This window comes from Cucumis melo, chromosome 4, assembly GCF_025177605.1.
Source record: "Cucumis melo cultivar AY chromosome 4, USDA_Cmelo_AY_1.0, whole genome shotgun sequence".
NCBI lineage: Eukaryota > Viridiplantae > Streptophyta > Magnoliopsida > Cucurbitales > Cucurbitaceae > Cucumis > Cucumis melo.
In genome coordinates, this window is record NC_066860.1 from 34,750,711 (window position 1) to 34,887,478 (window position 136,768).

Below are 136,768 nucleotides of genomic sequence, written 5' to 3' on the forward strand. Positions count from 1 at the left end.
TTTGGTAAGGAGATAGCGAGCAAGAGAGAGATATTAGGTATTGGTAATTATAATTGGTTTATTAATTTTTGTATTTGTCAAACGTATACATGTTTATTTGATTTTATAAAATATATGTTTAAATTGTAATTGAAGGAAGAAGATATAGAAAAGGGTATTTGAAAAGAGGAGGGAGATGAGATCCATGGGGAAGAAGATAGAAAGAAAGAAATGATAATAAATGAATAAAAAGAAAGGAAATGGAAGGTAACATAGCATAGCATTGGTTTGTCCATATAGGATTTTTTTTTTTTCAAGTCCACACCTCCACCCAACCAAACAAACGCAAATTCACAATTGTAACGAGAACGTCAAAACCACTCATGCCACTTCTATCTCTGCTCTCCACTTGTACAACTCTTATTGGACATAACTTCCTTCTTTTCTTTTCTTTTCTTTTCTTCTTTTGGGTTTTGAAATTTTCACTCCCAAATTATCCAAAGTTTTCGTCGGAACAGAGACTTGGAATTATCTCGCAGGCAGTAGACTCCTTCTTTCTCCTCAGTGGGTAGAGAGAGAGAGCGAGAGAGCTTTACTCTCTTTTTTCTTTTCCTTTCCCCCCAACCCCTAACCCCCTTCTTCACCTTTTTATGTGTTTATAGAGATGCTTTGTTGTTCTGTTCAACTATGGAAATAAGAATCAAGTTCCAGACTCCAACTTAGATAACGACCTCTCCACCCCCATTCATTTTTCTTATTTTTCCTCTCTAATTTTGGCGTCAACTATAAGTTATTTTGTTTCTTTTTTCCTTCTTTCTTTCTTTCTTTCTTTCTTTCTTTCTTTCTTTCTTTTTTCTAGGGTTTCTTTGGAGGCTTTGAAATCAAGCAAAGCTGCGTCCATACTTTCAAACTACTGATTCCCAACAAAGTTTTAACCCTTAAACACACTCCCCGGATACTGGACCTATATTCTCTCGATTGCCCACTTAATTTAGTTTTTATTCCGAACCCATCGCCCGCCCGGGACCTTAAACACTCCTTTTTCTTTTCGTTTATGGCAAGCTTGAATCTACTACCATTTTGCTGCTCCGGATGCCTTCATAATTCATATACGTAACCCACTGCCCATGCTGTTTTCAACTGATTGCAAATCAGGAAACTCTGATTGATTCAACCATCTTATCTCTGGGTTTACTCTGTACACACTGTATCAGTATGAGGAATTCGGGATTAATTTGAGGCTGCAGTATGAGTTGTAACGAGAAAAATAGAGGGGTAAATGATAGGGAAACTGAGCTCCCAGTTTTGACCAAGCCACATCGGAAACCAGTCATCGAGAATGGATCCATAACGGCCCAACACTTGACCATCGATGATAATCTTCTTGTTGACCCAAAATTGCTATTTATTGGATCGAAGATTGGCGAGGGCGCTCACGGAAAGGTTTATGAAGGCAGGTCAGTGTGATTCTTTTCTCCCATGTATTTTTGTTTTCTGTTTGCCACTACTCTAAACATTCTGATGGTTTAAAAATAATGAATTGGCACTAACAATTTCCCTTATTCAGGTAACTTGTTGTCAGTATGAGTTTAATTTCATACGTACCTAACCTGCATATCTCATATGATTTTATTTAAATCTATTCCGTAAACAAATCTCTTGGAATCTGCACGTAATAGCTGTTTTGAGGAATTATTTGAAACATAAAGGTTAAATGCAACTGGAGGTGTCTGACTCTTACACTGAGCCTCTAGTCAAAGTGGTATGTGCTTCCTACAATAAAAATGTTCTGTTTCCTCGATCATGGAACAAATTGTGCAAACAAATTATAACCTTAGCTGAACTGTTCAAGAGCTTGAACATGAATGCCATGGAATTAAGCGTGTATTTGTTTTTAACGAGTTATTGTCATTTGCCACCAATTCTTGCTTGACATCTTCCACTTGTACACTAGAGTTGTACACTTATGAGAGGCTACTGGACTCTGTTAAGCGACTGAAGACTATTTGTTATTTTTGAAGGTACCGGGACCAAATTGTGGCCATTAAAGTTCTCCATCGAGGGAGTACTCCAGAAGAAAGAGCAGCACTTGAAAGTCGTTTTGCTCGTGAAGTAAATATGATGTCCCGAGTAAAACATGAAAATCTTGTCAAGGTGAGGAAATCAAGTTGAAGTGTGCCTGCATTTATTGAACTTATTCTTTAAAAAAAAATGTTTTTAGCGGTGGTTTTATACTTCCTTCTAAAGTCACATTCAATGATTTATATTTTTACCAAACATAGCAAGATATTTGCTTTGCAGTTCATTGGAGCTTGTAAAGAACCTCTAATGGTGATAGTCACAGAGCTATTACCAGGGATGTCACTCAGGAAGTATCTGATGAATAATCGTAAGCAACAGCTGGACCCTCGGATGGCCATTAACTTTGCTTTGGATGTTGCTCGTGCTATGGATTGTCTACATGCAAATGGGATTATACATAGAGATCTGAAACCTGGTATCCTCAGCCAATTCTACTTTGCTATTATAAACTAGAGAACATGTTAGTAGAACATTATGTGTTGTATAACTTGCAAACTCGTGAAGGTTCTCTGGTAGATTTGTTCTAACTGGCGAAATCTATTCTACATTCAACTTTGGTGTAGAGATGATATTTGGAGATTTCTCAATCATCTTGCTCCATCATCTTCTTTAATTTATGTTTTGTTTTCTAAATTCATGGATTTTTCTATTTGAAATTTGATTTATTGCTGAAGTGCAAACTTTGAGAAATAATGAGTTTTTCCATGGCATGAATTTTTGAAATATGATTATATTTAAATGTTTTTTTACTCTAATTAATTGGGCTACTGCTCCCTCTTGCTCTGTACGTTTTAATGTATTTGGACGTTGTTTATCATTGTTTCCAAATTCAAACGGGGATTTGCTTGTACCTTGCAATTGTATTTTGTTTTACTGGGCTTCTAACCATGTAAGTAGTATTATTATGCATGACTCCGAATTAGAATCAATAGGTATATGTACTGGTTTTATGGACATGTTCCAATACTTACATCGATAAAGGACTTGCAATGTAGATAATTTGTTGCTTACTGCAAATCAAAGGTCTGTGAAGCTTGCAGACTTTGGACTTGCTAGAGAAGAATCTGTGACTGAGATGATGACTGCAGAAACAGGGACTTACCGTTGGATGGCTCCTGAGGTGTTCTTCTTTATCCTCCTTGTTGCATATTTACCCTTTCATTTTCATAAACAATTCTTATATGCATGCCAATTTAATTTGTCTTACAAGTAAAAATGTGCTATATCGTGCTTCATTGATACTCATGGAATGGCACTGTTAACTTGTGTATATATAAAGGTCAAACTATTGGCATCTCAGAGATTTGTAACTAGTAAGCATTTTAAAATGGAGATTTTCAAAATTATCCAAAAGAGAGGACATTTTTTCAAAATGCATGGTATAAAAGGAATGCGAATTAGGGCTTTAAGTTTGTAGAAATGGCCCAAAGTTGTAAGAATCTTTTGCATCTTTAAAGTAACACGTCTCTCCCTCTTCTCCAAATCTGTGGTACCTAATATTCAATATGATGTATAATCTTGCTTTTTAATGGCTTGTTGAAATGTTTTCTGAGGATTACTTTATTGTTCATTGGCTTGTGAATGCAGCTTCTCTTGCTCAGTTACTTTCTGGGAGATGAAATTTTATTGGCCATCATGTCTGTCTTTGCAGTTGTATAGCACTGTGACATTGCGCCAGGGAGAGAAAAAGCATTACAACAACAAAGTTGACGTATACAGCTTTGGAATTGTCTTATGGGAGCTCTTGACCAACCGAATGCCATTTGAAGGGATGTCCAATTTGCAAGCTGCGTATGCGGCTGCTTTCAAGGTGCCAAAAGTTTCGTTTCTTTCTATTTTGTTTATTTTGGTTATTATCGCATATAATGCAACATTATGGGGCAGACTCCCGATTACTCCTGTCAACAAAAGGAAAAGAAAGAGGTGAAGGGGCTTTTTCACCACATCATTTCAGAAAATTTTCTTCAGTCATATTGTGTGGTACTTTTCCAAAATATCTCACCATTTGTTGCTGTGATGTGGTAATGCAGCAAGAGAGACCCAGTATTCCAGGCGACATACCTCCCGAGCTAGCATTTATAGTACAGTCGTGTTGGGTTGAAGATCCTAACATGAGGCCCAGCTTCAGCCAGATCATTCGCATGCTTAATGCTTATCTATTTACTCTCCCGCCTCCTTCACTGTCTTCACCGTCTTCACCAAAATCTGACACAACAGAGACAGCAACAACTAGCAATGGTGCTATTACTGAGTTCACTTCTCGTGCAAGAGGAAAGTTTGGATTCCTTCGCCAACTATTTGCTGCTAAGAGGGCTAAGAACTCGCAATAAGGGGTATAATTTTTGAATAGCTTGTTCTCTTTTCCACATGGAAGAGAAGCCATGCCTGTGGTAGTGTATAAATATATATTTTGACCTACCCGGATTGTAGGACTTAGAAGAGGGTGATAAGAATTAGGATGAAGGCTGTGCTGTGGAAAAGAGATGATGTCAACGGGGGACCCGTTGACCAAATAATAAACGAGAAAGAGAACTTCCAGAATTGTTTAGTTGATTTGGGTTGTAAAGGGAGGGGGGGTACATAGTCTTGTGACTTTTTTACTCTCATATTAACATTTACTCACTCAGGGTAAAAAAAAAAAAAAAAAAAAAAAAAAAAAAAAAAAAAAAAAAAAAAAAAAAAAAAAAAAAAAACAAAGAGGACTTTTCTTCAGAAATCTATTTACTCAATCAGGATATCATAATACATAAACCACAACTGAAAAGTTGACTAAACATCCGTTGTATATAGTTTTGTTCAAGGATTTCCATTTTCCAAAAAAGAAAAGAAAAGAAAAAAAGAAGCCCATGTTCTTCGGTTAATAAATAAATAAATGGATAGAATGCAATCTGGTGGCTTTTAAATTGGATTTAGTTGAGCCCTTGAGTAGAGTCCGTTACAAATGAAAAGCAATCAGTACGAGTGAAGATTGGAATATGGTTCTGACAGTTTCCATTTCCTAACATGATTCCTAAGCTTCACCGTCTCTCTTCCATTAAAGAACTGGAACAGGCCCAAGCTTTCATCGTCAAAGCCGGTTTCTTTAATCACATTCCTATAATGACGAAGCTAATTGCATTCTCCTCTCTTTCTCCATCAGGAAGTCTCCCTCGTGCTTATGCTCTCTTCCAAGAGACTTCCATGGACGATTCTTTCATTTGTAACACCATGATTCGGGCCTACTCCAATAGTGTTTTTCCCGTTAAAGCTTTGCTTATTTACAACCGTATGCAACGGATGGATGTTGATTCTGATCATTTCACCTACAATTTTGTGCTCAAAGCTTGTGCTACAGCTATCAAATGCACTGAAATGGACGATCAATGTTTTGGGCATGATATCATTTCTCGCAAGGGTGCTGAAATTCATGCACGCATCCTGAAATTGGGGTTTGATCAAGACCATCATGTCCAAAACTCATTGCTTCTAGTCTACTCTGGGCGTGGTTTGGTTGGTTTTGCTCGTTTGATTTTCAATGAGATGACTGTCAGAACTGCTGTATCCTGGAACATTATGATGTCCGCTTACAATCGAGTTCATGACTATAAGTCGGCGGATGTTCTTCTTGAATCGATGCCTCAGACAAATGCAGTTTCTTGGAATACCCTATTGGCACGATATATTAGGTTGAATAATCTTGTAGCAGCACGAAAAGTGTTTGAAGAAATGCCTGAGAGGGACGTTGTATCTTGGAATTCTATAATTGCCGGTTATGTAAAGGTCAAAGATTATAAGGGAGCTCTGGAGCTCTTCCATAGTATGAAACAGTGGAACATTCGTGCAACTGAAGTAACGTTTATCTCTATATTGGGTGCTTGTGCTGAACTGGGTGCACTGGAGACAGGGAAGAAAATCCACGAGTCCTTAAAAGAGAAGCATTACAAAATTGAAGGATATTTAGGTAATGCCATTGTAGATATGTACGCTAAATGCGGGGAACTGGCCTTAGCTTTGGAGGTATTCAATGAAATGGAGATGAAGCCTGTAAGTTGTTGGAATGCAATGATTATGGGTTTGGCAGTTCATGGTCACTGTGAGAAAGCCTTGGAGATGTTTGATTCGATGAAGGCAGAGGATGGTGATCACAAACCCAATCGGGTAACTTTCATTGCTCTTCTGATTGCCTGCAGTCACAAGGGTCTTGTGGCAGAAGGACGCCATTTTTTCAGTCTGATGGTTACCAAATACAAGATAATGCCGGATTTAAAGCACTATGGTTGCATGATTGACCTTCTTAGCAGATGGGGTTTTTTGGAAGAAGCCTATGTTATGATAAAAACTTGCCCTTTCAGTTCATGCTCTGTTCTATGGAGAACGTTGTTGGGTGGTTGTAGAGTGCACAGGCGTGTAGAATTGGGGGAAGAATCGTTCCGCAGACTTGCAGAGTTGGAGCCTGGGAAAGATGGAGATTATGTACTGTTGTCAAACATCTACGCCGAAGAAGAGCGGTGGGATGATGTGGAACGACTGAGAAAGGAGATGATTAGTTATGGAGTCTGTAAGAAAGCTGGATCGAGTCACGTTTAAACTCAATGGTCCAAGGGTTCAGCAAGGGAGGGAACTCCATGATGTTAGTGTTCATAATCCACCGGTGGATATTTAGTTGACCACGCTGTTTACTGTTTATACTGTTGATGGAGTTGGTGTGTTCATAATTTTCTGTTTCATTATTTTTTACACACTACACTTGCTTAGTTGCCTTCTCCTGCACTCTGCACATTACTGGAGTCATCATGGGGAGAAGGAAAAAAGGATTGAGATGGACCGTCAAGAATTGGGCCCTATTTAGGAATTTCTGATCTATAATTTTCAGTCAGTTCGTGGGGCTCAGCCCACTGCGTTTGTGACGAACTGTTACTTTATGGGTTTTTCTAGCTTTCCCCTTGAGCCCAACGCCAACACCACTTTCGTCTGTCAAACCACGTGGAAATGAGGCCGATTTGTCCAAAGTCTGTCAAACTAGGGCGGTGCTGGTGCATGTGTTGTTAGCTAATTGGTCCAATGTTAGAACTTAAAAAGAAACTTTGATGTTTGTATTATTTTTCTGATCCATCGGAAATTAGTTGCTTTCATATGAAATGTCGGTATATCAATATTTGTAGAAAGCAAAAGATAACGTTCTTAGCTTTCCCAGGGTCGATTGTAATTTAAATTTATTTCCAGGGAGCCAAGTACCCATCTTGTGAGTTGGGAAAATTCAAGAATTACACAAGGAGTCATCAAATTATTATTTGATGAGGTGGAAATAGGAGGTGTTAGAAAAGAGGGGTCATAGTCATAGTCATAGTCATAGCTATTACCTACCCAATTAATTGTGAATTGATGGAAATTGGTGAAATCTCACTGTTTATCCCAATGGCGTGGCGTAGGAGGGTGGATAGAGCAGTGTGGAAGGCTTGACTCTTCAGGGCTTCGCATTAAACATCCGAACCGCCCACCAAAAATTACCTCACTCAACCAAAATACTTACTTCACCAATTTCATCTTTCACTCTCTTCAGAACTAAAGGCATTCAGAGAAAATAGAAACCTGAACATTTAATTCCTTTTGTTACCCAATACTTTCATTTATCCAAATTTTACTAAATAGAAACCCAATTTTCATAAAATCTCAAAAAAATTCGAAAATAAAAACTTCTTCCTAAAATACACTAAACACAAACTAGTCAAAATAAAACAAATTTATTTAAACCTTTGAAACTTTTATATAGCACAAACCCTTAATACCTTCTTACTTTTCTATTTTTCTTTATTTTTCTCCTCTCTTCTTCAATACAAATTATATATATAAAAAAAATGCAGATTTTAGTGATGTATATTGACTCTATTAAGAATCAAAGAAAACAATGGAAGCACCCAAAGTTTTTGGGAAAAATATTTGTAATGAAGTTGTATGTTAATAGTTTAGTATTTTCTAATGGGACTTTGTTTTTTCAGAATTTTTGTGAAATTTTATGTTTTAATATAAACGGGTAAGTTTTTATTTTGGGTGTTAGAAAATTTTAGGTAAAATTTGAATAATTGAGAGGTATTTTTTTAATACTTTTTTAATTTGAATGATATTTATGGAACTTTTTCAATAATTCAAACGTATTTTTGAAATATAACTTTAATGGTTGGTTCAAAGTTAGGTATTTTTTACTTGCCTTTTTTAAGTTTAAAGAAGATTTTGAAGTCCAAAGTGTATTTCATGTCTATTAATAAAAGAAAATAGAGATATGTGTCAATCTTTGATATCCATCTCCATAATCATTCCAATCTTCTCTACGCTAAAGTTTTGTCCACTTTACTTCTCCCTCCACCCATTTATAATCAAAAATAGTTTTGAAATAATGTTAGATTTGAACCATAAGATATATCTTAATTATATTATTTTTGTGACAATTGTTTATATTGGCCATAACTCAAAAAAATATATATATATTGTGTGTGTGTGTGTGGTGTCGGTGGCCTTATGCAAGTGGTTAATATCGAAAAAGGCTAAGTTAAAATAGTAATTTTGGTATTGGTTGATTGAATTTTGGGAAAAAAGTTGGGTATGGATCTGTTCATCCAATTTTGCACAGTATTAATTGTATTTACCAATTTTATAGAAACTTTATGGTCCGGTGGAAAGTTGGATGCCTTTCTTTATAGTGTGCTTCAAGATGGACCTTGGTAAAAGAAACAAAACGCCATACTCCAACTATTAATGAAGGCCACACATTAAGCTATTTATATATATATTTATAGCAAATGTTGTATGAACAAGCCCAAGTTGTACTCATTACATTTAGGTAAATAATTGTAACAATAATAACTAAATAATGATAAAATAATTACATACATAGTACAAAGATTAGCAAAGAACCGAAAAAACCCATGTCCAATTACTATTTCAAAGACTTCTTTTTTACTTCCCAAAATTTAAACTAGATGTTATCACTAGTAAATTTCAATTTGAGAATGGGTTACTATCAAATATCTTATATATATTTGGCTATAGATTTTATTTATTTAACCAATTCTTAAAGAAAGACAAAGGACAAAAAAAGGCATTAATTGGGCTTCAGAAAACAAGTGACACGTGGTTGGGTGAGAATAGTAGGCCATGTCTTGACCACGTTGAGTTTGATGATAGCTATGCAGTGTGTCTGTCTTGGATTCATATCAATTTATTGGTCCGCTGAGGCCACGTGTTTCCCAATGTTTACTAATCTAGCTTACACTTACAGTATCTAGCTACTAAATTATCGACATTCTTCTTCAATATTCTTACTAATTGTTGATGGTTTAGATAAAAATTAAATTATGTCCAATTCCCATAGTTAAAATTAAAAAGAAGAAGAAGAAGAAGAAAAAGGGCAGCATTTAATACAAAGGGTAAAGTATGGGAATTGGAAAAGTAAGTCATAATGAAAGGCGAAGGGGGGGATGGGTCCAGTGTGGGGAGTGAAGTGAAGACTCACAACTACCACCAACTCCTTTTGTCCGGGTTAGCGTCATAAATGCATGGAGTGTGCAGTGATGAGTGGGCTATATAAAGACGGCAACCAGAAGGGGTTTAATCCACAGAGCGAGTGAGAGAGGTAGAGAAAAGCAAGTAATTGGATTTGTGGAGGGAGTAAGCAGCAGCAGTAGAGCTCGGAAAATAAAAGCAAAACAAAAAGAAATGGAAATGAAGTTGAAGGGTTTGATGATTGTGGGGATTGTGATGATGTGTATGGTAGTGCTGGGTGAAGCGGCTGTGACGTGCGGGTCAGTGGCTACTGCAATGGGGCCATGCATCCCATATTTGAGAAGCCCATCAGCGTCCGTTCCAGCAGGATGTTGTAGTGGGATTAGGAGCCTCAACGGCCAAGCCGCCACCACTGCCGATCGCCGCACCGCTTGCAACTGCTTGAAGAGCGCTGCAAAATCCATCTCCGGCATCAACTATAAAGCTGCCGCTGGCCTTCCCGGCAAGTGTGGTGTCAGTATTTCTTACCCGATCAGCCCCAACACCGACTGCAGCAGGTATCTACCTGTTTATTTATCTATCTATCTATCTATCTATCTATTTCTAATTCTTTTCTATTATATTCTAGCTAATTCCCTTAGCTTGATTCTGGTTCTTAATTTATAATTTGTTTGATTGCAGGGTGAACTAAATAAATGGTAATCATAATCATCCTCCACCGCATGCATCTACTGCCTCACTATTATAATTATAATTATTATATTAGTGGTCTCGGTAGCTTAATTAGCTTAGCTAAATACCCAATATAATAAACAGCATGGGGCTACCTTGTTGTTTGGATATCCATGCTTTTTCTTTTTTCTTCTACTACGTCTACTGTGGTGTGTGTGTGAGTATGAGATTCCAATGATTTCTATCATTGCGAATTCCAAATTATCAATTATCAATTTAATAAAAAAATTTCCTCATTTTCTACTACTACTCTTACTCTACTCTACTCTCTCTGTGTCCATATCGATCGTTTCAATACTTTCTGACTAACCACATAACAAAATGACGTAAACACAAACAAAACTCCAAATCCCACCTGGCGGCCTCTCCAACACTTTTCATTACTTCCTGACCCTTTGAATTTTTGTAAAAAAATTAATATACAAGCTAAGCTAGTTTTGAAGTATATATATATATACCTCTTCGGACATCTATTAATAGTATCCCAATTCCCCTTCATATTAAAAGCATGTATTTTAGATAATAATTAAGAATATATACATATACCTAACTGTTAACCTTAAAAAAAATCTTAAATCTATCAAAGCTGATCTTTATCCAAATTGGTTGAACAAAAGACCATATATGTTTGTTTTGTAAAAGTATGTTTGCACATATGTATATAGAAATACTTTGATAAACATAGTCGTTGTTTAGTAATATTTGTACTTAGTAAATGATTTTTACTCAAAATTCATTTACCACAATTTGTAACTAATTACAAGATCAAAATAGAATACAAAGACACTTTTAAATATAACAAATTATGTCAAAAGTATTAACTATGATATATCATAGTGTGATAGAATTGTAAAATTTATATCTAATCTTTAAAATCAATCGATAATAGGCCATATTTTGGTAAAAGTCAAGCAATGATAAAATAATATGTCATTAATGGAGTTTAACATATGTGGATATCACTAAATTTTAAATTATACAATTATTATTTTAAAGAGGTACTAGAATAAAACCCAAAAGTTCATGTACCATGATGTTTAATTTAAACATCTATCACTTAATCCTTGTAGGGGATTCTTACTCAACGTAACCTATATATATATATATACAGACCCAAGCTTGTTTTATTGGTTTTTTGCATTATTGGGTGTCACATGGTCATGAGCCGTAGCATCGGCATCAAAACCAAAGAGTCAATTTTTTCATTAAATTTTGGACTCATATTTTTAATTAAATTAAAACAGCATCAACAACTTAATCAGACGCATCAATTTTTTCTGGAAACAGAAGCTGGTTAGTGGGTTTTAGTTGCCATTATTGATTATAATGAAATTGAGCTCAACTAACACCAAATTTGTGTCCTTTCCAAATCATACACTTATTGTCCTCAATAAATGAATCTTTTCTATGGCCTAAAACCACACAGCTCCTCTTATTGTGCAAATTGATTTTGAGATACAGAACACCATACTATTGAATATTTAGATGATAGATATATATATATACATGATATATAGATGGACTCCTTCCCCATATAATATCTATATAAGAGATTAATTAAAAGTTAAGGCTATGTGCCACTGTAAAATAGTAGTATACCTCATTTCTTTCTTTATGTTTTTTTCACTAGCTAGGTTGCACCATCGTGAGCATTAAGGTTAATAAGTTATTTTTCAACTTATATGATAAAATGATAATGTTGGGACAACCTTTCACAATATTCCTTTAATTTGGTTAGTAAACACATGAATGGACCTCTAAATCCATTAAATAATGGTAAGAGAGACATCCATTATAAATCCCCATTAAATAATGATTAAATTTTAAATATAGAAGGGTTTTGATTATTGGGAAAACTAGGTAGACATGTTGTTGAGGCTGATTCTAAGTATATACTATACTTGTTTTATTTACGCCCTGTCCCCTTACCTGTTACCTTGTATTTAAAAAATTATATACACACAGTTATTGGGTCTTTTATTCATTTTATGATCTTATTAAAAGAAATGGCCAACTTAAAAAATGGAGAGCACCTACCGATTCTTTTTGTTTCTTTCTTTACACAAGAGGAAAGAAATTAGTGGAATGAAAATAATATAGATGATGATGATGATGATGATGATGATGATGATGATGATGATGATGATGATGATGATGATGATGATGATGATGATGATGATGATGATGATGATGATGATGATGATGATGATGATGATGATGATGATGATGATGATGATGATGATGATGATGATGATGATGATGATGATATATGTAGGTTTAGTTTAAAGCTTTTTTTTAACTATGATAATGAAATCTCTGATAAGATGCAGCGCACTCGGATTTGGTGTATCTCTGAATAAGTGCTTCTTTTAATTAAAAGAAAAGAAAAGAAAAAGAAAAAATCATACCAAACCCAACCAACACCTGATCTCACCCTTCTCATTCTCCAGCAGAATCTGAAAAATAAGGATATATTTTGGTTACACCTACATGCATTATGATTCACAACTCTGATCTACATCCCTCATTCTCACCACTCACCACTCACCATTCACCATTACCTCTGCTGTCTACCTAATCAAAACTGAAGTGACTCCTTCTCCACCAATTGCATTTTGCCATCTACAACTAACCACATTTCCCAAAATCTGATTAATAATCATATTACATATTGCGCAAAAACAAAAATCAACTACGTGTCCCCACTCTCTCATATTTCTTGCCCACGGTTTCTCACTAACTTCATCATCTAACTTACCTCCAAAAGTTTTTCTATTTTATCTTTTAAATAACAACCAGGTTGCTACAAAGCAATCAATAAACACATGCTAATTTTAGTTTACAACGATGGATCAAAAACTACGACGGGGGCTTACGGAAGCGCAGGGGAACAGGACGAGCAATTGGTCTAATTATGTGGGAGAAATTAATTTCGATGTGCACATGACACTAACACTGGCGGCTTTATTATGTTTACTCATTGGAGCGGTTGGAGTGAACTCTATAGTACGCTGCTTTTTGCGATGTAGGTATAGCTTTGAGACGGAGAGGGCAGAGGAGGACGCTAGCGCACAGGGGCTTAAGAAGCAAGAACTCGCTCTGATTCCGATTGGGGTCTATGGAAGTGATGCAAATATTAAGAGCACAGATTGCGCAATTTGCCTTGCCCAGTTCGAGGTGGGCGACAAGCTCAGAATGTTGCCCATTTGCAACCATGGATTCCACCTCACATGCATTGATACTTGGCTCTTGTCTAATTTCTCTTGCCCCAATTGCCGCCAATCCGTCAAACCCCCTCATACTTCACCCCACATTGTTGTGATCATAGACAGTGTAAATTAGACAATCCATGCATCCACCGCGTTGTGTGGACGACTCTTTATGTATTGGTATCTCTGTATAATTTTTGTGTTTACTGAGGCTGAACATACTTTCTTGAGGTATACTATTTTTTTCAAGTCAAAAGAAAATTAATGAAATAAGAGACGGCAATTCATGTAGACATGCTCAATCGACACAAGTGGGAGAGAAAAAAATGGGGTTAACCAATCAAGGTTTGGTTGGATAATTACACTCGAATTCATATCATATACTTGGTGACACTTAAGATTGGGTTGAGCGGGCCGATTAGTCCCAAATGGGCCGATCGTCCAAATGGGCCCATACTGTATGAGTTTAGGTCAGGAAGTAATAGGATGATGCTTTCATTTCAGTGAGCGGTGTCATGTGTTGCAATGGCGATAGGTCATCGGCGGTCATTCAAAATCAGCGTTCATGCCAAGATCTGTAACCTTTATATCAAGCTGAAGGCCACTCTGAAACTTCCTTCCGGGAAATTCCAACGCCTCCTAAAGCTTGATAAACTACTCATCGAAGTGGATTCCAAATCCGAATCTCGGGTCCTCGTTCAACGGCGACGGACTTTGAAATCTCGAATGCTCAGCTTCGTCAAGAAGCATTTGGGGCGTTGCCGATCTAAAATCCCACATTCTGAATCTAAATATCAATCTTGGCATGTTGGCCATCAGGTACGGAATCAATCATGGGACGAGGAGTTTTCATTCAATTTATAGGTTTTTTTATTTATTTTTGTGTGTAAAAAAAAATTATTGATGATTGTAGATTGGTGTGGGATTTGGTTATCTGGTTGCACTCAAGACACAAATTGGGCTTGCAAATGCGGTTGGTTCCAGCTTCAGCTCCATTATATGGGTTTACCTGTGTGTATTTGTTATATGGCTCCAGAAATGTAAGTACCTTTGGGCAGTGCTATTGCTAGTTCCTCTGTTTCCTCTCTTACTCTTCCAATTGGATACATTTGTACATCTTTTACATTTACGCCACTTTTTCTAAAATATTTCTTTTTCTTCCTTATTCTATTTTTCTCTTTTATCCAAATTCATCTCCCTATTTTTTTTAATTTATTATATTATCTAAACCAACCATTTACATGAAAACTATTTTCGAAACAAATTATTTATAGTTTTTTTTTTTTTTTTTAACGTTTTCCAACAAATTCTTGCATTGAAGGTGATCCAATCTCGACAAACTCAAGTTGTTTCAGAAGAATTCTGCTCCGTCGTCGTCCCCAGCATAGGAACGATTCACTTGTGAATGCAATAGTTTACCACACCACGGGACATATACCCAAATTAATAATAATAAATTTACAAATATTTAGTCACATCAACGTCTCCTTATTTTCTTTCCCACTTACCCAACTAACACTTCAGTATGAATTTCTTGAGATTGGATGAAGAATAAAAAACAAACAAATTACGTTAAAATGTTTAATTACTTTTCCTCCCATCTCAAATTTTTTGTTGTTTTCTATCCCTGAATCGATTTGAAGTTTTCATCATTGTTCTGAATAAATACATCTTATATTACCGAATCAAAAGAAATGGAAGGAGACAGGCTCCGCGCCGAAGCATAAACATATATACATACATATATATATATATATATATATATATATATATATATATATATATATATATATATATATATAAATATTGATTTATTTACTTATTTAATAATATGTAAAAGTGTGAAAAAAAAAAACTTATTTTCATATTCTTTCTTTCCACTTTTTTTTCTATTTCATTTCTTAGAAAATGCATGCAATATATTGTATCTTGATTTGTGATTTGTAAATTTTTCTTAAAAAATATGTTGTTGTGTCTTAAAATGTGTAATTGAATTTCTAAATGCATCTCATAATAATTAAATTTTTATTTTTGTAAATAATTAGAATTTGACATTTTGAATTGTTTTACATAAGAAAATATCGAAAATAAAACAACATTGAAAAGGTAATACATTTCAAGAAAATGCGAATTGGAAAATGATACTAAACTTTAAAAAAAAAATAGGGAAAATTTTACGGGAATCCCCACCCTGTTTTCGTGGGAAAATTGGTGGAGATGGGGAATGGGATAGGGGGCGGGGACGGGGAGTAGCATCCCGACCCACCCCCTTCTAGATATCTCTACTTGGGTGGATTACAAATAATAAATAAAAATAGATTAAATAGGTATTAATATGTAATAAAATTATAAGAAAAAGGATATGGAGAAAAATACAAGAAAGAAAGAAGAGAGATTGAAATGGCTAGGAGAATTTAAATTTAAATCAAAACATATCTTCTTGATATTCTTATCTGGGTACACGTCTAGATACTATAAAAAAGAGAACAAAAATATAAAAAATGAAATAGTCTATATATTATTTTGAAATAAAAATTTGTGTAAATGTTTATAAATTAATAATTTATTTTATATGTGAAAAACTATGAGTTAAATTATGTAATATAATCCTCTATCAAAATGAATTTGAGTGAATGGTATCAAAACTTATGGTTTTGAACAATAACAAAATGTTATAATAGTGGAGTGGATACGTAAGGGATGATGTGCTCACCTCAAAAAGCATTAGATACAAAACAAGTATATTAACATCACATCTTGAGTTCAATGGCTTGAATTCAATGTTTTCTATAATGCCAGATGTTAAAATCAACCGAAAGGGTTGTACCTTGTATCGGAGGTTAGTTCAATTAGAATCTGATAGAACTGAATCAATCGAGAAGGTTGTGTTTCAAATATTTTACACTATTATATGAAAACTACAAGGGATAGAAATATATTCTTGCTATTTAAGTCCGGACCAACTTTTCATTTGGTTAATAAATTTTAGCATGTCATGCTTTGGATCTTTAAATTATGAGCTTACATTTTATTTAGCCTGTTGTTTTAAAATTTTAAGTTTTTAATCTTGAATTTTAAGTTTCGTCCCTATTGGATCCAAGAATTTCAAGTTTTACACTTGTGACCTTAATTGTTCGTTTATATTCACCTCATCATCGGTGCACTAATCAATTAATTTAAAAGAATTAAATCAATTCCATTGTTTTTTTTATCACTATTAAATTTATTTAAAAATTAAAACTAAGTATTTTAAATTTAAATTAATTAATTGAAGTCAATTTTACATTAGAATTGCCGCATTAATAAAAATTGAGAGCAAATAGTTGGATTATAAATTTTAGAAATGAGAGAAAAAACTATATTTGGAGAAAAAAGTAAAATAATATCGTAGGAAGCATATGGGACAAGTAGTGCACAATTATACTTGGATTCAAATGGATTAGACGTGAAGTATAGATTATTTTAGTTATTATAGTATGTATTTAGTGCATAAAATATTTTTAATTTGATACTAAAATAACAAATAAAAAAAAATAAAAAATATAAATATCATAAATTAGTTGGTAATAAATAGTTGTGAGAGTGTTAGATAATATTTTGGTAGAAAAGGTATAGAAAAAAAAGAAAAGAAAAAATTTTAGAAATGTTTAGGTTGATTTGAAAATGTGGATAGAGGAATATTTATCAGATGTTTAGGGTGGTGGGGGGAAAGGGAGATGGGGAAAGAATAGGAAGAGAAGAGGAAGGTGATGGAGGGTGGGACCCAGTTGGCATTCCCCAAATTGGCTTTAGCTTGGCCGCCCATGATCATGCCAAACGGCGCTGTGCTTACTACTCTCTCTCCCCTCCCCTCCTACTAATTTTTTTAATAATAAATAATTATTCAACTACGTCGGTGGGTCCCGCTAACGTGGGTCTCTCCACACCCAGTGATCCAGCGGCCAAGATTTATAGTCAAACACCAACCTATATATCTCCACTCCATTGGTGTCTTACAACAACAAAACTCTTTCTTTCTTTATTTTATTTTTCTTATTAAAATAATAATTCTCATTACTATTCTAATATTATTATAAAAGTTTCAAATATCAACGATTTTCCAACTTTGACTGGGGGGATGTCACCTCAATCGAGGCGTACTTGGGTTGTTTAATTGAAATACGCAGAATTTGCATTATCTATTTTACCCAATTGCCCTCCTCATTTGTATTTATTTTTCCTGGTAAAAGGAAGTTTGGGTTTTAATTGTAAATAAAATAATTAATTAAATCCGGGTAGGTTTGACTACTGCTCACTGGGCTCCATCTCTCTATCTTCTCTATGTTTCATTCATAATCATAATACTATTGGATTCCTATCGTCTTTTTCTCCCTTTTCCTTTCCCTCTCAAACTATCTCTATTCTATCTATCTATTTCTCTTCTTCCCTTCCTAATTTTGACTTCTTTCACCCTTTCGTTTCCTCATCTTCCTCACTCCCTATTGCATCACTCTGTCATTTCCAGGTTTGTTTTTCTTCTCTTCTAATTCATTCCACCTTCACCTATGCCTCTTTTTTTTTTTTTTTCTTTTTTTTTTTCAAAAAATTCATCATGCTTTCTGCTATCTTAGGGTTCTAATTCTCCCTTTTTCCTTTTATCTTCTTCTTCTTCTTCTTCTCCCTCTCTATTACTTTCTTTGAGATTTTGGTTGTAATTATTTTCTCCAAACTAAACACAGTCTTGTTGTGGATCTGACCTGCTTTCTGCCACAATATATAGGACTGGGAAGCCATTTTTTTTTTTTAATTATTTTTAATTTTCTTCCCCGTTTTCTCAGACTGCCAGATCCCTTTTATTTTAACAATAAGACGGATTTGGATGATTAGATTGCAGTTCATCAAACAATTTCATTTTCTCATCATTGCATCCACTTCCTTGATCATTGCAATAGATTCGTAGATTCATTCCCACAAAAGGAGACGCTCAATGTGCATGTTTAGTTATGTTCCTTTGGAGTTTTGCTGCATCGAAATGCTAAAAAATATTTATCCAATTTGAGATTATTAGCGGTATTAATTCTGATGATCTCACCTACGTCAGTTTTTTACCACTGCATTTGGCTTTTCCTTTTGCAGATTAATACAGAAAGCCTAACATTTCTATTCAGCCTTTGAAAAGAGAAAAGAGGAAAAGAAGATGCCCTGTTTCACTGTTTGGAAGACTAAAAAGAAAAGGCCCGATCAGCCTGTTTACGTTAAACCTGTTAATACTAAGGAGGAGCACTTGCCAGCCATGCTCCCTGAGCCCCAACTTGAAACTAGATCTTTGCAATCTGCACCACCAAGTTTTAGAACCCGAGTAAAACCTATTCAACCAGTTAATAATAAAGTATCCAGCAATAGAGCAAGGGCATTATCTGCTCCCTCGTATCTTGATGCCGCCGAACAGGATGCTCTTGGAGCAATAGATTATGATGCACATGATGAACCAAAGCTTTATACTGGATTGAATAAAGAACATAAATCCTCAGGTCCACAACCACTTCCCCTTCCTTCACCTCAGGCTACTGCTTCTTTGAAGATTTCAGGAAGCTTTAAATCCGTGGCTTCCAGTTCCAGTGGACCATTATATTCGTCCGGACCCTTGCCACTGCCTCCTACGGGATCACTCCGCAACTTCTCATTTGAAGAAGTATCGGCTGCATGCCATCATTTTTCTTCTGATCGGTGCATTTCAGAAGGTCTCTCATCCTTTATTTACAAGGCTTCTTTTGGAGACGATTCTTCTAGCTTAAGAAAGTTTGAGGCCACTGTTTCGCGTCTTTATTCATCAAATCAGGTACTACAGTTAGTTACTTTATTTGGATGAACTCGATATAATCAGCTAAGTTGCTTTTGACATTAAATAAACTATTTGCTTATATAAATTTCATATTGGTTGCGAGGTTTTTAATTTTTCTGGAAGTTTTTTTCTTTTTCTGGTTTGATGTCTTTTCATATTGTTTGCTTTCTTCTTAAATCCTACTTGGTACACCGGACACGATGTCTATTTTTCCATTTTAATGTGCATTTATTCATCTCTCTTATTTGTATGGGGGTTACTTGTTTAAGTATTAGGGTGACTTAAATTTGTTTAGAGATAGGCAGTGGCAGCTCATATTGGTTTTGTTTGGTACCCATTTTGCCAATTAGTATAGGTTAAGTACAAATTTGATTCTTATGTTTTGGAAAAGGTTAGAATTTAGTCCTTATGATTTGATACAATCTCATATATTCATACGAGGGTTTTATCAAACCATAAGGCTAAATTCTAACTTTTTCCAAAACACCAAATTTGCAATTTAACCTTCATTTATCATTTTATGGATGCTGTTATCATTGCCTTCTATAAAGGAACATTTGACACATTGAATCTCCAGAAATCCATGATTTTCTTTGTATAAACTGGCCTTTCAAGCATGAACTGAGACTCTAGGGTTCCAACTACGCAAGCAGAACGTAGATTTAGCCTTACGAGCTATATGTGCAGAAAGAATGGGGATTAAGACGTTTGATTTAACCTCTGCAAACTGGTTTCCAGTTACAGCCTCGACTAACTATGAAGTGACTGTGCTTACCCAGGGATTAAGGGAATTTGTCAATGAAGTCAACACGCTGGCCTCTTTAGAACATCCTAACCTCTGTAAACTACTGGGCTTCCATGCACGCGATGGCTCTGAACAGAGGATGTTGGTGTATGAAAGGCTATTTCATGGAAGCTTGGACAGGCTTCTATATTCGAGGTCTGAAGGACCCCTCATTGACTGGAATTCAAGAATGAAAATTGCATTATGTGCTGCCCAAGGTCTGGCTTTCTTACACGAAGAAGGACCTTTCCAGGTGATTAAACTTGTCTGTCTTATTCATGTACTTGACATGAGATGTGCTTCACTTGGCTTATGTCTTATTTGGATGGGACTTCGTATCCACAGGCAATGTACAATGAATTTTCGACTGCCAACATACAGATTGACAAAGACTTCAGTGCAAAACTTTCTGGATATGGTTGTGTTGGACATATTCCCGATTCAGAGATATCCAACAATTCAGTGGTTAGTCAACTGAAATTGGTGATTGGCACTTTCTTCTTCTTTCTTGTGCATGAACTAGTCATATCTCAGCGGGCCAGCACGAGAGATATCTAATAATTCACACACGCCTGTGTGTGCATTATTTCTATATCTTCTTGTATATGATATGTTAGCATGGTTTATGTTATCTTAAACTCCGGCTCCTTTTATTGTATGATGATTAATAGGTGGCAGCGTAAATGACCTTTTACTTCGGTGATATATGCAGATTGGTGCAAGTCTATCTGTGGAAACCTTGGAGAGAGGGTTGCTTACTCCTAAGAGCAATGTCTGGAGTTTTGGAATTGTTCTTCTGGAACTACTTACCGGTAGGAGGAATCTCGATAACCGTCATCCTAAGGAAGAGCGGAACTTAGTTAAATGGAGCCGGCCTTTCCTCACTGATGATTGTCGACTATCCCTGATTATGGATCCCCAGCTAAAAGGACGCTTCCCATCTAAAGCATCAAGGATAGTGGCTGACATAGCACAAAGATGTCTTCTGAAGGAACCATCTGAAAGGCCCACGATGAGAACAATTGTTGAACGTCTTAGCAGCATACAAGACGTAAAGTACTCCTGTCGTTTTCCTTTGCAAGAACCTGCATCATTTTCTGGAAAACAGATTTCAAGGTCTCCGAGCCTTAATGGCATCATCACCCCAGCGCCCAGGTTGAGTTTCTCACCTTCACCTCCTTCAGGTGCACGGCTGTCTGTTTCTCCATCTTCATCTAGGCGAACCATGCCATTAACTCTTCCACCACGTGCTTGTTCCTCGCACTCACTTGAGGAGCTTGACAGACAGGGAAGCCGAAAATCATCGTCATCGGCCTTTCGGCGAACAGGGGTTGAAGGATTTTGATTGTGTATAGAAACTTTTTTCTTAAAATATATATATATACTTATTTTCCAACTTTTTTGGTCATTCAAATGAATACATAAAGGATAAATGCAACCCCTCGTGTTGTAGTAGAAGAAAAGGTTCTAGTTATGTAGATATAATTGAGTTATGGTGGGATTGGGAAAATGCCATATTACATAGATCTGGTTCGCTTCATACCACCTCCTTCGGCCTGTGTCTTATTCCTACCCTTCTCTAACGTGCACAATAAACTCGTTAATTTGAATTGTTTGAACACTACCAACATTTGTGTTGTCCACTCCTTAGACCCATGTCTTATGCCTATGCTTCATTGAGGGCTAACCCGCACAGTTGTTTGGTAAGAGATGAATATTCAAATCTATAGTCAGCTGAAAATGAAATGAAATGAAAATAAATTGAAATTTTGATTTATTTAAGTGGCACCATAAGGCAGCATGGAGGGAGGATTTTGTGCCCGTGGTGTTGTAACAAGGATTTTCCATTTGATAACACAAAATGAGCGTCATCTACTGACACTAGTCTTTGGAATTTCAAAGAGGACACTATGGTAAATTGTTGTATATGGTGTTAGATTAAGTTTGGCTTAACAAAAAGACAATGCGTGCGTTAAATGTTGAGGTAGAAACAGAAGAGAACATTGTTAATCTTAATTAGACTATTTTATCCCTCCCTCGGCTCCATAATTGTCCCCTATTGTCTGTCAATCCGCGTACACGAAGTTCCCCTTTTAAGTAAGTTCATCCATCCGCCGGACCCAATCCTGCACCTCCCGGCTAACAGTCCTTATCTTGGACGCTTCATTTCAGGTTCAGGCTAAGAATAAAGCAGTTTGTACAATTACATATAGTTGCCGAGACCCCCCCACCCATGGCTGGAACTCTCCTCTGTAATGCCTCGTTGGTTTCTGCTTTTCTCGCCCGCACCTCATCCTCAAAGACTTCCCTTTCGCTTCCTTTGAAGTCCCCCGTTTTTCGAACCTCGCGCTCTTCCTCCCCAAGTTCGCGTACCGGATTTTTCAGTAAACCATTCCGTTCCCCAATTCAACATTTTTCATTTCTGAATCTTCTTCTAAGTATCTCATTCTCACGGCTCTACCATTCTAATTTTTGTTTCACTTTCAGGGATTTATGCGTTAACTAGCAACGACATCAAAGTTGGCACCAATCTTGAAGTGGATGGAGCTCCTTGGCGGGTATTAGGTTCTTTTCTTTCTCTACTCTAATTTTCCTTCTCCCCAATCATCATTTTATTGCTGCTTGATTGGAGAGACTCGTAGTTGTACTTGACCCTTCCCCTCCCCTCCTTTTTGGATAGAGTTCCTTCATGTTAAGCCTGGCAAAGGAGCAGCTTTTGTAAGGACCAAAATTCGCAATTACGTGACCGGAAATACGGTTGAGAAGACTTTTCGAGCAGGAAGTTCGGTGAGTAGAAGACTTATGATCTGCTCATCGACCTCTAATCTCTACTAAACGGTTAAAACTCATCCACTCATTTCCTGTTGAACTCTGATGCTAAAATTGAACTCTGATGCCTGATTCAGCTTTTATTTCATTCATATTTGAAAGTCATGGAAGTTCTCTAGCTACTCATAAAGACTCGTTTCCAAAAAGTTGGGAAGAAGGAATTTTCCTCGGGTGTAAAATTGACACACCTAGCCTGTTACATAATGTAATTTGCGACTATGTAAAAATCAAAGGTGTTCTATGTGCTAGATTTACTAGGTAAAAAGCAGGACGCTATAACCACAACAGGAAATGAATTGTGCCCCCCAAATGTTCGTCTCATAATTCTAGATTCCGTAAAAGTTGTGCTATAAGTGTGATATTCCTTCTCATATTTTCTTCTACGTTCATTATTATGTATTTATGCATTACGTCTTTCCAGCTTGAAGAGGCCAATGTATACAAGGAAGTCAAGCAGTTCACTTACAAAGACGGTTCCCAGTTTGTTTTCATGGACCTGGTATATAAACTGTATATATATGCTTATGATTTGGTTGTCATTAACACCTTTCTCAAATTTCTCATTACATGATTTGACATGTGGGGCAGCTCTTCTCACAGTCACGTTCTAAGGAAAGCTACTTCGCAAATAAATTTTTGTTTGCTAGTCTCACCAGCATGAAATGAGTCTAAGTTGCTCGTCTTACAGAATACGTATGAAGAGATACGCCTGAATGCAGCAGACGTTGGTGATAGGACAAAGTGGCTAAAAGAAGGAATGGACTGTGTCGTACTGTTTTGGAATGGGAAGGTAACTTCTATCGATTGGATAGGTTGAGTTTTGATAGGCATGGGTTGCACAAATAGAGTTGTTGATCATGCTGTTTTTAAATAGTTCACATCACGCCTTGATAAGATTTAGCAGCTTTTAATTTGATGAACGTGTCACATCTCATGCCTTCGCTTTCGAGTTTCTACAAAGTGCCACTATGTCAGTCTTCAGTTAACAAGAATGAAATATGATGATAAGAATTCTTTAATTTTTCTCATTTCTTTTGCCTGCTTCCCTCTTTTAGGTCATTGATTTTGAGGTTCCCATCACAATTCAGTTGACTGTGGTTGACGTTGATCCTGGACTGAAAGGTGACACGGCACAAGGTACCACGATTTTACTTGTCTTGAAGGATTTTTTTGAGTGCTTTATTAACGATTTGCTGCTAGATGAGGTTATTCGAATTCAAGTGGGCTAAAATATGACAAACAGTTTTGAGCGGGTCGAGATTAGTGTACTAAACCAATCTCTTAATACCATTAGATTACTAACTTCTAACATTTGGATGTTGAACACTAAGTTAATGGTTATTAATTATCGAAATAATTTGGAGAACAGAGAAGTTATTGCTTTGGGTTGGTTTCAACACTTGTAATGGAGTTTTATGTCCGGATCTGAGGGGATTTTGCTAATTGTGGAAGCACCAGGATGTTTCCTTTTAGCATTTCATACTTTGTGATTCTTCAGGAGACAAGGATTAAAATGTCGTCTGTTTTACAATTTTTAGAAAAGCTAATGGATACTTTTAAATTGTCATTTATTATAGACAAGTTCACAAATATCACGAAGGTATAGTGATTTTGTGAAGCAATGGTGGAGTTTTAGCACGTCATCAAGTAATAAAGCATCATTTTTGCCACTCGATGTTTAAATCTTGATCACATCTTTAATTGTAATTGCATTGATATATATCTATTATCTTAGATATCTTGACGTTAACAATATATATGTGTATGTATGTATATTATTACTCGTAATTGCATTAATATAATAATTGATGGCCCATTTGATAAACATATTTAAGTGCTAAGAAAACTCGTAGAATATTAAATCTTAGCGAGTTACATTTTTGGATGAAAATAGATAAATTTCACTGAGAAAGAATGAAAAAGTTGTTTATTTGTTAAGCCCGTTGACCCTTTTTCATCTCTAGGTCAACCATGATTATTAGTTTCACACCATTTCTTCATAATGGTTTTTATCTTTCCTAAAGAAACACGTGAATTAACCAAATCATAAATCTTTTTTTTTCTTTAGTTTTCGAAACTTGACTTGGTTTTTTAATCTACTTGTTAAAAGTAGATTATATAAAAAAGAAAATCATAGATAGAAGTAGTGTTTATAGGTTCAGTTTGTAAAAACTGAAAATACAAAATCAAATGGTTATCTAGCAAACCCTAAATTATCATACTAACGAATTATTTATTTTGGAAACAAAAAATATGTGCTTGGCTCATTTCTAGCACTATGATAACTTATGGCCAAACTTTCATTTTACATCGATAGATTTTTCTTGGTTGATACATGACCTGCATAATGAGTTTTTTTGTCACATTAGTTTTTTGGATGTAGTATTAACCAAGAACTACAACATGTAATTGTTTAGAAAATGCATCAACCAAAAACTACAACATGTAACTGTTTGGATAATGCATCAACCATGAACTACAACATGTAGTTATCTGAGTATTGTGTCATGTATCAATCAGGAACTATTTCGCTCATCGTAGGTTTAATATGGGGTGAAATTACTAGGTTCACATAATTTATGCTGTGTCCTGTATTGGAAAGCAACTGTAACCGGCTGAATCTGTATACTTTATTTTTAGCTTGTGCGTTTATAATTTTTTAGATGTAGGTTCCGTAACTTTAATTTATGTAATTTGGTTCATGTAGCCCCTGTAATTAGCAAATCCGTGATTTAGAATAAAGAAAGCTACATACCAAATATAAGTATGATGTCCTAATCTTAAGCTTCATAAATCTAATTCATGAAGAACATTGATCATCTTGATCCGCAATCATATGATTTGTGGATGGGTTGCTATTGACATTAATTTCCTGGTCATGGACATACAAATTGATATTTTTGATCCATCTGCCATTCTGTTCTCTCCCCCCACCCTCCAGCCAGTATATATATATTGACAGCCATTTTCTAATTGAAGTTGACATTTCACTGGCAGGTGGTTCGAAGCCCGCTACACTTGAAACTGGTGCCGTTGTTAATGTCCCTCTGTTTATAAATGTAGGCGATAGTATTATGATAGATACAAGGACTGGACAATACACGAGCCGAGCATGAATTTGACACACCTAATAGTTAAAACCCATTGGTGAGAATGCTTAGTCAGTCGGTCTCTTTGTAGATTGAGCACGTGAAAGATCCGCAATGGAGCTGCAAAGATTGTCTCCCAGTTTTATTTTTTTACCATTAGGATTTGGATTTTTTTTACCCTAAACCAAATTATTGTGAAGCAGTTAAGTTGTATCTGAAAGTATGCGAGAAGTAATTCAATCATCGGCAGAAAATTGATAATTGCGTTTGCATAAAACTTAATTTTGCTATTTAATCGGCTGGGCAATTGTAACGACCCAACTTTTCCGGACTAAGCTGAGGTCACTACCAAATACCAAAACTCGACCATTCAAAATAAAATTTAAAACAGACCAGATACGATTCAGTAAAACATTATAAACCTTACAAAAGACAGTTTCGGGCCCTATTTTTAATAACTCAAAAAGTCACAAAATAAAATGTCAAGTCACCAGTCCAAAAATCACAATCAAAATATTCTGACAAAAAACATAGCGGAAGCGAAAGAAAAACGGACGCGTCCATATGGCCTTCACGCATCCTTCCTGCCTCTCGTCGGTCTGCCCCTCGCTGTAACCCTACCTGAAAGTTAAAGAAGAGAAAGGGTGAGTATAAACATACCCAGTAAGGGACCCACTACTGGGCCCGTTAGGGAACAACAGTTAACTTCCTATTCGGGGGTACCCTACATAACAGTCTAGTGGTTCCGTAGAACGCACATATCAGTCTAGTGCTCCCGAAGGATGCACATATCAGTCTAGTGCTCCCGAAGGACGCACATATCAGTCTAGTGCTCCCGAAGGATGCACATATCAGTCTAGTGCTCCCGAAGGATGCACATATCGGTCTAGTGCTCCCGAAGGATGCACATATCAGTCTAGTGCTCCCGAAGGATGCACACATCAGTAAGGTACACTACCCCATAGATGAAGCTAACCGTTACCCCTCAGCCCTTACCAAACTATCTACATCAGTCACATCACAACGGCATTCCTATTACAGTTCCGCCATAGGCTTTGTCAGTCAGATAGTATAGGTCTAAACATCTACACCCTCAGTTGCTATATGCATTACCGATTCGTACACCAATAGGGAAACCCTAGGCCCAATCGACTAATCAACCAAAACCGGACTCACTGTCTTTCCCCATCCAAACTCCATGAACCACATCCAGACCAGAGTTTAATACATACTAACCGTAACTTTAAGGTCCATCAACATATAATTTCAATCCACAACAGCAGTCACAGTATATTTTCATCAGACCGAAAATAATATCAGTACTTAACAGTCAACACGCATACAGATATTCAGTACAGTCACTAACGTGTAATCCCCTGTGGATTACTACGGTCTTAGCCTGGACTCGGGGTCCAGTAGTAGGAAAACCCTTACCTGAAACTCGGTTATACCCCTCGATCGAAAACCGCGCTCGACAGATCTACCTAGCGAACACGAAAGTTTTAGTTGAAGATTTTTTTGTAGCAGTCGTTAAAGAAAGGTCGGAAGCGACATCCGTTGACTTACCCAAGGAAAGGAAGCTAACTCCAACTAGGTCTGCCGCGGAACCCGAGAACTTAAGCGTCAACTCTGCACTACCTTCAAGGGAGAAAAGTAGGGCCATATCTTAATCCAACATTCAAACTCGAATCGGACGAGGTAACATTAGGGAATTCATCAAAACAATCCTTACCGAAGACTCACCGTGAACCGAAGTGGAGGAAAGAAGGCTTAGGTGGCTCGGCTCGGCTCGGCTCGGCTCGGCTCGGCTTGGTTCGGCTCGCGGCTCGGCTCACTCGGCTCGCGCCTCGGCTCACTCGGCTCGCGGCTCGGCTCACTCGGCTCACGGCTCGGCTTGAAGCGGCTGGCGGCTCGGCTTGAAGCGGCTGGCGGCTGGCGGCTCGGCTTGAAGCGGCTGGCGGCTCGGCTTGAAGCGGCTGGCGGCTCGGCTTGAACAGGGATTGTGGCTCGGCTTGGCAGCGATCTCGGCTCGGCTTGGACAGCCGACTTGGAGCCGGGTCGGGTTGGACGAAGAAAATGGTAGCCGCGGTTTCGGTGATCCTTTCTTCCGGCGAACAACGGCGGCGGCGCTTCGCGGACGAAGCACGAGGAACGGAGCTGGCTGTTTCGTGGAGCGGCGATGAGCGGCGGCAGATCTGCCGTTGTGTGAGGCCGAGAAGGAAATCGGAAATGGATGGGGAGCCGCGGCGGACGACGACCGGTGAACCTACACACGCCGACGGAGATGGAGACGATGGGTGATGGTGGCTGAGATGGAGAAGAGCACGAAGGAGAAGGAGAAAACGAAGGGAGAGATGGCTGGCGGTGACGGGCGAGGAAGGGAGAAGAAGAAGAAGGAAATGGATGGGCGGCGGCGGGAGAGAAAAGAAATTTCGAGGGGGGGGGGTTAGGCGGCGCGCGAGGTAGGGTTTTAAAAAAAAAAAATTGTTATATATATATATATATATAAATATAATTCTTAATAATTTATAATATTAATAATTTAAAACTTAAATAATGATATATATTAAATATAAATAATAATGATAATAATAAAGTAATAATAATGATATATTAATAATATTAATATTAAATAAATAAATAATTTATTTTATTGTTTTATAAATAAAAATATTTCTGTAATATTAATTTATAATAATAATATATAATATTAATATTATAACAATTAAATAAATATTAATAATAATAATATTTATAATATTAATATTATAACCAATAAAATAATCATTAATAATAATAATATAATTACTATTATATTATTATTATATCAACTTGCATTTTTCATAAAACGAGAAAAATTTTACCTTAAATTTTCGGGGCGTTACATTCTTCCCTCCTTAGGGAACTTTCGTCCTCGAAAGTTTTATTCCTCGAACAGTTCGGGATAACGGGACCTCATGTCATCTTCACGCTCCCATGTAGCCTCTTCTACCCGGTGATTCCGCCATAAGACTTTAACTAGAGGAATTTGTTTATTTCTCAACGTCTTCACCTCTCTAGCCAGCACTTCAACAGGTTGTTCAACATAGCTCAAGTTTTCATCAATCTCTAGTGGCTCGTAATCCACTACATGGGAGGGATCTGGCACATACTTCCTCAACATAGAAACGTGAAACACATCATGGACTGCCGAGAGTGATGGAGGCAACGCCAAGCGATAAGCTACAGGGCCAATCCGCTCCAGAATCTCAAATGGCCCAACAAAACGGGGACTCAACTTTCCTCTCCTTTCAAAACGCAAGACACCTTTCATAGGTGCTACCTTTAAGAACACCTTATCCCCTATCTCGAACTCAAGGTCCTTCCGCCTCACATCTGCATAACTCTTCTGTCTACTCTGAGCGGTATGCATGCGTGATCTAATCTTCTGTATAGCTTCGTTAGTAGACTGGACTAACTCAGGACCCATCAATCTCTGCTCACCCACCTCACCCCAGCAAATCGGGGATCTACAACATCTGCCGTACAGGGCCTCAAACGGTGCCATGCCAATAGTAGCCTGATAACTGTTATTATAAGCAAATTCCATCAAATGTAAGTGGGAGTCCCAGCTACCTGGAAATTCCAATGCACACGCCCGCAACATATCCTCTAAAACCTGATTCAGACGCTCAGTCTGACCGTCAGTCTGTGGATGGAAAGCCGTACTAAAGTCCAACCTCGTGCCCATAGCAGTCTGCAAACCCTTCCAAAATTTGGAAGTGAAACGGGCATCTCTATCAGAAACAATCGACACTGGCACTCCATGTAATCTCACTATCTCAGACAAGTACAACTGTGCCCACTTACTAGCAGTATAGGTGGATTTACCCGGAACAAAGTGCGCTGACTTAGTAAGTCTGTCCACCACAACCCAAATCACTGTAAAACCCTTCAGAGTTCTCGGTAGCCCTGTAATGAAATCCATGGACACGTTCTCCCACTTCCATTCCGGTATGCTCAAGGGTTGTAATAAACCAGCTGGTTTCTGCCTTGGTGCCTTAACCTGCTGGCACACCAAGCATTTACTAACAAATTCTGCTACTTCCCTCTTCATGCTACGCCACCAATAAACTCGCTTCAGGTCCTGATACATCTTCGTACTACCTGGGTGCATGGAAAAATGGGGAGCTGTGCGCCTCAGATAATAATTCTGTCTTAATCACACCATCTGACGGAACACAGAGGCGTCCCTCAAATAACAGTCCACCATCAGAGGATAACGAGAACTCAGCCGTTTGCCCTGCCTCTGCTAGGCCACGTTTCTCAACCAGATAAGGATCGTTACTCTGAGCATCAATGATCCTCTGCCTCAAAGTCGGCTGTACCGTCAACTGGGCTAACTGCGTAGTAACTGCCCCCACTGACACTGCAATCTCAGCCCGCTCGAGATCCCGATGCAATGGGGCCTGCCGGGTAATAAGTGCTGCCGAATGTGACACTTTCCTACTAAGAGCATCAGCTACCACATTTGCCTTGCCTGGATGATACAGTATCTCACAATCGTAGTCCTTCACTAACTCAAGCCACCTTCGCTGTCTCATATTCAATTCTTTCTGAGTAAAGAAGTATTTCAAGCTCTTATGATCTGTGAATATCTGTATCTTTTCACCATATAAATAATGCCTCCATATTTTCAAAGCAAAAACCACTGCTGCCAACTCTAGATCATGTGTAGGGTAGTTCTGCTCATGACTCTTCAACTGACGAGACGCATAAGCGACCACCTTACCCTGCTGCATCAAAACACAACCCAAACCTTTCTTGGAAGCATCACTATAAATCACGAAACTGCCAGAACCATCGGGTACCGTGAGGACTGGTGCGGTAACTAGCTTCTGTTTAAGGGTCTGGAAACTGTCCTCACATGCCTTGCTCCAAACAAAAGGAGCTCCCTTTCTTGTCAACTGAGTAAGAGGAGTAGCTATACGAGAAAAGTTCTCCACAAACCGTCGATAATAGCCTGCTAAACCCAGAAAGCTACGAACCTCACTGACTGTGGAAGGTCGGGTCCAACCAGTGACTGCCTCTATCTTAGCTGGATCCACAGAGACTCCAGCCTTAGAAACCACGTGGCCCAGAAAGGACACCTGCTTCAGCCAAAACTCGCACTTCGAGAACTTTGCGTACAACTTATTATCCCGAAGTGTTTGCAAAACCATACGTAAATGCCCCTCGTGTTCGGCCTCCGTCTTAGAGTATATCAAGATATCGTCGATAAACACAATCACGAAAGTATCTAGGAACTCCCTGAACACTCTGTTCATCAAGTCCATAAACACCGCCGGAGCATTCGTCAAACCAAAAGACATCACAATAAACTCGTAGTGTCCATATCTGGATCGAAATGCTGTCTTCGGTATATCCTCCTCCTTAATCCTCAGCTGATGATATCCTGACCGAAGATCAATCTTAGAGAACACTGTGGCTCCCTGTAACTGGTCAAATAGATCGTCTATCCTGGGTAAGGGATATCTGTTCTTTACCGTTACTTTGTTCAACTCCCTATAGTCAATGCATAGACGCATCGACCCATCCTTCTTCTTAACGAATAAGACTGGCGCACCCCAAGGTGACACGCTCGGTCGAATGAATCCCTTATCAAGCAATTCCTGTAACTGTACCTTCAGTTCTTTCAATTCTGCGGGGGCCATTCTGTAAGGGGCTCTGGATATAGGAACCGTGCCTGGCTCCAACTCTATGGCAAACTCAACCTCCCTGTGCGGAGGTAATCCTGGAAGTTCCTCAGGAAAAACGTCCGGATAGTCCCTCACTACTGGTTCTGATGACAGGGATACATCCGCCTCTCTAGTATCCACCACACTCGCTAAGATACCCCAAGTACCCTGACTGAGCAGTTTACTGGCCCTGATGGCTGAGATTACCTGAGGCAACGACTTTAACCCTCCTCCCTTAAATTTAAAACTGGCCATCGAGGGGGGGTTAAACGTTACCTCCTTACGTGAACAATCTATGCTGGCGTGGTTGGCGGCCAACCAATCCATACCCAGGATTACATCAAAGTCCAGCATATCCAGAACTATCAGCGTTACCTCGATCGCATGGCCTGCTAACTCAATCTGACATGCCTTCACCTTTTCCTTCGACAACATACATTCCCCGGAAGGAGTAGATACTGACAGAACATGGTGTAAGGGCTCAACCTCTAAGCGGGCATGCGACACAAATGCGGAAGAGATGAAAGAATGTGACGAACCCGAATCAAACAAAACTAAGGCGTAATGCCCCAACACTGGGAGCGTACCTGTCACTACTGTGCCCGCCTTCTCTGCCTCAGTCCTGTTGGTAGCAAAGACTCTACCCTGATGTGGAGCACCTGCTCCCTGATTCTGCGCGATCCCCGTGACTCTCAACGGGCATCTGTCAGCTGTATGACCCTCTTGCCTGCACTTAAAGCAGGTCCTGGTCCCGAATAAGCAACGGCCCAGATGGTGCTTCCCACAAGTGGTACACAACGGCTTCCCTCTGGCAGCCTCCCCTGCTTCAAAAGGTTTCTGCTGGAAGCTGCGAAACTCACCACCTGGTCTGAAATTCCGCTGTGGTATTGGAACAGGCTGCTGCTCAGCCTTCCTCTTCTGTCCCGACGTCGAACCTCTACCAGCGGTCTTAGACGAGTTGGCCCTCTCCTGTAAACTGAGATCCACTGCCAGGCGCAGTGCATCGGCATGAGTAGCGGGTCTGAAAGCTCGGACCAAACCCTGAATGTCCAGTCGGAGGCCTCTAACAAACTTGTCAGCTCTGGCCGCCTCAGTCGCTATCATCTCGGGAGCGAAGCGGGATAACATGTCAAATTCCGCATCATACTGCTCCACTGTCATGTCACCCTGCTCTAGGTTCAGAAACTCCTGCCGCTTGGCATCTCTCAAACTGGCAGAGAAGAATTTCGCATAGAAACTCTCCTTGAACTGCTGCCACGTGATCTGACTCACATCACCACCTAGCATCCTCTCTGTAGTCTCCCACCAGGCAGTACCTCTGTCAGTCAACATAAAAACAGCACACTGCACTTTCTGATCCTCAGGGCATTTCATGTAACGAAATATGGTCTCCAAGGACGATAGCCACATCTGAGCTCTGGTGGGGTCCTCCAAAGACCCATCGAACGTCGTGGGATTATACTTCCTGAAATCCCTCAGGTGCTTAGCCTCTGCTGACAACTGATCCGGCACAAACTGGGGTGCAACTGGTACCGGAGCCGGGGCTGGGGCAGGAACTGGTGCTGGAGCTGGCGCTGGAGCTGGCGCCGGAGTTGGCGAGGCAGGCTTCTGCTGCTCCCGCATTTGCATAATCATATCTCTAAACCTCTGCTCCATGGCGGCTAGGTCCGCATGAGTAACTGGCGCAACCGGGTCAGGGGCTTGGGCTACAGGCTGCACCTCAGGCTGAACGCGTCCTGCTCCCCTTCCTCGGCCTCCTCGGCCACCCCTTCGTGCACCTCTCCTTGGTGGCATTTTCCTAATAACCACCAACAATTCCTTAAGTCATAAATTGGTAATTGAAATTGCAGTTTAACTTAGGTAAGGTAATGCATGTAGAGTTATACATATACTTTCATGAGAGCGTACCTGACGAGCGGCAAGGATCGTTTCAGCCATAAGGACACAAAACACAGACTCACATTATAAGTCAGTCTACAGAACCTAAAACTTAGGCTCTGATACCAACTGTAACGACCCAACTTTTCCGGACTAAGCTGAGGTCACTACCAAATACCAAAACTCGACCATTCAAAATAAAATTTAAAACAGACCAGATACGATTCAGTAAAACATTATAAACCTTACAAAAGACAGTTTCGGGCCCTATTTTTAATAACTCAAAAAGTCACAAAATAAAATGTCAAGTCACCAGTCCAAAAATCACAATCAAAATATTCTGACAAAAAACATAGCGGAAGCGAAAGAAAAACGGACGCGTCCATATGGCCTTCACGCATCCTTCCTGCCTCTCGTCGGTCTGCCCCTCGCTGTAACCCTACCTGAAAGTTAAAGAAGAGAAAGGGTGAGTATAAACATACCCAGTAAGGGACCCACTACTGGGCCCGTTAGGGAACAACAGTTAACTTCCTATTCGGGGGTACCCTACATAACAGTCTAGTGGTTCCGTAGAACGCACATATCAGTCTAGTGCTCCCGAAGGATGCACATATCAGTCTAGTGCTCCCGAAGGACGCACATATCAGTCTAGTGCTCCCGAAGGATGCACATATCAGTCTAGTGCTCCCGAAGGATGCACATATCGGTCTAGTGCTCCCGAAGGATGCACATATCAGTCTAGTGCTCCCGAAGGATGCACACATCAGTAAGGTACACTACCCCATAGATGAAGCTAACCGTTACCCCTCAGCCCTTACCAAACTATCTACATCAGTCACATCACAACGGCATTCCTATTACAGTTCCGCCATAGGCTTTGTCAGTCAGATAGTATAGGTCTAAACATCTACACCCTCAGTTGCTATATGCATTACCGATTCGTACACCAATAGGGAAACCCTAGGCCCAATCGACTAATCAACCAAAACCGGACTCACTGTCTTTCCCCATCCAAACTCCATGAACCACATCCAGACCAGAGTTTAATACATACTAACCGTAACTTTAAGGTCCATCAACATATAATTTCAATCCACAACAGCAGTCACAGTATATTTTCATCAGACCGAAAATAATATCAGTACTTAACAGTCAACACGCATACAGATATTCAGTACAGTCACTAACGTGTAATCCCCTGTGGATTACTACGGTCTTAGCCTGGACTCGGGGTCCAGTAGTAGGAAAACCCTTACCTGAAACTCGGTTATACCCCTCGATCGAAAACCGCGCTCGACAGATCTACCTAGCGAACACGAAAGTTTTAGTTGAAGATTTTTTTGTAGCAGTCGTTAAAGAAAGGTCGGAAGCGACATCCGTTGACTTACCCAAGGAAAGGAAGCTAACTCCAACTAGGTCTGCCGCGGAACCCGAGAACTTAAGCGTCAACTCTGCACTACCTTCAAGGGAGAAAAGTAGGGCCATATCTTAATCCAACATTCAAACTCGAATCGGACGAGGTAACATTAGGGAATTCATCAAAACAATCCTTACCGAAGACTCACCGTGAACCGAAGTGGAGGAAAGAAGGCTTAGGTGGCTCGGCTCGGCTCGGCTCGGCTCGGCTTGGTTCGGCTCGCGGCTCGGCTCACTCGGCTCGCGCCTCGGCTCACTCGGCTCGCGGCTCGGCTCACTCGGCTCACGGCTCGGCTTGAAGCGGCTGGCGGCTCGGCTTGAAGCGGCTGGCGGCTGGCGGCTCGGCTTGAAGCGGCTGGCGGCTCGGCTTGAAGCGGCTGGCGGCTCGGCTTGAACAGGGATTGTGGCTCGGCTTGGCAGCGATCTCGGCTCGGCTTGGACAGCCGACTTGGAGCCGGGTCGGGTTGGACGAAGAAAATGGTAGCCGCGGTTTCGGTGATCCTTTCTTCCGGCGAACAACGGCGGCGGCGCTTCGCGGACGAAGCACGAGGAACGGAGCTGGCTGTTTCGTGGAGCGGCGATGAGCGGCGGCAGATCTGCCGTTGTGTGAGGCCGAGAAGGAAATCGGAAATGGATGGGGAGCCGCGGCGGACGACGACCGGTGAACCTACACACGCCGACGGAGATGGAGACGATGGGTGATGGTGGCTGAGATGGAGAAGAGCACGAAGGAGAAGGAGAAAACGAAGGGAGAGATGGCTGGCGGTGACGGGCGAGGAAGGGAGAAGAAGAAGAAGGAAATGGATGGGCGGCGGCGGGAGAGAAAAGAAATTTCGAGGGGGGGGGGGGGGTTAGGCGGCGCGCGAGGTAGGGTTTTAAAAAAAAAAATTGTTATATATATATATATATATAAATATAATTCTTAATAATTTATAATATTAATAATTTAAAACTTAAATAATGATATATATTAAATATAAATAATAATGATAATAATAAAGTAATAATAATGATATATTAATAATATTAATATTAAATAAATAAATAATTTATTTTATTGTTTTATAAATAAAAATATTTCTGTAATATTAATTTATAATAATAATATATAATATTAATATTATAACAATTAAATAAATATTAATAATAATAATATTTATAATATTAATATTATAACCAATAAAATAATCATTAATAATAATAATATAATTACTATTATATTATTATTATATCAACTTGCATTTTTCATAAAACGAGAAAAATTTTACCTTAAATTTTCGGGGCGTTACAGCAATTGATATATGTTTGCTTATCTCGGGGACTTGGTGGGGTTATCACCTTGTTTCAAAGCCAAAGCATATACATTTCAAGCACTGATATACATTCCCTGTGTATTAAGCTCATGCATTAACAAGTCAAAAGAAATCGTTGTGAAAGGGATTCCATGCCCCAAAACACACGATGTTTCGTCGATGCTTCCCCTGTGACAAAGTGTTTGAACAATAACGTCAATGATAATCGGTGTTGGAGGGTAGCCTTTTTCAATCATATGATGCAAATTTGCAAGTGCCTCCGAAATCATGTTTGCTGAACATAGTGCTTGGATCAGCAGGGCATATGTACTCCGATCAATAACTTGAAAGTCGTCCTTCATTTTCTTAAACAGTTGATGGGCATCTTCCAATACATCCTTTTCTTTTAAGGATGTCCTGCATAACCCTCTGATGGAGGTATTCATCATTTTTGGTTCTATACTGTGGCCTGAACTAACCATTTCCTTGTATGTCTTCAAGGCTATTCGAATTTTACCCCATCTTATGAGCCCGTGTAGCAGAGTAGTATAAGTAATGCGATCAGGCGTGCAGTTGATTTGCCTCATTTTGTTCAACACATGATTCCATCCACTGGCCTGCCCTCCTTGCAATAGCCATTGAAGAGGGTGTTGAAAGTGACAACACTTGGTTTTAAACCATTTTCCTCTGCTTCATTGGGCAATTCCAATGCCTCGTCTGATCTGCCGACCTTACACAAGCCATCCATAAGAACCTTATACGTGTAAATGTCGGGTATCAAGCTATTCTTCTTCATTTTCGTCAACATCACAGGCCTCTTCCACTCTCCAACGTAACATAGCCCTTTCAACAAACAATTGTATGTCTGAACCTGAACGGTTGGCTTGCTGCCTCCAACTCCAATCCTCCTTCCCACCAGCTCAACCATTTCTAAAGCCTTCTGCGTTTTACCCCTTTTGCAGAAAGCATTCACGAGAACTGTGATGGTCGCATCGTTTGGGTTATGACCCCTTCCCAGCATTTGCTCCAAAACCCTGCCTGCGTTATCCAATTCTCCTTTCTTGCAATAGAATCTTATCATGATCAAATATGTTCTACAATTTGGGGCCAAACCGTAAGATGATATATTGGACAACAGTTTCTGGGCATGATGTGGCTGATTTTCTGAGACGAAATCCATGAACAGGTAATTGAATTCAGATATGCTTCGAGTTCGAATCTGACAGTCTTTCTGAGACATGAAAATTTCAGTCCCTTCTTCCAACGGTATTGGGAGCGATTTAATTCTGGTCGTTCTAGTGGGGATCTGAGTCTCCAGTTTGTGAGTGAAATTATAGTGAGCGGTATGGATGGAATGGGATTGTATATTGGCGCTTAGGCTACCATTTTCTTCAAAGAAGTTGGCAACCCAAGGCTTGAGGATAGAGGGGGGTAGGGCGAGACGCATTAGTTTATGTTTTGGATGAGAAGCTGGCGTGGCTCAATGCGATAATGAAAAAATCGAAGGCGAAGTTGTTTGGGCCTTGGCTTTTGATAGCTAATATGGCCCAATATCGTCAAGGAGAGGGTTAAACCCATAATATAAAGCAGAATCGATAATGCATATCAATTATCCGAATGTTATTTGCAGAAATGAAAACATCTTGTTAATCGCTTTTTTATTTATGTGTGTATATATATATAAAAGGAGATTTTTGTGATGGATTTCATAGCATTTTAGACAAGATTGTTCCAGCAAGGAAGCAGATTGAGAAGATTAAAAGAAATGAAAGACAGCATGGATTTACTGAGAGCTTTCCGTTTCCAAGACATGGGGTTTTTGAAATGTGGGAGTTCCTTCCTTGCCCTACTCTCTTCCCGTCCAAAATGGGTTCGAGTAAGTAGAGAATGTTGTTGAAGTTGAATTTGGATCCACGACGTCCTTTTATGGGCTGATTAGTAGTAGTTGTTATTGTTACCAAGTATGGTAGTTCAACTGAGCTTGAGCCAGTAGATAATGCCCGCGGTTGAGACCTCACCGTCCTCGGCTCCAAAAAACCCCGCTCCAAACATTGCTTGGTTTAGTCGCACTTCAAAGCTCAATCTCTCATATTGGTCCAACAAGTTGCTGTCTTCATCTCCAAATTTGTTAATCACTACCATTTCTTCTTCTAAAGCCTCGACTGTGAGTGTGACTGCAACAGAAATCAAACACCCATCGTTCTCCAAATCTATCAAAATTAGACTAAGAACCCATTAACTTCGCCTTTATTTGGACCTAACCAAACCAATATCGTACACCTTCGTTTTATTGCTTCCTTTAGAGCAACAAGTGACGAATCTTGTTTATTTTGAGATATTACATTTTGAGGCAAATACAAAGTGACTCGCTTGCACATGAAAATGATGACTCATACAGACAAAAATGCAAAAACCAAACTATCAAAAAAGTATAGGCATCAGGATAAAGAAAATGGCGAAAAGGATTATATCACTGATGATAGGTTATATTCCCTTCACTAGTGTACGTCCTCAATCGCATGCCTACACCTCACATGAGAACTTAACCACTAAGAGATGAAAACTAAATCATCCAATCAACTAGAACGAATAAAGTGACTCAAATCTAAAGAATATTTGTTCTATTCTAATCCAAAGAACGGACGTTGTGTGTCAATTGTATCAAGAATTTTCCAGCATTATTTTAACGGGAAAAACTCCAACTGTTAACCAAAGGTGAGTTATATACATTTGGCAAGGAGAAAAGGCAGACTTAAATTCAATTATCTATTTACACTGAAATTAAATAACTAACCTATATTTTAGATGTTAGTACTTAATAATCACAAACAAGAGACGGATTCAACTTTCGGGATTGAACTTCAGCTTTGATCTTTTCCGCATATTTGTTCTCCCTCACTTTCCTGATCTTGAGCAGCAGAAGCAAAACACCCATCGTCATTTACAGCTCCTTCCATCTCATTTGTACCTTGCGCTGGCGCATGTGATGCTGAACTTACCTGTAGGTCTGGTAACAAACTTGTAAGACCATTCTGCTTCAAATATGTCTCCAGTGGTAGGCTTGCGATTTGAACTAGACTCATCATGCTCACTCGGTTCACCCCATCTACTTCATTTTCTTGGTCAGGTTGGCAATTTAAATCTAATTGGTCCTTACAAGTTTCAACCAAATTACTTTGGCTTCTAGGTTCATTTGTCATCAATTGGGCTTCATTTGCAGAAGGATCGAGGTTAAGAGATGCATGCCGAGAGGTGTCGTCCAACTCAGATTCCTCTCTAGAGCTCCACTTAAGCTGATTCTTCTGGGCGATTTCAGCTTCACGCTCAGATTGCCGTTTCTTCTTGCGCATCATTAGAGTTTTAAATCTACGTTTAACTGTCATACACACATTGCACATGCAAGTAGGTTTGTGCTTTCCCTTGCCACTGGGAGGTTGGATGCACACAATGCACGAGCAACCAGGACGATGCCTTGGGTGTTTTGTTGTAGTTGCAACTGATGCAGTACCTGGATCACTGGCATTATCTCCTAAAGTAGCAGCACTTGCCAGAGCATCCAGACCACAGGATTCATGATCCTGGATTGGTCCACTGAAAGCCAAAGTTCTCTGCCTCTTGAATTCTGGAATTTAGATATTCAATACCAAGTGTGAGGAAAAACATAAGGCACTGGGATAACGAAATGAACAATCTTTAGTAGGCACTAATATGAACACTTGCGTTGTACCTTGCTACCTAACAATAGACTACTTATTGACCATGCAAATAATCATTCCATCCCTCGCATTTCTAATATTCATGTAAATGACTGTAATGTTTGTCAACTCACAGTTACACAAAATTTAGCCTTGAGATCCCTCAAAGCCAATAAGAACAGACCTTGAGGTATGCAGAGCTGCATTCTCTCTGAGGTTTAAATTCACACCTAAACTCATGCAGTTAAAGTGACCATTATTAGCTCATAATCCCAGTGCTATAACTATAAGTTTTGATACACACACACACACACAGAGGTAAAACCACATGCAGTTCACAAATATAATGGTCAAAGACAGAGTGGAGGGAAAACTAACAGTGATAAGTATTGGGAAAATATAGTGGTCCACAACCATACCCTTATTCAATCTGAGAATATTTTCCATTTCCCTTGTTGTCAGTTCTTCAAGTGTAGAACATGAACTCCTGATAACAAGATTTCAGACGTGTAAAAAAAGCATAAGCTGTCTTCACCAAGAAAAATTCCTAGGGTAGACGAGCAGAAAAAGAAAAAGAAAATAAATATTTACCTGCTTTGATCCCAGATGTTTTCCAAGCATGTCCACTTGGAGGGCAGAAGTACATCAATGGGCAACCTTCGCCATTTAGAGCAATCGTCACACTGTGCCCATTGCTCTTGTCCCCTGGATGGACACATCAATTGAAAGGATTATATTTTGGGTACTAAAATAAGACGTTAATGAACAGGTGCAGTATGAAAATACAAACATTACTAAACAATAAGAAACAATTACCGAGTCGAATGGACCACAAAAATGCTCATCTTCCCAAAAACTGGAGGTTCCTGAATGAAAACACAGGGAATTTGTTTGTGCTGTCAGATCAATAACATGCAGCAATTACTTCAAGATGAGTATTTTTCCTACAACACATGGATTCGCTTCAAGTTTATTCCATGAGTTAATCATATGAAAATCACAAATTAAGAAAACCAGCATGCACTACCCCCCCCCCCCCCCCCCCCCCCAACTTTGGATTAGAAAAGATAGATAAATTATGAAAAAGTAGTATGAATCAAGACTTTACAATACAACGAGATTGTGTAAAAACTTTTGTCCATGTTGAACACCGAGAATAAATAATTCTCCGCTTAAGAGTCAAAACCGATATATTACATACTTCATACTCTTCAAATTCATGATCCTCAACCACGAACTTGCTTGGTTTGACAGTGGGTGGTGGACAAAGCAAATCCTGCACCTCTTCCCATGTAAGTCTCAGTTCCAGAGCATCCTGACAATCAATGTGCAGCCTTTTACTTTTAGACCCAATATTTCGAGTTCTTTTCCTCTCTGGTACCATCATTGAAGACAGGAGCAAGCACTCTCTTGATTGATCATCTTGCTTCTCAGCTTTTTGCCAGTTCATATCATTACCAGGTTGATTGAAGTACCCAGGCAATAAATTGAGCTGGGGATCCATGTTGCCCTTCAAGGACTGGAGAAGGCTGGAATGGCCACTCAAAATAGGAAGATTCTCAAAAACACTTGAAAAGAATTCACTCGAGTGACCGCTAGTAGAAAGAGCAGATGGATGAGAATCCTGTTCAATCAAATAATTCTATTTCAACTTAAAACTTTTTAGTGTACAACATTTAACCACTTGCGGCAGCCAGCTACCTGCATTATAGAAGAGCTTGATGCTTTGCGAAATCCCATAATAAGTTTGCCCTCAGGATCCATGCGGCTAAAAGTCACTGTGCCAAAAATGAAAAAGAAACCATCCTATATGTTAGGAAATTCCAAAATGGTACTTCCAGGAACAAAAAAAGTAACCTTGACAAGCAAAATCTGCAGAAGTTGACGTAGGGCAAAAACTGATTCATGAATCAGTGGGCACAAACCACATAATATTTCCTGGCTTTGTTAACAGAAGGGTAATCAATTCAAACAAAAAATCAATAACCATTGTTGATAATGTAAAGTTTTTTTTTCAAATGACCCAATCATCAAAAGATACCAGTATCTCATTTTGTTTCATGTTATTGGGTTGGGGGGGGGGGGGGGGGGGGGGGGGGGGGGGGGGGGGGGGGGATGTACCAGTGTCTCCAGCTTGCAACTGCATGGACTGAATGCAGGGAGTTACTCCTTCCAAAACATACATTCTACTATTATTATTAGGCCAAAACCTGAACTGAAACACCCACTCTTTTCCTTTGACGTCTTGGATTCTAATAGGAAGGCCCTCTGGCTGAGAGATTGGAGGGAAGTACGCCTGCAATATTGTCCAGAGATCACCTAACAGATTACAGTATTGCATAAACATAAACATAAAACATCAGCACAAAACTAGTTCAGACACGTTAAATCGTACTTCAGCACAGGCTTTCGGGACAACTAATCGACCTATCCGTCCGGCATCACTGGCACTGAGCATCTTCTCAAACAAGGGCACGACAGTGGAATTTGAACTTAAGATCATGCAGTTAAGAAATAAAATTTTACTTTTTGTAAGCCAGTAAAATGATAAAACAATCAAGACATGCAGCAAACATGCCGCCAGCAAGTAATAGACCAATTAAAATAAAAGGGAAGGATACGCTCCAGATATCTGCTGCAGTTCTTGGTCAGTAATCTTGGGCCAATATCGAGGAAGCAACTGATTTCGCCCCCTCCCTTCTGCAGGTGGCCTCGCAACGCGTACTTGTGAAACCATGCTAGCATTTGACTCCAAGCCTACATTAAATACTGAACGTGCAGGCTTTGGGATAAGATGACGCGACCTAGAGCCTAGAAGCAATGGAGAGGATGGCTTGCTCGCCTCTTTTTCATCAATAGAAACGCCAGGAAGGGGATTTGAGTTACCACAGCCCAAAGCAAGTGAATCATAAGTAAGCTTCGTTCCACTGTCTCCTTTGCAGATTTCTTGTTTGGCAAATTCATTCAAACCATTCATCACCTGTGTGGACTCCGAGGAACAGACATATCCAACATCTCTCACTGAAGGACAATTTTCTTCGTGTTTCATTTGAACCAAGGATACATTTTTGTTATTACTTGGAGATAGGTGTGATTGTCTAAGCTCATTTCCCTCTGTCTTGTTTCTCGATTGGATGAGTGTTATTCTATCATTGTTACCATCTTCCACTAAAAATGATTGTAAATCACCAGAAGTTTGAACTTGTGATGTGCCAAGCCCATTCAACTTTTCGCTGGTACTAGTCTGTAACAATATATATAATAAGCATAACTATACATCAGATAAGAAGGAATAGATGCATGCATTACATAATCCAACACTCATATAGTGGACATCGGTTCATTTAAATAAAACAAAAGGACTCCATTTCCTTTATAAATATCAATTGCTTAATCATGGAAAATGAAACAGAAAAAAAGGTATCACTGAACCATGTGGTAACACCATCAACTTCAATACATGAGATGCTTAAAAATAACATGCAAAATATTGCTCTAAGAGAAGGATCCTGGTTAGCAAGAAAGAAAGAATATAATTACAATCTATGTTTGAAAGAATATAATTACAATCTATGTTTGAAGTAAAAATAAAAAATAAAACATAAGAAATAAAAAACAAAAAACAGTTGGATTATTAAAATATTGTGCTATAGACAATTAGTAGCAAGCTGCAACGTTAATGAGTGAGTTATACTGGTGTATGTTCTTACAGTATGAAGTCCTAGATTTTTTGCGCAGCTTATGCAATTCACCCCCCCACTGTCATGGAGCTCCATCAGAAACTTGGAAGCAATGCATCCACAATGAAGATGCTGCAATCAAATTCATTTGATAAAAATCTAGCATGCAAAAAAGAGAAGGCATTGAAAAGGAAAGGGACTGATTATGCCAAATCAGATTACCTTGCCACATGAGGTGCACTCCCTCCAACCAGAGTCTTTTAAGTGGAATATATCGCAGAAAATTGACTGGTCGTAAGCAGACCTATACCAGTTCATGACATTTTTGGCATCTCAAGCTCAATTAGAAATAGTAATTTTTGTTTTGATGCATAAGATTATAGAACTTATTTAGTCAAATTTTCAATTTCAGGAGCACAAGGCAGTGCAAAAAGGAAATGCAGCTGATGCAGAAAAAAAATGGAAAAAAAATTATAGAGAAACTATCCCTCAATATACATAGTTATAATGTACCAACGATTAAAGTGCACAAGGCAGGCCGTAAAATCCAGTATCCCTATTTTGTGGTATGTGCTATAAAACAGTTAGTAAAAGTGGACAATAAATCTCAAGAATGGAACAAATATGGCAAAAGATCCTGACTACAACAACTAAGCTATAAACCTATTGGCCAGCCCACACGCCAAATAAACTTTGAAAAACTTGCATAAAGTGAGAAGGGGAGAGAGCAAATGTGTAGTCAAAATAAAGACCAAGAAAGGGCTTAAACCTCAAAAGAACATGCATTCTACAAAATTTAAATACATAATACATCAGAAAAGTTACCCGCACTTATCGCAAAGAGTAGCAAAATCTCCTGATCGTAGAGCCCAACCTTTCCTCCACTCGGTTGAAGAGGATGCTCTGCATGAGATATTCATGCAAGTCCTCAAAGCCATTCCTCAATCTCAATTCTGCAAATTCAATAGAACCAAAATCCAAGATGCACAAACAAAATACCTAATTATATTAAATAAACTCTGGCAACTTAGGAATTTCACAGTCAAAATTTGTCAAGCAAACAGGACATGATACATGAGCAAAAATGATAACCAGTTATCTTTCACGAATGACAACTAATATTTGCTAAAATCATCCACACGCCCTATCCTAAACTACACTAACTGTCGTATCAACAATAAAATCATAAGTAGTGAAGGAAACCAATGTAAACTTACAAAAACTAAAGCACTTTTTAAAACAAAGGTGGCTAGCAAAATTCACAAGAAGTTTATATACACTCCCAAAATATTATATTTTATACTCCAATGCTACCCCCAACTGTGTGTTGTCGCACACGAATCAGCCATCAATACAGAAATCCAAAATCATAATATGGCCAAAAAGTACGGATGGAAAAGCATATGTATCTCAGTTTACAAACCAATGTAAAACTCAAATTAATAAAATGTCAATGAAAATTTGTTAGCTACTCTAGTTACAAAGATGTGTCAACAAGTAAAACAAGCACAAAACAACCTACAATTTATGGAAATCGTGGAAGATACCAACTCAAGTAGGCTCGTTGAAAACTCATATGTAAACAACCAAGCATAGTAAATAAAGAACCATAATATCCAAATTCCATACAAAGGCAAACATTTTAATAGTTCGAAGAATTCAAACAAGTCAATATTTAAACAATACAACGAAACAACTCTCCACGAGTGAGAGACCACTTACAAAAGATTTAAAGCGCTCTTAGACGATTCGATAAACTCCTGAAACAACAAAAACAAGGTCTCGAGCTTAGAACTCGCTTTGAAATCCTTAATCGAAACCGAAAGGCAAGAGGGTTACCAACTATTCTTACCAGAAGTCGACCTTAAACCTTAATTCAATCAACCTGAAACTAATCTGAACCTAAACACAGAAGAAGTTCGAGGTTAGGAAATACTTTAAAACACTCTAATCTAATTCGAAAGAGTCTGAGTGAATAGTTTAGTTACTGCCAAAATCTCATTAAAAAGGACTTATGCCCTTGCTGGAATGTGATCGAAATAATTCGAACTCACAGATCTAAAGAGTACGGCCTAGGGGATCCAAATTAGTTCGGGCTGTGGGTAGTCGAGAAATGCGGCGGGCGTCGTTGCTCGCTGGAGCTACCTCAGATCTGAGGTCGTCGTGGTGTCGGTTCTCGTGACGCGGGAGGTCTGAGATTGAGTGGGCGGAGCTTGTGGATCACCAGTAGCGTCGGAGATATGGCTCGTTTGGCAGCCGGTGAGACTTCGTCGTGCAGGAGCGGCGTCTGAGGGGGTGGGTTGGGTGCAGTAGTTGGTGGTGGGAGGGTCTACAAAAGAAAAGAAAATAAAATAAAATAAAAGGCCTGATAGTTAAAATAATATAATTCCTTAGTGCTGCGCATGACATCAGAAGGAGAAGGAAAAGATGTACGGTGCAAGTTTGCTCACTTATATTTTTAAATAATGCTTATCAAAGGAACACTTTTTTTAATCAATACAAACGAACTCTTATTTGCAGTATAATATCGAATTTCACTACAATTTTTTACGATTTTTCAGGGGTTATCCACTTGTACTTTCTTATCTACAAAAGTAATAAACATGGATGCATAACTAAAAGCACGAGCTCCTCATAATTAATAAAGGAAAAAAATAAATGGTCACAAACATTATTAAACAATACTCGACTGTAATGCGACACGATTGTGAAATGGTGTTATGTATAAAAGTATGAACATTTGTGTAATAAATACATTTAGTTGTGTTTATACTTAATTATAACAAATGCAAATGACTACTTCTTGACAACGCTTGAACACATCATCAATCAACCAATCTCATCTTCTTCTCTGCATGGGTTCTTATCAATCTACCTCAGCAGCCATAAACTAATATCACGGAATTTGGAGCTCTTCAAAATCCCACTTTCTCAACACTTTCTTCCCAAACCTGGTCTAATGTTGGATGTGTTTCGAAGCTGGAGGAAAATTTTGCTTCAGCTCCGACCAACTGAAAGCTTACCTATCGGAGAATGAAATTCGCTGGAGAATTATCCTGTTTCAGTTCAGAAAGAAGTGGAATTCATTGGCGTAACTGGTAATTGTAGGTCTTCTGACTCTAAGAAGGAGAACCAATTAAGAAATCGTGAAACTTGTGATGGGGTACCTGACAACAAGAAGTGCCGGGACCAGAAGAAGTTGGTTGCTTGTGTCCAAAGTAATCTGATTGGTAAACACCAAGTTTCTTTTGATTTTTACCATCCTTTTCCGTTTTCTTCCGACGTGGATTTTGGTTCCAGTTTCTGCTACTGGATTTAATATTCCTTGAATCCCCCCAACTCCAGATTATTATTGAAAGTTATACTGGGAACGAGGCAGTTATTTGATAGCAAAGGTCCATCCTCTATATTTTGGAATTGAGTTGACATATAATATCCGATGTGAAGCTTCAAATAGTTAACATGTGCTAGGAGCATGCCAGTAATGATTTTTCCTTTCTTAATTCAATAACATCACATCATAATCTTAACGATTTTTAAGTTTTGGTCTACAGAATCATTTGATCGAATTTCACTATACACAAAGGTTTATTATACGGTATCTGGTAGCTTAATTATTTGTTTTCCTGAGTAAATTTCCAACGAGTATTTAAACATAGGAAAGGTCTTAGATCTCACTTTTCCTTGCCATGACAAGGGAGCAAGTTTTTGTTAGTTTACCATTGAGGAAGTAAGAAAAGGCAGGAAAAAATGAGTACAGATTCTTCTCTTAAAAGTGCTTTCTCAATAAAAAGTTGTTTTGTCTCCTTCCTTTTGTGCTAATTTCTTCAACAGAGGATGTGGGAGACACAAATAATGTAAACCCTAGAATCCAAGAATCCCGAAGTCATCTGAGAAACTCAAGAGGAGTTTAGGGATTGATGTTAGTTGGAGAAAAATGGATTAAGATTGATGCTTTAAGAAAGATCGGAAAAGAATTTTATTAAGATTTGATGGTTAAGATCAAGTGTTATGGAAGATGTGTCATAGTTTTTAAGAAAAGTGTCATTCAAGCTAAGGAATGTTTGGAAATTGGCTAGGGGCTGTTTGCCCCTAGGATTAGAGAGCAGTGGCTCCATGTTTGGCCCTAGTATTGTCAGATCCTAGTATTATGATAATACTTGTTCTCACTTCCCTTCCTCCTCTTCCTCACACTCCCTCTCTCACTAAGCTCAAAATACCTACCAAGTAAAAGTATAAGGCCAAGCCAAAGTGGAAATCCCAATAGCAGCCACTACAAAAAGAAGCAATGCCGACAAAAGAGGAGATAATAATCTACACCCTAAACTATAATCCTTAAACTATTATAATCTTCGGACTATTATAAGTCATTCTTCACCTCAAATGCCCCCTAAGTGTTTAACATACTCATAGGCTACCAAGAAAGTCATAAGAACCTCCAAAGACATAAGTTGAGCGGCCAAGAAAGATTATTTTGGTATGGTCGAGAGGTGTCAAGATAACCTCTATAGGACAAGACTAGGCGGCCAAGGGCATGCTAGGTGAGCAAGACATTTTGGCTAAAAGATTAGCTAGGCGAGGAAGAAGTGCTAACTAGGCGTTTCGGAAGTGTAAAAAAACCTCTAAAGGGGTTAGCATGTGGTCCTAGCTATGCGGCCAAAAGGTTATGCAGCCAAAAGGGCCATGCGGCCAAAGGGGTGTCATGCAGCCAAGGACATGTCACCAAATGCTAATCTTGGAACAGCATGTTTTGTTAAAGGTATCATGCTATGATGGAGAGGTTAGGGGAGCAAGAGGAAGTCCTAGGTGCTCTAGGCAGCAAGAATTTACTAAAGAACCCTTATGAAAAAAGGGGTAGGCGGCCAAAGGATGGCCTAAGCAATATGAGCTAAGAGATGAGATGGAAAACAAGTGGACAACATGCAAGATACCTAAGTTTTTCCAAGTAGGAGGTGTAAGGTAAGCAGCATGAGGTGGGAAGTGCGGTATGGGGGATAAGAGGTGTCAATCAAGGAGAATGCAAGGATCACTATATAAAGAAAATTTTGGATGAATGGTATTCACAAACCACTCGTGCCAATTGGGTAATTCCACTTAGAAAATCTCCTAATTAAGTCTAGTATTAAGGGAAGGGCTTCCAAGAAGAAAAGACACCGAGAAGGAAGGCATTGAAGTGAAGGAAGACTCAAAGGTCATTTTTTAAGGAAAATTGGGAAGTGCTGAGTATTTTGGAGCTACATAACTCAATACTTGGAATTTTTTGCTGAAATCTTGATTTGAGTTATAGATTTTAAGTTATTAAGCTCCAAAGTCAAGTTAAGTTTGTGGTCGAAAATCAAATTTCTGGGCAAGGCTAAGGGTGGGCCGAGTGCCAAGATGACAGGGAAAGATGGTCATGCAAATTAGGCATTAGAAGTTATTTAGGCCTTAGCTCATGCAAGGAGCATGTCCACCGCATGGCCAGGCGGCATGAGGCGCGTGCCTAGGCCATTCAAGGTGTCATGCGCACATAGACAAGGAAGTCAAGCGCAACTGAGGACACAGAAAGCACACGGCATGCATGAGGCACGCATCGCATGCGCGAAGCATGCATCATGCCATGGTTGCGAGGTTGGCATGAGGGCAAGCCTCTAGGCCTTCGCACGTGCGTTCAACTTGCCACCCATGCCCTGTACACCAGCCAATCCACATGACAGTTTTGGACATGTTTTGATGTTTTGGCAATTTTTGCTTGGAGTTTTGGTATCTTTTGATTATTAGGGATGAAATGGAGTATAAATAGCCTATTTTGAAGAAAAGTGAAGTTTGGTGAATTTTTCCAAGATAAGGAGAAAAGCTTCAAGTTTGTGAGTGAAACTTGTTTTAAAAGATGTTCATCAAATATGATTTCAAGTTCCACAGGCAATAGCTTGTGAATCACTTGCATTAAATGATTTCTGAGGATATTTCTAAGCTTGATTTATTATGTATAATTTCAAGAGCCCAATGCAGAAAAATGCATGTTGGGCCTTTGAAACAGTTCTAATCCTTTTGATAATAAGCTTGATTTACCAAGTTTTTTTCTCTCCTCGCTCACCTCTCTCTCTATATGTGTATGTGTATGTATGTGTATATATTAGGCACTGTGAAGGATGAAAAGTATAATTAAAATGACTGCAGTGATACTGTTAAAAGTGTGTGATGTCAGATGTGATGCTTAACATGAAAAAAGAGTATTGTTGGTTGATAACTAGTCATGCACCTTTACGTTGGTAATTAGAGCAAGTTCTAATTTCTGATGAAAATGGTATTGTGTAATTCAAATCCTGTGGGTCGGCACTAGCCTTCTCTAAGTAGAGGAACATGGTAGTTTAATGAAAGAAATTAGTAGTTATTGAGAGCAATCATTAATATTTTTTAATAGCTCTTTTGTCAAGAAAAAGAAAGGCACCAAGCATTCACCCCTCTGGATTTTCTCCCTTCATTCCCACTGATCTAGGTAATTATGTTTTGAAATATCTATCACCAGAATAAAACTCTTGAAACCTTCTTGTTTTATCTAAATATTGTATCATCCCAATATTATGAGATGCCTTGTGCATAGTAAGATATTTACTTCCTATCTCTGGCCCAAATTCAATATTTGACTTGAATTTTATGTGGAACAACGAGAAAAGGGAAGTAAATTCCTGCAACTGTGTAGAATTTGATAAAAAAAGAGCACGTTTTCTCATAGTCAACCATGAAGTGGTAGCATAATAAAGTTTTATGCAGAATTTTATAGAAAGGAGCATGTTTGAGATAGAACGGAAATATCACATCCCCAATAGTCCGATTTTGAAAATCTAAAACCCTAATTATGGATTTTTCAACCAGGAAAAAGATGTAAATATAAGGTAATTATGAGTTTCTTAAACTGATAGGGTTGCTTAATTTCTGATATATCATATTGTCTAATATTAATAGTTAATGAGAATACCCTTAGCCCTTATGCTTGCATTTTTTTTCCTTGCTGAAAAGTCCAGAAATTGGGCTGTTCTAGTCCTGAACGAAGGAGAAGATACGTTAGAAGTGAATGCCACCAGAGGAAACTTTTGAGAGGGGCTTAAGATTTTAAAACTTCAACGAAAAGGGTAGGGGCTTGTCATTTCAACCTACTAATCTTTCCCACATGGCACTTGGAAGCCATGTGTGTCTTTGATTCACCTGTTTCTCTATTCTAACTATATTCTTTTTTTTAGATAAGAAACAATTTCATGATTGAATGAAATATCCAGAAAGTATTTTCTTTACCACAGATAATGTATTCAATTAGACTTCATGCATCAAATGCAGGCAGCTTCTAGAATTTTTGTTTTTCCACTTCTCAAACGAATGTTTGCACGTCTTACAGTTCAAAACAGATTCCTTACTTCTAAGATAGTTTAGTTATGTATCAAATTTTTGTCATGATAATTTTTTGTGGTCGAGTGGTTGAATTCGTTAATTTTATTGTGCACGTGTCCTGTGAAAATATTAAAACAAGTTCCAACTATTTTCAATTTATTACAGTTCTTTGAAGATCTTACTCTTTGTTTGTTTGACGAGCTTGACTCTGCCAGGATCTTTGAAGTCCTTATTCTAGTTCGTCTGTTACAAACTTATAAGTAACTCACCGTTGCATCCTACCATTTGAGTATCTGGAATGTTTTGGAGTCATTAGTAATCCGCTGTGCCTGAACACTAAGAAATAGAAATTAGAGTTTTCTACTCTCTTATTTTTCACTTTTCAGATCACCATTCCTCAGACGACTGATAATAAGCAGGAAGCTGATATTAGATGATGGAAATGGAGAGTGCGTGCTTTACACAAGACCTCTTGTATCTGGAGAAAACTTTTTCTGCGTCTACCCTCATTAGACCAGCTAGCAACACCAGTAACCGGTGCGTATTTCCTAATTATTACAGTCCTAATCTTTGAGGTTCTTGGGCTTGCTGCAAGTTTAGTAGGATGCAAGCAGGTGGTATCCCATATCAAGAGCTTGAAATGGCAGTGCCAGAATCTTCCTCGGCTTGAAACGGCTGAAGGTTGGGATGATGATTGGGATGAATAAAAATTCTGTGAAATCACCAGGGAGGCCTCATATTGGGAACATTTCAGCTAATGGCCTTACTGCTAGGTCCAACAAAGATGGGCGAGAGAATGATTGGGATGTTTAGTTAATGAAACAGGGTGATAAGAAAACAAACTTCTGGTCTATCGACAAACTGGAAGGCAGGAAGAACAACAACGCGAATCATATAAAGTTGCCCTGAAGTTTCCCTAGTTGAGTGTAACTGTAAACCTTCTTCCTACATCTGATTAGGTTATAGAGTTTGTACTTGTAGCCGTCGCATATTGGGTCAGAAGCCATAAAGCTGTTTCATACCAAATTTTGGGTTTGTTTTGGTGCGATGTAGCATGCATCATAGCTTTTTGTGTCTTTTTTGAATTTTTACTTCTTTAGATAGCAGTTCCAATTTTTTCTTTATGATAGCTTTACATCAAATAAATGTTCATGCGAGCTTTCAAATTATGATTGGGTTTGCCATTGCAAAACTTTGGTAAGAGAACCATAAATGATACAGTACACATGCTCATGTGCGTGCGTCCGTATCTTTTTGGGAATGGGGAACAGTTTCTCTCTCTATGGTTACTGTGTAATAATTTTGAATACACTTCTGAATTATATTTTTTCTATTGATTACTGGTAAGCATTACCTCTAATGTATTGTCACGCCTGAATTTTATTTTTACCTCCGCGTGCTTCTTTTTCTTTTTATGCATGTCGGGAGTAATTGTGAAACTGCTTTGTTGTCTCTTACTGAAGCAAAAGGGCAGAGAAGGCCGATTTAATAATTCTGTTTCCTACGTTATTCTGTCTTTTAAAGTTTTGATTTTTTTTTTTTTTTTGTTTCTTAATTTTTGTTTCCAAATAAACAATGGGTTTTACTTGAACTGCTTACAGGATTCTTTCCTATATATACACTTTTTATTATTATGGATATGTTATGTATTGCTACCGCTTCTTCTCCATTCGTTCACTTATGGATGATTCCTTTTATGTTACTGCTTCTGCTCTTGGCAATTACGCATTTGGATTGATTATTACGATACATAATAACTTCTAACATGATTTTGAACAGTTAGTTTCTTTAACTTAAATCTTTGATTGCCCCTGCATTAAGGAATCAAGATAAAGATAAAGGAAGAGGAATAACGATGGGTCCCCACATGAAATGACATCATATGGAGAAGAAAAAAGGTGTTGCTATTTTAAAGGGTTGAAAGTGCCAAGGAGGACCCGCATGTGAATGGGGGTATTGATTATATTGAAGGCATTTTGAATTGGGTTCACTGTTCACTAGGTATGTCAGGTCTGCTATCATGTAATTATCTAAAACTTGACGTCTAAGTCTTAATTATGAAACATGGCTCCCAGGGCGGGGGGCTTACATTCATTGTGAGATGTGGGAAGCTGCAATGGGAAGCTTTCCCATGAAATAGTGAGAATGAGTTGGGCATATCATTACCATCGCAATAATAGGAGTGCTAAAGATAGCAACCCATGCCCATCTCAATCAAGTGTAAATAAATAAAGCAGAAGTATAGTTTTGTTTGTTTTTACTGTAGAATCATTTATGTTAAAAGCAAAGGTATCAATCCTTTTTAACACATTTCTCATGTTTTGGCAGATTTGGAAATGGTGCAAACTGCTGAGTACTAGACAGATTTTCCATTGGGCACCTATCTGCATGCTGCATCATTGACGTACATTCTAAATTCTATGGACAAAGAATATGGCATAGGAAACAAAAACATAACCAAGCAAAAGATAGTTTCACGCCATGTTTGAAGGGATATACTATATGGAATACTATGTAACTCTTCATGGTGAAATGAATATGGTGTGGTGGAACTTTAAGGAAATGAATAAAACTACAAGAAAAATTACAGTAAAATGTTGTAAATCAACTCGATTGAAGTTGAAAAAGCATTTGATTCTCCATGTAGTTCATCTTCTTTCTCTTTTTGTGAAAACAAATCGAGCAGATTAGCTTCACCCAAGGAATCGCAAGTATCCATTTTGCTCGTTAGTTTCATTCCAACTCCTCATCAACTTCAGAGGGAGATTGGATCAACTCTAATATATTGACAACCTCATTCATGTCTGGTCTGTTAGATGGTACTTGAGATGCGCATATTAAACCCAGTTTCATTACAGGAATCGCTTCTTCAACACGGAAGTTCAGTTGGAGCCTCTCATCAACACATCGTTCCACTGTCCCTTCATCCAGAGCTACCCTCACCATATCACAGAGAACTATAACATCATCTTCCATGTACTCAACGGGTCTTTTTCCTGTCACCACTTCCAGAACCAAGATGCCAAAACCATACACATCACACTTTTCGGTTATAGTCACTGTCTTGCAGGCAAACTCCGGAGCCATGTATCCTAAAGCGCTTTGGATTTTACTGCTTAAGATGCAACGGTCCAACATTGGCAATAACATTGCCAACCCATAGTCCCCTACTTTTGGTTTCCCGGAACTGTCTATCAAAACATTGGTTGACTTCAAGTTGTAATGAATGATATTATTGTGGTGCAAATAAGCCAATCCTTTGGCCATCCCAAGAACAATCTTGAACCTCTGCCGCCAAGACAAACAGTCGTCGCCAGTTCTATCGTGTAGATGCTTATACAAACTTCCATTGGGGACATATTCATAAATCAGGAGCTGCAAGGAGGTTGTCCAGTAATACCCTTCAAGTGCCACAAGATTGTGATGTCTGATCTGCCCCAGCTTCTTCACTTCACTCTCAAAATCTTCTCGTGACTTGATCAAGCTTGTGACAGTCAACTTCTTGATTGCAACTAAACACCCATCTCGAAGCACTGTTTTGTAAACTACCCCAAATCCACCTCGACCAAGTTCGCAGTCCTTATTCAGCAATGCTTGGGCGCCAACTACAAACTCTGCATCTCCAGAAAACATGACGAGCTTTCCATAGTCCGGATTAGTTTTTGGGGAGCAGCTAAAGTCCTCCCGGACAGATAATACAAGAGCAGCAGACCGTGACTGTGAGGACCTTGCTCGGATATTGAGGATAGTGACAGCTACTACACCAAGTAGGATAAAAGAAGCTGCACCAATGGCAATAATGGAAGATATGCTTAGTATGATTTCATGATGATGGTTGTGGGATGGGGAATTTCCGTTGGCATCAGAAGAATTTGGGTTTAGGACGATCGGTTTTGGATGGACGGAAGGGCATGACCTATTGACAACAGCCCCACAAAGAGATGGGTTATGTGATATGGACAAGGGAGATATGGCGTTGAAGAAGCCACCAACTGGCAGTTCTCCCTCAAGGTGATTGTGGGAGATATTAAAGGAGAGGAGGTGGGAAAGATTAGTCAGCTCCTTGGGAAGGCTTCCGGATAGTTTGTTGAAAGACAAGTCTACATCTACGAGATTGGAAAGATTTGCAATGGCAGCAGGAATTGAGCCTGTGAGGTTGTTGTGAGAAAGAATCCTGCAGTAATCACAAAACGCAAGTAAATGTCTTTAAGGTGAACACACTTGCACATGTTGGTCCTAATTTAAAACTCGACTAGTAAATTATGAAGAGAAGTCCACTATCTATAGATAAGAAAGAAAGTCAACTTGCAAAGAAGTTGCAATTTGCAAATGAGAGAAAGACTGCTTACAATGATGTCAAAAACGAGCATTTGCCAATCTTGACTGGGATTTCTCCAGTGAGGAAGTTCTTCTCCAGCCTTAACTCCTTGAGTGAGATCGCTCCCCCAATTTCAGCAGGAATGCTTCCGTTTAATTGATTGTCACTGAAGTCAATTGCATATGCTGATTTTAGTTCACCAATGCTCCTTGGAATAGAACCCACGAGATGGTTTCTAGATATGTTAAGCAACTGCAAGTTACCAAGTTCTCCAACATTAGATGGAATGTGACCAGATAAAATATTTGAAGATAAATCCAAAACTTGAAGACCCTTGAAAGAGGCTGGAGATGAAAGGTTTTCTCCCAGTCTGTACGAAGAAAATGGAACACTTGGAATAGCTGCCTTAAAGAGCCATATAGGGAGATTGCCAGTCAAATGATTATGGCTAGCATCAAAACTCAAGAGGTTATTACAATTTGCCATGGATTCTGGCAAGTTTCTAGTTAAATAGTTTGTGGACACATTAAACTTCTTCAAGAATTGGAGGTTGCCAATTGAACTTGGCAGCTGACCAGAAAAGTTATTAGCAGAAAGATCTAAAGTGTCGAGATTTTTAAGTTCCCCAATCCAATGAGGGACCTCACCCGTGAGAGAATTTCCACGTAAATTCAGGTAAGTGCAAGAACTGAGCATCTGCATCGACTCTGGAAGACCCCCAGAAAGGATATTCTCACTAAAATCGAGTGATTTCAGAAGCAAGCAGCCACCAATATCCTCAGGAAGCTTTCCAGATAATCGATTCTTGTGTAAGCTAACAAATCTCAAATCGTACAAATTTTGAATTCCATTAGGAATTTGCCCCTCAAGCAGGTTATCAGAGAAATCCAGAGACTGGAGTTCTCTCAAATACCATAACCCAGAAGGCAATGTTCCAGAGAGATGGTTGGAGGAGAAGTTGAGAACCTCCAGAGAGAAGCAAGAGGTTAATGATTGAGGGATATTTCCTATGAGGCTGTTTCTGGCAAATGAAAGAACTCTTATAGACCCACATTGCTGGAAAAGTTGTTCGGGAATGGGTCCAGATAAATTGTTGTCACTCAAGTCAATAACTTGCAAATTTCCAAGGTGAGAAAGAGCAGAGTTGATTGTGCCAGTGAAGTTGTTGTTGGCAAGTGAAAGTATTTGAAGGAATTGCAATCTCAAGAGTCCACGACCGATGTGACCAGACAAAGAGAATCCATCAAGGACAAGTTCAGAGACCCTATTGGTTTTAGGATTGCATTTGACACCAAACCAGTTACAGGGAGTTTCATCGTCTTCGTTCCATGTAACCAGTTTACCCATGGGATCTTGAAGGCCAGCTTTGAACACTATCAATCCTAGAACGTCATCACTGAAAACAGTGTCTACAGCAGAAACGCAGGCAGCAGCTAAGACAAGAATGAGGAATAGTTTGAAAAGCATGCTTCTTCAATCAAACTTATTCCCAGAGGAGCCAAATGCTAGTTCTCCATCGACGACAATTTAAAAATAGACTGAAGGAGTGTGAAAAACCAGAGAGAGGGAGAAGAAATGAAATACAAAAACTGGGACAAAGAGAACAAAGTTTAATCCCACTTTTTCTCTTTTAGCTGTTGATAAGAGAATTGTAGGAGAAGAAAAAGGTACTCACAGAAACAAAACACACCCAATGCCAAGCCAACTGCAAGTATTTGTGGAACTGAAGAAAGAGGAAAAGAGGTGAATTGTGAAAAAAAAAAAAGGAACATTAAATAAGAGAGAGAGTGAGTTTGGTATTAATTAAGAACAAAGAGTGAGGAGGGGTGTAGGTTGGTCGGAGAAAATACTAATAATTATAGTACTAATAATTATAGTAATAATGATAGTGTCTGGGTTCCCTTTTTAGATTGTGTCTGCCAAAGAGAGAAGCAACAGCGAAAGTGAAACAGCGATAGTGTCACACTTGTCAGGCATTGCTTCTAGTTTTTGTTTATATGGAAATGGCTCAGGTTCACCACCACCTTTTTTCTTTCATATTCATGAGCAGCCACGGCCAGTGGAGTATCGGAGAAGCTGAAGGGAGAATCCTTTGTCTCACTTTCAATATAGAATTTCTAGTTTCAGTCACAAGAAAACTACACTACACAGTCCACACTACACGTCATTCAATTTTGACATTTTCTTGCAGACTCACGTTGCCATCCGGTAGTTTCTTTGACCTAATTGAAACCTTCTTTTCTTTGGATTTAGTTTCGAAGTTTCCACACTGAAGATCTCTCCTTCCGATGTTATTTAAAATTCCAAGTTTTAATCAGTCTTCTTATCTCGGGCTACGCAAGGATGCTCACATGAGTGGCGTAAATGTCGCCTCTTTGACAACGTTGGACTTTGTAAATTTTTCTAGTTATTATTGTCAGATAATCAAAAAAGCCTTCCTATTTCACAATTAATTTGTTAAATGAGTATTTTCACGGGCGTTCAATTTTAACCAGCATTGTTTTTTAAATTAAAAAAAAAAAAAAAAAAAAAAAAAAAAAAAAAAAAACATTGTTTTGAATGTTCCATACATGCAAATGCCATGCCAATGAATTAAACTCGGTCCAACATAGTTGATTACTGGACCATAATAAAGACAATGCAATTCAAAATCTTAAATGCAGTCGAGTTTGGCATCCAGCTCAGCTCAGCTCAGCCTCTTATTAAGAAAAGGATCTCAATACTCCCACACCTGTCCCCATTGGACACATTAATAAAATGTACATTCCAGGCTTCAGTTTTCTGATAACAGGTCTTTTCAAACGTGGGAGAGGGCAGAAATAATATCCCCAAATATTTCTCATATGACAACAAGACTATAACAAACCTCACCTAGCTAGTTTAGCTATATATAATTTACAACAAACCCTAAGATAACATCAGTACCAGGCTTCACATGTTTCATGTAGTCGGTTCCACATATGTCCAAAAGCTGAATCTTCCAATTAAGTCACTATATCAAATGCCCCCACGGGCGACGTAAGTCTCTCCTTGATTATCCAAGGGCATATATTGAGCCATGATAGCCCGTATCTCTGAATCCATATACCTCTGCATTTTTTGAAACAAAAATAAGAGTGTCACCAGGTCAAAATATTGGCATTAACATAAATATACACTCAATTCATGAAGTTTTCACAGAGCTTTACTGCGATTTCTAGCATCAGTAGATTGTAACAATATTCGGTGTTCATACACCTCATTCAATTATTAACAAGAACACATCAACATCGAAGATGCAAATAAATAACCGTACCCGGATTCTGTACTTGTAAACTGCAAATCCTGTGATCCCAGTGATGGCCAACACAAGGATAGTAATCTTTACAACGCTCCAGCTTGTCACAGTGTTCCCTATGTTACCTAGTGATTTTTTTTCAATGCAGTTTACAGAGTGATAATTCATCGAACGAACAAATAGAGCACCAGTTAATGGAGGATCACACATAACTGAGAATTTCAACACCATACATGCTTCTAGAGTCTAATGTTATGCTTCAGGACGAACACACACCATCAGGGAGTTGGGGACTCTCCACGGTTTGATAAAAGGTGTCAAGTAAAGCGCGTAAACTTTCTATTACTCCTTAAATCATAATAATAATCATTTGACCAAAGTGAGGCATTTCAACGATACCTACCTATACATGTATCATGTTCGTGCATATACAGTAAACCATTTCGGCAACTGCAATCATAGCTGCCCCATGTATTCTGACATTTGCACTCTGGGCACTGGCATGCTAGCTTCTCCTTGCACTCGTCCACATCTGGCAAGCAAATAAAACCATGTAAAACATGTGAGCTACTTCAGAAACACATAAAATTAACAAGTACTCGTCTTTTCAATCCATGAGCTTTATTAACAAGTACTCGTCTTTTCAATCCATGAGCTTACTATCAAGGATACAAATATACAATATTGGCTGCTGTACGTTGAAACAAGATTCACTTTTATCATGCTTCATTATGAAAAAGCCTAAAGAAACTTGAGAACCACATCTGAATTTATACAACTCGATTATTAATTATCTCTTATCAACTTTTAGGACGTCATTTCACATGATGAAATCAAGCCTAAAATGATTCAAGTTCAACAAATGCTGAACCATTCCCCACATGCTTTAAAAAATAAGGGCTGTGCATAAATACAAGGGCGTTGAGCACCTTCACACTTGCGGATTCCATCACCTTTAAATCCTGGAGGGCACTTGCAGCCCTCTGTATGGTCATCCTGACCCATCCATCAAAAACACAAGTAGTTGTAGTTATAACGACCATCAGTCCATTTTATCTCAGAGTTGAGGAAAAAATCCAGTGTCATACAGTAAAAGACAACTTACAGAACAGGCAGAGTAAGTTCTTCCATCTTGGGTTCCCTTCCAACAACCCCCATTATTTATTTCACAGCGTAAAGCTCCTGACGCTGTCAAAAGCAGGCAAACACGTGCAATCAAAAGATGATACTAACAATATTTGGAGAAATGGCTCCGACAATTGGTAAACATAGAAAGGGGGAAAAATCGTCCTAACAGAAAATACTAACAATGTTCGGAGAAATGGCTTCGATCATTAGTAATCAAAGAAAGTATTAAAAAAAATCATTAATGAACAAAGATCCTAATAAATAATCCCATCCAAATTCTCACTCATTCGATCCTAAGAATTACTAACTATTGCTGCTTGCCAACAGAATCCATCTCACATATTGTCACTAGAGTTTTTTACAAAGGTGTCATTACCAATTTCTGGTCATAATAAATTAATGAAGCAGAGCTATAATAATTTTAATGGTACGATCTTCATTTTGACTTGCATAGTCTCAGGATAACTTACGTTCACAATGAGTGTAGCCATCTCCAGTGAACTTCACACCTCGAACAGTAGGGCATTCACAAACTCTTCCTCGAAATGTATCCTAAGTTGCATGTGCATTCAATATAATTCTAAAATATACATATACACAGAGAAAGTTACCAGAAAACCAATATAAACGGATATTTGAAAAATGGAATACCCTGCATGCAGAAACATTTGCATCCTTATTGTGCCAGCAACCACCATTATTTGTTAAACACTCATTTGTTTCCATGTCTGCAAATAAAAAGATAAATAAGGAAATAACAACCATCTCCATTACTTCAAAAATTAATCGAGACAATGGATTAAGTTGTTTACAGAGTTGAATTTTGAAATACATATTATAGGCATCTATCAAAGGTGCATTGGCATTCATGTATAATTTGGGGATGGAGGGCTGTAATTTAATTCGATTTGAGCAACTAGTAAGATAATCCACACAAATTTACTAGAAACACTATAAAACTGGAGATAAATAAAAGATTTGGAGTGTGTTAGTTGGGACTGTGAAGGATGGAGGAGACTTCATTATAGGGAAGGGGCAGTCAGTCAGGACCTTCAGTTAAACAAATTGCAGGCTCTGTAGTCTCCTGGAAACCAGAACAAATGCCCTTCAGAACTGCTCCTCTATCCAGCTTGCCTAAATCAACGAAACAAGATTAATCAGAATATACATTGCAAAAACATTCAGTGAAATTTTGCAAAGACAACAGAACCAAATTCTCTGAAACCTCTATACTGTCTGTTATTTATAACAAGAGTCGGCAATATAGTAACATCTCCACGGGAACCCCTACCAATCTGAAGAAAATAGCTAACAATTGTAACATTAAGTCTAGGTTGAAAAATACCAAGGAAGAAAAATGTGAGAATAGAAAATGCTAGAGAGGAAAAACCCATGGAAACTCCACCTGTGCATCCTGTTCAGCTTTAAGAATTGAGTTCTCCATATCTGCCCCTGGGTCTCCAATACAGTCTTTTATCTTGTTAAGATCTATACCTACACAGCCAAAGTAAGCACGTTAGAGATTGGTTCCAGTGTTGTAACATGAACCAAACACAACCAAGTTTATTGAATAGCTCAAGAAAATGAAAAAGACAGAAAAAATTTGGTAGCTCCAACTGATTAAAAAAATAATGATTGAATTTCAAACAAATATTCAACATTTGACCTACCAAGAGATTTAATAACTTCATTGGCACATTCCTCGTTGTACTTCTTTTCTTTCATGGGACAACGGATCGAAAAGTCAGTGACATAATCCCACCAAAGCCAAGGTTTTCCAGATTCATTTGCAACTTTAAAGAAACAAATTTGGCGTAGATTTTGAACAACCACGTCCTTTCCATCATATCCTTTACTGAAATCCTGGTCAGGATCTGGTGCACAGTATCTCCCATGATTGATGCATTGAGATTTGCATTGCTTACTCAAAGTAAAAGCATCTGGGCAATACCAAGTTATATAATGGGGAGTGAATTGAGTGTAACCTTTCTGCTCAAGTGTCTGAGCAGCTCCTTTGAAGTTTTTCACAAACTCAATCTGACTATCACACTTCGGCCCACACTCATCATTACTATTTGTCCAAAATTCATACTCAACGCGATCATCAGGATGTGGAAGAGCTTCTGTCCAATCAAGATTTATATTGACCATCTCTCCACTAGACAGAGCTTTCTTGATGTCATCCCCCAAGCTTTTGCTAATAAGGGCAGAAGGTATGGCAATGCCTTTTAGGTAATTGGCATCTGCCTTCTCTTCTTCTGGAGAGTCCATGGTAATTAATGGTTCAAGTCTATCATCTGCAACAAGAATTGCTGCAGCTCCACCATTTTGTGCATTCCACGCCTTCATGGTGAAGTAACAATCTAAAACAAAGGCCAACCAATTCCTTAACAAATAACGAAAATATTGAACAAGGGCCAGACAGGAACCCAGAGTTAAATAAATTAGAATTAAAAGACAGGAAATAGATAACATATAGTCCCTTCCAGAGAACGTCATCAAATATTTAGTTTATAACTCATATCTGAAGCTTCATCGATAACTTATCGAAGAACCAAACAGTTCTTTTGTTTTTTCTAATGATATTATGTTCTCCAATTGGCCTGTGAGAGATTGGTGACTTTGAGACCTGCACGTGTACATACGCTGGTAACAATCTAAAGATAAGCAACCCTAAGTAGGGTAGGATTTTTCAGCATAACCAAACCCCAAAAGTGCTTTAGATGACCCCTAAACCTATATAATACTATAGTAACTGCCAAGCCACTAACTTCCTTGAAACTAAATAAGCGTAGGGAGAACCAAATTGTAAGGAATTTCAGCTGCCATCATGCATACAGAGTTTGCAAAGTCAACTACGAAAAAAACACATCGGGAGAAAGCTAACCTCCTCGATCGGCAAGAACAAAGGTAGGGAGACTCCCAGGTTTGGACTTGAAAGAGATACCGGCATCATCAAAGCTCTTGCATGCCTTCTGATTGGCTTTAGGATAATGCACGATGCCAGTCATTGTGCCTCCATATTCAGGAACCCCAAAATTCCCAATGGCACATTCATAAACACCCTTGATGGAGTCTGGGGAGGTTATCTTCAAGCTGTTCTTCTCGACAACAAATCTACCCAAACAGGAGACAGAAAGAATAAAACAAACGTAGAGAAAAATGCATGGTCTTCCGGCCATGATCAGATGGAGTAGTTAAGTTAAGCCTGAAGAGAATCAAAATTGAGTTCAAGGTACCCAATTAAAGTGAAAAAAAACTAGGGCTTTCGATATAGAGTTGGATTTAAAAGGAAGACAAATGAACCGGAATCACAATGGAAGACAGATGGTGGAGAAAATCGCGAGGGCAAAGTCAGAGTTGGAGGTCGAATAGAGGAGTAGAGACGTGTGACAATTTGATTCTGAAGTTGGCTAGCAAATTCGAATCCAGAAATGGGAGGGTACCTTAGTGGAGAAGTAACAGGCAACACAACTAAACTTACTTTACAAGTATAAAATATAAATAGGAGAGAGATTTCGTTAGTTTTTTCTCGTTGGGCCTTGGATTTTCCCTTTCCCTTTCCCTTTCCCTTTCCCTTTCCCTTTCGGCATCGAGGTTGACGATCCCACACCGCGATCATGATTCATGCCATTGAACCCCACAATTTTGGGTTAAAGTACTTGCTGCTCTTCCGCCTTCAATTCTCCACTGTCTTTTCCACATTCGATGTTTCTACCAACTATTCTCGATTCATTCCCTATTTTAGTTTCACCAACATTTGACATCTAAAAAGTATTGATCATATTTTTGTTTCTATATCAGTGTGATTCTTTTTTTCTCTCTTTGCAATATATCAGTTTTATTTATACCTATGGGTAGACGGTGTTTATTTGATCGGGGATAATTTTTTTTTTTTTTCCCATTGTGATTTATAATTGTTTGAGATATGGTCTACCATGTTATAACTTCAAGTTTTAATTTGATTTCGTTACTATATCTTAAGAATCCATTGTTTCGATTGTACGCCAAATATAAAGTATATCAAATTAATGTGTTCTTTTTTTTATTTGATGACATGCAAGTTAGATATAATTTGGTATTTCAATTATGCACAAATGTACTTTCTATTTTAGTTGATAATTGATATAGCAATTTATAAATAAATAAATAATATATCACTAGCATTGTTGTGGATCCACCAAATATGAAGTATATCATATACTTTAACATTTGTGTTTCAATTTATCTAATGACACTAATTCAAAATGCATTTCAAGAAAATAGTAGATCACTAGCTTATTGGTTGAATGCATTTTTACAAAATAGTAGTACATTAATATTTTTGTTTAAAAATTCAATATCAAATGTAACATTGGTGTATTAGTAGTTTATCAAAGTTGGTTTCTTTAAACAACTTTATTTTGACCATCTCAAAACTATTTTTTAGAGTAGACAAACTAGAATATATGTTTCACTTTAGTTAAAATATTTAGAATCAAATTAAAAAAAAATTTGATTTATCTTTCATCCCAACTCAATAGGGAAGTGTTTAGGATAAAATTGAGTGTAATTAAAGGACCAATGTTTTAAAACTATGCCTTTCTTGTTTGCAACTCCTTTTTCTTTTCTTTTTTTTTTTTTTCCATTTTTTTGGTAAACGAAAATATAAAATGATGGTGGTAACAATTGTAGAACTAGACTCCTAATTAAACCATGGTAAAGAATCAAATTCTCATATATGTGAAAATTAAACTCATGCATGTAGGTTTCTTATTTGAGAGGTGTTGGTTAAAGTGAACGAGGACTACAACCATACTCGTGCATATAGAAAATGTTGAAAGAACTAAACTATGACGTAAATTATAATGGGGTGGTGCAATGATAGACTGAATAAGCAACTAATTTATTGGAGATAAAAGAAATATTAATGGGAATCATACATGGTTGATCTGTTTAATTAATTTGGCTCTAGTGGAAACAGGGGCTTCTTCAACCGAGGGTTTTATATATAGATAGATATAGCTTGCTTGGCCACACAGCCACAAATCAAACAATATATAGTGCTTAAAAATATAAATAAAAGAAGAACCACTATTATTGGAAAAGAATAACCTAAATTATTAAAATGAATGAAATCCCCATGCAGTGCAGAGAATGAAATTGGTGAACTAATTTGATGACTTGGAAATGCGGTAAGTAGCGCAATACTAAATGTATAATATAATATAATATAATATAAAGTGAATGGGGTTAAGGATATGCATATAAAACAGGAGAATTGGTCTTGAAGGAAATTAATTTAAGATGGAAGAGTTGTACATAGATGGCACATTGATGAGCCTGAGCGTGTTGCTTGTGGTGGGGTATCACCTGCATCTGTGGCAATGCTTGAAGAAGAAACCTGAGAAAACGAGCAGGGGAATCCAGTGGGAGGGAAGGAGAGCGTGGGTGGAGCGGGCGCTGCAGGTGGAGGGCGGTAGCATGCAGGTGGTGCAGAGCTTGAGAAACAATCTCATGATCATAATCCTCAGAGCGTCCATATCAATCACCCTGAGCTCCTCCGTGGCAGCCCTCACCAACAACGCTTACAAATCCAAAATTGGATTCCTTGGATCAAGTGATCAATCCATAATTAGTTGGCTGTTTGCTGTGAAATACGCGGCCGCCTTTGTGGTGTCAGTTTCCAGCTTCCTTTGCAGCTCTTTCGGGGTGGGCTTTCTGGTTGACACCTGCCTGTTGCTCACAACTCCAACTCCAACCACCCATATACTCAGACTGCTGGACACAGGGTTTGCCTTTGCTTTTGTAGGCAATCGCTTGATGTGGTTCAGTTTTGTCATCTTGTTATGGTCCCTTGGTCCTATTCCCGTCGCCCTCTCTTCCTTCGCATTGGTTTGGGGGTTTTCTCTTGTGGATTTTGTTACCAAATCAACTACCTATTCCTGTTCTTATTGATCTCAATGTATATATAGCATTTCGTACTACTTCCATAATTTGATTCTGATCGCTCCATCATCACATCATATTCTAAATACTCCCATCTTGGAATCACCATCAAATCAAAACAACTGTGTTCTTTGTTTCCATTATTGTTCTAGTTTTGATGAATTCAACAATCACCACAAAATTTTATCAATCAAATCAACCCTCTTTGGTTTCTATTCGAGTCTAGATAAGACAAGTCAAATAAATGGTTCTCTTTTGATAGGTTTTTGTTAAGGATATGGTTTAGAACTATAGATATGAAAATCACATGGAGAAAAGTGAACAATGTTATCACACCTGAAACACTAATGGTAAAAATATGCTTAAATGGATTAGTCACTTGTCTTTTGTTTTTTAAAATTACGTAAATTATCTTTTTTTCTTTTCTTCTTAAACAGTTATAATTAGTCGGATCAAACAATATAAAAAAAATTGATATCAATTATAGTATTTTTAGACTCTTTTTCTCTTTATGTACCTGAATAAAATATAAATTTTATGTACATATTGAGCTTATCGTGCTGGGAGTAATCGATGATTAATGGGCTTGGGGTGTTTTTAGAATTTCACCTAGGGTGCAGTTGAAACGGGATGAGTATAGAAAATTTTGTTATTCTTGGTAAATAGTTTAAGTTTATTTGCTATTTTTTAAAATCAAGCTATGTGTAAATAGTTTGTTCTTTTATTATTTTTTAAAAATTCCTTAAGATGTTTTCATGAACTAAAAAAAATGTTTTCTTTAAAAATATATATATATATATATATATCCAGGTGTGAGATTTGGCAAAGACATGAACATAACAAGTGGAAATCATAGAGATATTATTCATATAATTTCTATGTTTAGAGCCCAAATTACAATTGGAACTATGTTGGAGGCTGGGAGCACTGGAACGGGTAGAATTCAGTGTGGATGGGATGCTCGATGCTCGTACTACGAGCCAAAAAACTGGAATTAGAGCGATAAGGCTCTAAGGAAATAGCAATAGTGTACTGAAGTAGTGGCCCTCACAAAATGCTTTAACGTGCTTATGGACCCCTTTTTTCCCGAAAAGCAATTCATCAAAAAGGTATGGCGGCTCGTGTGAGTTGAAATTTGGATGGACAAAAATATTTTGCTAATTAATTGTCCATTAATATTTGGTTATTATTTCACTAGGAAAATTTAAAAAGTAATAATAATCTTAGATGGTACGGGCAGCAAAAAAGCTTTAAAGCTAGATACTACTTTATTTTTTACTTTCTCTAGTAATTAAAGAGGATGCTAAGTTATTACTTTACGAACTAAAAGTTGGCTGAAATTAGTATTTATTTATAAAAAAAAAATCATATTTTATAGAAAGGAGACGCAAGCATCCATCGGTTTTGTGTAAAATACATGATGATGGGGCACATGAATAATCGATTTCACACTCTCACCTTTCACCTATAGTTTGTTGCATTCTGATAGGCATATATAGCTGATCCCCAAATCCAACATGGGTGAGAACGTCTAGAAATCAAAGCATAAGACTGTGATTACGGATATATACCTGTGTTTTGAAAAAATTACGTACGGCACCCGCATGAGAAATGAAACAAGTAACTAATGTAATTAAGCGGAAAAGCATATCGAGATTTTTGCATACCCCAGAGGCTGAAAGAAAGATGGCTGGAGTGTTGATACAATATTCCTAGAGCCATTTGCAAATTATTTATATTTACATCACTGTCTATGACAGCCTAGCTGAATTAGTAATTGATTTAGCTAGGCATCTTAAGCAGATCAACTAGGAAGATCAAGGGGATCGGAAGGGGTATTATTAAAATTAATTGGATCAAAGTGGAATGGTAAGACATCGTCCTCAAAATCGACGACGGAACCCATGAAAACCTCGGAGAGATGGTCGTCGGCCGTACTCATGTAATCGGAGGGGGAACAGACTGCCTCGTCATCCCTGCCGCTGCCAGCTTCGGGGGTTACAACTTCTTCCTTCTTAACCAACGTAGGATGGTGTGGGAGAAAAAAGTTGGGTGCTGCAGTGGTGTCAAAACTGAGGAGCACTCCACAGGAATCGTCGAAATTGGAGGAGCCGAGCACTATGTCGGAAGCCTTGAGGAAATTGGAGCATGTGTGATTGCCATAATAAGTAGTACGGAACTTGGGGGGATGGTCTTGCAGTCGCTGGACTTGTTTTGTGGCTTGGCAGGCCTGGTCGTATTTATGGGTGCATCTGAAGTAGTTTCTCGGGTATTTGGCATTCAGAATCGTCTTCTGCCCGTACTTCCTCCACGCGTGCCCATCGTCCACTAGGCTGCAGGTTTCTCTTGCCCAACTCTGGCAACTCTTTCTGCAAATTTCAATCATAAATATTTTTATTCTAAATACAATTCTCCCAAATTCTTTATTATTCATCTTATGATCTAAATTTAGTTAAAATTAATAGAAAACCTAGCTACCTTCTCTTATAGCAACCCCTGCGATCATTATTAGGGGTGGAGCTCTTGCAACTGTCTCCAGATTCCTCGGATTTTCTACTACCGTGATCCTCGGGTGAGTCGACAATAGAACCATTTATGTCATCGGAGTCGCAGCGATGATTCAAGATGGAAAGTGTTTTGGAGAAAGAGGATAGGATTCTGGTGAGTAGATCTTGGGAGGCCGGGGTGGAACTTCTCTGTAGATACGCTCGTAGTTGTTGTGCAAGTTCACGGCCACGAAGCAATTCATCGGCTGCTTTTCTTCGATCAAAGGGGGAGGTGTCAGGCCAGGAGCAATCCATATATCTGTATCTCTCTGTCTGTGCTCTCTTTTCGCTTAGACTTAAGAGTAGGAGACCGCCCCCTCACCCCTGGCCTTTTTTTATGTGGTTGTGGAAGGGAAGGCCAGCCAATTGTATTAATATTATAATTATTGTATGAGTATCTTGTCTTCATCTAAATGCAAATGCAAATGCAAGGAAAATATAAGGAAACTCCTACTCCAAATTTTCCACACAACAAGGAAATGTATAAAACCAACGCGCCTTCTCCTATGTTTAGCTTGGACGCAAGGTGATGGGCGGCTGTGATTGTAGCATATAACAAGGTGCGGCTGGACTAAACAATGCTGATTAGGGCTGAGGTAAGGCTGCTGAGCTCAGGCGAGCATCGTCATCCTCCAGTCCCAATTAATTTAAGATTTCCAATCTCCCCTTTTTCTCTTTCTTTTATCCCCTTATTCTTTTCCCCCTTTGCCCTTTGCCCTTTGCTTCACAACCAAATTACCAAAGTACCCTCACATATTCCATCACCCCACATTTTAGTTTTATTTCAAAATCGTTTTGTAATACTCACCCATCGTCCACCTCCACCATATTGATTGCAAGTTTAAATTTGCTTTTTCGGCCTTTATAAAACATCTAATTTATTCCCACTTCTTATTTAATTTAATTTTATGTCTAGAAAATGTTTAATTTTAAAATGAAAATCTGCATTGCAATTATACTCTTAAACTTTCAAATTTTAAAATTAGACTCTCAAATTTATTCAAATTTTAAAATTGTACTCTCAAACTTACGTAATTGTATAATTTATATTGATTATATAATTTTGAGAATTCAATTCTTATCATTTGCTGACTCAATTTTTACGACTCAAGTGTTCAATTTTAATGTTTTTAGAAGTTTAGAAGTCCAATTGTTATTACCAAAAGTTCGATGGTTCAATCACAAATATTACCCTAAAAAAATTGCAATTTACCTCATTTTAAAAAAAAAAATCTTTTTTATACATCTCCAAATATTCATTTTTTTTTTTTTTTTTTGAGAAATCCAAATACTCAATTTCCTATCTAATAAAAAAAACTTTAATTATGTATTTAATAATTTATTGACTTATTTAATATTTTTTAAAATCAATAAATCAAATAGATATGAAAGTCTAGTTTAGACCAATACTAAATTTTATAATATTTTTCTTAAATATCAGACACAAAAATGAAAGTGAATTTTTCAGACAAATCTAAAGTTTAGGTAGATGCAAAATAAAAAAGTCTAAATATATTATAGTTAATTCATAGTTTAATCTGTTGAGAAAATAGAAAAGACTTCCTTTTCAATCCAACGTGTAAGAGCAGTTGCCATTTGCCATATAAAATAAAATTGGAGAGCGGAGCAAGCTAGTTATGATATGATAAGAACAGTGTGTGAATGGATGGGATTTGAAAGTTGCGAAGGGTAAGGGTTCTACACGTGATGTTGAAAAATAGACCAAGAAGGGTAAGAGGTTTCATATTGGAGAATTGTAAATGATTATTAATAATAATAATAATTTTAAGGTTCCTTTGGAATTCCTCTCGGGAGGATTAAAAACAATTTTAGGAGAATTTCTTTATGTTTTCTGGTATCTTTTTATTTGTTCATATATCTTTCTTTTTTAAAAAAACTATAAGCAATTGCAATTGTCTCTTAAAAAATAACGAGGATTCAACTTTCAAGTACAATAAAAAGAAAATATATCTTTGCTTTACAATTGTCCCAACTAGATATACTTTGAACTTGGGTGCGAAAAATCAAAAGTTTAGATAAAATGCTTTTGTAATTTGGATCATTCCAATTTTAATAAATTTTCACCTAATGAAATTTGTATGATTCATGATTTTTTTTATCTCTTTGGTTCATACTTTTCTTCCCACACTATCTCTTGTGTTACCGATTGTATTGTTTTTTTATATTTATTTTATGTTTATTTCTTGTGATAGCGGCGAGAGATTTTTTTTCCAACAAGTGGTATTACAAATTTAGGTTTGTAGTTTCTTGAATGTCTAGGTATGTTCTTTGATTGCAGTATTGTTTGAAATTTCACAAAAAATGGATCCTTGAAATATATTGTGGTGGTTGTGAATTGTGTGGGTTGTTTACTAGTACATATAACAAGCAAATATATTTACAAATTTGTTAGGAGCAAAAGCAAATATAACAAGTCCAGTAACATTTGATGTAGAGATATTTGATGGATTGATAAACGTTGGCTTATGACAAGTACATAAGGTTTAATTTGAAGTGAAAACTTTATCAAGTTGTGGTCCCAAAGAGTTGGTGATCTCTAGGAGAGTCCAACAATAATTGTAGTTGAGGTTGTAAGAAGTTCAAAATAAGTGATAGATTGGGAGGAAGAGAGGTGCCATTGCAATAGTGCTAAATTTAACTAAGAATATTATACAAGTGTGCATCAAATTTTGACAGAGAAATAACAAATAGGTTATACTAGAAGGAGTAGTTCCAAACGTTGTGGATTGTGGGAGGTATGAAATTCTCATATCATCTTTAGATATTCTCAAGATTTTGTTTAGAGGCGTACGTGTAAAATACAAAAAATGTTCCGTCAACAATGCGCATGTAATATATATTTGCAATCGTTTAGATTTTGTTATTGTTTGATACGCGATCATTTAGATATGATTACAATTTATATGCGATCGTTTAATTATAGCTACAATTTATCTTTTCAATTTCATAGTTTAATTTTGTTATAGATCGTTTAATTTGGTTACGTTTAAATTTGGTTACAGAATCATTTAGATTTGATCGACCCAAATTTAAATGATTTTTTTTTTCAAAATTTGGTACACAATTTTTTTTAATTCTGTTGCTACATGGTCGTTTATATTTGCTACTCCAATCTAAATGATTTTTTTTCAATATTTTTATACACATCATTTTATTTTTCTTAGACGATCATTTACATTTCGCTAGTCAAATCTAAATGATTTTTTTAAAAGTTTCTTTATACACGATCTTTTATTTTTATTGTTTACTTTTTTACACGATAGTTTACATTTTGCTACTTCAATCTAAATGATTCTTTTTCAATATTTTTTATACACGATCTTTTAGATTTTACTATTTTTTGTACATCACGTAAAAAAAGAAAAGAAGAAAGAAGATGGAAATAAATTGCAGCAAAAAAAAAAAAAAGAGGAAAAGTAGAAAGATGATGGAAAGAAATTGGAGAAAAAACAAATAGAAAGAAGAAAGACGAAATCGTGGGAGGAAGACGAGAAATAGTCGGAGGAAGATAAATCGTGAAGAATAAAAGAAAGATGGAATGATAAACTGAAATATTCAAGAAATGACGGCTTTGTTAAATGAGTGGTAAATAGTTTGGTGTTTTGTTACATTTACAAAAGTTTAATCTTTAAAAATTCTTTAAATTGAAAGTTTTGCGTGTAAATGCACCGGTTATTCTTGAAAGGCTTTTTGTGTTATTTATTTATAACTTTTAACATGTAACAAAAGCAAATGTTTCTAATTATCTAACAAACATGGTAAATATTTATTATTATTATTATAATAATCATTTTACAATATGGAGAAGTATGAGAAACCGAACCTCAACTAGAGGTCGACAGTAAGATGCGTTATGCCCGTTTATCTTATTACAAAAACTACATTATCTAAAAGAGTTGGGGAAAGAAACATTTAATTTATCCTTATTATTCGTAAATTCAAATAATTTAATATTTGGTTATATATATAATATTTGACTTGAGATCCAAGATTGATAATTTATTATTATTACTGTAATATTTTAGAGGAAAGGATAGTAGGCTAAGGTGATCATTAAAGACAGTTTTGAACATAAACCCAAGTTGAAATTCGACCTAATCATTTTATACAAAAGAACCGAAAACCAATAATATTTATGTTACATTTTTATCTACGTAGGTTATTCGGTTCGGTCGATTGATTCGATTCCAATCGTCGAACAAAAAAAAGATTAATTAAACTAAAATAGAAAAGGAAAAAGCGTACTATTATTTTGTCTGGGTCGCAATGTGCAGATTATTGTATTAGTCTGCTGGCGATCTACAGAATACCGCCAATCTTGGTTTTTCTCTGTTGCAGAGATTAGTAGGCTGTGGGCGCTGTCTTCCCAATCTCCGGTAACTATCTTCTTGTCTGTTCGTTTGTTTGTGTTTTTGCTTATGGGAATTAGGTTTGGGTTGACATATGGTCAGGGGCTAGGGCTTGGGTTTGAAATTCCAGATCGCGTAGTTTTCTTTACATTCACTTACTCCTCTCATTCCCGCTTCAGTGTCTTAATATGCACTAACTTTTCCTATTTTTTTTGTTCTCAGGTGAAGTGAAGAGAATCCAACGTTATTTTTCTTCTCCCCTTTCTGGATCCTGCATCTGTCTCTATCGGATTTTAATTTAACCGGAGAATGGATAATGGAAAGAAGAAGAGAAAAAACAAAAAGAAGAAGAACAAGCAGATTAGAACCTCAGAAGATGAAATGGTTGTATCAGAATCGACTTCTGTGGATGATACTCACCCCAGAAATCGACAGAACGATCAAAACCCAATTTCTGACACACTACTTCTTTCATATCAGCAGAGCAGCGCAAAAAAAGATGTATGTTTGTGTTCAAATTCAATTGTGGTTCATCACCATTCTATTCAATGGGGTGGTGTGATTCATCGCTAGCTACTGGTTGTAGTGGATGACACGAACATGTGCAGTCCCTTCTATTTATTCCTATATCTTATTTTATAAACATGAATAAGCTCTATCTTTGAATCATATGCATACTATCTTACCAAAGACCAGAAAACAACCCTCAAGTAATCGATGCCCTTCGCTCCGTCTTTTTAACCAAGGTCTCCGCAGATCAAAATAAATAAAGACTATAAATCCATTCAATCTAAGTTCATTACTGATATTAGAACTACTCTTAACAGGGTTCTTGTAGTCTGTCTTAGAAGAGACAATTGAACATTTGAGAAAAGGGAAGTTTTTTGCTTGCACGCGAAAAGACGATGTCATAATTGCACAAAAATTCCACTGATGGCAATAGGGTGCTTTCTTTCCCCTACTACTGCATTTTCTATTTCCTTGCAGGCTAAGCTGGATGATACAATTAAGCATTTACATGAGGAAAACAACATACATATACAAAGAATGGTAATCAATTTTTGCAAACATTTAAGCCTCATCTTATAACTATTTGATTTTTCGTTTTTGAAAATGAAGCTTATAACCACTACTTCTACTTGTTAGTTTCTCTGTTTTGTTATCCATTTATATCAATGTTTTCAAAAACTAAAAACTTGTTTTTGTTTTTAGATTTGGATTAAGAATTCAAGTGTATCATGAAGAAATGTGAGAACCAGGGTACAAAAATTGGGAGGGAACAAGCATGATTTTCAAAATAAGAAAACTAAAAATGAAATCGTTATCAAATGAAACCTCAAGTAACTGATCTATGTGCTTGTTCTTACCTTTGCTTTCAGAATTGTGTGTGTTTTCAAATAATTTTTTCTTGCAGGCCGACTTAGAATTGAAGCTTGTAGAATGTGAGGGTGAAAAACACTCATGGCTTCAAAAAGAGGTGCTTTTTCTTAAAATATCTTTTTCCTATGCACCAATCTAATCATTTAAATTTTAAAGTGGCCATATTTGATTTTCTAAAAGCAGGAGGCACATTGAAGAACATTAACTTTCTTTATTCAGGTGTGAAGTGCCAAAAGAGCAAGCAAGGACTTCTTTTTTAAGCGCATAATATTAAAGTACAAATAAAATTGTCTCACATGGAAAACCATAGCATTAAAAATAAAAACAGAGAAAAGTAAAAGAAGTGTCACCTTTTTAAGACATTCTTTAAGAGCAGGCTTTTAGAGAACACTGCATATTCTGTTAACTAATATAAGAAAAATTTGAGACTCGATGTGGCATCTTGAAGGTCTTAGGTCATAGATTTAGTCATGCCTGCACATAACATTAATTTTTGCATTACATTACAGGTGATTTGCTTTTGTTTCTTTTTTTAATGCATCTGTTGGTTCCTGTTCTATTCTATTTACCTCTTTAAAGATTCCATTGTTTATGATCTACAGGAAGCGTTAATGGATAAAATTAGAAACTTACAAGAGGACAAGACTTCCTTGGATTTAGAAGGGGTAATATTTTTATGCTACATAATTCCTTCCTCTACCAAGCGATTTAATCATATTTTATTTTTCAGCTTTCCAAGTTATTTGTTCTATTAGTTTCCTTGAAGTTTGATGACACGTTACTAAATTTCTTCCTTCTGTATCATCCATGAAGGCCAGGTTATTGAACACAATCAAGCTTTTAGAGAGAGATAAAGCTTCATTGATTCTTGATGAGGTAATCAGTATATTGTTGATGCTTGACAGAGACATGGTGTGGTTTCTCCTCTTTTTTATATGTAACCCTGTTATGTAAGAAATAATATATTTTTTTTGAATAAAGGTGCATGATTCTTAATATCATTAAATATTTATTCATTGAAGAGAGAGAGGATAGGAGTTTGTTCAAGTGTTAATAGGATATCACTTTTATTGAGAAAAAAAATGAAAGAATACACTGACATAAGAAAAAACCAAGCCCACAAGAATTACTCTATTGATTTATATTATAATAACATATCAAAAGATTTTGAAAATCTAGTAACATTGTCCCAATGACCAAATGCTGATCCATTAGGTTTCAGAGTAATTTTGAGTAATCTTGCAAGCATTGTACTCAAGGAAGAAAAAATAAGCCTGTTTTCATGCCAAAAATAGATTCTAGAACCTCAATGAAGGTTGAAGAAGGCAAAAGCTGCAACTTGTAACCAAGCTCGATAGATATTTATCCAAGGACTTCTTAGGTTTCTTCCACTTTTCTAGACGTATGCCAATCAAATGAGTCACATCCACGGAAACCCTTTACCACTTTGCATCAAAGAACTTCCTCTTCATGAATAAATCTCCTTCCCCATTTTGCTATAAAGCCGTGCTTCTGATTTTAAGATCACTAAAACTGGGACCTCCATTTCTTTTTTTTTTTTTGGTTTGGCTGTGTTGAAACCAACTCCCACCTGACGAGGTGATTTATTTTGCTTGCCCTGGACCCTTCCGAAAGGAAGTTCCGCATTATCTTTTCTAATTTTGCAAACATTCTGAAGGCATTGCAAAGGAAGACATGTAAAAGTGAATCTTGATGAAAGAGAACATATCTCCTTTTTTGTCTCTTGTCAACGTACTGATCCCAATCTTACTTGCAATGAACTTTTTCAAAGCAACTCTCTTAGAAGCGTCCCTTCTCCCATTGGTAATCAATCCAGGATATAATCTCCATTGAGAAATTTCTCTATTAAGGACCTTGCCAATTAGCAAACTGATTCCAACTGAATGCCACACGATTCCACAGTGGAATTGATATTTGAAGGTATTTGAGAAGGAGACAAAGGATGGCTAATAATCATATAAGTTATACTAAAACAACAACAACAATACTAGTAATAATAATTATTGAAAAACAAAGACAAAGAAAGAACACAAGATCTATGTGGAAACACCAGTACAGGGAGAAAAACCACGATATATATGTTTATTTATAGGCAACACAATCCTAATTAAAAGAATAATAAATTAGGGCAAAGTAAATCTTAACTACCTATGGGCTTTCATCAAGGCCCAAGCCCAATGTTTGTGACAATAACAATAATAATTGTTTAAGTTATGTTACGGTAATTGTTCATGCATTACCACTTGAGGTTGCTCGTTGGCCAATTTCTCGAGGTCGCCTGCCTCTCATTTGAGTCGTGTGTTGCTTTGAAATTTTGAAAACGCTATTTTGAGTTTATTGATGTTTGAGCATCTATCGTTGTCATTGGCATTGATTATAGTTGAAGCTTCAAGCTCAAAGTTAACAATGAGGCAAGTGCAAGCACAAGGAATTAGGAATGTGCTTTGGTGTCACATGATGCGTGAGATCTATTCCTAACATTGGTAGGAGCGGCATTTTGGGAGTTGTATTGGATGGCACCGATAGAAGGATCCAACCATGGTCGGATTTGGGGCAGCAATGCAAGTTGGACATCGAATCTAGGTGGCAGTGGATCTAGGTCGAATGAAGGCTATGGGTTGTGGTCGGTTAGATCTGGGACAAATTGGTATGGGCTGAGCAAGAATGCACATTCTGATGCTATATATTTGATTGATGTGTGGCTAGGTGTAATCTGAAAGAGGTTTGCAGCTGGCTGTAATCTTGTCGTAGCTTTGGACAGAATAAGAAGGCAGATTTACACGTGGGAGCCTCCATTGATGGCTAGTCAAATTAACACAGAGGTCAAATAAGATTGTGGTGGCTAGGGTTCAATATGTTAAAACCTAAGGCTCCAATACCACGATAATTTTATATAATATATCCAATATTCAGACAAGGGGATCCTTTGTCTCCTTTTTTGGTCTTACTCGTTGTGGACGTCTTAAGTCGGCTTTTATAAGCAAAGGGGTTGAAGGAAATATTGTTGAGCCTTTTAAGATTGGTAGGAATGAAGTGACCTTATTACACTTGCAATTCACTGATGATATTATGTTATTTTGTTCTAGAAAAGAGGAGTCCTTCCTCACCCTCAATCATATGGTTGCTTTCTTAGAGGAGTTGTCTGGTTTAAAAATCAATGGAAGCAAGTGCACCATCTTTGGTATTAATACAGATATTGTTAAGTTACAGAGGTGGGTGGACATGTTTGATTGTGAGGTTGGTTCCTTCCCTTCGTATTATCTTGGGCTCCTTTGGGGGACAATCTGAGAGCTATGTCCTTTTGGGGACCCCTTTTGTGAGAAAATTCGTAAGAGATTGGCAGGCTGAAAGAAAGAGTTTTTCTCAAAAGCTGGGAATTTTGGTGTATTATTTGTCATTTTCCCGGGTTCCTAGTTCGGTTTGTAAAAGCATTGAGAAGTACATGAGAGATTTTCTTTGGGAGGGGGTTGACGAAGGTTATGGTTCTCATTTGGTGAGCTAGGAGATGGTGGGGCGCCTAGTCAAGGGGGTTTATAAATTTGGCAACCTTAGAATTCACAATAGAGCGTTGTTGGCTAAGTGGCTCTAGCACTTTTTTCTTGAACTAGACTCTTTATGGCATAGGATTATTATGAGTAAACATGGCTGCCCATTCCTTTGATTGGACGTTGAAAGGGGGTTAAAGGCACACACCAAATCCCTGGGAGGATATTTCCTTCAAGCTTCCTATTTTCTCTCGGTTACTCATTGCTATGCGGGGGATGGTAAGGACACGTATTTATGGGAGGATCAGTGGGTGGGGGAGAATACCCTTTGCTCTTTATTTCCTTAGCTTTATCACTTATCCTTGTTCGAAAATTGTATGTCTCAGATCATCTGGTTAGTTGGGAGAATTCAGTGGCTTTTCCTTTCGATTTCCTTCATAATTTTACCAATAGGGAAGTGATGGGTGTGACATCTCTCCTTTCTTTGCTTGAGGGGTGAAACTTTAGAGAGGAGAGAAGGGATGTTCGTGTTTGGAATCCTAATCGTTGCAAAGGTTACATGCGTAAATCCTTGTTTAGTCTTTTGTTAGATCCCTCTCCCCATACGGAGTCGGTTTTTACTTGGTATGGAAGGCTAAAGTTCCTAAGAAAGTTAGCTTATTTATCTGGAAAGTCTTGCTCAGTTGTGTTAACACTATTGGTAGGCTTGTCGGGCCTTTTTGTTAACACTTTTGAAGAGGGCTCTGCTTGTCGGGCCTTTTTGTTGCATGCTCTGTCGGAAGGCGGAGAAAGATCTTGATCATCTTTTTTGGGACTGCCAATATGCGAGGGCAATGTGGAGTTCTTTCCTTCAGGAGTTTGGTGTTAGTTTTTTGCTGGCTCTCGGAGTGTTAGAGCGACGATCGAGGAGTTCCTCCTCTAGCCGCCTTTTAAAGACAATGGGGTTTTTTATAGTTGGCTAGGATGTGTGCTATTGTTTGGGACATTTGGGTGAGATTTGGTCTTGAGCTAGATTTTATGTTTCTTTTTGGGCTTCAATTTCAAAGAATTTGTGTAATTACTCCATTGGTAACATTTTACTTAGTTGGGGTGTTTTGGCAGGTTGGTTTTTATTTGTATGCTCTTGTATTCTTTTATTCTTTTTCAATAAAGTTGTTTGGTTTTATAAAAAAAAATAATATATTGAATATTAAGAATAACTGAGAGTACAAATGCCCTTTTGCACAGGGGAATGAATAAACTACAAAGAAACCACCGAAAGAAAATACATAAATAGAAAACACCAAAAACCAAAATAACAATGATAAAAAAATCCATAATAATTTTTCTTTTTAACTATAACCCATGCCTTCAAGCTTTTGGGTTAAGTGATTTATCAGTTTCTTTAATCTCTAACCATATTTGCAAATCCTTCTCTAGCGTCCAACTTCATTTTTGTTTAAATGCTCATTGAACATTTAGGGACTGGGGACATATGGTTTAAAAGGTTTAATGTATGCAAAATGATTGATGCTAGATTAGTGATTCACCAACGAGCTAACTAAATTTTTAAAGTTTACAGGTATGGTTTTTTGTTTTTTAGTTTTTTTTTTACAAATATTAATGTGGGTGGACGAAATTGTGGACATATGTAGCTTGATTATGTGTGTAATTTTTGATCCTAAATGGGCTCTCGTTGTGTATTGTCATTACTAGGGATTATAATTCTTACTGAAGTGTTCTTTTCCCTTTCACAGAAATCAAGCAAGGAGACGATAGTGGATAAGAACAAGGACATTTCTAGGTTACAGGCACAAGTATGCTGCTTCATTAACTTAAGTAATCAACTAATAAATTTCACGGCCAACACGAGTGTTTATCTCTTTCACTTGTTTTCTGGTTGTGCAAACAGCCAGGAAATTTGATTGGTGTCAGTATGTCACCGTGTTCTTTGGAAGAATTAGTAACAAGTTGAATAGGGTTGGGAGGATGTTGGTCGGTTTAACTTGAAACTTATAGTTATCGTACAAGACCATTTATTTACTTATGGGTACATGTTCGTTCATTTAGGTGCTGCCAACATAGGACACTACTTTTTGTTCTGATGAGGAATTGAATACAAAGTTTGACAGGTTGTCGAGTTGGAAGAACAAAGATGTGATCTGTTGCATGAAAACAAAGAACTGACGGAAAAGGTTGCTGACTATCAGTCGAAACTTCTGAACCTTGAGAGAAAAATATCTTCCACTTACATACACTCTTCAGATCGAGTTACAAAGGTAAACTTCTTACTTTCACCTATTAAATAGTCAAACTTCACAAGTTTATTTTTGCATTGAGAATAAGGTCCATTAGAAGAAATTCGCAAGATCTGTTAAAACCAAGCTGTAGACAATTCTCCTTTGGGAGATAACTGAGTTATAGTGTGGACGGATAATTGTTTACTCCTTGTTTACCTCATGTCATTACGAGATGAGCAGGAGATATTGAATTCACAAGTTGATGCAGCTCGTATTCTGGTTGATAGATTGATCACAGAAAATGCAGAGCTTATTGGGAAGGTAATAGCATTTCTGTGAAATCCATAGTGCATATCTGCTATACTTCCCTTTGCCTAGTTTCATTTCGTAATGTTTTACTTTAGTTCGAGCTGAACTGACATGTATTGTGCTCTCCCAGTATTGTGTTTTATGATAGAGTGATATTATATTAGATGCAGAGTAGCTGGATAAAAATCCTTTTCTTAGAGATGTTATAAAATTATGGTTATTGCTTTATCTCGAGGTTAACAACTCCCATGCGGTATTCTTAGGTGAATGAATTATTTGTTGAGCTTCAAAGAGTTACGAAGACTGAGCTATCTTCAGGCGTGGAACCTGACCAGATGGCTAAGGAAGCTACTGACACTACCACTTTCAACGATCCTGAGCCTCCCTTAATTCTGAATAGTGTCACATGTGGTAAAAGTTCGGACGCATTAAATTCTGTTCCAATCCACAGCCATAGCATTGGTGGCGATTTTGTGGACCTGGATAGCGATTATTTGGCTTCAAAATCTTCAATGCGTATGGCGACTGGAGAAATCGAACAGATTCCGTTGCCTCAATTTGATGATCGGAACAGGAACAGAGAACTGCCAGCTACAGAGATCGATGAGAAGGATGTGTTGCTTTCAGATGCTCCTTTGATTGGGGCTCCTTATCGGTTGATATCATTCATGGCCAAATACGTTAGCGGTGCTGACTTGGTTGGCAAAAGTTGATTGCTATGCAGTCCTGTTTTTGAATCATCCGGGAGCTCAAGTATGAGTTACACTTTTTATACAGAAGTTATGTTTTTACGCGAGATAGAAAAGGAAGAAAGCAAAACCCCAGGTATAAAAACCAAAGCTTAAGATGATAGATGACTTACGCCAATTGATTTTTTAAAGCCGTTCTTTCCAATGCCTAATAATTATGCACTTCAAAACCCACCATTTTATGATCTATGAACTTTTCGACTAACCAATTTCTTTTTAGTACACAATTGAAGTTGGGAAGACTCAAATCACCAACTTTATGATTGACACGTATCATGTAATCATGAGAACTTTTTTTTTATGTAATTATCGGAATTTTGGACATCTTAAAAGAATGCATTTTTTGCCAATGTATTTTTCTCCAATTAATTGTTTTTTTTATTAAAGTTATCTTATTGATAAAATGATTGTATGATTTATACTTTTATTTTATTAAAACCATGTAAATATTAAGTATAAAATGTGTGAAGCTGTAATTTGAAAATCTTTCCTTTAATTTTGTACCTACTCTTTATGATCTCAGGTTTATAATTTCATAATTTCAAAAGTTTTAAATTTTTAATGGTTTTATCCAGTAATTTTTAAAAATAACATGACAAATATGACCTTACACTAAATTATAATAAAATTTAGAATTTTAACGACTTAGCCACATAACTTTAATGTAACATAAAAAGTTTAAATTCAATATTTGATCCAATAAAATTGAAGTTCTGAAAAAAAAAAACTTAGTAGTATTAAAGAAAATCCATGTTTAAAGAAGTTTTAAAGTTTCCTGGAGGATTATATTCTAAATTTTAAGAAGTAAAATTTTATTGAATGTTTGTCTAATAAAAAGTCTGTTGTGAAACAAGTTAGCATTGAAATGTGGAATGAGAATGGTGAAGGAATGAATACTAAGCCCAAGTTACTTACGGTATTAAAATTGCAAGAGCTCTCAATCGAACAATCACTCTCTTTTTCTTCTCGTCATGTAATTTCTCTTTAGTTGCTTTAAGATCACCATGTTTAGTCAAATTGGTAGTTGACCACGTTCGAACCTCATAACCTTCTATTGTTGTACCAAGTATCGTTGTACTAAAATGTCGAACTAAAAAGAATATTTAACCAGGGAAATTCAATGCTGGTTAGCAGTCAACTGATGTAAATTGTAGACCCCAAAATGGGGGGGGGGGGGGGGGGGGGGGGTGGAGACCCCAAAACTGGCCTGTTGAGTTTAGCTTAACATGAGGCTGGAGAGGCAATGTCGTAAAATTTTGCAGAAAAGCGAAAAAAAAAAAAATGAAGAAATTTGCGATGCCAACAACTCACGAGTTGCTGGCCCTACCTAGCACAATTAGCATTTCCAAGGATTGTCTTGGGAGCTTGACTTAGCTTTGGCACAAGGATCCGAATTCACCCATTGCTAAGTGCGAGCCATTAAGTAAATTCGCCTCTTGAGTCACAAAAGTAACACAGTCAAATAAACAGTAGAAAATATCACTCTCCAACAACGTCTTGTAAAATCTGCTTCCTATTGCGTACCTTTAGTGAATATTACACATTATTTAAAAGTAACTAACACAAGAATAAATCCAATAAATATATTCAGTGTATGTGACAGAACGACCTCACCAGATAGAAACCCCCAAACAAAAATACACAATCTTTACTCACTAAAACCTCTCTCTCTCTCGCTCTCTCTCTCTCTCTAAATAAAAATGAGGAAGACAAAAAGACATCTCTTTCTGTTGTTTCAAAAATAAATAATAAATAAACTAAAAAAAAAAAAAGAATATTGACCATCCAATCTTGTAATTATGTTGAACCTAACCTGTTGGCAGGCATTTCAGTGATCAATTTGCATAATAGAGAGGAAAAATGTATTGGACACCAATGTGAGCTCTCAGCGACCAGTTTTTGCACGCTTCATCCCGCTTGAATTGAAAGGAGAAACACTACCGCTAGGGCCTGGACTCTCTTCTCTGAAATTTGAATTCAGCATTGCTAATTCACGCAGTTGTTGTCTTTTGATATAATCATTTGGCTCGTCCTGCGTACACATGGAGCTGACATTTAGATTGCATCACTCAAGGAGAACAATTTCTTTTTACCTTCACAAGAATGATTCGTCAGGGTTGCCTGAACCATCCACCCCTACCCTACTGACAGACAAAGCATTTCATCTTTCAGAGTTTAGACAACCAATCTCCCTTTCATTCTTCTGGTTCCTTCTACTCCTATGAATCTAAAATCCCTTCTTGGACTGCAGGCGTCAGCCATGAATTGGGTTTGAGTTATGCTCATATATCTAGTTTCTTCCGAGGATACCTAAACCCATGTAGCTTAACCCAAGGACATGTTTTTGTTAACAGATACTGCATATAATGAAACTATCTATGCATTGACCTAAAAGTGGAATGGAATGCAACAAATAATGGATCATCTATTGGGCCCATCCCATCATAAACAAAATTAAACTTGATAGAATTAGGTTGGAAAGTAAACAGTACCACGGGTTTAAGTAGTTCTTCTATAATTTCTTGTGCCTGTCTCAGCCTGATATCAATGATATTGGCAGGTAAATCAGCCTCAATTAGGACATGCAGTGGTTCGTTCAGATGTTCATAACCAAGTCTTCCTCGGAGTTTCTCTTCCTTGAGAATTTAAAACAGTCATAGATAAAGAAATAAATAACCAGATAGCCCAATATTAAACATACGCAGATACTGATATGACTATCAAACACAATAAGAAACACCCAATGGAAAAAATTTTAAGTGATCACTTAGAGTGAGCAATTTACTCAAGTGTTTCATCCAAGCAATTTCACCTAAAATACCTTCTCTGGATCTTTAATTGACCCCTTTCCTCTGATATACACACGACATCCTGTAGTAGCTTCTACCCGCTTCAGAGAATTGCCTCTCGGTCCAAGAAGTCGTCCAACAAAATTGAACTGCCATCCAAGGAACAAGACAAATTAAAGTGTTAAATAATCCACATTCTGAAAGGATTTCAGAAACCGCATACAGAGACACTTCTTTATTGAATTTACATTCGGATATGTGTCCACTGGAATTTCCAAACGCAAAATCCTCTTTACAGTAAATGAACTAGGGCTTGCAGGAGCACCTTGCCAGTCCATTGTCATTCCAGGATTTCCACTTAACCTTGGCTGTGAAAAGGAAAAAATGAAAGTAACATCAGTGGTCATATTGATTTTTTTTTCTCTGTTTTTTTTCTTTCAAAATAATAAGTTTGTCTAAGGCATAAAAGTTAAAAAAAATTGGGTTATAGGCATCCTATATAGCAAAAGGGAAACTTCTGGAAAGCTTACAAGTCAAGGTAAATGTTACAGACATGATGGAAGTTTCTATTACCTTCCCACGATCCCAAGATAACAATTTCATATTAAGTTCAAACAACTTTTCTGATTATGGAGAGAAATAATAAGCATACTGCATCAAAATATGGAATTAAAGAATTAAAATGATATAAGTTTCCCAACTCCACATCACTGTGAAACCTGTGGTATTTTGCCGTGATTCTATTGATTGGTTTATTATGCTGGAATACTTTTCTTTCATGCTTGTGAGCAATGGGAACTTTGATGTTTAACTTCAAAATTTAAACAAGCACCATTATCGGTAACTGATGACTCATTCAAGAAAACGTAGTGGCAGAATGCTAGCAGGATTATAGTACAACTTATGGATTTTATACATACATAGGAAACAAATACTTTATTGAATACAATTCAGAGGGAGCAAATACTTAAACCTTTCATACTTGCTATGTATAGATACCCCTTTTAGCTCCCAGTCCCAAAACCCTTTTTTTATTTTAATCCTAGGTCCAGAAATTATAAGATATACTTCCTAAACAACTTGTGAGTTTGATCACTTAAGATGCTATCCAACCAGTCCCATGATTAATATGTAGGGGGTCAGGAATGTGAAACATGCAAAATGGAACAGAGGAACTGTTTGTATTTTACAAATTGTTTTTTGCTTTTTAATCAAAAACAAAAGTTCAGTGAAAACATATTTATTTAACTGTCTTTTAAAGATGGTTTTCTTTTTCTCCTTTCCTATAGCTTGTTCTAGTGAGTGCGGTGTGCCCAATTTAGGAGAACAACAATTTTTCTTCCTTTGAAAACAAAAACTTGTAAATAGTTTTCTAATAATTATTAAAGTTTTGTTTCGGCAACTTGAGCACAATCCCCAAAGCAGTTATGCTGAACTACTCTGCATAGTAAACTGCCAAATCCTAGGTTGTTCAATATACAGCCTAGAGAGGATTAGACTAAAGGACATAGAAGCAAATTCTGCCAATCTGGCTAGACAGATTCACACACAAATTCACTCCTATGTAAACTAAGTTACAGCCACTTCCGTGAGGGAAGAAGAAGAAGGAAGCTAAGGATCATATAATTGTAGGAAGTTCCAAAAATTGAAATTTTCTTAGCCAAGCATTTAATAAGTTAGGGACAGTATGTTATTATAACTCTAAAACATCAAAAGCTATTAAGCATTATAGCTCGCATGTAATTTCTAAGTTAGAAAAGTTTCAACCAAATAAAAAGCAAACATGAAGCAACCCGAATCTTCCAATTGATGATCTGTTCAAATGAGTCTAACGAATTCACAATTGAGAAGTCCAGAAAAACAGTCTAAACAAACTTACCTCCTGAGGAAGTCCATTCCAGCTGCCAAAACCTGAGCCAGAAATATTTGACACAAGGTTAGAAGAAGCCATTGGACTGGGGCTTCTATGTCGTAATCTCTCAAATTCACTAAAACCTTGGTTGGACATCATTCCGGAAACCCGCAAAATCTCTGCACATAAAGTAACTTGTCATATGAAAAACCTTTGGTCGGACATCATTCCGAAAACCTGCATTAATCTCCGCACATAAAGGAACTTATCATATGTAAAACAAACCCAGAGTTCCGAAGTTTAGAATGTGAAAAAGTAAAAAAGTGGATTAGCAGAGTCAAACACATCATACCAGGTTACTTTTCCATCGATTGAGAAAAGACTTGATATGTATTACTGTCTAGGTAGGCTTCTGAAGATTTAGTTAGATTTCTATGTAAGATGACTGAATGCTGCAGAGGTCTGAAGCTCTGGTCAGCACAACATGCGTCGTATTTCATTAATATTTATGCCTTTTCTTATCATATGTAATTGGGATTGTACGGGTAAGTGGACTTCCAAAAAAAGTCTCACTCTCATTTTTAAAATTTTTTTTTATAATTTCTCATTCCTTGGTGAGAAAATAACTATTAAATAATATTTTAAGGAAATAGTGTGATTGAGTGTGATAGTGAAAAAATTAAAATGACAGGCATGCAATGGACTCCTGGAATGGCTTAATGAATCGGTGTTAGAGGAGGTCCTTCTGAAAGAGATAACAGTTTGTGGAAAGCAAGTTTCTTGATCACTAATTGGAAAATTGATCGAGAAGGAAAATAATTTTTTTTTTAAAGATGTGAAAGTTTCTTGGGAAGAGATGGAAAGGAACCCAATCATCTTAAGATTGGAAATAAGATAATAAGAATAAATTTATTTTATAATATAGAAGAAGAAAGTTACATTGGTTATATAGCCTTTCAAGAGGATATCACTGTCTTACGAAACTACTACCCACAGACCCTGAAGTCACTCCATAAACTTGTGAACAATTCACATAACTACATTCTTAATAATTCTCACTATTTCTCCACTACTCTTTAACTGATCTAGATTGTAGTTAAATTTAACGCCTGAGCCTTCTATCATGACTTTTTCTGCTCGAGAGCATGGTTAAAGCCATAACATTATGAAAAAGGGCGAATTAGAGTCAATAACACTCACTTGCATAAATGCTTTAAGAAATTTTTTTTTATTTAAAGCATCTAACAAGTAACAATAGATGAAATGCAAAACCTGACACACTTTTAAAGTTGTTGCTGTATTCAAAGTCTAGCTCAAGACTCGCTAACAACTAAAGCAGAGTAAATGGTTAAAGAATATTTCAACTTTTTCAATCAAAAACTGAAATACCAAATATAAATTGAAGGTGAATCTTGATATATTAATAAGATGCATTTTGAGTTTGAGATTATAAAGCAGAGCGTTGATGCGTGGTGGAGATGTAAGTTATAGGTAATGTGGTTAAAATAGGCCTTACAATCGACTTAGAACTATAAATCTCTGATTAGATATATGTCAGCGGTTAGTAGATTTAAAAAAGGCAGACGATTTTAGAGATGGCAACAATCTGGTTCTCATGGAGAACCAACTCTCAAGGGAGGAAAATTGGAGATGGAAAAAGCATGATGATATATATATATATATATTAAGAAATTGAAAAAAGAAACAACAAAAGAGGTGCGGTAAGAAGTTATAAGGAGGAAGCAGCAGGCATAGATTGGATGGTGCGATCTAAATATAGGAAAGTATAGTTGCGGTGAGAGAGAGTGGAGTTGTAAAAGAGAAAAGAAAAAGAAAAGTAGACCTTGATTTAAAAGTCGGCTACAAATAGGAAGGATTTGCATGAAGGGTCCGAGTTTCTGATGCTCGGCCAACAGCTCCGACAGGTACTGGCTAAAGAAGATCAGAAGAAGATAATCACATGGGGGATGGGGAGAAGGTGGGAAGAAAAATTGATGGCATGTTGGGAGTAGAATGAAACAATGAATCTGGGAAGGATACCTGTCAGTATCACCGCTGCTTCTAATCTGAGGAGAAGCAGCTCTTGCAGGAGAGAAGTTGGGATTATACAAACCTGACATTACTTGCTTGCTTTCTTTCTTTCTTTTAATTATTCGGAATCTGAACCAACAAAAGAATAGGAATAGGAAGGTAGAACTTTCAGGTGTGTGGTTGATGCGGAAGAAAGAAAAAGAGGACAGAACCACCAATAAAGGTAAGGGAAAAGAAAGAGAAAGAAGAAGGGGGGGGTTGCTCGCTCACTCAGGGGTCTGTCGTGAGTGAGAATTTGCAGAAACAAGGGCAAATTCATTTCTTTTTCTTTTTCTTTTATTTCTCCTTTTAATAATTATAAGGTATAATTAATAAATTTTACCGACGCAACGCAATGCAGTGTTCTGTGTATTCACCGTTTCAGAGACAAAATTGTAAGAGACAAAAGTAAAACCAAATAATTGAGAGAGAAGAAGAAATCAAAAGAAAAAAAAAATCTGAGAAACAACCGGGAAGAGGTGGAGTGGAGGGTGTCGGACAAACTGGCGCATCTTTCCAAGGAAGCTAAATTTAAGGTGGTAAAAGATTTCCCAATTTTTGGCAACTAATGCCACACACACTCCGGTAGATTTTAGCTTTCATTATTATAATTAGATTTATTTCCCACAATCAGACTAACTACTTTCACCCATACACATACACTCTCCACTTTTACTGTGGCCCTGGGTGGTTTTCTTTTCATAAATATCCAACTTTTCTTGAATTGACTACACGTGTTGCCCATGCAAGCCTTCAAATTTAATAGCCAAATAATGGGCCTCTGCTGCGTTGGCCCAAAATCAATTAGCCAATTGGCCTTATAAAAAATTAAACAACTATCCCTGCAATAAACTTCAACTAAAATATCTCATTTCGTAATCCACTCCGATCATACTTCGCAACCATCTCTAACAATTAATACCAACATTCAATTTAGGTAATTAAAAACGTCAAAGACTACCATCAACTCTGTCAACGATTACAATGATTGCTGTATGTGACGATCATCTTGAGCAACTAACTCCAACCACCAATTTTGTTGTTAAGTTCCAACAACTAACTCAATTAATAATATAATTATAAAAATAAATAATAATAACTTGACTAACAAGAGTGCTTTTTTAGTACCAATTTAAAATTATTAATTTATAATGCTCAATAATTGTTTTTTTTAGTAATTTTGATACTGAGAAGTTGTCTACAGATAGTCGGGTCATCCTCAAAGACTTCTTTGTCACAAGCATTTCGAGACTGATTGTTTCTTAACAAGAACATCGCAATCAATGAAGATGTATTGTTTCTTGAAGCCCGCGTTTTGGAGTATCGAGGTTGTGAAGAAATAATTAAAATGATTATTAAGTATAAGTACTACACATTCTGAGGAATGAGCATGTGTTCTGGCTATGCGATGCGAGAAAGGGTAAAATGTGTCACAAAGCTAGGTGGTACGCTAAGACAAGATAACACGAAAAAAGTTGTATACTAATTATTTGGAGCTAAGCAAGGAAGAGACAAGCGAAAAGAAAGTTAGGCAGCAACAAACACTTAACCAGGTACCAAGTGATAAGCTAGTCGAGGAGAAGTCATGCGAGAAAATGAAGATGAGTGATTAAAATTAGTCAGCTTCTTACATGTTAGGTTAAGGTTAAGCATGATTATAGAAGATATTAAACCTACACATATAAGGCACTAAGTAGGAGATAGTAAGCTAAGATGCGTTTGAAGATGACAAATCCAATTTAGAATTAGTATAGATTGGCCTATTGAGTTCAAAGGAAGTGATAAGAAGTTCTAAATGTTGAAACTCTGCCAAAAGAACATCAGGCGAAGAGAATAAGTTTTAAGAAGGGGGTTGAGAGAAAACGTATAGTTTGAGTGACCCTTCCAAAGAAATAACGAAGATTTCTTAACTTGTAAGTCATGTCATGCTATATTGTATAGTACAATGCATGTTATAATCTTGTTCATGATTCACAAGAAAAACATGACCATTTGAAAGTATGTTTCCAAGTTAAAATGCTTCCAAATTAAAGTATTTCATTTTATGTTGTTTGAATGGATTGCTTGTATGCAAGCAAACTATTAGCTTTATTCCTATCATGAGCTACCTACTATGTGCGTACATAAGAGTCAAGACAACCATACATTGAGTGATCCGCATAGCAATGGAAAGGTGGCCGGATGCATTGGGGGTTCACATTCGAGTTGACTGCCTGAGCAATTGGAATTGAACATGTAAATCTCTAGAGATGTTGTTGATAAGATGAGTCGTCATTATAGTCTATGCGTGGGGATGATTCAACATCCTGACAAAATGAGTAAGTAGAGGCTAATGTAGTTTTTAATGTTTTTTAGTGCACAAGGAGGTGTTGTGAAATTGATATTGAAAAATGAATAATTGATGCATGTACTTGTATTCTTTAAAGGTTTCCTAAAATGTCACTCGTTAAGTTTTTCTTATCCTCAAATGGTGGGACTCCCGACCCACTCTCCAAAAAGAAAAAGGGGATGAGAGTTCTTCCCGGAGACGGAATCCCCCACACCCATTGCCAAACCTAGGCTAGCCTCACTAAAGCACTAAGCCCCTCCACTTGCTTGGGAAAAGAAGAAGCTTCCATGCACCAACACCTCCTTGACCGTCGCAGAGTTGGTACTTTGTCACTTTGTTTTAATGGATGAGATCACACTATTGGTTATTTTAATTGTTTTATATCTGATTTTGTTAGAAAAGCAACAACGTGTAGTTGAAGAGAATAGTGAAGTTGAATCAACTGGAAGAAGGTATCATTGATTGTCGGTTGTAGGTGAGCTTTTTAGCGTAGTTGATGTCAAGTTTGGTCATATTTGCAATTATTTTACAACCTTGTAGGAATGTAAATCGCATTCCATAATAAACTAAACAAAATAATAATGATAAGAGGAAGAAGATGAAGGGAAAGAATGGTTTTAGAAGAGAACAAGATGTATATATTTATTGATTGAAGCGGAAATAAGAGTCCGCAATATTTGAAATAACAGAGAGGCAAAGGCATTGGGGATAAGTCATAGAGAAGCCAGACCCAGGGTGGAGGGTGGAGGGAGGAGGGTGAACATGAATTAATTATGAAATAATAATAATGTGGATTCTTTTGAGCATGAACTAATTAATGATTGATTATTAATAATACAATAGATGGTTGAAGGGGAGGAAGAATATTGGGTGTGGTTGACGAGTTGCATAGAAAAGGCAAAGCAAAGGAGGAAAAGAAAATAGAAATTTGGAAAGGGGCTGAGACGATGATCGACGAGAGACCCGAGAGAGGTGTTTGGACTGGGAGAGTGGAAACAGAACAGAACATGGGGCGTCGAGCGAATCAACAACTCCGGACGATAACACTGCGCATCATGTCCTTGAATTCGAAGAAATCAACCCGGCCATCCTGATTGCGGTCAACCGACAAAATCATCTTCTGAACCCTGTCGATCTCATTCCCCTCCGCCAATCTCAGCTTTCTTAGAACCACTTGGAGTTCGGTGGCGGATATGTAGCCATCTCCATCCTCGTCGAATACCCTGAATGCCTCCGATAGATCCGATTCTTCCTGCGACATCGACGACATACTTGTTTCCCTCTTCTCATCCTCATCCTCCACCATTCCCGCAAAATACGTGTCATTTAGCGACTGGTGCAGGGCTGCGAAGTCTTCGAACCTAAGACCCACATTTCCCGGTTTTATGAAGGAGTTGACCGTCGAATCCAGCTCCGATTCATCAGCATCCAACCCAAGAAGCCCCAGAGCTTGACCCAGCTCCTCCGCCGTTATCATCCCGTCCCCGTTCTTGTCGAACATGTCAAATATGCGACGCAGGCGAAGGGAGTTCAGGCTCGGGCACCGAAGCCTGAACGACGAAGACGAAGAAGAGGGTTTCTTCGTCAGCCGGGGTCGGGGAACATCAGAGGCCACCGCTTCCATTTCCAAGATTTCGGATAAACGAAACAAACAACAGGATTTGGGGGATGAGGCCGAGAGGGGACTTGATTTCGTTTTCTTTTTTTTTTTTTTTTTTTTTTTTTTTAGACAAATGGAAGGATGGATACACAGAAGACTTTTAAGGAAGCCGTCTTCACATTCTCATCGCCCGATGCCATTAATTATAAAATAAATCTTCAGGGATCCAGCTTGTGGTCAAGCTCTTCCATTTCCTTCTTTCTTCGGTTGGGAAGGGATTAAGAAATAAAATAGGAGGCCTTTTACTTTTAGTAAATTAAAAATAACTAAATAACATTGGCCATTTGCGTTATGGAACATGGACCGTGTCCTTGGGGGTAAACGTTTGAAACATGGTTTGTGCTTGTTTGGCGGGCGTTGGAACCTCAACACGGCTGCACCTCCGCACAACCACCACCTTCGGTCAATGTTAATATATCTATCTATATATTCCACGCCTCTTTTCTTTTTTAAGCGCAAATCTTTGGTCAATGTTTATACTTATTTATTCGTTACTTTCATTCGAAATCGCGTTCAGATGAATGGATCAATTAGTCAATCGCCCTCCGTACTTGACTTGACTCCCCACCCCGGTTTATGTATCCAAGACTTTTCATGCCCCAATTCTTAATTTTGAATCACCGGTGAACACTGAGAAAAGAAGAAAAAACTGAACTGGAAAAGAAGTTAAGATATAGAATAAAATCTAAGGCTAAACTTTTATATATATATCCTATTATGTTAAAAACTATCTTTCAACTTTCAAAAATTTTCCAAATATCTTTAAACTCAAAATCACCCTTAATTAATTTTTATATAAAAATTGTTAAATTTTTTTCAAAAAATAATCTTTTAACTTAAAACTTTTTCCTTGAAACATGCTAAAACAATAATTGGACAAATAAAAAAGATTAACTATATTAACATACAACTTCATTACAATATTGTAAGTTCTAAAATTTATTGTGACTTATATTATTCTCTTTATTCTTATTAGTGTCAATATACTAAAAGTGTGAAATTTTACCTATTTAATTATTTGTACGTAAAAAGAGAAGAAAGAAAAAAGAAAAAGAAATAAGACGGTGTAACTATCTTGTGCGATATAACAACAAAAGTATTTTATTTTGACTTTATTTTTTAAGCTTTTGTAAGTTGATGTTTAAAAAAGTTTAGCCTTTCTTAATAGTTAAATACAATTTTTATTTGATAGTTATTATTTTAGTATGCTTTAGATAGAAACTTTTATTTTAGAAATTTATAGAATTTTGTGAAATTTTATGTTTTAAATTAAAATTTTGGTTTTTATTTTTGTTGGTGAGAAAATGAGTGTAAAATTTGGGTTAACAAAAGTATTTTTTTAATTTTAAGAGTATTTCAAAATTTTCGATAGTTTAGGGTATTTTTTAAACAAAACTAACTGTATAGTATTTTCGAATAATTTTTTAAGGTTTAAGAACATATTTAGAACATTTAGAGTTTAAGGACATTTTCGACACAAACTACAAAATTTATCCGAAACTTTTTTATAAGTTCATTAACCTTAAATCAATAATAATATGGTGTGGGTAGTAATAACATGAAACTTTTATTTTTTATTTTTCAAACTTATATTCTTTTCTCACTATATCTTTATATCAATTTTCGTATTTAACATATGAATTCTTAACAGAAACAAAATTTAAAAAAAAAAACTAAAATGAATTAAAATATTTACAAGTAAGATAAAATATCATAGTTTATCGCATAATAGACTACTATTTTTATTATGATATATAAGTAAAAATAGTGTCTGAAAGTTATCAAACTAAAACTATTGATCCTAAACGAAAGTTTGAGATACTAAAAATGATGGATTAGAGCAGGCGAGAAAACTTTAATTTTCAAATTAATCAATTGTAGGAAAGATAATAGTCATGTCCGGACGAATTTGTGTCAAATATCGGAAATAATTTAGAAGTTTTATGATCTAACAAACTCTCTCTAGAGTTTAGTTAATTAATTAGCAAACTTCAAACCACACAAAGAAAGAGATACAACGAGGATCATCCTGGGGCACAACAATAATTTCAACCGTTGGGCACGAATCCCAATAATTTAATAAGTACAGCAAAACAAAGCTTGGATTAAAAAAACTTAAAATACTAGTCATATCAGAACATGAATCCCCATAAATACTTACACGTATAAATCTAATGATTTGACCTACTTAAAGACGATAATAGAAAGTTGAATACGAGTTTGGGTTTGGGTTTAGACACATTTTAAATCCAATTCAATTTTTGGGATTGTGAATTTTGTAAATTCAAATAATTATTGTTAAATATGAAACACAACTCAATCCAACCACAAAATATTTGAATTTGTAGGTTCAATCCCGATGTTCGGATTATTCATTCATAATTTTGTTTCGAAGAAAGATAAAATACTAACGTTCAAAATATATTTTTATTTATTTTAGTTTATATAACTCAATTTTACCCTATATTGAAGAAAAGAATAAATTCTAAAAGACTTCAAATTTTGATAGGGAAAAAGTCAAACTATTTATAGAAAGGGTAAAAAGAAAATATAAATAAATAACGATAAACTTCTTTCTTTATTAATTATATAGCTGATTAGTTTTTACAGGTGATAATATTGATTCATGTCATAAAATCCATAACTTGGAGTCTTGAAAAATGGATTTTCACATGAATTTTCTCTTAATATTAGTATTAATCTGTTAAAATGAGCTCATTCAAAGATAATTGTGCTTAAAAGACGTTATTTGCAGTTTTGGAGCCGATTTGGTAAATTTTGGTAGGTTTTTAGTTATTTTCCGCACATTTCCTATCTGATGTGCTTGCAACAAGATGCACCCCGCATCCTTTGGGTGTAAACTTCAAAATTTTGAGCCAGTCAAGTCTAGTTATGCCGATTTTCACGTTCTAATTCATTAGTTGTGCAACTCGTTTTAACTGGAAATCGTTTAGAACTTGCTTTTAGGCTTTCTCTAACCATTTTTGTGCCCATAAAAAAGGAATGAGGCCCTTCATTTAACCACCGTCAACTCTCATCATCGAACCAATCTTCTTTTTCATAGTTCCTGTCATTTCCCAGCAGCTCTCTTTGGGTAATTTCTTCTCAAAATTCTAAGTCAGTAGCCTAATTAAGAACGGAAGTTCAAACTGGAAGATTTCTCTTCCAGTGGAAGTATGTGTTATGAAGACGATTTCATCTCGGAAAAATCATCATAGGGAAAGATTTGAAGCTTGAGGAATTATCCCAATTAGGTCTTTGAGTTGTATTTTTATAGCATTTCTTTCATTTATTTTCTTGTAATTTTTCTCTTTTCTTTCTTTACCCGTTGAACTTATATCATAGCTATATGGTTCTTGATTGAATAACATTGTTCGTTATTTTATCATCTTATCGTAAGCCAAATTCTTTAAGGGGTTCTAATATGTGAATATCCTAGGGTTTTATTGGCTAGAGCAATGCTTATATGTTTAATGCCTCTTTGACTTTTGCATTTCTTTTGTTCTCAGTTTATGGATAAATATTGTTAGGTTAAACAAATCACTTAATTTAGCAATCAAGGTTAGGATATGAACTGATGTTACAAAGAAATACATGCCAAGAAGCCTAAGAAGAAGGTTAGGATATGAACTGATGTTACAAAGAAATACATGACAAGAAGCCTAAGAATAGGAGGGTCAACCCGCCATATGAATAAAGGACACCACATGATATTTAAGAATCTAACACAATCCAGCTACTCATGAAAACATTCAGTAATAGTTTCTCAGAGTAAGAGTAGTTTTCTATTCATGCATATTTCACTATTTTGGTATAATGCTGTCACATCATTTATATTGTAAAGGAACGGTACATCAATAGAATACGAGTAGTTTTCTGTTCATGCATATATTTTACTATTTTGGCATATGATGCGGTCACACATCAATTCTGCTGCAAAACCCAAAAAATTGGAACATAATTGTATTGATGCTTTGATTAAAATTCAACCTCAAAATCACTTTACTGGCTACCCTTGGTTGGCATCGAAAAGCTCTTTCTTAGGAAAAAAAATTTAAATTGCATAAATAGATTTTGTGGAATTCTATTCTTTTGAATACTTCAACGAAATGTTGTGTTACGTGTCATGTAAAAATGTAATGCATGAAAATTGTTGTATGTCAAACTTATCACGTAAAAATGTAAAGCATGAAAAGCTTGCACATTATTATTGGATGCAGTCGGTGCAGCGAACTGCACCCAAGTATTTTTCTTCAAACAGTTACGAGGGGAAGTAAAAGGTATTCCTGTGATCCTGATGTTAGTTGTTTGTGTCGAATTCTGATTAGTCAGTGATGCTTGTTCCAATTGCTGCACCTGGGTGCAAGTCAAAACTGAATCTAACGGGTTTCTTCTTTGAACATGTGTATGAGTGTGTGTGGGGTAAGTAGATTTGAAAGGCGCGAGACAGAAATTAATTACTGTCTTCTAGTTTTATTAACTTAACACATCAGGTATATACAACATAGAGTTGAAGTCGGTCGCTATATACAAATCCTAGGAATGATGGATTGTTATGAAAAGAAAGGGAAAAAAATAATAGAATCTGTTGGAATGGCTAGATTAGAAACTAGGAAGAGAGTCTAAATTTTGTCTGGTTGATTAAATGAAGGCAGAAGGTATAGATCGTACTGATTCGTTCTACGGCTTAATGATTTGAAATGAGCATAGCAAACTGGAGTCGACGCTCATAAAAGCTCCTGCGTTATCGAACTCCCCGCAATAGTTGGGTGCTGAAAATATTGTAACCAACTGCCTGTCTGCGAAAAATTCATAACCATCCTCAACTACCTGTAGGAAGAAATTTAGAAGAATGCAAGGGTGATGTTTAGAGAAAGAAAGAAATAGAGAGAGGCAGCGACACCAACCTGGTGAGCGCGACATATTAGATCGAGATCGTGTTTCTTCAAGAAACCGGTGACCTTGTCTGCGCCGAAGGTAAAGGAAACTCCCCTGTCATTTTCGCCCCAACCTCTGATGTCTCTATCTGGATCGGCCCAAAGAAGATCGCATAGAAGGCCCTGGTCCGGGACATCAATGGGCCTCTCTATATCTCCCACCTGATTCAAGCTATGCATTTCGGGGGAAAGCCCACCATGCATGCATAGGATCTTGTCGTCTATTACAGCCGCCACGGGCAAGCAATTGAAGCAATCTGTGAAGATCTTCCAAAGACGGACGCTGAAACGCCTTTTGCATTCATCATAAAATCCGTAGATTCGGTTGATAGAAGCACATTCGTGGTTTCCTCTAAGTAGGAAAAAGTTGTCGGGGAACTTGACTTTGTATGCAAACAGAAGGGTTATGGTTTCAATGCTCTGCTTTCCTCTGTCCACGTAGTCCCCCAGAAAAAGATAGTTGGCGTCCGGAGGAAACCCACCCATCTCGAACAGCCGCAGCAGATCCGGATATTGCCCATGAATGTCACCTACCCCAAATAAAACAATTCAATTCAAATTTAGTACCCGCGCGCGCGCACACGTACCAGAGATCAGATTAATTGATTAGAATCTATACCACAGATGTTAATCGGAGCTTGTAATTGTAAGAGATTAGGCTGGCTGAGGAATACTTGTTTGGCCGTGATGCAAAGCTGTTGGATTTCAGGTTCTATTAGTTGAATCTTTTTGCCATTGTTTTTTCTTCCTTCCATCAGCCTGTCTATAAGCCCCTCCAGTCCTTCCATTTCTCACCTCCCCCTTAAACAATTAATCCGACCGATCTCGTTTTCCCACGACAATGGTTACAAAGCGAGGAGAGATATACACAAATTCAAATGCAGCATGAGATTCCAGTTTCGCTTTTTTCCATTAAAAAAGAAGAAGAAGAATACAGTTGTGAATTAACGGGTACCAGAGAGTGGCCTTTGTTATGTTAACCAAGAATCAATAACCTCCCTTCCCTTAATATTAGGCATCCCATCATCTATCTTCGACCTTCCTTTCACCGCAACTCTCACCCATTAACGTCCTCTTTGTTTTTCCTCTATTTCAATTCCCTTTTTGACTCCCCTTCATTCATTCTATTGTTTTCACTCTTTAATTACTCTATTCTCTCTACTTGTGTGAAACTTTTCAATCACTATTAATTCGGAGATATTTTAACTAATTACATTATTTCTCCTACTTTTGACCATTCATATATTTTGATATGTTAAAGTCAAATTTTGAAAATTGTACAAGTACATTGGAATTTGACTTGGAAGTTTAAGTGAAAAGCTCCGTAAAATTTTGAATAAATAAGCATAATTTTAAAATATAGAAAACAAAAGGCAAAACAACTATCAAGCCTTGGTTTCATTTCCTATTTCTTGTTTCTAATTTGTCAGAAACATTAATCTCCCTCAATGTTATATTAACTATCTCAACTTTTCGTAAAGTTGATAGTAATTAGTTCGGACTTACTTTATAAATATAAGGGAGAAGAAGTCCTGTTTTAAAAAATGTCTTTGGAAAATAGGAAAATAAATTCATTTGGTCTTCAAGAAGAACTACTTCTTAAGCCCCCAAGATTTAAAAATAGGTTTAAAACGTGTTTCAAGTAATTTTTTTAAAAAATAATTATATGAGATCTAAAATTAGAATAATAATTTCTAAAAATCACATTTTTTTAAGGGTTTTTGACAACTTAAACAATTTGGGAGAGTGAGTTGGGTAGATAAAAAAACAAATCTTTGTTTGGTTCACCAAAAATTAAGATGTTTGTTATCTCCTTATTTGCATCAACTCAAATTTCTCACAAAAATACTCATACTCTCACATAATTTATTTGAGTTAACTTTCCCAATAATTTTATAATCAAACGCCACCAAAAATTAATTTTTTTAAATTTTAAATATCGTATAATTATTTTTTAAATCAAATAAAAAGTACTTTTAAAACCTTGTAAACCTATTTTTGTTAAGCTAAACAAATACATGTATTAGCAACTTTTTGTTTGTTTGTTTTCAAACTAAGATCTTAACAAAGCTAGTTGTGATAGATTTTCAACGTCTTGGATGTCTTGAGTGAATTGCTTAGCTCTCGGTGATATTTGACAAGTTGTATGGTTTAGGTACATTAGATGCTGATTAGTGTTCGACAAATTGCACCCCAAAAACTCTACCAGAACTAGAAGTCTCAACCAAATAATTCTTAATATCACCATACTTTTCTCGTCTCACCATGAACATAAGATAACCTCCCCTTTTCGTCAAAATTACCTTCTTTGATCTACATAAATCTTCTTCTTACTGTGCTTTCAACAAAATGAAAACAACATTTTTTCTTGCTGATAAATCTCATAGTCCTTCTCGAAAGAATTGTATGCGGAATTGAGTTTTTATTGAAATTTTGTAAATGAATATGTAAGAGAAATTGAATTTTTATTGAAATTCATAGACGGAGATATCACAAATTTGCGTAGCCATAAGGGTTAAATCTAGAATCTTAAAAAAAAATGTTAGTTGATAACAAATTTGTGGAAATAAATTTAAAGAACATATATAACGTATTTAACTGATAAATATAAATATGTAAAAGATATATAGTATTAGAAATAAAAGATTTTACTAACTAATTATCAATTTTTGAAAAGAAAGAAAAAAGAGATTTAGTAAAATAGTGGCAATCCTGATCCAAAAGGTATTGTAGGATTATCCACAAGTGAGATCACCTGGTGTAAACTGTTTGCTATAATTTTAAGATTTTCGATTTTTGAAATTTTTTATAACCAAACCCTAAAATTTGCCATCTATACCAAATTTCCAATATATTTCGAATTTGGTTAGCTTTTCTTGAGATGGGTTGAGTCATGGATTGACTTAAAAACAGTTTGATCGAATCCGTTAAGTATTTTTTTTTTTAGAAGAGTTGGGTCGTAGGTTGATTAGAAGAAATGGTTGGCCCAACAAAAATTCTCTATCCTTTTCTCTTTGGTCTAAGGTTCGACTACCTTTTAAAAATATCGTATAATTTTTTTATATTCAAATACCAAAAGATCGAACGAATTGTATTGTAAGATTAAGGAATTGAAGCAGTGGACAAGTTAATCAAGAAAAATAAAAAGGATGCATATCGACTATTTTATATGATTTAGTATAAAATCAACCTCTTAACCAACATAATTAAACTTATTATACATCTGCAAAGGGTAATGAAGCTATACTAAAAAGTTGGGGGTGGAGGGTGAAAACATGGACGTTTGACACAGAAATTAGTGGATATCCACCAACATTATTGAGCCCAATTATTTATTTGGGTGTTCAATTTAAATGACCCAACAGCATTAGTCTACCCAACTCAAACTAACAAGAGGGATTGGATTGGGTTAGTTCTATTTTTGGTTTGGATTGGATTAAAATACTATTTTAATCGGGTTGGGTTCGAGCGCACGGTAAATAGTTTCTTGGGTAATTAGAATGGATAGCAATTGTTAGAATAATTATTAACTATGTAGCAATATTTTTAAAAAATTGCAATTATAGCAAAATCTATCGGTGATAGACTCCTATGATTTATCAGCGATAGACCAACATTTACTACATGGTCTATCGGTAATAGACTCCTATCATTGATAGATTTTGACAAATTTTACTATATTTGCAATTTTTTTTAAAATGTTGCTATATACTTAATTATTTTGAATATAATTACTACATTTGCAACTATCTCTAGTTTCTTCCTTTTGTTAGTTTCCCTTCCTTTGTCCATTTCAATCTCATCATTTCCATCGTAAGTGCTCCCTTTTTCTGTCTTTAAATTTTGAGGACCAACCTAAAAGCTTGGGATGTCAATTATTCTCAGGTGCTAGAAGTTTGGTTGATAGTTGATTGTTGTAATGAAATTGATCTAGCAATTCTATAGATACATTTAAGAACTTGAGGAATTTTTCTTAGTAATAAAACTTACTATTATTAACTGTTTGGAGCAGCCAACGTAGCTCTAAGTATCTCCGTAATATAATATTGGTAATATTGTTTACTTTTGAGCATAAATCATCATGTAGTCTTGTATTTCATTTGAGAAGTCTTGTATTGTCGAAGATAGTTGTTATCTCTTAACCAATCCCTTATTTAATGGAATTTGATCTGATTTCCAATAATAATACACAAATCCCAAACTTATCAGCTGTGTGACGTTTGCGTGTCCTGGCAACTGGCAAGGATTGAACTTTTCAGCATCCTTAAACTATTTCAACCTAATAATAATAAGTTACAAAAGGAAAAGAAAAACAGCAGGAAATTAAAAACACAGGATAGGCGGAAATGAGGGGTTGATGAGATTGGGGGAGGAAGAATGTTGTTTGAAAATTGTGATGTCTATATTACAGTTTATTATGTACAGTGAATATATGGGAGAACGAGAACCCGGAGAAGCAAGGGGTCGGAAAAGGCGTTGATTATATTAAAAAGGAGTGTATATATATATATAGGAGAAAGCGGGGATTGTTGATTCCGAGTTGAGTACGGAAATTATGTCATGGAGTAGTGGAAGAAGATCCAAACATCTGGTCCAGAAGGATGAGGAGGGCCATGGCTACTGTGGTATCAATCTGAGGCTGGACGACGAGGCGGAATACGTCCGTGCCAAAGCTCAACCCTCCCGCTGCTTCCTTGCGTTTGATCTCCGCTACTATTCTCCGCTTCTCATCGTACACCACACAGCATCTCTTCCCGTAACACCCCTCGATCTCATACACACACATACCCTTACCCGACCATGATCCAGCTAATTCAACAACACGAGTCAAACACTTTGATTTAAGCAGATTCATCTGCTTTCTCGCAGAGAACCGGGGATTTGCGCCTGTTTCACCCTCGTAAACCACCCAGCTATCGGCAAGGCTCAATCTCTATATGTATTTGATTACATATTATTCAACCAAAAAGTTTAAAAGCAAATTAATGTATATATGTATATGCAGTACGTACCTTGCGACGGATTGTAAAAAGAGGGCTGCCGGCCGCGTCCATGAGTAGGATCTCGCCCTTATTGTCTGCGAGATAGTTGTCCACCCTATAAACCAAATTACCATCGGCGTTAAACACGGTAAACCCCTCGCAATTCAACAACATAGATTTCTTCCACACGGTGAGGACGGTCTCGGTGGCGTCGCTGCAGGAGGAGGAAGGCCCGTTTGGGAATACCTTCGTCATTCCTAATAATATTATTTGCTAAACTACTTGTCTCTGGAAAGTAGGCTTACAGCTTCTCTCCTCCTCCTTGTGCGTGCGGTCAGGTATATGTATCAGTATTATTATATTGTGCAAGTAGGAGAACATGAGGCTGCCCTCATCCTCATCCATGCTGCGATGTCTCTTTGTTTGTTTATGCCTCATTGACTTTGGACGGGGGGTGAGAACAAACAATTGTGACGGAGGGGAGAGAAACAAATCCACGCCACCCGCCTCTACTAATATTATACTTTAAAGTTATGTTATTTATTTTGTTAGGGGAACCCCGAAACCTATGCGCTATCTCCTTTTCTTCCCTTAAATTATTCTCACCCAATAAATTAATTTTTAGTGGCTCAGGACCATCGTCCAGCCCCTGTCAACCATCATTGCCTAAGATATTATTTCCTGTTACTATTATTTATTGTGTTTTTTCTTTTTTATCTACACTTAATTTTGGTTTTGTATTGGTGCGGCTGCCATATTCAACTAAATTATTGTCCACCTACGGTTTGGGCGGTTGTGTTGGACCATGACCAACGTATCCTTTGACTCCCCCCTCCATCAACGTAAATGATATGTTAATATACACACACATATATATGGTAGATTCCACTAAATGGTATTATCGTGGAAAACAATAAACAAAGGTATAGGATAAGAAAAATCCTACAATTATGATATTGGAATCATTTTTCCACTTTGTCAAGGTAAGGAATCAGGACCATAATGGCCAAATATGCTCGGTATGAAATCGTGCATCCACACGAAATAGTTATCAATAAAATAAAAATATTATAACACTAATTCTGGTTTTTGATGATTATTATTTGCATGTTAATTTATTGTTATGTTTATTATATGATAAAATTAAAAAGAATAACTTTATTGTAAATAATAAATAGTAAAAATTATTTATAAAATATAGAAAAGTTTTTTATTCTATCTATAAAAAGAATTGATAGACTTCTATTAGTGACATTGATATATAAAGATATAGTCATCGATAGAATATGATAATTTATTATATTTATGTAATGTCCCATTAAAAGTGTGTCACATTAATGATATTTGAAATCAATTTCTGTTTAGGATGTTTGCGTGCTGATTTGTTTTTAGGTCTATATATTGTTAATTTGTCGTGTAAATAAATTTAAATGACAAAGTTGCGGTATTTAACTTTTGTTTTCTACGATTATTTACGTTTTGCATAATCATTTATCATCTAATCTCTGTTGGGTTCTTGACATATCATACCAATAAAACTGTATTATATTAGTAATATTATTTTTTTTATCCGTTAATAATTATTTGAATTTTTTAACTATTAGGTATATTGCATGTTAATAACTATATCAATATAGTTGTTGACCACGATAATAATAAAGAAAAAAACGGTCGTATAGATGTAAAATTAATTTATTAAAATTAGCCCCATTGTTTATGATTTATGATTTTGCAAAAATAGCAAAATTCATAAGCCAAATCCAATTGGAATATTCAGATGATTAAAATGTCCATCAAAGTTAAAAATGTGTGCTTGTTACCTGATTATCATCTTATATTGATATTACTTGTTATTGGATTGTTATCTTATATTAATTAGCTATTTGATTGTTATTTGACGATACCATTGTTATCTAATTGTTATCATGTGTTTATTGTTGTTATATTTCTATTGATATTGATAGTTTTCTTATTGTGGTGGACTTTAATCATTGTTTGATTGATGTATGGATTACTTTGATACTTGTCAATGACATTAAATACTATCTATTATGTATAAGATATTAATTGATGATGATACTGATTGTCCTCCTATCACAATTAGTATCATCCACGATTAATTATTATCAAAATTATTGTTCACGTAATAGAACTTACAATTTAACCTAAAACTGATAACATCAAATTAAAATTTAAGATTTTCAGTAAACTATGGAGCATACGAATGCAACCCACAGAGAGCGCTTTTAACTAAGTAGCTTAAATACTAAGCAAGGCTTGATAGGAGAGAAAATAGAGATAAAATTACATGAGGATAAACGAAAACGGAGTGCAGAGAGGATAATATTGAATCGTTGATGAGGTTAAAACGTAGAAGGTCATCTCGAGCCTCCAAGCCGACCACTAGTGTACATTAGTTTGAATGGGAAAAAATCTAAGCCCCACATAATGTAGATCAAATTGACTTAAGATATTTATGTCCAATCATGTATGTATATGTATGCAAATATTAATACAAGGTTTATAATCATACATGAGGCAGACTCTAGAAAAGGATTAAATCTTCACTCCGTTACTAGAATTGGTTGACTCCGCCGATACAAAAATAACTGGCCAATATTCAGACAAGTTCAATGTATGCCATAGGCGCATTGTCCCCTCGCCTAGGCAGAGTTCTTATAATTCTGGTATATCCACCGTTTCTCTCCCCATACCTATCTTGGACTTCTGCAAATAATGCATGAACAATCTGCTTTTCGTAGATGAAGCCTAAAGCTTGTCTCCTTTTATGCAAGGAACCATCCTTTGCTAATGTAATCATTTTGTCAACATACTTACGCATAGCACTTGCTCTTGTTCTGGTGGTTTTGATCCGACCATGCTTAAGGAGTTGGGTGGTGAGCCCTCGCAATAGTGCACGTCGTTGGTCAGGAGGCCTATTTAGCTTAGGTACCCGCTTGCCATGTCTCATGGCAAAAACTCGGCTACCATTATCAACAATTTTGAAGTTATGTTCAAAGTCGTTGTAATCTGCATGATGGACAAGCACATCACAGGTTCTATAACAATTAGTACATAGAAAAGAAATTACAGAAAGTTGTTTAAATTTCAGGAATTCTATGCGTTATTAGCTTATGATTTTTAAAAAAAAATTGTTAAATACCAAATGACAAAATATAATTTTCATTATAATTGTTGGCGTATGGGGTAGCATATGGCACCCATCATCTAATCTTAAAAAAAACGTCCTAACTCTTTACAATATTCAACGTGAATAAACTACAATCCTATTTGACATTCAGAACCTCAAATACATCAGACCATTTGTATAACAAATGCATCTAGAATTCATATTAACTAAAAATTTAATGTTGAAACATTAACTTATCTCATTAATGGATATGTAAAAGTATAAAAAACTCTATGAGACCAATATGCTAGAGCATTTATATCATGCCCACAATACTTTGACCTTATATGTAAGGTTTGTATCCACCTAGTACTAAGCAATACATGATATTGACCACTCGGCAATTTAAACGTAATGTGTTGAAAATAAAATTAAAGTGCCCAAGAGCTCAGGTTTCAATTCATGTTTGAATGTGGTAATGGAACAACATACCCGAAAAACGTTTGAATTCGCTTGCAAATGGTGTTGTTTGATTTGTTATATTTGTTACTGTTTTCTGATTTGTGGCTCTCTCTCATAAGGTGGGTAATATTCTCCGCATCTCCTTGCATATTATTTATATTCACTCCGCCTTATCGAACGAAATAATTCATTTGAGCTTCCTACTATTCTAAATATTCCTATTTCCATCCCTTTCCTGGTTCCCTCGTAAGTTCACACCCTCTTAATGATAGAAACCCAGAATAAACACCAACTTCAATGGTCATATTTATTTATCATATTTCAGGCCCAGGAATACAATCAAAACGTCAACCAGATACTAAATGTAAACCTAATTTCGATAACAGAGTTTGAGGAAGACAACCCCCCCCGAAAGAAAAATTTTCACGTTTTTCTCTCCGATTGTTACTCAACAGCTATGGAACAAACCGGGGAACAACGTTTCATTTCCTGCGAAGATCAACTTACGATTTTCAAATGTTACCAAAATTAGCAGGAGACTTGTACAGTATTTGTACCAGAAGGGTGCCGAGAAAAAGCCAAAAAGGGACGTATCAATTCAAGTAGAAATCAAGATTTTAAAAATAAAATAAATAGTAAATAATTGCAGAACCATTCAATTCATAGGTCGTGAATCTATCAGCCATTAGAAGCAGAATAAGCGCGTGCATTAGCGGAAGAAAAATCGAATTAAAGGGGGCGACCTAGGTAACAAGTGAGAGAGTATGGAGTTACCTGCTGATCCAGTAGAAATAAGGGGGTTTAAGGGGCATAGACCCGAAAAGGAGGCGATTGGTTTGCTGCAGGTTCTGCGACTGACTCGAGCATTGGACAACGGGAAGCTAACGCGAGTGCGAGTACAATTTTCCGATCCCACTGAAGGCAGCGCTGACCTCAACGTTGTAAAGCTCCATCGGCCATTTGCTGTTGCCGTTGTAATCGCCATTGCCATTGTTTGGGTGTCCGTGTATGGATAACAGGATAAGAAATAGTTAGGTCGTCTGGGAGGGGAGGCCTTCAGTAGAAATTTACATATATTGCAACTTCTTTTAGGGCGTCAAAAAAGAAAAAGAAAAAGAAAATAAATCTTTTTTACAAAATAAATAAATTAATTAATTAATTAAATTAATTTATTTTTAAAATTGCCACATTTCATAATTTTATTGGTCAATGGCTTGGGATGCACCAAAGTTTTGTCCTATTAATAGTCATCAAAGGGAAAATTATGGTTTTGGTGATTGATAATTTGAATTAATATATATATATATATATATATAAATTCATAACTATCGGTAACCTTTCCTCCAAACATATTTTATTATAACGTTATAACACTTCCTACATAACCCTTTTTCTAAACACATCTTATCATAACACTTCGTCCGTAACCCTTTTCCTCAAATACATCTTATCATAACACTTTCTCTATACTCTTCTTCAAAAACACATTTTATCATAAACCTAAGTTTATCATAACCCAATCCTTCCTCCAAAAATGTCCCTCAATCTTTGAATTTGTATTAACTTAAATCTCAAACTAATAACTATGTGAATTTAAATCAAACTTATATCAATTTAAATCATAAACTAATAACTGTATCAATATATATCTTAAATATTTACGAGTGTATTAATGTAAACCTCGAACTTGTATTATTATACTAATTTAAACCCTCTATTATGTCTTATTTGAATAAACTCATGAAGGAAAATGATGTGGATTGATATGTTTAAGAAAATTTATGATTTAAATTGATAAACCTGTAATTTATGATTTAAATTAATGTAATCATTAATTCACGATCTAATTTGATAATTTCATAATCCAGGTATAAAATAATAATTACTTTTATATTTATATAAATAATAACTTAAATATAAACGTTCATTTATCCATTTAGCCTATGATATTTTAAAACAATTTCTAGACAGTCTCTCGCATTTAATTTATTTTGTGTAGTAACAAAATTTTAACTAATCCACAAACTTTTATTTTGATTTATAATTGAGCCTTAAAACTAATAACTAGTAAATAATAACTATTACTTTTACTCAGCAAAAATTGTTCAACCCATTAGACACAAAAGTAAATGAATACATGATATTAAAAAAACAAAATTTAACATTTTCAAATATATTGTTGCGTGCGTGCATGTACCATGTGTGTGTATCTATTAAACTTACAAGTTTTTGTTAGAAGCCTTATGTATTATATACACTTTTTAAAATGGAAAAATTGCGACAAAAAAAAAAAAAAGAAAAAAACAATCGATAGCATCTCCTTTTTTACTTATTTCAAATATGAAAAAAATGACTAAGTAATTAGATATATTTGATGGTTATCTATTTCTAAATTTGTTATTTTTGCAATTTAGAAAATGTAGTGACATAAATTTTATTATCATAATCTTTTTTGCTATTTTTGCAAACACTCCTTTAAAGTTTATGACCATATATAAAATAAATATAGACACGGACAATAGTAGAATTGTTTTTGTCCCAAACACTATCTAAGTATTTAAACAAAACAAATATATTTTAATGGTAGAATACCATATTCAATTAACCGTTTCAGTTAAATACACCAAAAATAGTTTTTTTTCTTAACTTAAAATATCGCAGTAAATTAATTATTTTAAATTTCAACGATTATAATCAAATTTATAATTCGGCAATGCTAAAAAAAAAGTGTCATAACTTTATTAAATGTTGAAAATCATCATCCTTTTTCTAAACTATTGTTAATCTAGTTGACCACTATAAATATTTGACAACTAAATATTTTAGAATAAATAATGATTATAAATTTATTTTTAAATAGTTGACAATAAATTATTACTAATTTATTTTAAAATATAATTTATATTTGAAAATTTGGTTGAATTTGTAAATTTAGTCCCAACGATTTTGGAAGAGCAAAAGCTTAATTTCCATAGTTTGATAAAATTCATGTATGACCGTTAACAATTATAAGATTACTTTGTATAATTTTACCATACAAAAGAAACTAAACTCTAATTATAAGTAAGAGGGACTAATTAAATTTTATATTTTAAAAATTATAGAGACAACATTTATAATTCAACCTAAATTTTTTAATATAATTACCATTCTATAATATATTATAGCGAATATATGAAATGTTTATATATATATTTAATATAATTCTATATTTTAAAATATAAAATTTAAATTTTAGATATTACGAAGTTTATTTAAAATTTATACTAGTTGGATTATAAAATTCGAAAATAGTTAATTAAGAATCTGAGTTGTTTGCTTAAACAAGTATTTACAGAAACCAATAAATCTGAAAACATACATTTCTCTACCGTTGGCGGCCAGGTAAGGGAGAATCCAACTAATAATTTAACCGAAAAATACTTATGGGATTCTATGTCGCGCGTACGGTTTAATTCCCAAGGGACCAAGGCAAGTCCGTGTGATAGTGGAAGGAAAAAAGTTCGAAGCAGCGAAAGGGAGAGTTGGTGTCTAAGATCGTTACCCCGGAAAGGAAAAAAGATAAAACTAATCTCTGCAAAATGAAAGTCTGGAACAACAATCAGTTCTCTCTCCCCCGAGGTCTGCCACTGCTGCTGTCACTGTCAATTCTACAACTACAACAACCATTGCAACAGTGATTTGTCCATTTATCGCCTTTGTTCCGCTTAGTCAGCACACCAGCCAAGCCTACCGCCGTCAGCACTGCTGCATCACAGTCCCAATCACAACTTCAGCCACACCACACCAAACTAAGTTGAGTCGAGATGGGCAACTGCGGTACTAGAGAAGAGTCTGCGGTCGTTTCCAATGCTCAAGGTACATTTTTTGCCCCATGTATGTTTGCTTCTTCCTCAGAAAACCTAGATCTAGGGCTTTTTTCTCTTGTCTCTTCGTTTTCTGCGCTTCCAAGTTCCAATTCCATTTTCTCTTTTATACTTATATCGATTCTTCAGCAATGTGCTTAGTATCTGTATGCGCGCTTCCGGTTTAATTTTCTCAACTGATCAACTTAAAAAGAAACTGAATCAAACTGTAACGACGACGGCCTCGTTGTCTCCTAAATGGGGATGGTTCTGCTGCAAATTATGAACTCAATTTTAGTGCCTTTCGTTCTTACACAGTTCAACAGCTGCATACTTCGTCTTCCTTGGCTGTGAAAAACGCCAACAACAATGCTACAGATAAAAGGCACATTCATAACCGGTCCATATCAGATCTAAGCGATCCTTCAACACCTCGCAACCTCGAGGACTTCAGAAAGAATTCGGTGCTCTACACACATGTCATCGCCTTCACATTATACGAGCTGGAAACGATCACCAAGAGTTTCCGATCCGATTACATTCTCGGAGAAGGCGGTTTTGGAACTGTTTATAAAGGCTACATTGACGAGAACGTCAGGGTTGGCCTCAAATCTCTTCCTGTCGCTGTCAAGGTTCTCAACAAGGAAGGGCTCCAGGGCCACCGAGAATGGCTTGTATGTCTCTTCTCCCACGCCACTGTACAAGTCATGTTTTTGAGCCCCTTTTTTCTCATTGGCATTTCATTTCCCTTCTTGCTTTATTGCAGACAGAAGTCAACTTTCTTGGTCAGCTAAGACATCCAAACCTTGTCAAGTTGATTGGTTACTGCTGCGAGGATGATCACAGATTACTTGTCTACGAGTTCATGTTTAGAGGAAGCCTAGAAAACCACCTCTTTCGAAGTACATACTCGTCTTGCCCTCCCTCTTCTTGACTTCGCCAATCAATAATTTTATTACTTTCGACCTCTATTTGTCAATTGCTCTCGCATTTCTCTTGCCATTTGCCAAGCACCAACTATATTTAATTCTGTGGGCTACTTAACGGTACATGAGTTTGATTATGTGCATGAGTGGAGATTTAATGACTAAAGCATGAAACACGCTTCATCTTAAATCGAATGTGTGGTCTCTGCCCCCACTTAAGTTCAACCTATAATCTATTCTTTATATTATTCAATGTATGCACATTAATTAACCCACGTAATCGAAAGATGCAATGCATTACTTCTTCTTCTTTAGATGTTATCATTATTTTTTCTCTTTATTGAATTCTTTTCCAGTTCATTGAATACATTATTGTTTATTCTTAGCATGGAGGATCCATGACTGAGGCCACTCCCAGCAGGATTCATTTGTTTTATTTTCTGGTTATCTGGCATATCGTGAAGCATGTGCCATTCGATAGACCTGATTTTGTATCACTATCTCAGTTTAGATTAATTTTGACCTAGTATTTTGTATTACATGCACTAATCTAGTTTGCTTGCAGTCCGGCATAATTTTGAATTTTGATGTAGGGTTAGGAGGGAGTTTCTTGGAAGGAAATTAAAGAAATTGAATGGATGGATGAAAATTAGTTCGATGGTTGACACGGCTATATCTCAATTCACTCTCCATCTAACATTTATCATTGACGAGCTTTATATATGTGCCCTTTTTCCTTTTAGGAGAAGTTGAACTGTCATAGAGGAAAATGAAAGAATAGAAGTGGGCCTGTAAAGCGATAACTTATCAAAAGGAGCCTAACCAAAACATGAACTACGTATATGAAAGAAGTCTCCAGTTCAGAAGCACAAGTCAGAGGATAATTGCAAAAATCTTCAGAAATAGGCTCCATTGCATGGTCGGGGTTTACTGTCGTTGCAACCCGTCCTAGGTTCGGGTAGGGTAATCTGGGGCGGTGTGACACTGTCAAACAAAGAAAGTAAAATACTGGGTCGATCCTTTTCATGTCTTGTGTCAGAAAAAAAAAAGGAAAAAGGAAAGAATTATTTTATTTGCATTCTTAGCAGTAACTTTGAAGTATAGTAAGAAATGGGAATGCTACTAGGGATTTTTTGGATTTGGTTAGGATGTTATTGCTACTTTTACATAATTTTTTAAGCTTAATGTAACTTCATGCCAGACTTGGAGTCCTTTATATTATTCGTTGGTAGTTTAGACAATTCATCTTTTGGATACATCCTCTCTCGGTGATCAGTGATGACAAGCTTGTCTCCTATAATACAGTTTAGTTATTTATGCTACTAGCAATTGCTTCAATTAGTATAGCACTTGATTGGTTCCACTTTTGATTTTTCGTTAAATCTTACATAATCTATCCTGTGGGAACTCAGAGACAACTGTTCCGTTGCCATGGGCAAGAAGAATGATGATAGCTCTTGGGGCGGCTAAGGGACTTGCTTTCCTTCATAATGCTGAACGGCCTGTTATCTATCGGGATTTTAAAACCTCTAATATACTATTGGACTCTGTATGTGAAGTTTATTGTGCACCAGCACTGTCATTATTCTTTTCTCAAGCTTGTTGGTAAGAGGATGTTTCTTCTCATTTACCTCCACTGGCCGATTATTCTGTAGGACTATACAGCTAAGCTTTCTGATTTTGGGCTTGCAAAAGCTGGACCACAAGGTGATGAGACGCATGTTTCTACTCGAGTAATGGGTACTTATGGTTATGCTGCCCCAGAATATGTCATGACTGGTATGATCTTTTCTTTATGATTGCAACTTGCAGAATCTTCTCATTTGCTTGATCTCTTGTTTTTCCCCTAGTTATGCAATTCTGTGTGGGCAATTTTGGTATTTTGTGGCCCATGAAGGATTTCCTCCATCTTTATTACTCTTTCTAGCCCCGCCTTTTATTTCAAGCTGAAGCCATTTTCAATATAGCGTCATCTATGAAATGGAGAGTTATTTATTTATTTTTTATCTACTTTCTAAAATATAAAAGGGAGAGGTTAACCTTAGCATGAATATAGTGCATTAAAGCTTAAGTCCAAGAACTTACTAAAAAAATTTGATTTATCTTTCTCTCGCATTGGGGTTTGTTCCTTTACTCTCTCAAGGTTAAAAACTGATTGTTAATTTATGCAGTAAGCAGTTGACATCGGTATAGATGGTTCTATACTATATCGGTACACTTAATCATGCAGTAAGTAGATGATTTTGATAATTGATTGTTGATTGAAATTCTGAAATTTGTCTTTATTGAAAGCAATTAACAACAACCCGAGACTTACGTGGAAACCCGAGAACCGGGAGAAAAACCACGATACTTTAGTTTTTATTATTTTTCTTATGAACAAAAACAATAGGTACAAAGGGAGTATAAATAGAGTACAATAAGAATAAGAAAGGAAAAGATTTAGGAAATAAAATCTTATATTTTATTTTTTCCAAAAGTATATTTTATTCTTTCCAAAAGTACTAATTCTAACACTCCCCCTCAAGTTGGGAGGTAAATATCAATGAGTCCCAACTTGCTAACGCAAAGGTCGAAGTGTGGTCGGAGAAGCCCCTTGGTAAGAACATCAGCAATCTGTTGGCTTGAAGGAATGTACGGAATGCATATGCTTCCACTGTCAAGTCTTTCTTTGATGAAATGCCGATCAATCTCAACATGTTTAGTTCTATCATGTTGCACTGGGTTGTTAGCAATACTAATAGCGGCTTTATTATCACAAAAAAGCTTCAATGGTGTCTCACATTCCTGATGAAGATCTGACAAGACTTTCTGGAGCCAAATTTCCTCACATATTCCCAGACTCATAGCTCTGTATTCAGCCTCAGCACTGCTCCTGGCCACAACACTTTGCTTCTTACTCCTCCAAGTTACAAGATTGCCCCAAACAAAGGTACAATAACCGGATGTAGACTTTCTATCAATAACAGATCCTGCCCAATCTGAGTCAGTATATGCCTCAATGGTCTTTCTATTTGTTTTTCTAAACATCAACCCTTTACCAGGTGTATTTTTCAAGTATCTCAGGATTCTGTTAACAGCTTCCATATGTTTCTCATAGGGAGCCTGCATAAACTGGCTGACAACACTCACAGCAAAGGAAATATCCGGACGAGTATGGGATAAGTAAATTAATTTACCTACAAGGCGCTGATATTGTTCTTTATCAACTAGTTTACAGTTGAATTCAATAGGAGTATCAGCAGGACGACATCCCAACATACCTGTCTCGGTTAGCAAATCAAGGGTGTATTTTCTCTGAGACACGGAAATACCTTCTTTTGATCTAGCCACCTCCATTCCAAGGAAATATTTCAGATTGCCCAAGTCTTTGATTTCAAATTCATCACCCATTCTCTGCTTTAGTTGACTGATTTCTGTTTGATCATCTCCAGTCAAAACAATGTCATCCACATAAACAATTAGAATAGCTATCTTTCCTGTTTTGGAAGCCTTTGTAAATAAAGTATGGTCAGAGTGCCCTTGACTGTACCCTTGGGACTTGACAAAGGTAGTGAATCTGTCAAACCATGCTCTCGGAGACTGTTTCAGACCATATAGAGATTTTTGGAGTTTACACACCTCCTGACCAAATTGGGCTTCAAATCCTGGTGGGGGGCTCATGTAGACTTCCTCCACAAGGTCTCCATTCAAAAAAGCATTTTTAACATCCAGCTGGTATAGAGGCCAATCTTTGTTCACAGCAACAGATAGCAGGACTCTAACAGTATTCAATTTAGCAACTGGAGAAAAAGTTTCCGAATAGTCAATACCATAGGTTTGAGTGAACCCCTTTGCAACTAACCTTGCCTTGTGTCTATCAAGCGTACCATCTGCTTTGTATTTGAGAGAGAATACCCATTTGCATCCTACAGTTTTATGTCCCTTGGGTAGAGCACAGATCTCCCAAGTTCTATTCTTTTCGAGAGCCTTCATCTCTTCCATAACAGCATTCTTCCATTCAGGACACTCTAGAGCAGTGTAGATATTTTTCGGTATTATGGTAGAGTCAAGGTTTGCTGTAAACGCTCTAAACTGTGGAGAGAGATTATCATAGGAAACATAGTTGCAAATGGGATGTTTAGTGCATGATCTGGTACCTTTTCTCAATGCAATTGGAATGTCAAGAGAGGGATCATACTCATCAAGTTTTCTTGTATGACCCTGTTCAGCTTCATCGTTACTGGTTTCTATTCTAACCTCAGTCTCATCATCACAGTTCTTTTCTTCCATATTTTCAAGAACAGCAATATCAGACTTGTCATTCTCACTCATTGTATTATTAGTACAAGGTTTTGTAGGGTTTTCCATACCTTGGTCTCGAGGAGGTTCGAAATTTTGGACTGGAGCCGGCGGTTGACTAGTAGGGGACCCAACTTCCTTTCTGAGATTCCTCCTGTAATATGTTTTCCAGGGAACTTGGTTTGTGGGTAAGATTATGGGATGAGGATCAATGTCAGACACGGTAATAAGAGTAGGTTCAACAAATTCAAAGGTGTTGTTAGACTCTTCACTCACATTCTCCCCCTGAAGATGGCTAACAGGAAAGTAGGGTCGGTTTTCACAGAAAGTAACGTCCATAGTGACAAAATATTTCCTAGACGGCGGGTGAAAACATTTATAACCGTGTTGGTGAAGGGGATACCCAACAAACACACAGGCCTGAGCCCGAGGGGTAAATTTGGTCTGATTAGGGCCGAAATTATGGACATAGGCGGTGCACCCAAACACACGAAGAGGAACCTCAGAAACAAGACGAGTAGAGGGGTAAGACTCCTTAAGACAATCTAAGGGAGTCTGAAGGTGGAGGATACGAGAAGGCATTCTATTGATTAAGTGAGCAGCTGTAAGAATAGCATCTCCCCACAGGTATGATGGAAGGGAAGTGGAAAGCATAAGTGAACGGGCTACTTCCACAAGGTGTCGGTTTTTTCGTTCGGCCACTCCATTTTGTTGAGGAGTGTAGGCACATGAGGTTTGGTGAACAATCCCCTTGGAGGCTAGAAATTCACTAAGGTTATGGTTTTGGAATTCCCGACCATTATCACTTCGAAGAATTGCAATTTTTGTATGAAATTGTGTTTTGATAGTATGATAGAAGTTTTGGAAAATGGATGGAACCTCGGATTTATCTGAGATAAGGTAGACCCAGGTGAGACGGGTATGGTCATCAATGAAAGTTACAAACCACCGCTTTCCCGAGGAGGTGGTGACCTTGGAAGGACCCCAAACGTCACTATGGATGAGGTTAAACGGTTGTGTAGGTTTATATGGTTGTGAGGGAAAAGAGACTCGATGTTGTTTTGCCCGGATACACACATCACAAGATAGAGAAGAGACATCAACTTTAGAAAAAAGGTGGGGAAATAAATGTTGCATATATGTAAAGTTTGGGTGGCCCAGTCGAAAATGCCACAACATACAGTCTTGTTCAGAAGTGCTAAAGTAGGATGACAGTAAACTAACCCTAGACAAACTACTACATGAGGTATCATCATCAAGGATGTAAAGTCCCCTGCTATGCCGGGCAGTGCCAATCGTCCTCCCCGAGCTCATGTCCTGAAAATAAACTGATTCAGGTAAGAAGATAGCTTTACAATGCAACTCACGAGTGATCTTGCTTATAGATAACAAATTGTAAGACAGTTTAGGGACATGCAAAACATTCTGGAGAGCAAAACCGTCAAAGGGAACTATTTGTCCTTTGCCAGCGATCGGAGCTAGAGAGCCATCGGCTATTCGGATTTTTTCATTACCGGCACACGGGGCATATGAGATAAAGTGTTCTGAAGAACCTGTCAAGTGATCTGTAGCCCCCGAGTCTAAGATCCAGGGATTCTTCCCATCAACGCTAATAAGCCCAAGGGATTGAGGCATACTTGACTGAGCAATGGCACCCAGAGTCGGAGTCTTGGTCTGGCTCACAGTAGGATCAGTTGATTGAGAAGTGCTAGCAGGTGTAGTCTCACTAATGTAGGCACGTCCTGAGTTCTGTTTCTCGTTGGAGGACCGTTTCTTACCTCCTGGGGGACGACCGTGGAGTTTCCAACACTGATCCTTGGTGTGCCATTGTTTCTTGCAGTGCTCACACACAGGAATTGACTTCCCATTATTCTTGTCACTGTCATGATTTGAGGACCGAGCGCTAAAGGCTGCGGAGTCGATGGTAGGGGTAGTCAATACACCCATGGCATTAGTGCGATCCTCTTCCAGGCGGACTTCAAAACAAACTTCCATTAGGGAGGGAAGAGGTCTTTGTCCGAGTATACGACCACAAACATTATCAAATTTGGGATTAAGTCCTGCAAGGAAGTCATAAACACGGTCAGCCTCTTCAAGTTTAGCATATTGTGTACTGTCATTTGGTGTGTCCCAAACTGTCTCTCTGCACAAATCCATCTCTTGCCAGAGGAGAGAGAGCTTGTTAAAATAGGTAGTTACGTCCAGGGTCCCTTGTTTGCAATTATGGACCTGTTTTCGCAGTGTATATAACCGAGAGGCATTCTGTCGTTTCGAGTAAAGGGTCTGAGTTGTATCCCACAAATCTTTTGCTGTGGCTGCATATAGTAAAGGCTTGCCGATCTGTGGTTCCATACTATTAATCAGCATGGACCGAATAAGTGAGTCCTCTCCTTTCCAGAGTCGTTCCAAGGCGTCTCCTGGTGGAGGACGTACAGTCTCTCCAGTTAAGAATCCGAACTGGTATCGACCTTCAAGGAACATCTTTATTGATTGTGACCAAGAAAAATAATTTTGACCATTTAATTTTTCGCCTGAAAAATTCCCTGTAGACGAACCCAAAGAGCCAGTTATATAATTTGACTGTGAATTAGGGAACGAAGTTACCGGGTTCTTGGAATACATCGGCAACTCGGTTGGTTTGGAATGCGTTGAAGATTCGCCCGCTTCAATGTCCGATCTGTTTTGGGGTTGATCAATTCCGTTACCAGAAAACAGCGGTTGCTGTAAAGGGTCAACGTACAGCTGCTGCTTACTGTACTGATTTGATAGATTTACGGTTGAGGGATGCTGTCCGAAGCTCGTAGATGGCGCATGAGGATGCGGATGGCCAGAAGGGTTTGACGGCTGGACATCCGACGGCGCGTAGAAGGGAACGGGATGTGCGGTGACGTGAAACGGCGGCGGCGCGTGGGCCCACGCGCCGGACACGAGCGGCGCGTGAATCAACTTCTGGTCAGACGGCGGCGCGTACGGCTGCGGAACCACTCCCGTTGGGTAGATCGGCGGTTTCTGTAGGTTCTGGAGCAGTTTCTCCATGGCGGCGGCGACGGCGGCGTCCACGGCGGCGGCGATTCCGGCGGCGGCGGCGGCGGCGACGGTGACGGGTTCAGTTTCGATCTGGGTTTCTCCTAGGTTATTTTCTAGGGTTTCGTTATTGCTTTGCTCTGATACCATATTGAAAGCAATTAACAACAACCCGAGACTTACGTGGAAACCCGAGAACCGGGAGAAAAACCACGATACTTTAGTTTTTATTATTTTTCTTATGAACAAAAACAATAGGTACAAAGGGAGTATAAATAGAGTACAATAAGAATAAGAAAGGAAAAGATTTAGGAAATAAAATCTTATATTTTATTTTTTCCAAAAGTATATTTTATTCTTTCCAAAAGTACTAATTCTAACAGTCTTCTAGGTGGGTTTCTTGCAACTTGCATTCTTGGATTTTCTTTTGTTATGATTTTCTAGTCTTCTTGGAGGTTGAATTGATTGTCTATATTTTCTTGGTGATTTTGTTGATCATATCCGTTTAAATCTTGATGAAAATTCCCATATTCTTGGCCGGGGATTGAATTGATGTGTTGTTCTTGATTGTGCGGAAGGTTATGGTATTGATCTTGGTTAGGGATGACGTTATTTGGAGCTGCAACATTCGGAATCCTTCTCGCTTTTCGAGTAAAATTATCTACAGCTCACTGGATGGGAAAATTTGTGGCCATGATTTTAGCTATATTAGTTTGAACTTCAAGCAATTTTGCGTTTAACTCTCCACGAGAAGTTTCTTTTCAAGTGTTAGTTACTTTTTGACAGATTGAGGGAGAAAGATGATGCTTTTGCATCTAAGGTAAGAGAATCAGGATTCATGTTGTTGTTTAAGATCACCACCAAGCCCTTTCACGAAGATGCTCTGGTATCAATTTGATGTAAACTAATTCTTAGAGAATTCTTGAAAGTAGAAGTATTATCCAAGTGGGGTAAAAAGTGAATTAATCTATACTTTTACCCAATTACTCAATTTAACCCACCCCTTTCTACTCACACCAGGGGGTGTGTGCGATTATTTGGGTTTTGTGGGGTGAGCAGAATAGAAAGGTGTTTGGGGGCTTGGAAAGGGATCCAACAGAGATTTGGTCCCTCATTTGCTTTCATGTCTCTTTACAGGTTTCGATTTCGAAAACTTATTGTTACTATTCTGTAGGCACTATTGTGCATAGTTGGAGTTTCGTTCTTTAAAGGATGCTCCTTCTTTTGTATGCCCATATATTCTTTCATTTTTTTTCTCAATGAAAGTTGCTGTTTTCCTTTATTTTTGGAAGCCTATTATGTACAAAATTGACAAAAGATTGAACATATGGCAGCATAGTTCTCTCCAAAGGAGGTTGTCCGACTCTTCTTATTGCCTCGCTATCCAACGTGTTTATTCATTACAAAAAATAGTCAGAAGCTGAAAATACTCTCCTCCTCCAGTCAATAAGAATGACAGTTCTTCACACTTCTGATTTGAAAGAGGAAAAGTCAAATTTCAGCTTTGGATTGGGAAGAGAATTGTTTGGAAATTTAACTCCAAACATTCTTATTCCATTATTCAAGACAAAAAGGCTTCTTCTGAATGCTCCAAGCTTCAAAGGATCAAGAACGTTGTTGTTGAAATTTGGAGAACTACACCTCAAAGGTTTGTTATTGGAGCCAAGCCACCTAAGTACCACATTGGTCATCCCATTCTAATCAATGTGGGACAAAGACATCCCATACTACCTTGGTTCTTTACTAACAATAATACCTCATCCTTGGAAAGCCGATGGACGGCTACTCTAGCGGTACTTCACCCAGCCTTACTCGGTCAAAACACTTCATCGGTTCCACTCCTAAATGCCAACAATCGACTATGATACCATTGTTAGGTACTTAAGCACCTTGGAGGACCACACCCCAAAAACCAAGCCACTTAAGTACCACATTGGTCATCCCATGATAACCAATGAGGGACAAAGACATTCTATACTATCTTGGTTCCTAACAAAACTATTTGAGCAAATGCTTAGGTCTCAACTTTATCCCCAAATGAGCTAGACTTTTTACAAGTTGACCACTCTTCTCCCTTCATTCAGTAGTGGAAATAGGGGGAGTTCATAGTTTTCTCATTTGGTGAAGTGAAGGTCCTTTTTGTTGCTCTTCATCATGAAAATATTTTGTGAAATTCAAGAGTCCTAGAAGTTATTTTCAAATGATTTTGGATGTAGAGAAGATTTTGAGGTTTTTTAGGGATCACTAGTAGCATGATTACTCTTCGTAAAGTGGGGCAAAATGGGGGCCTTGGTTTTAAAAGAATTTAAAAAGAACAGGATCTTGACTTTGTTTGCTAAATTAGGCTGGGTTTTTATTTTCGAGGAGGATTTTTATTTTTGTAAAGGGGTAAGAGTATTCAGGGAAGCGATTCTTGCACAAGGGCCCGATGGGTTCACAGCTGAGTTTCTCCTGACATATTGGAACTTAGTGAAGCCGAATATTCTTTCTTTATTTGAAGACTTTTACAATAATGGAAAACTCAATGTGTGCGTGCGGGAAAACTTTATTTGTTTGATTCAATAGAAAGAAAATGCAGTGGCTGTCGAAGACTTCAAATCAATCGGCATAACCACCTTGTCCTCAAGGTTATAGCCAAGCTGCTAGCGGAGAGACTCAAAAGAGTAACCATCATTGCCCCAACTCAAAGTGCCTTTATTGGAGGAAGACAAATTTCAGATCCCATACTTGTAGCCAATGAAGTAGTAGAAGAGTATTGAGCCAACAAGAAGAAACGATGGATTCTCAAGCTTGACTTTGAGAAGGCTTTTGATCTGGTAGATTGGGAGTTCTTGAAAAAATCATGCAAAGTAAGAACTTCAAGCAAAAATGGATTATTTGAATCATGGGTTGTTTAAAATGTCCTAAATTCTCTGTTTTCATCCGTGGAAGACCAAAGGGGAGGGTGATAACTTCAAAAGAAATTTGGCAAGGTGATCCTATCTTACCTTTTCCTTTTCTCCTTGTTAGCGAGGTGCTGGGTGCTTTGATAGACAAAATCCTTCAAAGCGGTCTCTTTGAAGGTTTCTTGGTGGGAAAAGATAAAGTTCATGTGTCTTTACTTCAACTTGCGGACGACACATTATTGTTTTACAAGTATGACAGCACAATGATTGATATTCTAAAGCAAACAATTGAGTTTTCGAATTGTGCTTGGAGCAAAAGGTGAACTGGGAAAAATATGCCTTGTGGAATTAATATAGACGAAAATGAGGTGGTTTCTACTGTCGTACGCTTAAATTGTAAGCCGGATCATCTTCCCGTCATGCACCTTGGTTCGCCTCTAGGTGGTTATCCAAGCCAAGCATTGTTTTGGGAACCGGTGATTGATAAATCCACACAAGCTAGACAAGCGGAAGAGATTTAAGCTATCTAGAGGGAGGAGAGTTACTTTGTGCTAGTTAGTCCTCGAAAATTTGCCCACCTATTATATATCTTCATTTCTTATGGTGGAAGGTGTTCTCTCAAACTTAAAAGAGAATCGTAAGAAACTTTTTCTGGTAAGGGCACAATGGCAGCATAACCATTTGGTAAAATGGCCACCTGTCAACAAATCTACATTGGATGGGGTTCTCGGCTTAGGTGGTCTAAACGGAAATGCCCTCAAGCTGTGTTTCTCCTTCCATCTATCCACTATGCCATCAACATGGAGAAGACTCCCTCCATCTCTTCTTTTTGTGCTCTTATTCAGGTAGCTGCTGGGGATAGTTGTTTTCTGTTTTTGGTCTGTCTTGGGTGCTTTGTGATAACATAAAAGCTAACGTTCAACAGCTTCTTATTGGTCCTCATCTCACCAAGCCGTCTCGGCTCCTTTGGCTAAATGCATCAAAGGCCCTTTCAGCAGAAATTTGGTTTGAAAGAAACTAACGGGTCTTCCCTGAAAAATCCCAAGATTAGTGTGATCGTTTTGAAGTAGCCTGTCGAAATGCTTCATCATGGTGTGTATCCTCTCAAAAGTGCTTTGCTAGCTACAGCCTTCAAAATTTCTATTTAAACTGGAGAGCTTTCATTTCTCCAGCATAGTAGTCTTTTTGTTCAAGCTCTTGTTTCTCATGTATTGGTGTTGCCTAGTTGGTCAACAAATTAGATAACATAGGGATTGGAAAGTGGTATTTGATTGTAATTTTATATATAGTCTACACTTTTTGTTGGAAACTGTCTTTTTTAGGGGTTAATGAAGCTGAAAGCCTGGGACGACACTTTTCATTAGCCTTTTTTATTGCATCAGTGAAAAGTGTTGTTTCCTTTTAAAGAAAAGGTTGGAATAACCCATGGGCTAAGACTAGGTTGGATGTGCCCTTTTTCTAAATGTTCTTGGATTTAATCTGGAAGAATTGGAATCCTTTGGATTCATTTGATAATGAGGGAGTTCATCCTGACGTTTCCTTTTTAAAAAAATAATAATGAGATAACATTTCATCAATGAAAATTGTTTTTTAGAAGGAAACACAATTTTCATTGAAATATTGAAAACAGATTGTCTCGAAGTACAAATTAGGAAGAAATTAGTACAGAGTACATAAAAGGATCAGCGGGTGTAACCGTTCATCGATGAAAAGTGTCGTTTCCGTTTTAGAAAAAGAAAAAGAAAAAAAAATCAACAATCATTGGGAAAGGAGTCGCCAAAATTAGATAATCTTGTGTTGGATATTCCGTAAAGGAGGCAAAGTAGTGGGAGGATTGATAATTTTGGGGAATTCAGCTAGAAATATCACATGTTCCCTTAACTACAAAGGCAACTAGAACTTGTTCCTTAGGTAAAAACTCTTGGCCAAGCGTAGTTGTAGAATTTGAGAACTTGGCTTTTTTCTTGTCCTCTATATTTTTCTAAAGGCAGCAAAACCATTCTCTTTCTCATCCATTCAACTTCGACTGTATTGGTCCTACCTTTATGAATGGTTTGATTATCATATTGCTAAAGTCTACCTAGAAGGATATGGTAAGCATCCATTTCAAGATCATATTCTATTTAGTCCTTGTAATGGTTTCTAATGGAGAGGGAATTCTTCTTATCCAACTAACCTCAAAACGACTAGGGCGTGGTTCGGTTTTGAGATGAAGTGCAGTGATTAATTTTTTAGAAACTCTATTGTCGTTGCTCCCACCATCTATTAATTACATGACAAATCTTACCATTAATTGTTCATCAGTTTTGAACAAAGAATGTCGTTGAGGATGGAATCTTAGGTTTGAGAATTATCCTTTGCACTATGCAAGATTGTTGATCCCGATCTTCCGATTCAACATAGTTAACAGCTTCTTGATTCTTCGAGATTAATCTTCGTCTTCTTGAATTTCCTCTATGGCTAACGTCTTTCTTTGCGGGCAAGCGGTAGAAAGATGTAATTCTTGTTCTATAAAGTTCAAAGCTGTGGTTCCGTTGCTTTTTCCCCCTTCTCTTTTTCATTTGTTAGCAGCTGATTTTATGAATGAAAAGCTTTTATAGACCTTTGGCAGCCAATTTTTCCTAAAATATTATCTCACCTTCCATCGGCCCAATAATCATTTCTTGACCGTTGGGAGCAATTCTGCTTTTGGGCTTTTGGTGCTCCACTGGTTCGTGCATTTTGAAGTTTCAAGCTTATTGTTTCTTATTGATGTTCTCCTTATTTGATTTAAGTGTATTTTCTCTCCAAATTTGTTTAATTGGAGTTTTTTTTGCCTATTCTTCGTTGTAGTGTATGATTCTTCTGTGTTTCTGCCTTTCTAATATTTTTGGCTCTTCGCTTTGTCTTCGTATAAACATTAGTCTCTTTTCATTTTTTTCAATGAAAAGTTTATCTTTTCTTTAAGAAAAGAACTTTGCAGTCCACACCCAAAACATTTACCCAAAATAGGGGTCTATTATAAGGGTTAGCAACATTTTTAGTATATTTAGCTTCAACAAAAAAAAAAAAGATTAATCAAGGAAATTTTGAGACTAAAGAATCCGGATATAGTGGTCCCAACAGAGACTTGAGGGGGCGACTTTGATTCTCTGTTCATTGAGGGCATATGGAAATCTAGAAGAGTGGACTGGGAAAGTCTGAATTCGATTGGTAAGTCTGGAGGTATTCTTTTGATGTGGAACAGTCGTGTGCTTTCTGCCTTAGAAGTAAACAAGGGTGCTCATTCTATCTCTATTTCGTTCAGGTGGAGGGATGGTTATTTGGATAATGGGTGTGTATGGTCCTCCTGGAATTCGAGGCAGGGATCAGTTTTTAACTGAGATGGGTGACCTCTTTGGTCTGTGTGGTCCCATCTGGTGTGTAGCGGGTGATTTTAACATGGCTTGATCGCAAGTTAAGCAGGAACTGCAGGGAAGAAGAACTAGATCTTCTAGAAAATTCAATGACTTCATTGAGGGAGGCGATTGGTTTGATCCTTCCTTTCTGAATGGTAGGTTTACTTGGGCCAATTCAAGAACAAAAAGTAGGACTGACAGAGTACTGCTCTTGGTGAATTGGATTAATTTATTTGGGGAAGTTAGCAGATGCTGGGTCCTCGAGTCACTTCGGACCACTAGCCTATCATTCTCACCTTTGGAAACCAAAAATGAGGACCAACTCCTTTCCGCTTCGAAAATATGTGGCTTTGTCAAGTTGGGAGGGGATGATCAGGCAATTTTTTTCTTAAGCATTGCAGAAATTGCCTTCCAATCATCACGACGTTGTGATCTTGAAGTAAAAGTGGTATTTCTTCAGCTTATACTAACAACTTCCTCCACTTTTCTGATGTAGACACCTCTCCACCTAAGGTATTTCGACAATACAAAGTACCACACAGGGGGCGGTAATCTCCTCTTCCCCTCTTAAAATTTTCTACAAAAAGAGACCTGAAAATCTATCACGCTTTATTTATAAAAATTTATGTTGTCATTTCTCTACATTTCTCATCTACTCCCTTGGCAATTGTTTTGCTATCTTGGCGATTTGACTTATATAGGTATGTCTTCAGTGCACTTCAACGACTTCACTTTTCTAGTCTAGACACCTTTCCACCCAGGGTTGCAAATATAGAGGTCCAATTAAAAAACTTAAGTTGCAGAATGGAAATGAACTTGCCATATATCTGTTTACCTTATGCATTATTCACACATAATTTTACAGTTATACGTGTTTGTTTTTACTGAGAATGAGAAAGGTTTTTTTCCTGATATAGTGACATGCCTTGTGAATTTCACTGTGACCAAGCTTCTATCTTGAAACTTGTAGGGCACTTGACAGCAAGAAGTGATGTATACAGTTTTGGTGTTGTTCTTCTGGAGCTTCTGACGGGAAGAAAGTCTGTTGACAAAACAAAACCAAGCAAGGAGCAGAATTTGGTAGACTGGGCCCGACCTAAACTAAATGACAAGAGAAAGTTGCTTCAAATAATTGACCCTAGATTGGAAAGTCAATACTCGATTAGGGCAGCACAGAAGGCCTGCAGCCTAGCGTACTATTGTCTGAGCCAGAATCCGAAAGCAAGACCATTAATGAGTGATGTAGTTGAAACTCTGGAACCTTTGCAGAGCGGTAACGATGCAATTGAATATTCATCAATGGGAACTACTCCATTTGTTAGGGGGGGTGTTCCTGATTACAGGATGCGACAAAGGTTAATCAACAATGTTGGTTCGGGGGCTAGTTGTCGGTCTCCGAACTCCAATTGTTCCCCCAACGGCCCCGCTGCTTGTAGGGTTAGATGAAAAAGCATCTTGTTTTGTATTTGGCTTGCTCTTTGCCTTTACGGAAATGAGAATGTCCACTGTAAGACGGTCGTATATTGGTGTTTGTACATGATTGCAACGTCACTTGACATTGTTATCACCAACCTGGAACTGTAATATTTGGCCATGTGTTGTGTAGAATATTTGGAATTGTAATTATTACATGGACAAATTGCTCAAACTTGCATGAGGTGTCGGCTCGAATTGATCGGTCGCATGTCTTTCTAAGCCTTATGTAGGGCGTTTTTGTAATTAACCAGCACATTTTTTCTGACTCCAAGGCTTCAGCAAGATCTTTCTTTTCTATTGTTCATGTACATGCGATTTTGGGATTTTGTAATAACCTCCACGTTGCTTTGACATTTGACTTTATCTACTATCTTTTATTTTATTTTTTCCCTTTGCTAATCTATATAATCTCCTTTTGACCCTATTTTAATCTTTATAAGAATGTATATTTTTTTAACTTGTTACAACTTATTATATTATGATTATTAATAATATTTTTGTACATTATTAATTGATATTAACGTATATCGAACACGCACATCCATATATAATCCGATTTGACATTCAAGAAAGCACACATATTTTTTATGAATATATGTACAGACAAGTTTTAGTTTTTTTCTCAAGAGAAAAAATAGTAATGTCTTCCACAATAAGTATACGTTTTATAACCAAAACCAATTATCATTTGCAAGCAGTTTGTCTTAAGGGATTTGGGGATGGAATAGAAATTTGGCATCATAAAACAACGTTTGATTGAAGGGTTTTCTTTATTTTCGTGAGAAAAGTTGTTTTCCAGGCATTAATATTTAGGTAAGGTAAGAGATTTCTTTTAACCACGAAAAATGGTGGGTTTGGTGTGTCCCCCCACTCATCCACATGCCTTCTTTCCATATCCCTCACAAGTATTTTTTTTTTTTCCTTTTATCTTCTTATTTCTTTACTTATCTCTCGCCTTCGTTATTTTTCTTCTAGGAAAAAAAGTTGAATTATGTTATTTTAAAATATTAACTTTAAAAGAACAAAAAAAATAAAAAATAAAACTATTTAAAAAAATATAACAAAATCTATCATATCATTTTCAACGTAATTTAATTTTTTTTCAATGTTTTGTTAATAGTTTTAATTTTTTTATCAATTTTACAAAATAATAAATAAACTAACAACTAATTATTTAAAATTAAACCAAGTAAATTAGATTAATTACTAAACGGTAAATTTAGTTTAAATTAAATATTTTATAATTGTAATCTTGTAACTTTAATTCTAAACAAAAAGGGATTGCCTCCACTAATTCGTGAAATTAAAAGGACGTACTTGCAAACCCGATATGAATTCCTGATTTTGTCTCTCACAAGCAGTTGCCGAAGTCTACGTGGGGGAGAAAGGGCGACCAAGTGGAAGAAATCTTATGCCAAGACGACAGATGGAAGTGATGTCAGCGAAAAGGAATAGAGAAATTTTATAATACTCTTTCCAAATCTAAGCGGGAAACTTTTTTTTTCTTTAAGAACAAAACAACGCAAACAATATATTTTTTTACTCTTTTTTAGAAGAACCATCTCCCGTTGACGAGAGAAAATCCTATTGGAAATGACTTATTGGGCTTGGCCCAAATAGCAAAACCATCTTGCTTGTCCCACATGGATAAATCTTGAAGTAGGATGAGGAAATATAAACTATTATCTTTCAAGAGGACTGCAAACCAAGTTTGGTGGTGATAGCATAACCCTGTCACACACGCGCGCTGCCGCCGTCCGGTCGGACGGGCGGGCGGCCTCCATACACTTCCTCCCTCACCCCTCTATGACAAGTATCCATCAAAGATGACAAGTTTGTTTCTATTCACTGTACTTACGAGTGGACGCCCCTTAGTAAGGGTCTAGACATTTAGGAGATTTTTGTCGGTTTGTTCAGAGGGCTTAAAAAAAAATTAATGCTACGAATCTTAAAGGAAAATTGAAGATTTGACTTAATGCGTTGTGGGGCAGTTTCTACCTAATATCCAGCTGTGAGCTTTTAATTACTTGATTAAAGTATCAGTGATAATCACATCAACCTGCCTGCATTCAAGGCAGGCGACCTTATTTGTTAATTATATTTATGTACAAGTAGAAGTAGCATCTCCATTTTGAAGTTGTCCCCGTCGATGACCAAGGGAAAAGGTCAATGCTTTTTTTTTTTGTTGATCGCTGATCGGTACTTGATGATTTGGAGGAGAGATGAAGAAAGCAGGGTCATGTATGATGAAGCATTACCTCTTAAGTAGGTGTCGGATGGTTGATTGGCTTTTAAGACAAGCGAAATCATTTAGTAGAAACAAAAAGAAAAAAGAATATCAGGCAGGCCGACTCTTTCTTCCTCCCATCCAGGTCTATTTTTGGCCAATCCATGACCAGTGACCAGAACATAAGGCAAAACATGAAAAATCAGTATTCGTTTTAAAGATTCAACATCAGATCGGTGCACCCATGCTGTTGTTGCTGGTACTGGTACTGGCAGTGAAGAACGAGTATCAAGTTTTATGCTTAAACATGGAGGTCAGATCTTGAGTTTTTAGATAAGAAATCGAACGCTTAAACAGTTGTAGATTAGCTTCATTGAGTTCCCTCGAGTATTCAGAAATTGTGGTCATGTCTCCTGTGGAAACTCTGCTACTTTTCGCTTTCTTCTACGCTGGACAAGACACAGCCGGTTCTTTTACTGATCCCCGCGATTGTAAGTTTCACTTACCTTTTCTTTTCTCCTCTTTCACCTTTCACAATTCCCAAAAGCACACACATGAAGACAAAAGCACAATTTAGAGTCACTTGACTTCTCCATTTCTTTATGGCGGTTGTGGTTCTACATATTTGTATACCATTTCAAGTAATTTCAGAGTGTGTAAATTACATTTTCGAGTCTCATCATATTTTAATTTTCTGAAATTGCTGAATATTTTTTGTTTACATATTATTTTAACATGTGGAATACCTCGATCTTTATTCTTCCAAATATTTTCTTATTCAATTCTACAATATATTATTATTATTATTATTATTATTATTATTATTATTATTATTATTTATTGGGAACTCGTGTCTTGAAGTGATAAATTGATCAGGGAATTAGATTTATAAAATCTATGTTAAATTTAGGCTAAGTTATGAACTTTTTCTTTTGTTTAAAAAATATCTGTAAACTTCTAAAAATGTGATCATATTTGCAGACATGAGAAAATGTTAAAAAATATTTGTACTCCTAATATACGAGGTTAGTGCCCATTTCAAGAATATCTCTAATTTTCAAAAGTTGCATCAATACTTTTAATCTTTCTAAAAAAAAGTTAAACAAATACCCTCATCTGTAGTATATGGACAATAACATATCTATATTCCATCACCTTCCTTTCCATTTCCTTTTTATCCTCTACAGAATATATGGCTTAACACTTCTCAACCTCTCATATTTTTGCCCCCATTTTCTTAAATATCTAAACTCTAAATAAATAAGAGGAGCTCAAAATTTTCTAACACGCTGAAACGTAAATATAAAGAATTTCAACACCGAGACAGTCAATTTCTTTGAAGTTATCTTGAGTTGGGATAGAACCGATTTGTATCCGAACCGATTTGAAAGCAAATCATATTAAAGACTACATTTTTTTCTTTAATTCTTACACCAATTTTCTCATTAACCAAATAGGATCCAAAAGCTTCAAGTTAAAATATAAAACCGCACCAACTTGAACAAAGTTCCAAAACTAAAACCTCTTCTCAAAATTTAGCAGAATCGCTAAATACAAAAAGGGCCGCCAAAGGATTATCATTGAGATCATGGGAATCTTCTTAATCAACCTTGTCAGATAGACTTATTTAAACTACAAAAAGGATCCACCAATAGAATCGTCATCGCTACAATTTTGGTAATACACACGTTTTATTTCTTTCTCCAAAATTTTGAGCTAAATTGACCATTTTTAGCCAATAGAGTAAAACGAAGAAGAGGGAGGAAATGGAAGAGAGAGGTGATAGGGTGTAACTGTGGATAAACGACTTCCATCCGTATGCTAATGGCAAAAACATTTTTGTACTCTTTTTTTTTTTTTGAAAGGCTAAAGATAATTAATGTGACCTTTGAATGCTTAGAGTGTTTTTGAAATGAAGGTACTAATAGTTTTTGTTCATTGCTCCGCATTATAAGAATATCTATTGGCTTTCTCACGGGTATTAATAGAATACTTTGATTTTCAAGAATATTTTTCAAACAAAATATTAACAGTTCTGGTCTAGAAATTTCAGAGGAAAATAATTCATGGTAAAAACAAGAAGTACAAAGTTAAGTGATATTTTTTCTAATTTAACCGTTAAATTAATATGATATGATAGTTCAAAACAAACTAATTCGAGCATACTTAAATGTATTTATTATCTATCCGTTGCTTTTCTTTTTTCTTAGTTTAGCTATTAACATTTTGACCTCTAGGAATGTGGCATTAATGCATGAAATTGAGTTTAGTTATGTAGGAGTGTGGCATGGGTGTCGTATTTGTAACTTTTTTTTTGTTTCGTTTTGTTTTGTTTTAATTTCTGTTATTGGCGATCAATTTCTTAAACTAGAACTCATATGTTTCATGGCGTAAACAATATATCTTCTAATTCTTTCAATACACAGACACATTTATTAAAAAACAGCAGAGAACGAAATATACAAAAGCTGGGGAAGATTAGTTGACCATTTCACTCCCTTTTAAAACCATCTTTCTGATCATTTCCTAATTGATTAGCTTTTGGACGTTGTTGGTGCAGCTGCTGCGCTGGAATCCTTGCGAAATGAATGGCAAAATACACCACCAAGCTGGGGAGCATCAATTGATCCGTGTGGAACTCCATGGGAAGGAGTCGCTTGCATCAATTCAAGAGTCACTGCACTGTAAATATCCTTTCTGAGCTCTTACTTTTTCCCTTTATTTGTGTGTGCTCTCGTCTCGCCATTTTATATTTTAGTTAAGTTCACTCATAACGTGTGTCAACCCTCTTAGGAGATTATCAACTATGGGCCTAAAAGGTAAACTTGGTGGTGACATTGGAGGCCTGACCGAACTAAAATCATTGTGAGTTTCATCAATCTCTGTTAGGTTCAATCAATTAGCGGGAGCTTATAACATTTATCAAAATGCAATAACATGTTTTCTAACCATACTTCATCCCTTCGGTTCATTGGAATCTTGATGATGCTTAAGTGGCAATCTCATATCTCTTCATTAAGATGATGAGTTTCTAATGTTTTAATTACAGGGACCTTTCGTTCAATAAAGATCTCACCGGTTCAATCTCTCCAGCATTAGGGGATCTACAGAATTTGAGTATCTTGTAAAGAGCTAATAAGAAAAATCATTTGAACCGATTAAACTTTATGTGACTGTTGTTCCAGTGCTAAAATACTTTTTGCTTTTTCAATCTTCAACTTTTAGGATCCTGGCTGGTTGTGGCTTCAGTGGCAGTATTCCTGAACAACTGGGCAATCTTTCTAATCTATCCTTCTTGTAAGATATCATAGACAATATATTTTTAGGAAAACAAGGACGTTGTTTGTTTAAGTGGAGTCTTCTCATTTATCTCAGGGCTTTAAACTCTAACAACTTTACTGGTACCATACCGCCATCTCTGGGAAAACTCTCCAATCTCTATTGGCTGGACCTGGCAGATAATCAATTGACAGGTAGTCTCCCAGTCTCGACTTCTGAAACTCCTGGTTTGGACCTCCTTCTGAAGGCTAAACACTTGTGAGTATTCTTTTTTTCCAAGAAACCCAATCTTGTGTGAAAGAAGAAAAATAACATATATGCACAAAATTAGATGTTTCCATATATACTTCAAAATTACAGTTTACTTTGTGAATTGCAGTCATTTCAACAAAAACCAGTTGTCAGGTTCCATTTCACCTAAACTTTTTAGGTCCGAAATGGTATTAATACACATGTAAGTGGATATCAATCCAATCCCATTTTCCATAATTCTTTTTGGTCCAAATCTTACTCAATTTCTTTCATCAGATTGTTTGATGGAAATAAATTTTCTGGGAATATCCCACCAACATTGGGACTTGTTAAGACCCTTGAGGTTCTGTGAGTACAAGTTACTTTGTATTTAGTATACACTTAATTTTTTCACGCAAATTTTCTCTACAACTTACTGAAGTTGTTCAAATATGTAACAGTCGACTTGATCGGAATTCCCTGACAGGAACTGTCCCATCAGATCTGAACAACCTAACAAATATCAATGAATTGTGGGTACCCTCCTTGATTACGTTAATGTTTCACTTATGCTATTTTCTGAGTAGTTAATCACATATTCTGCCCTTCTTTCAGGAACTTAGCCAACAATAAGTTGACGGGTCCACTGCCAAACTTAACTCAAATGAGCTCACTAAATTATGTGTAAGCATAAGGAGTGATCATTTTCCTTATGATCATATATTCATATTACTTATATAAGTTCATTTAGGGAAAATTTTTGTAATTGCATTGCGATGAGGAGAATAAGTTAGATTGTTTGTATAATTTAGTCAATAGTAGTTTAATTGTTTGATTTGGATTAGTTAGTATCTTAGAATTAGTATTTCATTGTCTTATTTTCTTATAAGGCTATAAATAGCCAAGTTTGGGTTGAAGAGAGTTTTGAATATCCTTTGAATATAGAAGATTTGATCTTGGGGACAGTTTTCTCATCTTTGGTGATGCATTTTGGCTATAGACTTGGCCTAATACCTTTTCCGCTACATCACATTACCTTTATAGGGACCTTAGTAACAATTCATTTGATTCATCAGAAGCTCCCGAATGGTTCTCAAATCTACAATCTCTCACTACTCTGTAAGTCCTTGCAACCCTCCTAAAGCTTGTTAAATGTTTTCCCGAGAATTCTAGTAAATGAGAAATTTGAGAAGTTTCTGAAATGTCTGACATCCAGTGGTATTTGTTTGTTCTAACATGGTTCTAGGATCATTGAGTTTGGGTCAATGCGAGGATCTGTTCCACAAGGAGTGTTTAGTTTACCACAAATACAACAAGTGTAAGCTTTGATTTAAATGTAAAAGGGTTTTTTATTATTTTTTCAATTGGAGTTTGATTCAAGTATAAAAGGTTGAATTATGAATTGCAATATTAATATTGTCTATTTAATATTTTCTAAATGTGTTCCAGGAAACTGAAGAAGAATGCCTTTAGTGACACATTTGATATGGGTGACAAAGTCAGTGAACAGTTGCAGCTCGTTGATTTGCAAAATAACAACATTTCCCATTTTACTCTTGGTTCAAGATATACCAAAACTTTGATGTGAGAGAAAACCTTGCCATTTTTCACAATGTTAGATTTCATTTTATTCTTTGCGCTTACCTTTATGCATTCATACGAGTGTTACTTGTTTTAGGCTTATAGGGAATCCCGTGTGTAGCACTGATGTTACCCTCTCAAATACGAACTACTGCCAAGTTCAAGATCAACCTGTGAAACCCTATTCTACCAGCCTTGCCAGCTGTTTAAGTAAGTCGTGTTCTCCGGATGAGAAGTTAAGTCCTCGTTGTGAATGTGCCTATCCATTTGAAGGGACTTTATACTTTAGAGCACCCTCATTTAGGGAATTGTCCAATGTGACTTTGTTTCATTCATTGGAAATGAGCCTTTGGAAAAAACTGGACCTTACGCCTGGTTCAGTTTCTATTCAAAACCCGTTCTTCAATGTTGACGATTATCTTCAGATGCAACTTGCACTTTTTCCATCCGATGGAGAGTATTTTAACAGGTCAGATATTCAGAGGATTGGATTTGACTTGAGTAATCAAACATACAAACCTCCCCCAGAATTTGGGCCATTTTATTTCATTGCTTCTCCCTACGGTTTTGCAGGTAATCTTAATAATGATTTTACGTAAAAATGTTACTTATCTGTTATGACACATCATACCAATGATGAACTGATCCTAAAAGCATTAATGCTTCAAGGCACAACTAAGGGAACTTCAATCAGCCCTGGAGTGATAATTGGGGTAGCTATTGGTTGTGCCTTCCTCGTTCTAGGCCTCATTGGAGTTGGAATATATGCAATTTGGCAAAAGAAACGTGCAGAAAAGGCCATTGGATTGAGTCGGCCATTTGGTAAGTGTTGTTAATGCTTTTACCACCAATACTTCGTACTCCACGTGGTTGTTGGTTGATCTTAGTCATTAAATATTGACCGAATAACACTAATCTTGTATCTACTTTAGCTTCTTGGGCACCAAGTGGCAACGATAGTGGAGGTGCACCACAATTGAAGGGAGCCCGATGGTTTTCTTATGATGAACTTAAAAAATGCACAAATAATTTCTCCATGGGCAATGAGGTAGGATCGGGAGGATATGGCAAGGTAACTGTACAAACGACTTTTACTGCTTTCCTAATCGTTGTCTTGTTTTTCTTTTGCTTGTACAATCTGCTTCAGAGTCATATTATCACTCATCATTCTTGGCAGGTGTATAGAGGGATGCTTGTGGATGGACAAGCAGTTGCGATCAAAAGAGCTCAGCAAGGATCAATGCAGGGTGGCCTTGAGTTTAAGACGGAAATTGAACTGCTTTCACGAGTTCATCACAAAAACCTCCTTGGCCTGGTGGGATTTTGTTTTGAACAAGGAGAACAGATGCTCGTTTATGAATTTATGCCTAATGGAACACTGAGAGATAGCCTGTCTGGTAAGTTTCTTCGTACGTTTTGGGATGTCTAACAATCTCGTGTCAGAAAAGTAACCTGCAAATGAAGTTACAAATATGAGGTTTTAGATTCTTTTTACTACTATCTCTAACTAATGAAGTCAAATATAATTAGGGTAGACCTTGTCAAGGTTAGTTAGCTAGAACTAAGGTAGATTCTCAAGGTATTTAAAAAGAACTGAAGGTTGTTATGTATGTGTTGCCATGTCTAGCTATGCACATAAAGTTATAATTCAAAACAGTATAATTTGTATATTCTGTGTTAGAGGGAAAGACTTTATGGTGATCTTTGCTTTCATTGGATTTTATGGTTGAGGTCTAATGAAAAACGATAATCTTTGACAATAGATAAAATATAAGCGGTGGTGTAAGCTTTAGTTTGATATAAAATCTCACTAAGGACCTTTACCCACTTCAGGTTTAGCGATGTTCTTACACTTGATGTGATTGAGGGAGAATTATGCAAGGCGGAAAGCCTTCCCCTTGTGTAATCTTTTGTGCTCATGTTGATTTGATTTACCCCTTGATTTTCTGTCTAAATTTTCTTAGAAAATTTTAATCACACACCTAATACCTTTTAGTCGAGGATGATTGTCTTGATTGGTTGAGTTATACTCTACTTGAGAAGCAAAGCTTTATTTAACTACTTTGTTGAACCTTTAATTGTAATTAACGTGTGTGCTACATTGAATTAAGGAAAATCTGGTATCAATCTCGATTGGAAGAGAAGACTTCGTATTGCACTTGGATCTGCTAGAGGATTGGCTTACTTACATGAACTTGCCAATCCTCCCATAATCCATAGGGACGTTAAGTCCACCAATATTCTATTGGATGAACATTTAAATGCAAAAGTCGCAGATTTTGGCTTGTCCAAGCTTGTCTCAGATAATGAAAAGGGACACGTTTCTACTCAAGTTAAAGGAACATTGGTAAGTAGTTTAAGGACATTTGAAAATGATTTAAAAATAACTAAAATCACTTTTGTCAATTTTAAAACTATAAGAGGTCGTTTGGGGCTAGAAGTTGGTTATTATAGTTAAATTATAATTGTTTGTGTTTGGGGTGTAGATTATTTTAGTTTAGAATATTGTTATATGTTGAGGGGTAAACTATTTGATTTATAAGGAAATAGTAAACCTTACAACAAATAATAAAAAATGGTAAATATAAAATAGTAAAACTGCAGCAAATAGTAAATGTTGTAGCAAATAAAAGTTTTGAAATAACATTGATTGTAGCTAGTTGGGAACTACAAAATAGTATTTACTATAGCAAAAAAGGGTGATTACTATAACCTTAGGATAGTTCTTACCACGAAATCCCCCTAAAACATTAAATTGATTTTGAATGATTAAAGCACCGTTTTGGAGTGAAGTTGACAAAAATATATTGAACCATTTCAAGCTCACTCCTAAACATGCCCTAACCATCATCATGTTTTTGTTGTATCAACATTTTAGTCCGTCATTCTACGATAAATCATCATGTTTTTGTTGTATCGACATTTTAGTCAATCATTCTACCATAAATTATTGATCGTGTAGGGGTGCGAAATATTGGGCTACTTAAAAAATTAATACAATGTGGTTGGCATGGCAGATATAGGCAAATAATGATCCGCTTAAAACACTTTAGCTTCTTTAATTTTAAGTTAAAAATAAGAACTACTTGTAGTTGAAGGAAAACCTTTTCGAGCAATTTAGAACATTAAGATTGTAATTAAAATAACCTTAGATTTCCAATCATATTATGAAATAAGAGAAGCTTTGTGAATCGTTAGAAATTTCAAAGTCTACTCAAACAAATCTTCAGTGATTAGTGTAAAGTCTTTTTCACAAGGCACTATATCTTATTATCTCATTTTAATGATTGCTCATGACATTTATTTGTAGGGTTATTTGGATCCTGAGTATTATATGACTCAACAACTGACAGAGAAAAGTGATGTATATAGCTTTGGAGTTGTTATGTTGGAACTATTAACAGGTAAGCTTCCTATTGAGAAAGGAAAGTACGTAGTTCGTGAGGTGCGTATGTTGATGAATAAAAGCGAGGAAGAATATTATGGTCTCAAGCAGCTAATGGATGCAACCATTTTAAACAATACAACGACCATTATTGGGCTTGGAAGGTTCTTGGAGTTGGCCATGCAATGCGTCGAGGAGTCAGCTGTAGATCGTCCCACAATGAGTGAAGTGGTCAAGGCAATTGAGAGTATTTTGCAGAATGATGGTATTAATACGAACACAACATCTGCATCCTCGTCTGCAACTGACTTTGGGGCTTCCAGAACCGCTCATAGGCATCCCTACAATGATTCTATACCAAAAAAGGATGCCCATGACAGCAATTCTTTTGATTACAGTGGTGGATACACTCTTTCGACAAAAGTGGAGCCCAAATAGTAATGTTCCTCCTTTTCAGGAAAGACTCTCCTCCCCTCAACTCCTTTGGTTATAAGGAAATGGAAACTTGTAGAATTGTAACTATTTTATACCGTTAGGGATCTTTATTCATGAATGTGTTTCCAGATGTTGGTTGGTTATGCATTCAAACATCATTCTCATATTGTAAGGGTTGTCAGTTGGCTTGTTACCGGAGTAGTGGATACTGGCAACTAGATTTTTATCTTTTAGGATCTACAATGCCTTCAATTTTACGAAAGTTAATTTGTCTGAAATTTACTTTTACATTTATCATGAACATTTTTTTTAAAAGATAGTTTGACCATAAATTGTAACTACTGTCAAATGGAGACCAAGGGAGGTAACTAATTATATATTTTTAAATTATTTTAAAGGACATTTTCAAAATACAGCAAAATTTCATATTCTATTTATGAGATATTGATAAACATTAGTAGTAATATGAAAAATTGTTATATTTCATAAATATTTAAAATAATTTTTCTTATTTTAAATTAATTAACCAACATTTAGTGAAAAACTGAAGTTGAGACGGTAATTGTAAACATTGAAATCTCTTAGGAACTAAATTAAAAAAATTAAAATCTTAACTAAAAAAGAAAATTACAAAATTGATGAAAGTATATATAAATATGAGAAAGTATCACCAGATGGTGTCTTTATGCATATATGTATGTGTTTGCGATGTTCTGTTACATTTATAGATATTTTTATTTTATTTGAAATTGCAATTAAGAAAATTTACTTCCCTCGCATTCACAACATCAAGAACCTACGTGTACTCGTCGCACGTGAATTCTGGCGTCC

At 36.8% G+C, this 136,768-nt stretch overlaps 21 protein-coding genes and 1 long non-coding RNA gene across 39 annotated transcripts; 12 read left to right on the plus strand and 10 right to left on the minus strand.

Annotated features, from left to right (window-relative positions):
• The first annotated feature begins 397 nt into the window (after positions 1-397).
• On the plus strand, positions 398-4,602 carry LOC103486233 (serine/threonine-protein kinase STY13). Of its 2 annotated transcripts, XM_051084287.1 has the most exons (7): positions 455-1,436; positions 2,001-2,133; positions 2,281-2,476; positions 3,057-3,181; positions 3,713-3,871; positions 3,946-3,984; positions 4,092-4,602. In XM_051084287.1, the coding sequence occupies exons 1-7, from the start codon at positions 1,228-1,230 to the stop codon at positions 4,389-4,391; spliced, it is 1,161 nt and encodes a 386-aa protein (XP_050940244.1). In that variant the 5' UTR covers positions 455-1,227; the 3' UTR covers positions 4,392-4,602. The 2 variants fall into 2 exon arrangements, with proteins under 2 accessions (XP_008442327.1, XP_050940244.1); XM_008444105.3 differs by lacking the exon at positions 3,946-3,984 and having other exon boundaries at positions 398-1,436.
• A 94-nt stretch (positions 4,603-4,696) lies between these two features.
• On the plus strand, positions 4,697-7,179 carry LOC103486232 (pentatricopeptide repeat-containing protein At5g15300-like). The gene has a single exon (XM_008444103.3). The coding sequence runs from the start codon at positions 5,065-5,067 to the stop codon at positions 6,625-6,627; it is 1,563 nt and encodes a 520-aa protein (XP_008442325.1). The 5' UTR covers positions 4,697-5,064; the 3' UTR covers positions 6,628-7,179.
• Positions 7,180-9,654: 2,475 nt separating this feature from the next.
• Positions 9,655-10,515, plus strand: LOC103486230 (non-specific lipid-transfer protein 1-like). 2 transcript variants are annotated; one of them, XM_051084288.1, is made up of 2 exons: positions 9,655-10,090; positions 10,219-10,515. In XM_051084288.1, exons 1-2 carry the CDS (start codon positions 9,751-9,753, stop codon positions 10,221-10,223), a joined length of 345 nt encoding a protein of 114 aa, XP_050940245.1. In that variant the 5' UTR covers positions 9,655-9,750; the 3' UTR covers positions 10,224-10,515. The 2 variants fall into 2 exon arrangements, with proteins under 2 accessions (XP_050940245.1, XP_008442324.1); XM_008444102.3 differs by having other exon boundaries at positions 9,751-10,094.
• A 739-nt stretch (positions 10,516-11,254) lies between these two features.
• LOC103486229 (uncharacterized) lies at positions 11,255-15,063 on the plus strand. Its single transcript, XM_051084289.1, has 3 exons — positions 11,255-14,297; positions 14,392-14,518; positions 14,800-15,063. The coding sequence occupies exons 1-3, from the start codon at positions 14,004-14,006 to the stop codon at positions 15,024-15,026; spliced, it is 648 nt and encodes a 215-aa protein (XP_050940246.1). The 5' UTR covers positions 11,255-14,003; the 3' UTR covers positions 15,027-15,063.
• LOC103487125 (RING-H2 finger protein ATL74-like) lies at positions 13,117-13,611 on the plus strand. The gene has a single exon (XM_008445346.1). The coding sequence runs from the start codon at positions 13,117-13,119 to the stop codon at positions 13,609-13,611; it is 495 nt and encodes a 164-aa protein (XP_008443568.1).
• A 2,751-nt stretch (positions 15,064-17,814) lies between the features above and the next one.
• LOC103486228 (probable serine/threonine-protein kinase PBL11) lies at positions 17,815-21,628 on the plus strand. 2 transcript variants are annotated; one of them, XM_008444099.3, is made up of 5 exons: positions 17,815-17,982; positions 18,594-19,296; positions 20,079-20,336; positions 20,429-20,566; positions 20,796-21,628. In XM_008444099.3, exons 2-5 carry the CDS (start codon positions 18,655-18,657, stop codon positions 21,426-21,428), a joined length of 1,671 nt encoding a protein of 556 aa, XP_008442321.1. In that variant the 5' UTR covers positions 17,815-17,982; positions 18,594-18,654; the 3' UTR covers positions 21,429-21,628. The 2 variants fall into 2 exon arrangements, with proteins under 2 accessions (XP_008442321.1, XP_008442322.1); XM_008444100.3 differs by having other exon boundaries at positions 20,429-20,548.
• A 429-nt stretch (positions 21,629-22,057) lies between these two features.
• On the plus strand, positions 22,058-26,262 carry LOC103486227 (uncharacterized). 2 transcript variants are annotated; one of them, XM_008444098.3, is made up of 7 exons: positions 22,058-22,467; positions 22,571-22,648; positions 22,764-22,870; positions 23,334-23,411; positions 23,601-23,702; positions 23,968-24,049; positions 25,910-26,262. In XM_008444098.3, the coding sequence occupies exons 1-7, from the start codon at positions 22,317-22,319 to the stop codon at positions 26,026-26,028; spliced, it is 717 nt and encodes a 238-aa protein (XP_008442320.1). In that variant the 5' UTR covers positions 22,058-22,316; the 3' UTR covers positions 26,029-26,262. The 2 variants fall into 2 exon arrangements, with proteins under 2 accessions (XP_008442320.1, XP_050940253.1); XM_051084296.1 differs by lacking the exon at positions 25,910-26,262 and adding an exon at positions 24,282-24,582 and having other exon boundaries at positions 22,114-22,467.
• A 7,579-nt stretch (positions 26,263-33,841) lies between these two features.
• LOC103487124 (uncharacterized) lies at positions 33,842-37,936 on the minus strand. 3 transcript variants are annotated; one of them, XM_051084295.1, is made up of 3 exons: positions 34,985-35,849; positions 34,853-34,902; positions 33,842-34,039 (listed from the first exon to the last, which is right to left on the minus strand). In XM_051084295.1, the coding sequence occupies exons 1-3, from the start codon at positions 35,079-35,081 to the stop codon at positions 33,878-33,880; spliced, it is 309 nt and encodes a 102-aa protein (XP_050940252.1). In that variant the 5' UTR covers positions 35,082-35,849; the 3' UTR covers positions 33,842-33,877. The 3 variants fall into 3 exon arrangements, 1 of the variants encoding a protein (XP_050940252.1); XR_007820481.1 differs by lacking the exons at positions 34,853-34,902; positions 34,985-35,849 and adding an exon at positions 36,281-37,936; XR_007820482.1 differs by having other exon boundaries at positions 33,842-34,898.
• A 960-nt stretch (positions 37,937-38,896) lies between these two features.
• LOC103486225 (B3 domain-containing transcription repressor VAL2) lies at positions 38,897-51,374 on the minus strand. Of its 6 annotated transcripts, XM_051084294.1 has the most exons (17): positions 51,227-51,374; positions 45,734-46,008; positions 45,532-45,581; positions 45,402-45,439; positions 44,505-44,632; positions 43,902-43,983; positions 43,710-43,811; positions 42,621-43,243; positions 42,395-42,491; positions 42,121-42,295; positions 41,701-41,777; positions 41,201-41,623; positions 40,816-40,865; positions 40,591-40,704; positions 40,419-40,486; positions 40,134-40,229; positions 39,783-39,926 (listed from the first exon to the last, which is right to left on the minus strand). In XM_051084294.1, the coding sequence occupies exons 5-16, from the start codon at positions 44,615-44,617 to the stop codon at positions 40,147-40,149; spliced, it is 2,007 nt and encodes a 668-aa protein (XP_050940251.1). In that variant the 5' UTR covers positions 44,618-44,632; positions 45,402-45,439; positions 45,532-45,581; positions 45,734-46,008; positions 51,227-51,374; the 3' UTR covers positions 39,783-39,926; positions 40,134-40,146. The 6 variants fall into 6 exon arrangements, with proteins under 6 accessions (XP_050940250.1, XP_050940249.1, XP_050940247.1 ...); XM_051084293.1 differs by lacking the exon at positions 51,227-51,374 and having other exon boundaries at positions 38,897-39,926; positions 40,184-40,229; XM_051084292.1 differs by lacking the exons at positions 40,134-40,229; positions 51,227-51,374 and having other exon boundaries at positions 38,897-39,926; positions 44,505-44,582.
• LOC107990609 (uncharacterized) lies at positions 46,431-53,686 on the plus strand. Its single transcript, XR_007820483.1, has 3 exons — positions 46,431-50,791; positions 51,431-53,045; positions 53,373-53,686. It is a non-coding gene; the product is annotated as an uncharacterized LOC107990609 (long non-coding RNA).
• On the minus strand, positions 53,642-57,881 carry LOC103486226 (probable LRR receptor-like serine/threonine-protein kinase IRK). The gene is made up of 2 exons (XM_008444097.3): positions 55,394-57,881; positions 53,642-55,218 (listed from the first exon to the last, which is right to left on the minus strand). Exons 1-2 carry the CDS (start codon positions 56,827-56,829, stop codon positions 53,778-53,780), a joined length of 2,877 nt encoding a protein of 958 aa, XP_008442319.1. The 5' UTR covers positions 56,830-57,881; the 3' UTR covers positions 53,642-53,777.
• A 125-nt stretch (positions 57,882-58,006) lies between these two features.
• LOC103486224 (vacuolar-sorting receptor 1) lies at positions 58,007-63,561 on the minus strand. The gene is made up of 12 exons (XM_008444093.3): positions 62,655-63,561; positions 61,438-62,130; positions 61,173-61,261; positions 60,993-61,062; positions 60,818-60,901; positions 60,419-60,495; positions 60,238-60,319; positions 59,745-59,827; positions 59,569-59,635; positions 59,043-59,171; positions 58,658-58,764; positions 58,007-58,452 (listed from the first exon to the last, which is right to left on the minus strand). The coding sequence occupies exons 1-12, from the start codon at positions 62,947-62,949 to the stop codon at positions 58,360-58,362; spliced, it is 1,869 nt and encodes a 622-aa protein (XP_008442315.1). The 5' UTR covers positions 62,950-63,561; the 3' UTR covers positions 58,007-58,359.
• Positions 63,562-65,007: 1,446 nt separating this feature from the next.
• Positions 65,008-66,199, plus strand: LOC107990610 (uncharacterized). Its single transcript, XM_017044179.2, has one exon. The coding sequence runs from the start codon at positions 65,054-65,056 to the stop codon at positions 65,702-65,704; it is 651 nt and encodes a 216-aa protein (XP_016899668.1). The 5' UTR covers positions 65,008-65,053; the 3' UTR covers positions 65,705-66,199.
• A 1,103-nt stretch (positions 66,200-67,302) lies between these two features.
• On the minus strand, positions 67,303-68,743 carry LOC103486223 (WRKY DNA-binding transcription factor 70). The gene is made up of 2 exons (XM_008444092.3): positions 68,174-68,743; positions 67,303-68,064 (listed from the first exon to the last, which is right to left on the minus strand). The coding sequence occupies exons 1-2, from the start codon at positions 68,494-68,496 to the stop codon at positions 67,500-67,502; spliced, it is 888 nt and encodes a 295-aa protein (XP_008442314.1). The 5' UTR covers positions 68,497-68,743; the 3' UTR covers positions 67,303-67,499.
• Positions 68,744-72,451: 3,708 nt separating this feature from the next.
• Positions 72,452-81,124, plus strand: LOC103486222 (uncharacterized). Of its 3 annotated transcripts, none has more exons than XM_051084299.1 (10): positions 72,452-72,638; positions 72,834-73,112; positions 73,599-73,661; positions 74,026-74,088; positions 74,594-74,656; positions 74,805-74,870; positions 79,234-79,293; positions 79,609-79,755; positions 79,957-80,037; positions 80,289-81,124. In XM_051084299.1, exons 2-10 carry the CDS (start codon positions 72,921-72,923, stop codon positions 80,736-80,738), a joined length of 1,185 nt encoding a protein of 394 aa, XP_050940256.1. In that variant the 5' UTR covers positions 72,452-72,638; positions 72,834-72,920; the 3' UTR covers positions 80,739-81,124. The 3 variants fall into 3 exon arrangements, with proteins under 3 accessions (XP_050940256.1, XP_050940257.1, XP_008442312.1); XM_008444090.3 differs by having other exon boundaries at positions 72,455-72,638; positions 74,805-74,867; XM_051084300.1 differs by lacking the exon at positions 79,234-79,293 and having other exon boundaries at positions 72,453-72,638; positions 74,805-74,867.
• Positions 81,125-82,269: 1,145 nt separating this feature from the next.
• LOC103487123 (KH domain-containing protein At3g08620-like) lies at positions 82,270-87,996 on the minus strand. Of its 2 annotated transcripts, XM_051084302.1 has the most exons (7): positions 87,456-87,989; positions 87,259-87,347; positions 85,443-85,594; positions 83,812-83,931; positions 83,596-83,712; positions 83,267-83,410; positions 82,270-82,806 (listed from the first exon to the last, which is right to left on the minus strand). In XM_051084302.1, the coding sequence occupies exons 1-7, from the start codon at positions 87,533-87,535 to the stop codon at positions 82,660-82,662; spliced, it is 849 nt and encodes a 282-aa protein (XP_050940259.1). In that variant the 5' UTR covers positions 87,536-87,989; the 3' UTR covers positions 82,270-82,659. The 2 variants fall into 2 exon arrangements, with proteins under 2 accessions (XP_050940259.1, XP_050940258.1); XM_051084301.1 differs by having other exon boundaries at positions 87,259-87,996.
• A 2,433-nt stretch (positions 87,997-90,429) lies between these two features.
• LOC103486221 (calcium-binding allergen Bet v 3) lies at positions 90,430-91,902 on the minus strand. Its single transcript, XM_008444089.3, has one exon. The coding sequence runs from the start codon at positions 91,436-91,438 to the stop codon at positions 90,839-90,841; it is 600 nt and encodes a 199-aa protein (XP_008442311.1). The 5' UTR covers positions 91,439-91,902; the 3' UTR covers positions 90,430-90,838.
• Positions 91,903-95,923: 4,021 nt separating this feature from the next.
• LOC103486220 (serine/threonine-protein phosphatase PP1-like) lies at positions 95,924-97,324 on the minus strand. 2 transcript variants are annotated; one of them, XM_017044181.2, is made up of 3 exons: positions 97,031-97,324; positions 96,382-96,941; positions 95,924-96,273 (listed from the first exon to the last, which is right to left on the minus strand). In XM_017044181.2, exons 1-3 carry the CDS (start codon positions 97,197-97,199, stop codon positions 96,202-96,204), a joined length of 801 nt encoding a protein of 266 aa, XP_016899670.1. In that variant the 5' UTR covers positions 97,200-97,324; the 3' UTR covers positions 95,924-96,201. The 2 variants fall into 2 exon arrangements, with proteins under 2 accessions (XP_016899670.1, XP_008442310.1); XM_008444088.3 differs by having other exon boundaries at positions 95,924-96,304; positions 97,031-97,318.
• A 3,467-nt stretch (positions 97,325-100,791) lies between these two features.
• Positions 100,792-102,043, minus strand: LOC103486219 (protein LURP-one-related 8). Its single transcript, XM_008444087.2, has 2 exons — positions 101,424-102,043; positions 100,792-101,344 (listed from the first exon to the last, which is right to left on the minus strand). The coding sequence occupies exons 1-2, from the start codon at positions 101,646-101,648 to the stop codon at positions 100,970-100,972; spliced, it is 600 nt and encodes a 199-aa protein (XP_008442309.1). The 5' UTR covers positions 101,649-102,043; the 3' UTR covers positions 100,792-100,969.
• A 1,665-nt stretch (positions 102,044-103,708) lies between these two features.
• On the minus strand, positions 103,709-106,077 carry LOC103486218 (50S ribosomal protein L17, chloroplastic). The gene is made up of 2 exons (XM_008444085.2): positions 105,760-106,077; positions 103,709-104,423 (listed from the first exon to the last, which is right to left on the minus strand). The coding sequence occupies exons 1-2, from the start codon at positions 105,974-105,976 to the stop codon at positions 104,014-104,016; spliced, it is 627 nt and encodes a 208-aa protein (XP_008442307.1). The 5' UTR covers positions 105,977-106,077; the 3' UTR covers positions 103,709-104,013.
• A 2,288-nt stretch (positions 106,078-108,365) lies between these two features.
• On the plus strand, positions 108,366-125,198 carry LOC103486217 (probable serine/threonine-protein kinase PBL8). The gene is made up of 6 exons (XM_008444084.3): positions 108,366-108,843; positions 109,149-109,504; positions 109,597-109,732; positions 111,169-111,305; positions 111,412-111,535; positions 124,294-125,198. The coding sequence occupies exons 1-6, from the start codon at positions 108,792-108,794 to the stop codon at positions 124,767-124,769; spliced, it is 1,281 nt and encodes a 426-aa protein (XP_008442306.1). The 5' UTR covers positions 108,366-108,791; the 3' UTR covers positions 124,770-125,198.
• Positions 125,199-126,771: 1,573 nt separating this feature from the next.
• Positions 126,772-136,215, plus strand: LOC103486216 (leucine-rich repeat receptor protein kinase HPCA1). 3 transcript variants are annotated; one of them, XM_008444083.3, is made up of 19 exons: positions 126,772-127,517; positions 129,587-129,710; positions 129,820-129,891; positions 130,076-130,150; positions 130,252-130,323; positions 130,402-130,563; positions 130,685-130,759; positions 130,834-130,905; positions 130,998-131,069; positions 131,152-131,220; positions 131,581-131,655; positions 131,783-131,854; positions 131,986-132,120; positions 132,215-132,690; positions 132,787-132,939; positions 133,050-133,189; positions 133,295-133,514; positions 134,229-134,464; positions 135,428-136,215. In XM_008444083.3, the coding sequence occupies exons 1-19, from the start codon at positions 127,433-127,435 to the stop codon at positions 135,938-135,940; spliced, it is 2,898 nt and encodes a 965-aa protein (XP_008442305.1). In that variant the 5' UTR covers positions 126,772-127,432; the 3' UTR covers positions 135,941-136,215. The 3 variants fall into 3 exon arrangements, with proteins under 3 accessions (XP_008442305.1, XP_050940255.1, XP_050940254.1); XM_051084297.1 differs by having other exon boundaries at positions 127,386-127,517; positions 129,565-129,710; XM_051084298.1 differs by lacking the exon at positions 134,229-134,464 and having other exon boundaries at positions 126,893-127,517.
• The last annotated feature ends 553 nt before the right edge of the window (positions 136,216-136,768 follow it).

Bases quoted from the DNA above. Each gene is read 5' to 3' on its own strand.
- LOC103486233 (XM_051084287.1), top strand. From the start codon at position 1,228: ATGAGTTGTAACGAGAAAAATAGAGGGGTAAATGATAGGGAAACTGAG. The intron at 1,437-2,000 runs GTCAGTGTGATT...TTATTTTTGAAG, and splicing joins GGAAAGGTTTATGAAGGCAG to GTACCGGGACCAAATTGTGG. The intron at 2,477-3,056 runs GTATCCTCAGCC...CTTGCAATGTAG, and splicing joins ACATAGAGATCTGAAACCTG to ATAATTTGTTGCTTACTGCA.
- LOC103486232 (XM_008444103.3), top strand. From the start codon at position 5,065: ATGATTCCTAAGCTTCACCGTCTCTCTTCCATTAAAGAACTGGAACAG.
- LOC103486230 (XM_008444102.3), top strand. From the start codon at position 9,751: ATGGAAATGAAGTTGAAGGGTTTGATGATTGTGGGGATTGTGATGATG.
- LOC103487125 (XM_008445346.1), top strand. From the start codon at position 13,117: ATGGATCAAAAACTACGACGGGGGCTTACGGAAGCGCAGGGGAACAGG.
- LOC103486229 (XM_051084289.1), top strand. From the start codon at position 14,004: ATGGCGATAGGTCATCGGCGGTCATTCAAAATCAGCGTTCATGCCAAG. The intron at 14,298-14,391 runs GTACGGAATCAA...TGATGATTGTAG, and splicing joins CTTGGCATGTTGGCCATCAG to ATTGGTGTGGGATTTGGTTA. The intron at 14,519-14,799 runs GTAAGTACCTTT...CTTGCATTGAAG, and splicing joins TGTTATATGGCTCCAGAAAT to GTGATCCAATCTCGACAAAC.
- LOC103486228 (XM_008444099.3), top strand. From the start codon at position 18,655: ATGCCCTGTTTCACTGTTTGGAAGACTAAAAAGAAAAGGCCCGATCAG. The intron at 20,337-20,428 runs GTGATTAAACTT...TCGTATCCACAG, and splicing joins ACGAAGAAGGACCTTTCCAG to GCAATGTACAATGAATTTTC. The intron at 20,567-20,795 runs GTGATTGGCACT...TGATATATGCAG, and splicing joins TGGTTAGTCAACTGAAATTG to ATTGGTGCAAGTCTATCTGT.
- LOC103486227 (XM_008444098.3), top strand. From the start codon at position 22,317: ATGGCTGGAACTCTCCTCTGTAATGCCTCGTTGGTTTCTGCTTTTCTC. The intron at 22,468-22,570 runs GTAAACCATTCC...TTTCACTTTCAG, and splicing joins TTCGCGTACCGGATTTTTCA to GGATTTATGCGTTAACTAGC. The intron at 24,050-25,909 runs GTACCACGATTT...TTTCACTGGCAG, and splicing joins GAAAGGTGACACGGCACAAG to GTGGTTCGAAGCCCGCTACA.
- LOC103487124 (XM_051084295.1), bottom strand. From the start codon at position 35,081: ATGGCCCTACTTTTCTCCCTTGAAGGTAGTGCAGAGTTGACGCTTAAG. The intron at 34,903-34,984 runs GTAAGTCAACGG...CGTGTTCGCTAG, and splicing joins AGTTAGCTTCCTTTCCTTGG to GTAGATCTGTCGAGCGCGGT. The intron at 34,040-34,852 runs GTAAGGGTTTTC...TTTAACTTTCAG, and splicing joins GGGGTATAACCGAGTTTCAG to GTAGGGTTACAGCGAGGGGC.
- LOC103486225 (XM_051084290.1), bottom strand. From the start codon at position 44,617: ATGGCTTTGAGGACTTGCATGAATATCTCATGCAGAGCATCCTCTTCA. The intron at 42,492-42,620 runs GTATCCTTCCCT...CATGATCTTAAG, and splicing joins CTGCAGCAGATATCTGGAGC to TTCAAATTCCACTGTCGTGC. The intron at 42,296-42,394 runs GTACGATTTAAC...ACAATATTGCAG, and splicing joins TCCCGAAAGCCTGTGCTGAA to GCGTACTTCCCTCCAATCTC.
- LOC103486226 (XM_008444097.3), bottom strand. From the start codon at position 56,829: ATGCTTTTCAAACTATTCCTCATTCTTGTCTTAGCTGCTGCCTGCGTT. The intron at 55,219-55,393 runs GTAAGCAGTCTT...TGATTACTGCAG, and splicing joins TGCTCGTTTTTGACATCATT to GATTCTTTCTCACAACAACC.
- LOC103486224 (XM_008444093.3), bottom strand. From the start codon at position 62,949: ATGGCCGGAAGACCATGCATTTTTCTCTACGTTTGTTTTATTCTTTCT. The intron at 62,131-62,654 runs GTTAGCTTTCTC...CCTTTGTTTTAG, and splicing joins TGTTCTTGCCGATCGAGGAG to ATTGTTACTTCACCATGAAG. The intron at 59,828-60,237 runs GTAAGTTATCCT...TGCTTTTGACAG, and splicing joins TGGCTACACTCATTGTGAAC to CGTCAGGAGCTTTACGCTGT.
- LOC107990610 (XM_017044179.2), top strand. From the start codon at position 65,054: ATGGAAGAGTTGTACATAGATGGCACATTGATGAGCCTGAGCGTGTTG.
- LOC103486223 (XM_008444092.3), bottom strand. From the start codon at position 68,496: ATGGATTGCTCCTGGCCTGACACCTCCCCCTTTGATCGAAGAAAAGCA. The intron at 68,065-68,173 runs GTAGCTAGGTTT...TGAAATTTGCAG, and splicing joins AGGGGTTGCTATAAGAGAAG to AAAGAGTTGCCAGAGTTGGG.
- LOC103486222 (XM_051084299.1), top strand. From the start codon at position 72,921: ATGGATAATGGAAAGAAGAAGAGAAAAAACAAAAAGAAGAAGAACAAG. The intron at 74,089-74,593 runs GTGCTTTTTCTT...TATGATCTACAG, and splicing joins ACTCATGGCTTCAAAAAGAG to GAAGCGTTAATGGATAAAAT. The intron at 79,756-79,956 runs GTAAACTTCTTA...CGAGATGAGCAG, and splicing joins CTTCAGATCGAGTTACAAAG to GAGATATTGAATTCACAAGT.
- LOC103487123 (XM_051084301.1), bottom strand. From the start codon at position 87,535: ATGTCAGGTTTGTATAATCCCAACTTCTCTCCTGCAAGAGCTGCTTCT. The intron at 85,595-87,258 runs GTCTACTTTTCT...CTTTATGTGCAG, and splicing joins TAGCCGACTTTTAAATCAAG to AGATTTTGCGGGTTTCCGGA. The intron at 83,713-83,811 runs GTAAATTCAATA...CTTGGATGGCAG, and splicing joins CAGTGGACACATATCCGAAT to TTCAATTTTGTTGGACGACT.
- LOC103486221 (XM_008444089.3), bottom strand. From the start codon at position 91,438: ATGGAAGCGGTGGCCTCTGATGTTCCCCGACCCCGGCTGACGAAGAAA.
- LOC103486220 (XM_008444088.3), bottom strand. From the start codon at position 97,199: ATGGAAGGACTGGAGGGGCTTATAGACAGGCTGATGGAAGGAAGAAAA. The intron at 96,942-97,030 runs GTATAGATTCTA...TATTTGGGGTAG, and splicing joins AGCTCCGATTAACATCTGTG to GTGACATTCATGGGCAATAT. The intron at 96,305-96,381 runs GTTGGTGTCGCT...TTCTTCCTACAG, and splicing joins TAATATGTCGCGCTCACCAG to GTAGTTGAGGATGGTTATGA.
- LOC103486219 (XM_008444087.2), bottom strand. From the start codon at position 101,648: ATGACGAAGGTATTCCCAAACGGGCCTTCCTCCTCCTGCAGCGACGCC. The intron at 101,345-101,423 runs GTACGTACTGCA...AAATACATATAG, and splicing joins TTTTTACAATCCGTCGCAAG to AGATTGAGCCTTGCCGATAG.
- LOC103486218 (XM_008444085.2), bottom strand. From the start codon at position 105,976: ATGGCAATGGCGATTACAACGGCAACAGCAAATGGCCGATGGAGCTTT. The intron at 104,424-105,759 runs GTAACTCCATAC...TCCATCATGCAG, and splicing joins TATTTCTACTGGATCAGCAG to ATTACAACGACTTTGAACAT.
- LOC103486217 (XM_008444084.3), top strand. From the start codon at position 108,792: ATGGGCAACTGCGGTACTAGAGAAGAGTCTGCGGTCGTTTCCAATGCT. The intron at 109,505-109,596 runs GTATGTCTCTTC...GCTTTATTGCAG, and splicing joins AGGGCCACCGAGAATGGCTT to ACAGAAGTCAACTTTCTTGG. The intron at 109,733-111,168 runs GTACATACTCGT...GTGGGAACTCAG, and splicing joins AGAAAACCACCTCTTTCGAA to AGACAACTGTTCCGTTGCCA.
- LOC103486216 (XM_008444083.3), top strand. From the start codon at position 127,433: ATGTCTCCTGTGGAAACTCTGCTACTTTTCGCTTTCTTCTACGCTGGA. The intron at 129,892-130,075 runs GTGAGTTTCATC...TTTTAATTACAG, and splicing joins CTGACCGAACTAAAATCATT to GGACCTTTCGTTCAATAAAG. The intron at 130,151-130,251 runs GTAAAGAGCTAA...TTCAACTTTTAG, and splicing joins CTACAGAATTTGAGTATCTT to GATCCTGGCTGGTTGTGGCT.